This window comes from Neoarius graeffei, chromosome 6, assembly GCF_027579695.1.
Source record: "Neoarius graeffei isolate fNeoGra1 chromosome 6, fNeoGra1.pri, whole genome shotgun sequence".
Lineage (NCBI taxonomy): Eukaryota > Metazoa > Chordata > Actinopteri > Siluriformes > Ariidae > Neoarius > Neoarius graeffei.
Window position 1 is genome coordinate 89,250,035 of NC_083574.1, and position 144,179 is coordinate 89,394,213.

At 40.6% G+C, this 144,179-nt stretch overlaps 2 protein-coding genes across 3 annotated transcripts; both read left to right on the forward strand.

Moving 5' to 3' along the window:
* The first annotated feature begins 24,003 nt into the window (after positions 1-24,003).
* Positions 24,004-110,476, forward strand: LOC132887540 (neprilysin-like). Of its 2 annotated transcripts, XM_060923007.1 has the most exons (24): positions 24,004-24,069; positions 24,185-24,281; positions 40,217-40,390; positions 49,399-49,434; positions 50,402-50,563; positions 71,616-71,699; positions 72,497-72,592; positions 74,575-74,693; positions 75,136-75,201; positions 77,697-77,831; positions 81,667-81,768; positions 84,272-84,408; positions 87,440-87,533; positions 89,042-89,170; positions 95,962-96,060; positions 96,372-96,449; positions 100,459-100,562; positions 100,752-100,810; positions 100,897-101,016; positions 102,785-102,918; positions 103,555-103,620; positions 105,096-105,191; positions 110,029-110,105; positions 110,189-110,476. In XM_060923007.1, the coding sequence occupies exons 2-24, from the start codon at positions 24,221-24,223 to the stop codon at positions 110,286-110,288; spliced, it is 2,328 nt and encodes a 775-aa protein (XP_060778990.1). In that variant the 5' UTR covers positions 24,004-24,069; positions 24,185-24,220; the 3' UTR covers positions 110,289-110,476. The 2 variants fall into 2 exon arrangements, with proteins under 2 accessions (XP_060778990.1, XP_060778991.1); XM_060923008.1 differs by lacking the exon at positions 72,497-72,592.
* Positions 110,477-124,567: 14,091 nt separating this feature from the next.
* Positions 124,568-128,310, forward strand: LOC132887539 (extracellular calcium-sensing receptor-like). Its single transcript, XM_060923006.1, has 6 exons — positions 124,568-124,704; positions 124,798-125,089; positions 125,180-125,980; positions 126,105-126,335; positions 126,776-126,899; positions 127,412-128,310. Exons 1-6 carry the CDS (start codon positions 124,568-124,570, stop codon positions 128,308-128,310), a joined length of 2,484 nt encoding a protein of 827 aa, XP_060778989.1.
* Positions 128,311-144,179: the final 15,869 nt, after the last annotated feature.

Consider the following 144,179-nt stretch of genomic DNA (forward strand, 5'->3'; position numbering starts at 1 on the left):
GGTGAAGGTCCCTCCTCCCAGTTTTCCCACAGTACATCTAGGATGCTGCGCGGCTTACGCGCATATAATAATTCAAATGGGGAGAACCCCGTGGAGGCTTGTAGGACCTCTCACACTGCGAATAACAGGGGTTCGAGCCATTTATCCCAATTGTGTGCATCCTCGCTTATGAATTTTTTAATTATATTCTTGAGGGTGCGGTTGAACCGTTCGACTAAACCGTCCGTTTGTGGGTGATAAACGCTGGTGCGGATCGGCTTAATTCCCAGTGGCCCATACAGTTCACGCAGTGTGCGTGACATAAATGAAGTGCCTTGATCAGTCAGAATCTCTTTGGGGATTCTGACTCAGGAGATGACGTGGAAGAGCGCTTCCGCAATACTACGTGCTGAGATATTGCGAAGAGGCACTGCTTCTGGGTATCGCGTTGCATAGTCCACCAGAACTAAAATAAAGCGATATCCTTGTGTTGACCGATCTAATGGTCCAACGAGATCCATCCCAATTCTTTCAAACGGGGTCTCGATTAATAGAAGAGGGTGCAAAGGTGCTTTTGGAATGGCCGCTGGATTTACTAACTGGCATTCGCGGCACGCTGTACACCACCTATGGACATCGCGGCGAATCCCTGGCCAATAGAATCGGACCATTATTCGGGCTAGTGTCTTATCCTGCCCCAAGTGTCCAGCCATGGGATTAAAGTGAGTGGCTCTTTGGGATCAAATGCTGCATGATCGGCTCCTTAGTCTGAGTGTCCTGTGTCACTCGATATAACCTATCTTTTATCATGGAGAAATAGGGGAAGGACGGGGTGGCGTTTGGCTGGAGCATTTGACCATCGATTACTCTCACTTGGTCAAACGCATGCCGCAGAGTCTCGTCTTGCGACTGCTCTAACGGAAAATCCGCGAGGGATTCCCCGAGAGAGGGAGGAGGAGCTGGCGGCTCCGCACTCTGACGAGGAGATGACGTAGACGGCTCTGTGACAGCTGCTCCCACCAATGCCACACCGGGACCTCCCCCCGGTCTGATTGAGGTCTGATTACAGCCGGAGTCCACCAAAGCCTGATACGTATCCCCTTGGACACTCACCGGTATGCGATCCGCTCTGGCCCGATCGAGGGTGGTTCCTGGCGTGTCGGGGATCTGGACCACCGCACCCACCTCCATTGCCGAGCACTGATGCTGGAGGTGCCCCGGTTCCCCACAGCGCCAGCAAACCGGCCCGGGCTCTCTCTCTGCACCGGCGCTCTGGGGCTCACTCACCTGAGGGGGGAGAGACAGACACAGAAGTGGGAAACAGGAGGGCACCGCGGGTGCGGTGGGCCGGCTGGGGTGGAGCCGGCCCCTGCCTCCGCGGTGGGGGAACGGGGTGAAGACGAGACACAGGAGGGGGGTAGAGAGAGAGAGAGAAGGAGAGAAGAGGAGATCTGCGATCCTGCCATGGGAACAGCCGCCAAATGATCCTCCGCCAACTCGATGGCCTGATCTAGCGACGCCGGGCGATGGCACTGGACCCACTCGATGGTTCCGTCGGGCAGTCGTGTGATGAACTGTTCCAGTACCACCCGATCGACGATTCCCTCGGCATCGTGGTTGTCAGCCCTCAACCACTGCTGGCAGGCGTCCCGGAGTTGCTGGCCAAATGCGAAAGGCCGGCCGACCTCCTCTAGGCATAGAGCGTGGAAGCGCTAGCGTTGTTGTTCAGAGGTGCACCCCACACACTGGAGGACGGCCGGGCGCAGGTCTGCGTAGACCAGCCGGCTGTCAGTGGGGAGCTGTAGCGCGGCCAGCTGCGCCTCGCCCATTAGCAGGGGGAGGAGGCGCGCTGCGCGCTGTTCCACCGGTCAGCCCCAGGCCTCTGCTGCTTGTTTGAAGAGCACTAGGAAGGCCTTGGGGTCATTGTGCGGGCCCATCTTCGTTAGGGTGGGGGGGAGGGCCTGCAGTGGTGGAGGTGGTGGACCCCGCCGACGCGAGGAGGTGCTGGAACGCCTGATGATCTTCCTGTTGTGCCAGCACCAGGGCCTCGGACCGTTGTGCTTGCTCCTTTCAGAGGGCAACCAGTGCCTGGTGCTGGCTCTGTTGGGCCGTGGTGAGGGCGTGGATCAGGTCTGCAAAGGGGGAGGACTCCATGGGGTTATTCTCCTCTGTGCTCCAGTCCTGGGTTTCGGCACCACTGTAGTATGTTGAGCGGGTGGGTGGAGCACAGAAGTATGGCAGGTCAGAACTGAGTTTCACAAAACTCTTTATTTGCAGCTTTTCAGCTTTTTTAACAAACTCCCAGTCACACAGACATGCACACACACATCAGTCGTCTGGTTGGGGAGAGAGCCTCCTTCCTCTGCTCTCTCTCTCTCTCTCTCTCTCCTTATATAGGGCGCAGTCACTGGGGAAGACACACAAACAGATTAACCAACATCAGGTGCAGTGATTCTGCCACTTACCTTCCCTGACTCTGCCCTCCGGTCACAGACCGATGCTTGACTATGCCCCCGCTGCCACACACCCCCATCACAATGGGCTGCCCCACAAAGAACCTGGGAAACCCCTCTATTCCCCCCCCGTGGAACAGTCCATCTGTTTCCCCAAATGAGACCCGGAAGTACGTTTTGAATGCTTGGTGAGTGAATTGCTACCGGAGTTGTAATAAAAGTTTTAACCAATAAATGAAGTTGTTAACAGCCAGTGTGAATTATTTTACTTTTTGATACTAGACAAAGATTATACAGATGAAGAATGAAAATGACAATATGTTTTAAGCGAATATTTTGAATGAGTCAGATGCACAAACAACAGCCATCTAGAAGTGCCGGTAGGTCTTTTCCTGCACTCTAAAAACTAAGTTTGGCCCTGCGTAAAATTATTCTATGGCAAATGGTGATTAATGACAATATGAAAGAGATCTTAAACAGTACATACGGTGGTGGCAATGAGAATAGCGACAGGACAGGACAGCAGTGATTTAAAAATGCTGGCAAATGGCTGCCTGTGCGCTGCATGCTATGTCAACGTCACGGCTCAGCCCATGACACTACCGTTGTCTGAAATCAACAAACTCCAGCACGTGCAAAATTCTGCCACAAGAATGGTGGTTTGAGCTAAGAAGAATGATCACATTTCTCCCATCTTAAAACGTCTACACCGGTTACCTGTCAGAGCAAGAATTGATTTCAACATACAAATGTCTCAACGATCAAGCACCAGAATACATTAAGGAACTCTTGACAAGTTACAAGCCTCGATGTAACTTAAGATCATTGAACCAAAGTCTGCTCACAGTACCATCATCAAACTCAAATGGTTTATAGTCCTGGAAATGACTTTAAACTGCAACCAGTGGTGAGTCTGAGGTCTGGGAGAACTTGAATATTGGGGAAAGTGGAGTTACCCTTTAATCACCATTACTCCCAGGTCCACTCTGACCCAGAGTGGTAGCACCTACCTGGGTTCCAGCTATGGGTTAAACAGTATATCACCAATAAGGTGATAGCAGCAGGGTGCTTTTTGGTGCAATGTGGCAGATGAACCCAACAGGGTCAATGGCACACCATCAGATGGCATGTGGAAGGGCCACTCAAATGGCCAATGGATGGCATCACTCAGCAAGTCAGTTGTCACTGTGGGGCAACTTCCATACCCATCAGGTCTGTGGCACTTTTGTGTACCACTTGGCATCAGGTCTGGAGGCCCAGAGAGACAACATGATGCGGGCACGACATTACTTGTTTTACCTTACTGTGCAAGGTGCTCCATTAGGAGAGGAGATAGGCCATTCATGCCACCACTGCGGACGACTCTGTTGTTCTGGTGCAGGCCTTGTGGCCCATCTGTGTTTCTTCGCATCATAATGAAGCTAGCAATGGACAGCCAATGATAACAACAACGATCAAACTCAAAGAGCTACGGAGATAGACAATTTATGGTTTGTACTCCAAGACTTTGAAATTGAATTCAAATTAAAATCCACACTGTGGAGAGTTTAAACAACTTTAAATACCTGCTTAAAACATTTCTGTCTGTAAAATGCAGTTGATTTGAGTTTCTTTTATTTTCTAAGTTTGTAAGAGTGCTGAGAGTTAGCGTGGCACTCCTAAAGACATTTCATTATTATTATTATTATTATTATTATTATTATTATTATTAAATGCAGTTTGTGGTTTCTCTAGCCTCTGGTGTAATAAGTTCCTCATAGAAACCACAAACTGGAACAAGAATAACACTTGATCGTATCTATTCACATCTGTTTGTATTCAGTATGATTCCAGTGAAGTCCTGCTATATTACTCTGTGTTCAATTCAACCTGCTGATTACTTCCTGAGAAGATAACAAAAAAAAAGAAAATGGCATGACAATCATTAGCATGTCATAGCATGAAGATCATTAGTAAATGGGACTATCTGTGACAGTAAAACCTGTTTGACTTACACATACAGTGGTGCTTGAAAGTTTGTGAACCCTTTAGAATTTTCTATATTTCTGCATAAATATGACCTAAAACATCATCAGATTTTCACACAAGTCCTAAAAGTAGATAAAGAGAACCCAGTTAAACAAATGAGACAAAAATACTATACTTGGTCATTTATTTCTTACGGAAAATGATCCAATATTACATATCTATGAGTGGCAAAAGTATGTGAACCTCTAGGATTATCAGTTAATTTGAAGGTGAAATTAGAGTCAGGTGTTTTCAATCAATGGAATGACAATCAGGTGTGAGTGGGCACCCTGCTTTATTTAAAGAACAGGGATCTATTAAAGTCTGATCTTCACAACACATGTTTGTGGAAGTGTATCATGGCATGAACAAAGGAGATTTCTGAGGACCTCAGAAAAAGCGTTGTTGATGCTCATCAGGCTGGAAAAGGTTACAAAACCATCTCTAAAGAGTTTGGACTCCACCAATCCACAGTCAGACAGATTGTGTACAAATGGAAGAAATTCAAGACCATTGTTACCCTCCCCAGAAGTGGTCGACCAACAAAGATCACTCCAAGAGCAAGGCGTGTAATAGTTGGCGAGGTCACAAAGGACCCCAGGGTAACTTCTAAGCAACTGAAGGCCTCTCTCACATTGGTTAATGTTAATGTTCATGAGTACACCATCAGGAGAACACTAAACAACAATGGTGTGCATGGCAGGGTTGCAAGGAGAAAGCCACTGCTCTCCAAAAACAACATTGCTCATCTGCAGTTTGCTAAAGATCACATGGACAAGCCAGAAGGCTATTGGAAAAATGTTTTGTGGATGGATGAGACCAAAATAGAACTTTTTGGTTTAAATGAGAAGTGTTATGTTTGGAGAAAGGAAAACACTGCATTCCAGCATAAGAACCTTATCCCATCTGTGAAACATGGTAGTGGTAGTATCATGGTTTGGGCCTGTTTTGCTGCATCTGGGCCAGGACGGCTTGCCATCATTGATGGAACAATGAATTCTGAATTATACCAGCGAATTCTAAAGGAAAATGTCAGAACATCTGTCCATGAACTGAATCTCAAGAGAAGGTGGGTCATGCCGCAAGACAACGACCCTAAGCACACAAGTCGTTCTACCAAAGAATGGTTAAAGAAGAATAAAGTTAATGCTTTGGAATGGCCAAGTCAAAGTCCTGACCTTAATCCAATGGAAATGTTGTGGAAGGACCTGAAGCGAGCAGTTCATATGAGGAAACCCACCAACATCCCAGAGTTGAAGCTATTCTGTATGGAGGAATGGGCTAAAATTCCTCCAAGCCAGTGTGCAGGACTGATCAACAGTTACTGCAAACGTTTAGTTGCAGTTATTGCTGCACAAGGGAGTCACACCAGATACTGAAAGCAAAGGTTCACATACTTTTGCCACTCACAGATATGTAATATTGGATCATTTTCCTCAATAAATAAATGACCAAGTATAATATTTTTGTCTCATTTGTTTAACTGGGTTCTCTTTATCTACTGTTAGGACTTGTGTGAAAATCTGATGATGTTTTAAGTCATATTTATGCAGAAATATAGAAAATTCTAAAGGATTCACAAACTTTCAAGCACCACTGTATTAGAGCATTAATGAGAACACTGTCAATGTGTGTAATCAATCCTGTTGAAGTATGTGGCAGCAGGGGCATGGCCAAGCATCAGTTTCTGAATGGAGGGTGGGGTCGGGGAAGGTGAGTGGTCAAGTCGTTGCACCTGTTGCCAATTAATGTGTGTGTTTGTTGCAGTGATGGTGCAGCATAAAAAGAGTAGGAGAACAGAGAAGAGTGTCTGGGACCAGAACACAACTGTGTGTGTGTGTTTGTGTGTGTGTGTGTGTGTACACGTGCATGCACACGTGGGTGCATGCGTGCTCTAGAGTGAGCCAAGCAAAGCTGAAAAGCTGTCAATAAATTTGTATGTGAACATTATCTCCTGCCTGCCATACTTCTGTACTCCACCCACATCAGGGAAACTATTACAGTGGTGCCGAAACCCGGGATGTACCGAAAGAATCCAGCCCATGGAGTCCTTGCTGTTCAAGGACCTCATCCATGCCCTTGCTACCACTCAGCAGAACCAGCATCAAGCACTGACTGCCCTCCGGAAGGAGCAGGAACAATGCTTCGAAGCCTTGATGCTGGCCCAGCAGGAAGATCGCCAGGTGTTCTGGCACCTGCTCGCGTCAGCAGGGTCCTCGACTGCTACAGCAGCGGATTCTCCCCACCTCACCCTAATGAAGATTGGCCTGCATGACGATCCAGAAGCCTTCCTAGTGCTCTTTGAGCAAGCAGGCAAAGCATGGGGGTGGCTGGCTGAGCAATGTGCAGCACAGCTACTTCTGCTGTTGACTGGTGAGGCGCAGCTCGCTGTGCTGCAGCTCCCCGCCGACAGCTGGCTCATATACGCCGACTTGAAGTGAGCCATCCTACAGCGTGTCAGCCGCTCCCTGGAACAACAGCATCAGTGCTTCCAGACACTGAAGTTGGAGGAGATCGGCTAGCCATTCACATTTGGCCAACAGCTCCAGGATGCCTGCCGGCAGTGGTTGAGGGCAGATGACCACAATGCTGAGAAAATCATTGACCTGGTGACACTGGAGCAGTTAATCGTCCGACTTCCGGGAGGAACAGCAGAGTGGGTCCAGTGTCATCGCCCGGTGTCACTGAAACAAGCCATCGAACTGGCGGAGGACCACCTGATGGCGGTTCCGATGGCAGGAGGACATGTCTCTTCTTCTCCTTTTTTCTCTCCTTCCCCCTCCCTCTCTTTTTCCCTTCCCCGCCCTGTTCCCCAAACACAGAGGCATGGGCCGGCTCCCCCCCAGCCGGCCTGATGCACCCGTGGTGTCCTTCCATTTTCCCCTTCCATGTCTGTATCATCTCCCCCTCAGGTGAGTGACGCCCATAACACCGCTGCAGAGGGAAAGACTAGGCTGGTGTGCTGGTGCTGTGGGGAGCTGGGACATCTTCAGAGTCAGTGCTCCATGATGGAGGTGGGAGCGGTGGTCCAGATCCCTGATGCACCAGAGACCACCCTTGATCGGGCCAGAACGTATCGTATACTGGTAAGTGTACAAGGGGATATGTATCACGCATTGGTGGATTCTGGCTGTAACCAGACCTCAATCCACCAAAGCCTGGTGCAAGGTGAGGCACTGGGGAGAGCACAAGTGGTGAAGGTGCTGTGTGTGCACAGGGATTTTCACACCTACCCATTAGTGTCCATTCACATTCTATTTTGGGGAGAAAAGCATAGAATAAAAGCAGTGGTTAATCCTCGTCTCACCCACTCGCTGATTTTGGGGACTGATTGGCTAGGGTTTAAAGAACTGATGAAACACATAATAAGAAGTGGGTCCTGCATTAGTACATCATGGGGAGATTCTGGGGTGGCATTGACTGAGAAAGCTGGCACAGAGCCGTCTACATCAGCACCGTGTCAGGGCGATATGAGGAGTGAGGAGCAGCTCACCCCGCCTCCCTTTCTTAGGGATTCCCTTGAGGATTTCCTGTTAAAGCAGTCATGAGATGAGACTCTGCATCATGCATTTGAGCAAGTGAGAGTAATCGATGGTCAAACTCTCCAGCCAAGCGCAACACCGGCCTTCCCATATTTTGCTATTATTAAGGACAAGTTGTACTGAGTGATGCAGGACACTCAAACCGGTGAACAAATAACCCATTTTAATCCCAAAGAGCCGTAGGGAACTCATATTCCATGCGGCTCACTTTAATCCCATGGCCAGACACTTAGGACAGGATAAAACACTAGCCCGAATAATGGCCCAGTTCTATTGGCCAGAGTTTCACGGGGATGTCTGTTGGTGGTGTGTGGCATGCCGCAAATGCCAATTAGTAAATCCCGTGGCCAGTCCAAAAGCGCCTTTGTGCCCTCTCCCTCAAATAAAGAACCCTTTTGAGAGAATTGGTATGGATCTCATTGGGCCATTAGATCAGTCAGCACAGGGATATCACTTTATTTTAGTTCTGGTGGATTATGCAATGCAATATCCGGAAGCAGTGCCTCTCTGCAATATCTCAGCATGCAGTATTGCAGAAGCGCTCTTCCGTATTATCTCCTGGGTCAGTATTCTGAAAGAAATCCTGACAGACCAAGGCAGTACATTTATGTCACGCACACTGCACGAACTGTATGGGTTACTGGGGATTAAATCCATCCGTGCCAGTGTCTATCACCCACAAACGGATGGCTTTGTGGGACAGTTTAATCAAACACTCAAAAACTTAATCCAGAAATCTGTAAGTGAAGATGCACGTAATTGGGATAAATGGCTCAAGCCCCTGTTATTTGCAGTATGAAAGGTCCCGCAAGCCTCCACAGGTTTTTCATCATTTGAGTTATTATATGGGCATAAGCCACGTGGAATTTTGGATGTACTATGAGAAAATTGGGAGGAGGGACCTTTGCCTAGCAAGAACGAAATTCAATACACTCTTGATCTGCATGCAAAACTCCACACCCTCACTCATTTAACCCAGGAAAATGTATGGCAGGCACAAGAATGTCAAGCCCGGCTGTACGACAGGGGCATGCATGCGCCTTAGAGAGTTCACACCAGGAGTCAAAGTGCTTGTATTATTGCCTACATCGTGCTCCAAATTAATCGCCAAGTGGCAAGGGCCCTTCGAGGTCACATGACGAGTCGGGGATGTCAACTATGAGGTGAGGCGAACAGATAGGGGTGGGGCATTGCAAATATACCACCTCAACCTGTTAAAATGTTGGAATGAGGGGCTCCCCATGGCGTTGGTGTTGGTAGTCCCAGAGAAGGCGGAGCTGGGGCCTTAGGTAAAAAAAAGCAAACAAAAAACCCATCTCAAGCCACTTCCGTCCCTTGTGGAGACCACCTCTCACCGGCCCAACTCACGGAGGTGGCCAAGTTGCAGAAGGAATTTTCTGATGCTTTGTCACCCCTGCCCAGCCGCACCCACCTCATAGATCACCACATTGAGATGCCCCCAGGGGTGGTAGTGCATAGCCGCCCTTACTGCTTGCCCAAACACAAAAAAAGGTGGTTGGGGTGAACTCAAGGCCATGCTTGAAATGGGCATATTCGAGGAGTCCCAGTGACTGAAGCAGCTTGGTGGTCCTGGTTCCCAAGACCAACGGGCCAGTCCGGTTCTTTGTGGACTATAGAAAGGTCAACACAATGTCTAAATTTGACACATACTCAATCCCTCGCATTGATGAGTTGCTTGATGGGTTTGGTGCTGCTTACTTTTATTTGACACTGGATCTAATGAAGGGATATTGGCAGATCCCCTTGACTCCTCTATCCTGAGAGAAAATGGCCTTTTCCACACTGTTTGGGTTACACCAATTTGTCATGCTTCCATTCGGGTTATTTGGGGCTCCTGCTATGTTCCAGCAGCTCATAGACAAGATCCTCCACCCTCACGCCACCTATGCGGCAGTGTACCGCAACAATATCATTATTTATAGCAATGATTGGCCGCGGCACCTGGAGCACCTTAGGGCCATCCTGAAGTCACTGAAGCATGCAGGTCTCACAGCTAACCCAAAAAAAGTGTGCAATTGGGTGGGTGGAAGTATGGTATCTGGGTTTCCACTTGGGTCATGGGCAGGTGCATCCCCAAATTAACAATACAGCAGCGATTGCGGCCTGCCTGAGGCCCAAGACCAAAAAAGGGGTGAGACAGTTCCTGGGGCTGGCTGGCTACTATCATAGGTTCATACCTAATTATTCGGATGCCACCAGCTCACTAACTGATCTCACTAAAAAGGGATCACCAGATCTGGTCCAGTGGACAGAGCAGTGCCAACAGGCTTTCACTAAGGTAAAAACTGCACTCTGTGGGGGGCCACTTTTACACTCCCCTGACATCTCTCTCCCCTTTGGGCGGCACGGTGGTGTAGTGGTTTGCATGGTCGCCTCACAGCAAGAAGGTTCTGGGTTCGAACCCAGTGGCCGGCAAGGGCCTTTCTGTGTGGAGTTGGCATGTTCTCCCCGTGTCTGCGTGGGTTTCCTCCGGGTGCTCCGGTTTCCCCCACAATCCAAAGACATGCGAGTTAGGTTAATATGGGATGGCCTTGGGCTGAGGTGCCCTTGAACAAGGCACCTAACTCCCAACTGCTCCCCGGGCACTGTTAGCATGGCTGCCCACTGCTCTGGGTGTGTGTGCACTCATTGCTCATGTGTGTTTTCACTGCTTCAGATGGGTTAAATGAAAAGAGGAAATTTCACAAGTGTGTGATGAATAAAGTTGTGCTTTCTTTCTTTATTTTACAGATGGATGCATTGGACAGGGGGCTGGGGGCCATTCTGTCCCAGAAGGTGGAAGACGAGGAACGTCCCATGCTGTACATCAGTTGCAAGCTCTCAATGCGTGAAAGCAAGTACAGCACTATTGAAAAGGAGTGTCTGGCCATCAAGTGGGCAGTCCTTGCCCTCTGATACTACCTGCTGGGATGCCCTTTCACCCTCTGTTTGAACCACGCACCCCTCCAGGGGCTCCACCACATGAAGGATGCCAACGTGTGGATCACCCATTGGTATCTCGCCCTCCAGCTGTTTAAATTTGAGGTGGTCCACAGGCCGGGGACTCAAATGGTGGTGGTGGACTTCCTGTCCCATCAGGGCAGGGGGAGTCCGCTGCAGGCCGGACGGCACCCTGGCCTGAGTCAGGTGGTGGGGGTATGTGGCAGTGGGGGCGTGGCCAAGCATCAGTTTGTGAATGGAGGGTGAGGTCAGGGAAGGTGAGTGGCCAAGTCGTTACACCTGTTGTCAATTAATGTGCATGTGTGTTTGCTGCAGTGATGGTGGAGCATAAAAGGAGTAGGAGAGCAGAGGAGAGTGCCTGGGACCAGAACACGACTGTGTGTGTGTGTGTGTGTGTACATGCGTGTCCTAGATTGAGCCAAGCAAAGCTGAAAAGCCGTCAATAAACATGTGTGTGAACATTATCTCCTGCCTGCTGTACTTCTGTACTCTACCCACATCAGGGAAACTATTACAAAGTAATACAAAAACAAACCGATTAAAGGGGGTTGATTAATTTTCTATAAGAGCAGCTCTGACAGTACTGCAGCTGCAAATCACAGGTTTATATTAATGTGTTATATTTTTAATACAGTATATTGTCTTTGTAATCTGCTATTGTTACTATAGTTACAACCTACACAGGGACTTGTATGTCAGGAAATCCACATGATCTAAACCTAATAAATAAATAGATATTAAAATGAATTTATTAAACAAAGAGGAGCATAATATAATCATGATATGGTGAAGTTTTCTGGAAGGGGATGTTGATTTAACATTTACGGAAGGAGTCTCCAGTGTCACGCTTTAGAATAGAAGACCTTGTGATTTCTTTTTCTTTTTTTAAAAAAAATCTTACTAACTTCAAGAGAGATAAAGTAGTATGTTAATAAATTCAAAAATTGTAATAAATTGGAAATCAATCAGAAAACACTTTGGGATGTGATTTTTAGAAATAAAGAATCAACACTATGTTTAAAACTTGTGGTATGGTCATGCAGTGGTTAGCACTAGTGTTTTAGTACTTGAGACAGGATTCAAGACCATTTTTGAAGGTCTCGGTTTCATCTTGGAATCAACTGCATTTTTACTTGGTCTTGTCTCAGTCTCAGATATAGAGGACTCTGGATCTTATTTCAAGACCAGTCAAGACCACAACTGTGGGAATTTCACTAATTTTCTGATGCACTGTCTGATTTATTTGTTAACATCGTTACTGTGATTGGATGCAAAACTTCCTGCTTCAAATGCAACCAGTAATATGACTCATTGAATGCTCCTTCCCAAGTGCAGGACTAATATGGAATCAATTTTGTGCCAAAATGTTCATACAATACTTTTGAAATATCAAACAAAAACAACAAATCAAAATACAAAAAAACAAAAAAAAGTCAATTTTTTTAGACTGGCAAACAAATTATTCGTGTAATCATGCAAAATATCAGTCTATTACTCTTCAGAAACCTTTTATTTTTGTTCCGTGTCTTTCTCAGTTTTGTTTGGCGTAATTTATTTTGGTTGCGATTCCAGCTTTCTCGTTTGCGCTCCCGGACTTTTTGCTTGCAGTTTTGGCACAAACTTCACGTGTGGGTGGGCTGTCCAGAAATGCATTCCCATTGGCTAACTTGTGTTTGACTGACAGCTACGCTCAGCCATTCCCTACTCGGATTCTGGCGGACTGTTTGACGAGTGACCGATCCATTGATGGTAAACAAGGATCGAGTGGACTTCAGTGGCGACTATGATACTGAATTAATTCAACAAAGTGTAAATTCAATATCATAGTCACCACTGAAGTCCACTCGATCCTTGTTTACCGTCAATGGATCGGTCACTCGTCAAGCAGTCCGCCAGAATCGGAGTAGGAAATGGCCGCAACAGCCTCCGGGGGAAATCGCTGAGCGTAGCTGTCAGTCAAACACAAGTTAGCCAATGGGAATGCATTCCTGGACAGCCCACCCACATGTGAAGTTTGTGCCAAAACTGCAAGCAAAAAGTCAGGGAGCGCAAACGAGAAAACTGGAATCACAACCAAAATAAATTACGCCAAACAAAACTGAGAAAGATGCGGAACAAAAATAAAAGGTTTCTGAAGAGTAATAGACTGATATTTTGCACGATTACATGAATAATTTGTTTGCCAGTCTAAAAAAAATGACTTTTTTTTGTTTTTTTGTATTTTGATTTGTCGTTTTTGTTTGATATTTCAAAAGTATTGTATGAACATTTTGGCACAAAATTGATTCCATAGACTAACAGACTCAAAAACTCATTTGTCCCTCATGCCATCAGACTGTACAACTCCTCTCTGGGGGGAAGAGGAGTAACAGGAGGACAGAGGACGGGAAGGAGCAGTAGCCTAGCCTAACAATAAGCAATACTGGACAATGTGCAGTATAAAGTGCAATATCTCTCCTGCCACACCCCCCTTCTCCCCACCTTTTTACCCTCCCCCTCCCCCTTCCTCTCTTCCCCATATCTTATTCTTTTTATATTTGTATATGTAAATACTTAATTTATTTTAATTTATCTAGAAGTTTTCTCTATTTCTTTTCTGTGTTTATCTGTAATGATGCTGCTAGAATCTTAATTTCCCTGAGGGAACCCTCCCAAAGGGATCAATAAAGTTTTATCTAATCTAATCTAATCTAATCTAATCTAATCTAATCTAATCTAATCTAATCATTGCGAATTTGAAATTTTTCTTCCTGATAACGGCTGTCACCCCTCCCCCACCCCTTCACACCCACTGGTCTGGTCCTGGTCTTGACTGGGTCTCACTCTGCCTTGGTCTTGGTCTTAACTTGATCTCAACCCCTCAATATCTTGGTCTTGTCTTGGTCTTGATACACTTTGGCCTTGGTCATGACTTGGTCTTGGTTTAGGTGGTCTTGACTATAACACTAGTTAGCACTGTCATCTGACAGAAAGAACGTTCTGGGTTTGAACCTCATGATTGACTGGAGCCTTTCTCTGTAGAGTTTTTGAAGCATTTTTTCTCCGTGCCTGCATGGGTTTCATTCATGTGCACTGGTTTCCTCCAACAGTCCAAAGACATGTGGATTAGGCCAGCTGGCTCCTCTAAATTGCTCATGTGTGAAGGTCAGTCGAGCACTGTGATAGACTTGCAACCTGTCCAGGGTGTACCCTGCCTCTTGCTGAATGTCAGCTGGGATTGGTTCCAGTTTCTGCCATGACCATGATGGATAAGCAGTATAGATAATAAATGGATGGATGGATGGATGGATGGATGGATGGATGTATAAAACCTTGGAATACTAATATATTGCTACTACTATTACCACTGCCACCGCCACTACTACTACTACTACTACTACTACTGCCAATAGTAAGTATAATAATACATGGTCATGTCTACCCTAAAGTCCACAAGCGGAGGCCATCTGATCTGCTTTAATATCAACAGATCTTCATTTAAGGTACGTGAATCTTTTCATCATGGCACACCTTCAGCCTGTTCAGTGTGCTGAGTGCAGGATGTTTAGTCATTCTTCCTCCGTCACTAGCGATAGCTCTATTAGCTTTACTTGTGATAAGTGCAGATTAGTTAGCTCTCTGACGGAGAAGATTACAGTGCTAGAAGCGCGTGTCCAGGCTTTAGAGCAGGTTAGTGAGCATGAGAACAGTGTAGTTTCTGTTAGGGAAAGTCTGGACGCCCTAGGTGGAGTTAGCAATCCCCCAACTCCGGCATTAGAGCCCTTACAGCAGGGCGAATGGGTGACGGCTCGGCGGCATAAGCGTAGAGCCAAAGCTACCGCTGAGGCTTGCCCACGGGAGCACCACTCCTCTCCGTGTCACGTGTCGAACAGGTTTGCTCTCCTTAGTGATGCACCCACTGAGAAACCTGAAAGAGCTCTGGTTATAGGGGACTCTATCATACGGCATGTGAAATTAGCTCAGCCTTTAGGGGCACCAGCAGCTTTAGTCAGGTGTATACCGGGAGCCAGGGCGCCGGACATAGCAGGTAATCTTAGGGTCCTAGGCAAGCACAGGTTCTCAAAGATAGTTATCCATGCAGGAGCTAATGATATACGCCTTCGTCAGTCTGAGGTTACTAAGAGTAACTTTGTAGAGGTGTTTAAATTAGCGAAGGCGATGTCCGATGCTGTAGTATGCTCTGGCCCCATCCCAATGCGGCGTGGCGATGTAGCTTACAGCAGGTTATGGTCGCTGAACTGCTGGCTGTCCAGGTGGTGCTCTGAAAACAGTGTGGGCTTTATAGATAATTGGGCTAATTTTGAGGGCACTGCTGGCCTGTTAGGGCGGGACGGTATCCATCCCACTCGGGAAGGTGCTGCTCTCATTTCCTGCAGCATAGGTCATAGTGTCAGAACAGGCCTAGTTAATTTCTGACAATCCAGAGCCAAGGCCAGGGAGCAGACGAACAGGCTAAACCAACTGTCTGCTAGCTGCACAGAGTCGTCACTCAGGGCCCACTACATCGAGACTGTGTCTGTTCCCCGAGCTCAACAAAAAGGTAGAAATTTTCAGAGAGTTTGTTCCAGTAACCTAATCAATATAAAATTAGATCAGACTGACTGTACAGCTGCTGCCAGCACCTTTGATCTAAAGGTGGGGCTATTAAATATTAGATCTCTTACATCTAAAGCGCTAATGGTTAATGAACTCATTACTGATCAGGAGTTTAATGTACTGTGTTTAACAGAAACATGGATTAAGCCAAATGAATATATAGCATTAAATGAAGCGAGTCCTCCTGGATACAGTTATATACACCAGCCTCGTCTAACTGGCAGAGGAGGAGGCGTCGCGGTTATTTATAACGATTATCTAGGTGTAACACACAAACCTGGTTATAAATTTAATACATTTGAAGTTCTTCATACTCATATAATGTATGTAGCCTCGAAAAATAAGTCTACCCAGTTAATTCCATTGCTTATTATTTACAGGCCCCCGGGGCCATATTCTGAGTTTCTTTCTGAATTTGCAGATTTTATCTCAGATTTGGTTATTTCCTTAGACAAAGCTTTAGTTGTCGGAGATTTTAATATTCACTTCGATAACCCAGAAGACCCTTTAAAAACAGCGTTTGCGTCCATCTTAGATTCAGTCGGGATTAAGCAGAATGTCATAGGACCGACCCATAATGGTGGTCACACCCTTGATCTAATACTAACATTCAGATTAAACGTAGACAATATAGTCATACTTCCACAGTCTGAAGTTATCTCAGATCATTGTCTCATCTCATTCAAAATATGTCTGAGTAATAATATATGCACCTCACCACGCTACTGTATTAAACGTACTTTCATGTCAACTACTGCACAGAGCTTTATAAATGATCTCCCAGAGCTGTCAACTTTGATTGGGTCACTGTCAGCCCCTGCAGAACTTGATCAGGCAACTGAATGCTTAGAGTCAACATTCCGCCATACTTTAGATAATGTAGCTCCTCTAAAAAGGAAAATGGTCAGAGACAAAAAATTAGCACCCTGGTATAATGATGACACTCGCACATTAAAACAGACCACTCGAAAATTGGAACGTAAATGGCGTCAAACAAAATTGGTAGTGTTCAAATTAGCTTGGAAGGAGAGCTTCCTGAAGTATAGAAAAGCTCTTAGTGCTGCGAGATCAACATATTTCTCCTCCCTAATAGAAGATAACAAAAATAATCCTAGATTCCTATTTAATACTGTAGCAAAATTAACCAGGATTAAGTCCACTATCAACACATGCACACCTGCAGTATGTAGTAGCAACGACTTCATGAATTTTTTTAATGACAAAATTGAGAATATCCGACAAAAAATTCAAACTACTGATTTAAGGTTAGACAATGAAAGTGACCTTGTAGTTAACAATATAACTGTATCAGATCATCAGTTAGAATGTTTTACTCCCCTAAAAGAAACTGAATTACTTTCATTAATCTCTACATCAAAAGCCTCAACTTGCGTACTAGATCCCTTACCGACACATCTATTCAAACAGATAATGCCTGGAGTAATTGAACCGCTTCTAAAAATAATAAATTCTTCTCTTATGATTGGCTATGTACCCAAATCCTTTAAACGAGCAGTTATCAAACCCCTGATTAAAAAACCTGACCTTGATCCCTGTCAGCTGTCCAATTATCGGCCAATATCAAACCTCCCCTTTATCTCCAAGATCCTTGAAAAAGCTGTGGCACAGCAGTTATGCTCATATTTACATAGGAATAACATCCATGAAATGTATCAGTCAGGATTTAGACCTCATCATAGCACAGAGACAGCACTGGTTAAAGTAGTAAACGACCTACTGTTGGCGTCTGATCAGGGCTGTGTCTCGCTACTTGTGTTGCTTGACCTTAGTGCAGCATTTGATACCATTGATCATTCCATTCTTCTGGATAGACTAGAAAATGTTGTGGGAGTTAAGGGAATGGCCCTCTCCTGGCTCAGGTCTTATCTAACTGATCGTTATCAGTATGTTGATATAAATGGTGATATTTCTAGACATACCGAGGTAAAGTTTGGTGTTCCACAAGGTTCTGTCTTGGGTCCACTGCTTTTTTCTCTATATATGTTACCTCTGGGCGATATTATTCATAAACATTGTATTAGTTTCCACTGTTATGCTGATGACACACAGTTGTATGTCTCTGCAAAACCTGATGAGAGACACCAGCTTAATAAAATTGAGGAATGTGTTAAGGACATTAGGCACTGGATGCTTATAAATTTCCTTCTGCTTAACTCTGACAAGACTGAAGTACTTGTGCTAGGACCACATACAGCTAGAAGTAAGTTTTCTGATTACACAGTAACTCTGGATGGCCTTTCTGTTTCTTCACGTGCAGCAGTAAAAGACCTCGGAGTGATTATTGACCCCAGTCTTTCATTCGAAACTCACATTGATAACATCACCCGGATAGCTTTCTTTCATCTCAGAAATATTGCAAAGATAAGAAATTTAATGTCATTGCATGATGCAGAAAAACTAGTCCATGCTTTCGTTACCTCCAGGTTGGATTATTGTAATGCCTTACTGTCTGGATGTTCCAATAAGTGCATAAACAAGCTCCAGTTAGTTCAAAATGCCGCAGCAAGAGTCCTTACTAGAACTAGAAAATATGACCACATCACGCCTGTCTTATCCACACTGCATTGGCTCCCAATCAAATTTCGTATTGATTATAAAATACTACTATTGACCTTTAAAGCACTAAATGGTCTCGCACCACAGTACCTGAGTGAACTTCTGCTCCTCTATGACCCGCCACGCCTACTTAGATCAAAAGGTGCAGGCTATCTGCTGGTACCTCGTATAGTGAAGGCTACATCAGGGGGCAGAGCCTTTTCTTACAAAGCCCCACTGTTATGGAACAGCCTTCCAAGTAATGTTCGGGAATCAGACACAGTCTCAGCATTTAAGTCTAGGTTGAAAACATATCTGTTTAGTCAAGCCTTTTGTTAATGGTGTTTATGAGGTAAAGGAGTAGATCTGGAGGGTCCTCAGACATAGAGTGTTTTGGTAAACTGGGATGTATGGATGCTGTCAGTCCCCACTCGCTTGCTCACTCGAGTTTGTTGACGGTGTAGTGGCTGGCTGCTTTATGTCCCGGGGCTCCCTCATGCCTGTGTTACCTTCTGGCTCTCTCCTTTTAGTTATGCTGTCATAGTTAGTTGCCGGAGTCCCTGCTTGTACTCGGTGCAATATGTATACTGTTCCTACTTATTCAGGTGACATTGGGCATACCTAACCACTTGTGTTTTCTTTCTCTCCCCCCCACCCCAAATCTGTCCCTCTGAGTTACATGGAGTCAACAGGAAATCTTTTGGTGGAGACGGTGGGGACCTCGACTGGCTATCGTAGCCTGCAGGGAATCGGCCGTCAGACATTCTGTCGCATGTCCCAGACCCGGTGAAACGTAACTGAATTGTCTTGGCCAGGCCTAAGGGTCCCATCTGCATCTCATCATTGCTGAGGAGTGTGCTCCCATCACCCAATCAAGCATCCAGCCAGAGCAGGTCATGATATATTTTTTACCATATTAACATGCCATTGTGTGTTATGCTTGATGTAAAGACTCTCGTCTCTGCGAGCCTACCACACAGATTTAATACTTGTCATTTTTAGGGCATACCTAACAACGTGTTTTCTTTCTCTCTTCCCCCCCCCCCCCCCCCATCTGTCCCTCTGAGTTACATGTTGATCCTGGGATTGAGATGCTGGCCTCTTCTGCCCCTCGGACCTGCTTGATCCATCCTGGTGCCCTGTGTCTGGTCGGAGTTTTATCGCCCCACTCCTGTGAAGGACGGCCCCATGAGGACAGTTGAGGGTTATACCTGTTAAAACTGTTAATAGTATAGTCAGGCTGTCTGTTGTTGCCCAAATGAGGATGGGTTCCCTTTTGAGTCTGGTTCCTCTCGAGGTTTCTTCCTCATGTCGTCTGAGGGAGTTTTTCCTTGCCACCGTCGCCACAGGCTTGCTCATTGGGGATAGATTAGGGATAAAATTAGCTCATGTTTTAAGTCGTTCAAATTCTGTAAAGCTGCTTTGCGACAATGTTTATTGTTAAAAGCGCTGTACAAATAAACTTGATTTGATTTGATACCCTGAATAACTAATTTATATCTCAGCATTAGCACAGCAAGGTAGAGAGTATGGTGAAATATTTGGTAGTGAACAAAAAGTCATCTTTCATTATTTCAGCTTATTATCTTATGACTCAAACTTAAGGACTCATTATTTCAATATATTGTGCTATGATTATAACTTAATATGTTACTTTAAAATGATGACATACTCATAATAACACTCTCTTGAGATACCATGTTACGAAGAAAACAAAATATAATTACTTAACAATTACCATATTAAATGAGAAGAACACCATACTCTTTTGACATGATGAGATGTTCATCTCATCTCATTATCTCTAGCCGCTTTATCCTGTTCTACAGGGTCGCAGGCAAGCTGGAGCCTATCCCAGCTGACTACGGGCGAAAGGCGGGGTACACCCTGGACAAGTCGCCAGGTCATCACAGGGCTGACACATAGACACAGACAACCATTCACACTCACATTCACACCTACGGTCAATTTAGAGTCACCAGTTAACCTAACCTGCATGTCTTTGGACTGTGGGGGAAACCGGAGCACCCGGAGGAAACCCACGCGGACACGGGGAGAACATGCAAACTCCACACAGAAAGGCCCTCGCCGGCCACGGGGCTCGAACCTGGACCTTCTTGCTGTGAGGCGACAGCGCTAACCACTACACCACCGTGCTGCCTGATGAGATGTTAATATTCGTTAATATTAAACAACATCAATATCTTTCAATAAGGAGTTATGGAGTCAAAAATAATGAGATGTTAACTTGGAATAATGACAACATTTCTGGAAATAATGAGTTGTAAGTTGGAATATAAACATAATATGTTCTATCCACATTCACTGGATATGAGCAATTGTGCGCTCTGATTGGCTAATCTACTACTAGGATATCAGCTCATATACCGTGAGTAGAGAAAAACAAAATGGCAGAGCATGTTGCTGAACCAACCTAGGATGAAATAAAAACTCTACTCGAAAACAAAACATCAAAAAAAAGAAAAAAGCAACAAAATATGGAATGAAAGTATTTGATGGTAAGAACGTATCTTTTTTATTTTTCAAGAATTATTATTATCACATTTTTCACAAATTGCTTCTGTCATTTCGCCGGTTGGTTTTTATTAAGCGGAAATTATTTTGTCGGATGTTTCGTCTAAAGTTTTTATTTATCAAATTTGCAAAAATAAAAATAAAATTTCTCTGTTCCCCAAAATCCAGTCAATGTGGGTAGAATAAAAAAAATTTCAGATTTACCAATAAAAAACAATTTTACAAAGCTGAGTTTCAGTTACAACAGTCATTATTGGTTAATTAATCAACCGGAAGACCCCCCTGGAATTTTTTGAGCACGATCAGCAATTTAATGAAAACCCGGACGTTATCATCGCAGGTAAGCGTGGTGGAAAGATCATGGACATGTTTTTACTGATCAAATTCACCGATATTTCATTATCTCCTTGTCGAAATGTACTTTATTTCTTACTCTTTCAATTGACAGCCGCCATTTTGTATCGAAACGCATATTTGAGAAGTCACGTGAGGTGGCGATAATAGTGATCACTTTCACCGGTGTCCACCATTATTGACACCCTGTGGAATTAAATGACATTTACAACTGTTATGGATCGATCTTTGTGTAACATTGTTGAAGTAGATGAAGTACTTAAAAAAAGGGCTGTGATTTATAATATATATTTTTTCTGATTCATAACAGAATTAAATGTTTTTGGATTATTTGGAATCCTACTGTAATAAATAGAATTAGACCAGAATTAAATTCCTAGAACATTAAAAAAAAAAAAAACTTACATGCTTGAAATATTCAGATTTTTCTATTCCATTCAGAAAATATATTTTTGCAGTTTGTTGTAAATATCTACCACATATTACAATATCAGTAGACATTTTATATTTTGGTTTGAGGAATGACCTGCGACCTTTGACCTGGATTTTCATGTGGTTACAATGTCAAAAAATTGCCTGTTGGTAAATTTATTGGTAAACTACAAAACTAGAAATTAATACAAACAACAATGAATGATTAACAAAATGTGCTCTAGAAAGCAGTTAGAAAGTGGAACAAAAATATTTTCTGACGCAGGTTAAACATTATCAGTTCATTTGTTTACAAACATTAGAATCACTTCCTCATTTACATAAACACCGACATTGATATATTTATTTCTAAGATAGTTTGGACGAAATATAAGTCTATGTAAAACAAATTTTAAATAAAAACTATGTTTTGATAATACCACATACCGAATATTTTGTTGAATAAATAATCATCTGGATGTCGATAATTGTGTCGATAACTGTGGACAAAAGTGTCAATAATTGTAGTGCGGTGTCACATGATCTGATACGCTACATAATCTGGAATCAACTCATTTTTTTCCATTGGAAGTTTGAGTAATTATTCTTGCACACTTTACATACTGAAAGTCTTTTCTACTTTTGCAATGCCAAAAGATAGTTAAGGTGCCCATAATTATAGCCGCCTCTCTCTCTCTCTCTCTCTCTCTCTCTATCTATCTATCTATCTATCTATCTATCTATCTATCTATCTATCTATCTATCTATGTCACTCTTGTCAAGTAAAAGAGTAAGAAATAAAGTACATTTCCACAAGGAGATCATGAAACAGTGAATTTGATCAGTAAAAACATGTCCATGATCTTTCCAAGGTTTCCATCCATCCATCCATCCATCCATCCAGAGAGTGTTATTATGAGTATGTTATCTGTGTGTGTGTGTGTGTGTGTGTGTGCGGGTGCACATAATGCCCAGCTCTATCTCAGCTTATATACAGTGGTGCTTGAAAGTGTGTAAACCCTTTAGAATTTTCTATATTTCTGCAGAAATATGACCTAAAACATCATCAGATTTTCATACAAGTTCTAAAAGTAGATAAAGAGAACCCAGTTAAACAAATGAGACAAATATATTATACTTGGTCATTTATTTATTGAGGAAAATGATCCAATATTACATATCTGTGAGTGGCACAAGTATGTGAACCTCTTGGATTAGCAATTAATTTGAAGGTGAAATTAGAGTCAGGTGTTTTCAATCAATGAGATGACAATTAGGTGTGAGTGGGCACCCTGTTTTATTTAAAGAACAGGGATCTATCAAAGTCCGATCTTCACAGCACATGTTTGTGGAAGTGTATCATGGCTTGTTGTCTTGCTACATGACCCACCTTCTCTTGAGATTCAGTTCATGGACAGATATCCTGACATTTTCCTTTAGAATTCGCTGGTATAATTCAGAATTCATTGTTCCATCAATGATGGCAAGCCGTCCTGGCCCAGATGCAGCAAAACAGGCCCAAACCATGATACTACCACCATCATGTTTCACAGATGGGATAAGGTTCTTATGCTGGAATGCAGTGTTTTCCTTTCTCCAGACATAACGCTTCTCATTTAAACCAAAAAGTTCTATTTTGGTCTCATCCGTCCACAAAACATTTTTCCAATAGCCTTCTGGCTTGTCCACATGATCTTTAGCAAACTGCAGACGAGCAGCAATGTTCTTTTTGGAGAGCAGTGGCTTTCTCCTTGCAACCCTGCCATGTGCACCATTGTTGTTCAGTGTTCTCCTGATGGTGGACTCATGAACATTAACATTAGCCAATGTGAGAGAGGCCTTCAGTTGCTTAGAAGTTACCCTGAGGTCCTTTGTGACCTCGCCGACTATTACACGCCTTGCTCTTGGAGTGATCTTTGTTGGTCGACCACTCCTGGGGAGGGTAACAATGGTCTTGAATTTCCTCCATTTGTACACAATCTGTCTGACTGTGGATTGGTGGAGTCCAAACTCTTTAGAGATGGTTTTGTAACCTTTTCCAGCCTGATGAGCACCAACAACGCTTTTTCTGAGGTCCTCAGAAATCTCCTTTGTTCGTGCCATAATACACTTCCACAAACATGTGTTGTGAAGATCAGACTTTGATAGATCCCTGTTCTTTAAATAAAACAGGGTGCCCACTCACACCTGATTGTCATCCCATTGATTGAAAACACCTGACTCTAATTTCACCTTCAAATGAACTGCTAACCCAAGAGGTTTGCATACTTTTGCTACTCACAGATATGTAATATTGGATGATTTTCCTCAATAAATAAATGACCAAGTATAATACATTTGTCTCATTTGTTTAACTGGGTTCTCTTTACCTACTTTTAGGACTTGTGTGAAAATCTGATGATGTTTTAGGTCATATTTATGCAGAAATATAGAAAATTCTAAAGGGTTCACAAACTTTCAAGCACCACTGTATATATGCTGAGATAGAGCTGGGCATTATGCGCACCCATGCATGCACACACACAGGGAGAGAGAGAGAGAGAGAGAGAGAGAAGTGTGTACTCCACCTCACAGCTCATTGCGCTTTCTCAGAGCAGTGGTTTTTGCTCCTGATCACAGATAGCGGCTTGCAGGAGGAGGCAGTGTGATGCACAGCACTGCAAGTTGAGCACTGGGTATGTGTTTTGGGAGATGCGAGTGTAACAGGACACGGTGTGATCGAGCAGGAGAAACCCTGACTCTCTCTCTCTCTCTTTCTCTCTCTATCTCTCTGTGCATCTCCGGGCTCAGCTCCTCTCCGTCTGGCTTTCTCGCGGATTTTGATGGATGCATGATCAGGAGGTGATGCCCATTTATGTCATCGATCGCAAATTTCCAGACACACCTGGTAAGACCCACTGCATGCACGAGTTGTTGTTGTTGTATTCTGAAACACTTGCCTCTTTAGGGGACTTTTCACGTGTCCTGCAAGTGCTGTTTTATTTTGATCTGATCCCCAAATTGATTTGATTTGATTGCTTTTCCACATGGTTTTCAGATCTGTTTTCTCACATCACTCTTTTTTTCATGTATCCTTATGATGGTGAAATGATCACTCACATCCTTTAGTAACATCAAATAAGACAAACCTTTAGTCATCCTTCATGGGGAAACTAAAGTGTTCCAGAGGCATGATGATAAGAGGAATAAAGAAGAAAAAAAATTGACAATGATTTTGATATTTTCATGTGATAAGTTGAAATGTCGCAGCTTGGTATGTAGGTAAGAGCAGGGAGACTTGGGACGAGTTTCAGCTTTTGTAGATCATGTGAAATTCTTTGCAGGTCATGTCACATTCATCTTGCATTAGAGAGTATTTACTATACCCTCTTACAATGATATTAGATTCTCAGTTTGTCATATATACTGACCTTCAAACTTCACTTTTTCTGTTATTATTTTTGAGACATTGAGTGGAGACATGGAACATTATGTTGGGAGAAAAATAAAATCCCTAGCTTAATCCTATATGTTTCGTTTTTTATTTATTATCAAAACTTGTCCCATATGAACTGTATGAACACAATGCTGGTACAGCGAGAGAGAGAAAGGTCTGTTTACCCAAAACTTGGCTCGACAAAACAGTTCCATTCTCAAGAAGGAATGAAATAAAGTTTAATCCTCATGCAGGGACATGGCCACATTTTTAACAAACATTTTTAAACAATTTTATATTTGTAAATCACACACACACAAAAAACCCCAACAACAACTGTAACCTGATGAACTGTCCCAACTCTCCCCATCTGGCCATTTTGAAAAAAAAAATCCTTCAATGTTTTGCCCAGAATTTAAGTTTTATAAATAATACTGTGTCTGGTCACTCTAAACGACATACTTTAATTCTTAACGAATCCCCAATTCTCCAGCGTACATTACACCACAGAAGGGAGGTGGAGGCAAAGTAGAAAATACTTTTAAGTTTTAATTGATAAAATATTTACCTGCACAAACCTTACTGCAGTGTCCAGGTTCGTGGCTCCAAAGGAAGTCAGTTACTCTCAGGAGCAACATCTAACTTCTGACGTCATCTCAAACCTCATCTCATCTCATTATCTCTAGCCGCTTTATCCTGTTCTACAGGGTCGCAGGCAAGCTGGAGCCTATCCCAGCTGACTACGGGCGAAAGGCGGGGTACACCCTGGGCAAGTCGCCAGGTCATCACAGGGCTGACACATAGACACAGACAACCATTCACACTCACATTCACACCTACGCTCAATTTAGAGTCACCAGTTAACCTAACCTGCATGTCTTTGGACTGTGGGGGAAACCGGAGCACCCGGAGGAAACCCACGCGGACACAGGGAGAACATGCAAACTCCGCACAGAAAGGCCCTTGCCAGCCACGGGGCTCGAACCTGGACCTTCTTGCTGTGAGGTGACAGCGCTAACCACTACACCACCGTGCCGCCCCATCTCAAACCTGACTGGTTGAAATTAATTTATGGGAATACAAACTGTCCCACGTCTCACCGCTCTCCCCTACATACACTAGCAATATGATGAACAATAGGAGTGTGATCAGAGTATGTGCAAAAAATAAAAAACAAACAAACAAACAAACAAACAAACCCCAGAAGTCCATATCATCACAGATGAAATGTATGTGATTTTACCATAATACTGATCTAAAGACTTGATGTTCAAATCCTCAAGTAAATGCTTGTTCTTCCTGCTCTCTGATGATTTGATTGGAATAAAGGAATACACACACACACACACACACACAGAGAGGGAGTTTTAACGATGCCTAAAGTGTGTGACACATGTATGACTTCACACCTCACTGCATGCATGTGGGTGAGTGTGTAAGTTCATTATGAGCTTGATGTGCTTATGGGATCAACAGAGATGTGAAACATTTGTGTGTGTGTGTGTGTGTGTGTGTGTGAGACTGAGTGAGAGTGTGTGTTTATATACTACTGAGGACCAAATGGCTCCACAAGGATATTAAAATCTGACAGCTTCGACCTTGTGGGGATATTTGAATGGTCCCCACAAGGAAATTGTTGTTGCTATTGTTTCTCATCAATCAATCAATCAATCAATCAATCAATCAATCAATCAATCAATCAAAGAGCCAAAAAGCTTCCTTTTCATTACAGAGGTTAAGGTTAGTGTTAGGTTTAGGTGCAATAGAGCATTAATTAACAGCATTAATAATTATGTCAATGGAAGGTCCTCACAAAGATAGTGAGATGAACGTGTGTGTGTGTGTGTGTGTGTGTGTGTGTGTGTGTTTATATACTACCGAGGACCAAATGTCCCCACAAGTATATTAAAATCGGACACTAAATGTCCCCACAAGGATATTAAAATAAATATGGCCGTGTGGGGATATTTGAATGGTCCCCACAAGGAAATTGTTGTGGTTGTTTGAGAAAAATAAATAAATAAATAAATATATAAATAAAAGCACCGAAAAGCTTCCTTTTCATTCCCGAGGTTAAGCTTAGTGTTAGGTTTAGGTGCAGCACAGCATTAATAGTTATCTCAATGGAAGGTCCTCACAAGGACAGTGAGATGAGCGTGTGTGTGTGTGTGGTGTACAAGTGGCCCTTACAATGTTTACAACACAGAGGAGAGAAGAGGAGAGGAAGGCTTCTGAGGAACAGTTTTTACACATTATTAATTATGTTCACAAATTATTTTTATGCTCATGTGATTTTTACACAACTGATTTGTTTTCACACACAAATTTTAACCCATGGTCCTTTTTGTTCACATGATTTTATTTTTTATTACACAAGATTAATTTATGTTCACATGTCTGTTTTTCACAGGTAGTGCATGTGGTTTTACTTTTCCATGTGATTGTCATACATGGAAAAAACATAAGTGACATAAAAATCTATCTTTATAAGATAATAATTAATTCCAAACTTTTATGTCTGTATGACATTTTTGTTTGCCGGGTTGGTACTTGTTGAAACTCTCCCCCTCTCTTGCCTCTTCATAAGGCAGGCCAGTGCTTGCATACTTCAGGTGATATCTTATCCAGGACGATCAGTGTGTGTCAGAATGGTGACTTGGCACACGGTGACACACCTACCCGATACACCCACCACCAAATCAGATTAAATAACACAGAGCTTCCCTCCTTACAGCGCTCAGACTCGGGTCAGAACGTCACCTTACTCGAGTGCTCAGATAAAGTCAAACTCTTAGATAAGGACTACTAATGCTAATACGTTCTCCTGGCTTTGGAAGAGTTTAAAAAGCAATTTAAATATTCTTTCTTTCCTATTATATGAAAAATATACCAACACACTACCAGTCAAAAGAAAAGGTAGACAAGGTAGATACAAATAAAATACACAAACACACTATGGATATTTAAAAAATTTTAAAGACAGACATTTTGATAAAGATCTATGGTTGAATGCTTATGTACAGTATCCACTCACTGGCCACTTTAAGAGGAACTTGTTCTTGATTCTAAGATCCCTGTTCTTGGCTGCAGGAGTGGAACCCAGTGTGTTCTTCTGTTTTCTGTTGCATGCTGAGATGCTTTTCCACTCACCACGGTTGTAAAGAGTTGCTATGAGTTACTATATCTTTCCTTCCTTCCTGGCAAAAAAGATCAAACCAATCTGTCCATTTTCCTCTGACCTCTCTTATCAACAAGGCGTTTGCTTCCACCCACAGAACTGTCACTCACTCAATTGATGTTTTTTGTTTTTCACACCATTCTCTGTAAACTCTAGAGACTGTTGTTTGTGTGTGAAAACCCCAGGAGATCAGCAGTTTCTGAAATACTCAAACCAATCCATCTGGCTCAAACCAACACCCATGCCTCAGTGAAAGAAAGTCACACTTTGAGATCACAATTTTCCCCTTTCTGATGTTTGAAGTGAACATTAACTCAAGCTCTTGATTTGTATCTGCACGATTTGATGCATTGTGCTACTGTCGAGGGATCGGCTGATTAGATAACTGCATCAAATGGCAGGTGGATGTATATAATAATAATAATAATAATAATAATAATAATAATAATAATAAATGTTTGACATAGAGTGCATTTTGTGTCATATTTGATCAAATGCACTTAAAATATCATACATAATTAAAATAAAAGAATACAAATATAAATGAAATGATATCCTAAAGATAATATAAAAAAATCACAAAATATTGCTGAGCTGTAAAATATATATATCATACATATAAAATTCTGAAAAATATTAATTATTAAAAGCTAAGTTAACGTAATGTCTTTTAAGTAAAGATTTAAAACAAGAGACATAATAAAGTGCCCGGTGATTGTACATTTATTTATGAATGTATTTTAACTTTCAAAATGAACCAGTTTTTGTTCAGAAGTCAGAGGGTTAATGACTTTTGCTAAAGCTATACTGCCTTTCAGATTTTACAAGTGTAGGTCATAAAAAATTTTCCCCGACACCCAATTATTTTTGTTCAGTGGACTGAAAGCCACTGAATCTGAATCACAGACTTCCAATTTTATTTGTTTTGTTTAAAAAAAAAAGAACAATTAATAAATTTAAGGCCACATGGCTCTAAATTCTCCACTATTTTTTCCTGCTTCACCATGACCCAATACAAGATACTACGTCATGCATTATGTGGTGGGTTTCCCCGTTTGCACAAGGCATTGTGGGATACAAATTTGAAATAGGAGAGAAACATGGAGTACGTGAGTGTGCAAATGAAACGTGAAAGACCGACTACAGTAACGGAAAGTGAGAAGAAAAGATGTTATGTTATATATGAAGGAAAGGAAACGCAGGACGAAACTAATAAATATCGGCGCTCAGCGAGCACCTTGGTGTGATCAGCTGTTCGTTTAGCGACAGAATGATGGAACTGTCAGTGCACAGTCAAGGTAAACCTGCGCGTGCGCACACGGACTTCCTCTGTCTGCTTGACTGCACGAAGTGAGTGATTGTGCTGCTGTCAGGCACATTATTAGCTTGGGAATCCCTTCAAATTAAATAACATCCCAGCCACAGAATGGCCTAATATTTTGTGAGATATTACAGAAATAAACATATCACAATAACCACATTTCAGAAATTGAAAGGCCATCTCACCTTCATAATAATAAAGTCTAAATAGCAAGATAATTTCATTGAATAGGAAATAAAAAAAAACAACAAAAACCCCCACACATGCTCTGAAGTCGTATCCTGAAATAACGAGTTAAGATAAAATAACAATGTACTATCATGAATTAATGATATCTGAAATTGAAGTAATGACTTACCATGACAGTATTTTGTAAACATTATTATAGGTGAGGTTTTTCCAATCTTCACTCATTTCAGTTTGGCTGAGCCTGCACTTCAGGAATTATTATAGATGTAGTTGAGAAAATAAGAATGAAAGCTGAAGCACGTTACCCTGTGGTATCTGTTAGGAAAGGAATTTAGTTATCAAACTGAGGAATGGAAGCCTGGAAGCCTGGACCCAATAACAGCTCCTGGGAATTTAAGGGCCTAATCAGTGCACCCTTACAACCCATCTATCATTACCTGTGCAGCTGCTGACTGAGTCTGAAGATATAGTAGGATTCTTCTATCGTTCTGTTCTTCTATATAACTACTGTAAATAACTAAAGCAAGGGACAAACATCTGATTTGATAATTAAATAATTAAAAACCCATTGATGCTTTGTCTGCATTTTATTGCTTGATTAATGCAGTACACAGCTATGATTTGGAAGCTTGGAATGAATTAAAGTCATCTTTAATTAGATAGTACAATGACAGAAAATAAACGATTAAATCTTGAAAGCAATAAAAAGCAGTGAAAAACAAAACTTACTTGCTACATATTGAGGACCAGAATACATTTTTCCAACAGAGTGAGGACATTTTGGGGAAGTGAGGACATTCTGGCTGGTCCTCACTTCTTCAAAGGGCTGTTTGAGGGTTAAGACTTAGTTTTAGGGTGCAGGTTAGAAGTAGGTTTAGGTTAGGGTAAGGGGTGGGGTTTGGGTAAGGGGTGGGGTTAGGCATTCAGTTGTGATCGTTAAGGTTAGGGTAAGGAGCTGGAGAATGCATTATGTCAATTAGAGTCCCCACAATGACAGAAGTACAAGAATGTGTGTGTGTGTGTGTGTGTGTGTGTGTTTGTATACTACTGAGGACCAAATGTCCCCACATGAATAATAAAATCTGACAATTTTGACAACAATTTCCTTGTGGGGACAATCCAAATGTCCCTATAAGTAAACTGTTGTTGTTGTTGTTGTTTTTAAGTAAGTAAATCAATGCGAGACAAAAGGTTTACTTTCTGTTTGAAATTCATTTTGAAATTCCTCCTCACCTGCATGTTTCACAGGTGATCATATATGTACTCCTCACATCCCATCATCACGTGAAATGTGTGTGATTTTTCCATAAGCCGAAGATGATGATGGAAAGCAAAAGTCCTTGGTGGCTTTTTATTCAATTCAGATGCCCCAGATCAGTTTATTTACACATACTGTGCTTTTTCAAAGCTTTCTTTCTTTTTCCCCCAGCCATGAAAATGAGTCCAGACACTAAATTTACACAAATTGTCTCATCTCATCTCATTATCTCTAGCCGCTTTATCCTGTTCTACAGGGTCGCAGGCAAGCTGGAGCCTATCCCAGCTGACTACGGGCGAAAGGCAGGGTACACCCTGGACAAGTCGCCAGGTCATCACAGGGCTGACACATAGACACAGACAACCATTCACACTCACACCTACGGTCAATTTAGAGTCACCAGTTAACCTAACCTGCATGTCTTTGGACTGTGGGGGAAACCGGAGCACCCGGAGGAAACCCACGCGGACACGGGGAGAACATGCAAACTCCACACAGAAAGGCCCTCTCCGGCCACGGGGCTTGAACCCGGACCTTCTTGCTGTGAGGCGACAGCGCTAACCACTACACCACCGTGCCGCCCTACACAAATTGTTTTGGATGAAACTCTCTGGTTGGGATTTACCGTGAGGAACATCTGCTTACTTTAATGCTATGTTAGTGAGTGTAGAACGGGAAAAGAAAATGAAAATGAAAAGAAAGAACGCGCTGCTTTTTACTCTGGCAGGTGAAAGTGAATGCTGCTTGGTTTCTTGAAAGCGTGTTTTCTTTATGGTGGGTGAGATGTTCCTGTGTACAGTGGGCTGGTCCGAGGCTCAGGGGTCAGTTCTCTCCACACATTTTAATGACCACTTACAGCAACAGCATGGACATGTTCGAACAAAAAACAAAGTATGTAGAAATAAAAGTAATTCCATCCATCCGCCATCTGTAACTGCTTATCCTGTACAGGGTCGCAGGCAAGCTGGAGCCTATCCCAGCAGGCAAGCTGGAGCCTATAGGCAAGAGGCAGGGTACACCCTGGACAGGTTGCTAGATCATTGCAAGGCTGACACATAGAGACAAACAACCATTCACATTCACACCTACAGTCAATTTAGAGCCACCAATTAGCCTAACCTGCATGTCTTTGGACTGTGGGGGAAACCGGAGCACCCAGAGAAAATGCACACAGACACAGGGAGAACATGCAAACTCCACACAGAAAGGCCTCTGTTGGCCACTGGGCTTGAACCTAGAACCTTCTTGCTGTGAAGCAACAGTACTAACCACTACACCACCATGCCGCCGAAATAAAGGTAATTGTTTTATGAAAATTAAAATATAGGTTTCAGTTAAACCTGGAGAATTCCAGTAAAATGGCATTGACTGAAATACAGTGGTGCTTGAAAGTTTGTGAACCCTTTAGAATTGTCTATATTTCTACAGAAATATGACCTAAAACATCATCAGATTTTCACGCAAGTCCTCATCTAATCTCATCTCATTATCTCTAGCCGCTTTATCCTTCTACAGGGTCGCAGGCAAGCTGGAGCCTATCCCAGCTAACTACGGGCGAAAGGCGGGGTACACCCTGGACAAGTCGCCAGGTCATCACAGGTCTGACACAGACACAGACAACCATTCACACTCGCATTCACACCTACGGTCAATTTAGAGTCACCAGTTAACCTAACCTGCATGTCTTTGGACTGTGGGGGAAACCGGAGCACCCGGAGGAAACCCACGCGGACACGGGGAGAACATGCAAACTCCACACAGAAAGGCCCTCGCCGGCCCCAGGGCTCGAACCCGGACCTTCTTGCTGTGAGGCGACAGCGCTAACCACTACACCACCGTGCCGCCCCCACGCAAGTCCTAAAAGCAGATAAAGAGAACCCAGTTAAACAAATGAGACAAAAATATTATACTTGGTCATTTATTTATTGAGGAAAATGATCCAATATTACACATCTGTGAGTGGCAAAAGTATGTGAAACTCTAGGATTAGCAGTGAATTTGAAGGTGAAATTAGAGTCAGGTGTTTTCAATCAATGGGATGACAATCAGGTGTGAGTGGGCACCCTGTTTTATTTAAAGAACAGGGATCTATCAAAGTCTGATCTTCACAACACATGTTTGTGGAAGTGTATCATGGCATGAACAAAGGAGATTTCTGAGGACCTCAGAAAAAGCGTTGTTGATGCTCATCAGGCTGGAAAAGGTTACAAAACCATCTCTAAAGAGTTTGGACTCCACCAATCCACAGTCAGACAGATTGTGTACAAATGGAGGAAATTCAAGACCATTGTTACCCTCCCCAGAAGTGGTCGACCAACAAAGATCACTCCAAGAGCAAGGCGTGTAATAGTCGGCAAGGTCACAAAGGACCCCAGGGTAACTTCTAAGCAACCAAAGGCTTCTCTTACATTGGCTAATGTTCATGAGTCCACCATGAGGAGTACACTGAACAAGAATGGTGTGCTTGGCAGGGTTGCAAGGAGAAAGCCACTGCTCTCCGAAAAGAACATTGCTGCTCATCTGCAGTTTGCTAAAGACCACATGGACAAGCCAGAAGGCTATTGGAAAAATGTTTTGTGGACAGATGAGACCAAAATAGAACTTTTTGGTTTAAATGAGAAGCGTTATGTTTGGAGAAAGGAAAACACTGCATTCCAGCATAAGAACCTTATCCCATCTGTGAAACATGGTGGTGGTAGTATCATGGTTTGGGCCTGTTTTGCTGCATCTGGGCCAGGACGGCTTGCCATCATTGATGGAACAATAAATTCTGAATTATACCAGTGAATTCTAAAGGAAAATATCAGGAGATCTGTCCATGAACTGACTCTCAAGAAAAGGTGGATCATGCAGCAAGACAAAGTCCCTAAGCACAAGTCGTTCTACCAAAGAATGGTTAAAGAAGAATAAAGTTAATGTTTTGGAATGTCCAAGTCAAAGTCCTGACCTTAATCCAATCAAAATGTTGTGAAAGGACCTGAAGTGAGCAGTTCATGTGAGGAAACCCACCAATATCCCAGAGTTGAAGCTGTTCTGTACGGAGGAATGGGCTAAAATTCCTCCAAGCCGGTGTGCAGGACTGATCAACAGTTACCGGAAATGTTTAGTTGCAGTTATTGCTGCACAAGGGGGTCACACCAGATACCGAAAGCAAAGGTTCACATACTTTTGCCACTCACAGATATGTAATATTGGATGATTTTCCTCAATAAATAAATGACCAAGTATAATATTTTTGTCTCATTTGTTTAACTGGGTTCTCTTTATCTACTTTTAGGACTTGTGTGAAAATCTGATGATGTTTTAGGTCATATTTATGCAGAAATATAGAAAATTCTAAAGGGTTCACAAACTTTCAAGCACCACTGTACCTTGGAGGAATCTATGCTGACTCCTTCTGCACTGATGATGTAGCCCAAAAAGGAGATTCGATTCTGATGAAATTCACACTTCTCTGCTTTCACATAGAGGTGATTGACTAGTAGATGCTGGAGGACGGCTCTGACATGTTCCAGATGACATTTTCATTGGGAGAGTAAATCAGGATATTGTCGATGCGATCACAAACTTGCCTAGCATGTCCTGTAACATGTTGTTAATCAAGTACTGGAACATGCTTGGCACTGAAGAAAGGCCATAGGGCATTACCCTGTACTCAAAATGGCCGGCGGTCATGCTGAAGGCAGTCTTCCATTCATCACCCTTCTTGATTCTGATCAGGTTGTAGGCACTGTGTAGGTCAAGCTTGGAAAAGATCTTAGTGGATTGAAGTTGTTCTAGGGCAGAAGAAACAAGAGGAAGAGGATAGGGATATTTGACAGAGACTTGGTTAAGTCCTCTATAGTCTATGCAGGGTTGGAGGCCACCACCTCATTTCTCCACAAAGAAGAAACCTGCTGATGCTGGTGACTTAGATGGACATATGTAACCCTGTTTGAGGGCTTCTTGGATGTACTCCTCCATGGCAGAGTGTTCCTTTTGAGAAATGGGATAGATGTGACCAAGTGGAGGTGATGTACCTGGTAGAAGATCAATGGCACAATCATAAGGCTGATGCAGTGGTAGCCCACAGGCTTTCCCTTTGCTAAATACCTCTCTCAGGTCCAGGTAACACTCGGGAACATTCTCCATGGAATCAGGTTGTGGACTTTCAACTGAGGTGGAGGAGAGACTGAGTTGAGGATGTGAGAGACAGTTCTGAAAACAGGTGGGTGACCACTGGAGAATTTCCTTGTTCTGCCATGAGATTAATGAGTCGTGAAGCTGTAACCAGGGGTAACCAAGAATGCTGTCATGATTGACAGTGGTGGTCATGTAGAGCGAAACGAGTTCAGAGTGGAATGCTCCCACCTGAATGTGAATGGGAGCGGTTTGAGTGGTGACTAGACCATCACCTATTGGTCCTCCATCGATGGTCCTGACACTGAGTGGACTCTGCAGAGAGGTTGTGGGCAGGTTGAACTTCTGGATGATCATGCTGTTGATGAAATTCTCCTCTGCTCCTGAGTCAACAAAAGCAGACAGAACGTGTGTGGAGGATACCAATTTTAACACCACAGGTACTTTAAATGACTGTGCATTAAATCTTCTCACCAGACTCACCGTGTGAACTGGGCTTTCAACTGGGCTGGTGCAAGATGGACTGATGGAATACTGGTTGATATGATGCTCTGAACTCCCACAGCAGAAGTAGAGACCCTCCTCTTTCTTTCATGTTCAGAACGTTTCCGATGGGTGTGAGAAACCTCCATAGGTGTGGCATCCTCAGAGGGCTGGACTGGTTTGGAGTTCTCCTTGAGAGAGGGCTGGTTGGTCAGTAAATGATCCAACCATATTGCTAGGTCAATGAGGGAGTCCAACGTTAGTTGTTCATCTACATGCCAGTTCACTGAGAATTTTCAGATGAAGACCTTGGCAAAACACTACTTTTAGAGCCGGGTCATTCCATCCGCTGGCTGCTGCTAGAGTTCTGAAGTCTAGGGCATATTCAACGACTCCTCTTGAACCCTGTGAAATGGTGAGGAGACTCTCGCCAACTTCAATTCCCTCAGGTTCATGATCAAACGCTCTTTTAAACAACTTGAGAAAATGTTCATATGAAGTTGTGTGCTCACCTCCATTCTTCCATATGGCGCTCACCTACTGTAGTGCTTTGCCAGTGAGAAATGAAAGAAATTTAGCAATCTTGTGTTCATCAGAGATGTTAGGCATGGTAGAGAAGTACATGGAGCACTGAAGTAAGAATACCTTACAAGTGAGAACATTCCCAGCATATTTCTCTGGAATGGGGAGCTGTAGTGCGGGACTAGGAGAAGCCTCAGGATGCATTAGGAGGGCCTGTGACATCACATCTGCAAGCTGTGCTATCCAGGTGTTGAGGTCTGCAAGCATCTGTTGATATTCTCCTAAAAGACATCCCTGAGTATTCAATGCAGTTTGCTTCGCTTCCTCTGCTGCATCCATGGTAGGCTAAGTATCTTATCAGAGTGCAGGCACTTACAGATGTATGGGGAGAGTGGGGAGCAAACTTGAAACAAAGCCAAATCGCAAAACAAGAAGCATGGTCAAAAGACAGGCAATGGTCGGTTGATTGGTAAACAGGGCAATACAGAAGAGACTAGTAACATAAATGGAGAGAGATAGTGAGGGTCAGAAATACTAGAGTCAGGCAGAGATAGAAAGGCTTGGTATGGACTGGAATGCACAGAACGGTACTTCACACTGAAAGTGTGTGAGGGAGAGGCTTAAGTAGTGTGGCTGATGAGTTGTGAATGAACGACAGCTGATTTCAATAAGTCGATGACAGAGGGCATTGTAGTTCTGAGTGGCCATGTTTGTAGTTTGACTAGCGCTGTTGTTCTCAATGCCTTTCCTGACAATATACAACGAAAAAAGCCAGCCAATATTATTATACAGTGCCTTGAAAAAGTATTCATACCCCTTGCACTTTTTCACATTTTCCCACCTTACAACCACAAACTTAAAAGTTTTTTATTGAGATTTTATGTGATAGACCAACACAGAGTAGCACATAATTGTGAAGTGAAACGAAAATGATAAATGGTCTTCAAAATTTTAAACAAATAAAAATCTGAAAAATGTGGTGTGCATTAGTATTCAGCCCCCTGTACTCTGATACCTCTGAATACAATCCAGTACAATCAATTGCCTTCAGAAGTCATCTAATTAGTTAATAGGGTCCTACTGTGTGTAATTTACTCTCAGCATAAATACACTTGATCTGTGAAGGCCTCAGTGGTTTGTTAGAGAACACTGAAGAACAAACAGCATCATGAAGACCAAAGAACTCACCAGACAGGTCAGGGATAAAGTTCTGGAGAAGTTTAAAGCAGGGTTAGGTTATAAAAAAAATCCCAAGCTCTGAACATCTCAAGAAGCACTGTTCAATCCATCATTCAAAAATGGAAAAAGTATGGCACAACTGCAAACCTACCAAGACATGGCCGTCCACCTAAACTGACAGAGCGAGCAAAGAGAGCACTGGACAGAGAAGCAGCCAAGAGGCCCATGATCACTCTGGAGGAGCTGCAGAAATCCACAACTCAGGTGGGAGAACCTGTGCACAGGAGAACTATAAGTTGTACACTCCACAAATCTGGCCTTTTTGGAAGAGTGGCAAGAAGAAAGCCATTGTTGAAAGACAGGCATAGAAGTCCTGTTTGCAGTTTGCCAGAAGCCATGTAAGGGACACAGCAAACATGTGGAAGAAGGTGCTTTGGTCAGATGAGACCAAAGTTGAACTTTTTGGCCTAAATCCAAAGTGCTATGTGTGGCGGAAAACTAACACTGCTCATCACCCTGCACACACCATCCCCACTGTGAAACATGGTGGTGGCAGCATCATGCTATGGGGATGCTTTTCTTCAGCAGGGACAGGGAAGCTGGTCAGAGTTGATGGGAAGATGGATGGAGCTAAATACGGGGCAATCCTGGAAGAAAACCTGTTGGAGGCTGCAAAAGACTTGAGACTGGGAAGGAGATTCACCTTCCAGCAAGACAATGACCCTAAACATACAGCCAGAGCTACAATGGAATGATTTAGATCAAAGTATATTCATGTGTTAGAATGTCCCAGTCAAAGTCCAGACCTAAATCCCATTGAGCATCTGTGGCAAGGCTTGAAAATTGTTGTTCACAGATGCTCTCCATCCAATCTGGCTGAGCTTGAGCTATTTTGCAAAGAAAAATGGGGAAAAAACTTCAGTGTCTAGATGTGCAAAGCTGGTAGAGACATACCACAAAAGACTTGCAGCTGTAATTGGAGCAAAAGGTGGCTCTACAAAGTATTGACACAGGGGGGCTGAATACTAATGCACATCACATTTTTCAGATTTTTATTTGTTTAAAATTTTGAAGACCATTAATCATTTTCATTTCACTTCACAATTGTGTGCTACTCTGTGTCGGCCTATCACATAAAATCTCCATAAAAAACTTTTAAGTTCGTGGTTGTAAGGTGGAAAAATATGAAAAAGTTCAAGGGGTATGAATACTTTTTCAAGGCACTGTACATTCACACTTGTTGGAACAATGATAGATTTTACAAAACGTTAAGAACAGGGTGGAGGGGGGATCTTATCAGTATTGAATGCTGATTCTGATCGAATGTAATTCAATGTTCTGTCAATCCAGTGTACATGCACAAAGTTCTAAAATAAAAATGGTGCAAGTCCAAAAAGCCTGAACAACAACCCAACTTATATACAAGCTATATCCAGGTTGACAGTTCAAGTTCAAAGTTACTTTTGGTAGGAGTTAATTATTATACTGCAGTTGTTCAAAACAAAAGGGCTTTGCTGAGTGAAGTCCATGAGTGACGTCCTCTTGTAAAAGTCTCCATCACTCTTCCTCACCTCCAAGTAGAACTTTGACAATATTTCCGCTATTGCTCTCTTTTCCAGTTTTTTGATGTCCGTTGGTCTGTTTTTCTCTTGTAAATATGCGTGAAGAATATCCAGTGAAGTTTTGGTAGCCTTTCGGTGTTCAGAGTATCTTTCCCTTTAAATCTTCGTCTTTTAATGAAGCATACCTGGTGGCCATGTTTGTGTACAAACTGTCACAGTCACTCGGTAGCGTGGAAGTTTTACATCTCCGACGTGTCTCTTTTCCAGTTTTTTGATGTCCATTGGTCTGCTTTTCTCTTGAAATATGCGTGAAGAATATCTAATGAAGTTTTGGTAGCCTTTTGGGTGTTCAGCGTGTCTTTAGCTTCAGTCTTCAGTTTATTTATTTAGTGCTTAAACCAAGCACTGAATTAACCCCATCTTCTCTCTTTCCCAGCCGACAAAGAAATGATTGTGTGCATGCACAGCAGAAAAGTTTTGTCATTGGATATTTGCCTGAGCTCCGACGTGTGACGTGTTGTCTTGACAATGTGCAAAATTATAACAATATTGCACGCTCATTCTCCATTGGGGAGAGTGGCATAATACATGCAGGATAAGGGATATGATAACAATATTGCATAGCATCAATAAACCTGGTAGAAGGGAATAGAATACATTTTTGTTCCATGGAAAAAGTGGCTCGTATGTATAATAAGAAATATCAGATAAATTAATCCATATTAAAGATATTTTTTCTGAACAAGTTATCATTTTTTTCAGTGCAACAGTCTCACACACACACACACACACACACACACACACACACACACACACACACACACAGTGTAGGCAGTTGTGGATTGTTTACTTCAGGCTATGCTTTGAAGGGGATTAAGAGTGAAGGATTATGGTCTTTCCATATCTTAAGCATTCACAGGAAATGATAGGTCTTCACAAGAGACTATCCAGAGAATCATCTCCATGAGTCTTGATGGACCTCCCTCCCTCCATCCACCACACACACACACACACGCACAAGCTCTGTGTCATTCACTTTTCTGTGTGCTTTGTTTTACTTTTGGTATATATATGAATATGAAGAGATGTGTGTGTTTGTGTGTGTGAATGGGGGGGATACTCCAAGGAGCCTCTTTCACTTCTCTTTAAAAAGAAAGGAAGACTTTAGAGACTTTGTTCCCAAGCTGAAGACGTCTCATGTCATATCTCACACAGCAGGACCGTCCCATTTGCAAAGTCAGGCCACTGCTGGAGCTTGTAACGGTGTGTGTGTGTGTGTGTGTGAATGTGAGTGTGCATGCGTGCACGTACCTGTCAGAGGGATCAAGGATTAATTGCCTGTTGAGATAAACTTAACAACTTGAAGCAAGAATTTCTCACTCATCCGAAGACTGAAAAGAAAACCAGTTGAGTGAAGCAACAAGATTTCTTTCATTTTTTTTTTCCAGAGGTGTGATCTTTAAAACTCAACCAAATCTACTCAAATGTTGGCTTTTATTTATTTATTTATTTATTTATTTATTTATTTGTCTGTTTGTTTGTTTATTTATTTACCCACCCATGCTGTCTATCTTTCTTCCTGTCTGCCTGTCTCAGGTGAATTGCCCCAGGCTGCTCCAGAAGGACAGCACACTATGGCTGAAAACAACACGCAAAAGAAGAAATCTCGGTGGTCATCGCTGGAGATAGGCCTCCTGACCATCGTATTGCTGCTTTTTGTCATCGTCCTAGCCCTCATCATTCTCTTCCTTTCACACAACAGCAGAAGTGGTGAGTATGAGTCCAGATGCTGACTTATTTACTTCAGAAGAAGCTTCATGGTGTTCCCCAGTGCCTTAATCATTGGGATGTATTTCTGAGGAGATTTACATGTTTAGGGGTCAATGACTTTCACACAACAAACCAAATTCTCTTCAGTAGTGGGAATTTGCTGTTCATTGTGATTTCTGTGCTTGTCTGTTGCATTTTTTTCTTGCATGCATACATGGAGAAAGTCTGATGATAATGTTTATAGGAGATGTAAAAACAAAGGAGCAGTCTGAGTCTTGTTGCCAGTATGGACCCTTTTCACGTGACGTCACGACAAACGCGGCCGCCATTTTGGACATGTACTACCAGTAGTTTACCACAGCCAGCATTGAGGAACGGCAGCAAAGAAAGTGTTTATTTTCAGCAAGACTTCCATCATGCCACTATGTTGTTGTGCACCTGGATGTAGTAACCATCAACAAACAAGGCAAGGGTTATCATTTTATCGGATCCCGGTAGATGCTGACCGACGGAGAAGATGGATAGCGGCATACCAACGCTTGTGTAGTGACCACTTTGTTGGAGGTAAGACGAATAAAATTAGCCAGAAAAGGCATTACATTGCTGTTAACATTCCATTCTAGTTTACTGTAATTATGATCTGGCAGCTATTTACACCGGATCCAGTGTAAATAGCCGCCGGAGCCAATGTCCGAGGTTCCTGAGCGCGCTCGCTCGCTCGCGGCCCGGCCGGAGCCGGCGGCCGCGGAGCCGGCGCGCGCTCGCTCGCGGCCCGGCCGGACGTTGGCTCCGGCAGCTATTTACACTGGATCCGGTGTAAATAGCTGCCAGATCATAATTAGAGTAAACTAGTAAATACAGTTTTCTGCATCTCGCTCCTTTTTCTTTTATGTTTGTCGCCTTCCTCGCATTCACACCGATTTGAGCCGAAGTCCACTACATGTCCAAAATGGCGGTCGCGTTTACGAAGGTCACGTGACTGAAAAGGGTCCATAGCTTAATTGTATGAACTCACACTCAGGGACGTAAAGGATCAAAATTTTAGTGAGGTCCATAACTGAAGTTATGCTATCTGCTTAATTACACTGAGTGAAATATTTTGATTTACAAGACAGCCGAAATGACCTGTTGACTTCAGCCTCGTGAAATGGGAAAATTCACAGTATCATCGAGCTTTGTCTGAAGTTTGCGTTCATATTTATTAAAAATGGCTGAAAAGAAGCACATACTGTAGTACAAGAAGTCCTTTCCAAGAATTGCCCATTTATTTTGTCTGCTTCTCAGAACATAGCTGTTTATCAGTCTCAAAATTAAAGACACTATCACTTACAAACATTTTTCTTGCACATCACATGAAAGAAAAATAGAGATCCATTAATGAATTGTCCATTTATTTATTTTAAACTGGAAGATTCAGTGGTTCATGATTTAGTATATTACGTATGTTTACAGAAAAATGGACAAATGTGTGCACAAATAGCAATAGCTACAGGAATGAATAAGAAAGTGTGCATGGACATTTTTCCAAGTGTCAACATTTTAACTTAAATATACAAGTGGCAGCATTTTTCTTAAACATCTGGTCGACTAAAAACAAGGAAATTATAGACATCTGGATCTCAGTGTCCTGATTGTTAGTTATGGCCTTGTTCACATACCAAAAAAAAAAAAGACATCTTAGCAAGTAAAAATATCTTGAATTTAAATTAAAATGCTCTGTTTTAAAACAAATACACTATTATTATGTCTTAAAAATATATAACAATTATTCCACAAAATCGAGTCGTACATGAGCTGATAGCCGATGAGGCGCGTAGCACCGAGTTGTCTATAAGCCATGCATGATGAGATTGAATGGAATAACTTTTATTCTGTCCACTTTCACTGGATTTTGAGAACCAAAGCATTTTTATTTTTTTGCAAATTTAATAAATAAAAACTTAATACAAAACATCCGACAAAATAATTTCCGCTTAGAACGTAAACAAACTGGCGAAATGACAGTAGCGATTTGTGAAAAATGTGATAATAATAATGCTTGAAAACTAAAAAAAGATATGTTCTTACCATTAAATACTTTTATTCCATATTTTGTTGCATTTTTGTATTGTTGGGGTTTTGTTTTCGAGTAGAGTTTTTAGTTTGTCCTCAGTTGTTTCAGCAACATGCTCTGACATTTTGTTTTTCTCTCCTCACGGTATATGAGCTGATATCCAAGTAGTAGAGTAGCCAATCAGAGTGTGCGATTACTCTTATCCAGTGAATGTGGATAGAACAAATAGAAAGTCTTATATATATATTTGCATTGCAGTGTCTAACACAGAGCAACCAGATCTCCACAGATGAGAATCTGGTCCTGATATTTATCATATGTTATTTATGAAAAAACCTTCAGGAGGTAGCTTTATCAAGTAGCCAGTAAAACTTGAATGTACATCACCTACCAAGGTAACAAACTTACTCTGAGGTTTTTGGTGGGGTTTACATTAGACCGTATCAGCGGATCATCAGATTAACGTTTTTAAAATGATTAGCGTGCACACAGCAATGCCAATACACGATTCGTGTGCACACAGCAACGCCAATACACGGATATGCTCGGCTCCGCAGGCATCCTGCGCTCCAAATAACTCCGCCCTGAACAGCGAGTGCCCTCTGGAGGGTGCGCACTCCGGCCCTGCGCAGCTCACAGAGCGCGCGAGTGGAGCGCACGAGCAGTGATTTGGGACTGAGCCGCTGTGTGTGTGATCTCAGTGCATGTCGGGCATGCGCGTCACTTACCACTTGCAAGTGGAAGGATGGCAAGCCTAAAGACAATCATAACTACACAATGGACAGTATTTGCATCAGTATTTGCAGTATTTTCATACTTTTATACTCTTTAATGAAAGGTGATACAAGGCGGAAGTCCGCGCCATTTTTCAGCAGTCGCGTCACATGACCAACGCCAGCGAATCAGGAAGGTGGATGTCACAGTGACGTTGTCCAATGACGACGCCAGCGAGAGCTCAGCACAGCGTATCCGTGTATTCTCAATGTTTACACAGCACCGGACCAGACACGATCTGGATTGAATACGTGGACCCTGGCGGATTCCCGTTTCCCGGCGTTTTAATGTAAACGGACAGTGCATCCGCAAAGAAAACGAGACAGATACGGTCTAATGTAAACTTGGCCTTAGTCAGGAAGAATTCTGTCCTAGATTAATGGGGATGAAATGACTTGGTGAATGGGAATGTTATTATAAGGAAAGGTGCCCCTGTGTGTCAGTAATGATAGGTATGGCTGGATGGTTGGGTAAGTAAATCTCAAAAAGCCTTGAGGGGACACTCAAGAGTGGAAGGATGGGGCAGTTTACAGTCTGTTAATGGTGATGTGTGGAGGAGGGTTACTTTTTGGCTTTAAAGAAGTTTGAATAGCCAATCAGGGTCACCAGGAAGGTGAATAAAAGTTAATAATTAGCAATAAGGTCTACTGCGAGTGCCTATAATCTGTCCTGTTTCACTAACATCATTGGTTAAAAATTCATCTATAGACTCTGAATACGTTGAGGCAAACTAAATTAGGACTGAACTTCTAAACTTTATGAACTAAATTGAGGTCAAAAACCTTTTAAAATTCAATTAAGTTTTTCAAAATCAATTAAATTTTTTTTCTTGGCAATGTCAATATGTCTGCACATAATTTAACTAAATCTTTCATCTTCATGCATTTTAATATTTTACTATTTTACATGGGGAGCCAAAAATTCATTAATATGAATTAGTTCAGGGCGGCACAGTGGTGTAGTGGTTAGCACTGTCGTTTCACAGCAAGAAGGTCCGGGTTCGAGCCCCGTGGCCGGCGAGGGCCTTTCTGTGTGGAGTTTGCATGTTCTCCCCGTGTCCATGTGGGTTTCCTCTGGGTGCTCCGGTTTTTCGCCACAGTCCAAAGACATGCAGGTTAGGTTAACTGGTGACTCTAAATTGACCGTAGGTGTGAATGTGAGTGTGAATGGTTGTCTGTGTCTATGTGTCAGCCCTGTGATGATCTGGCGACTTGTCCAGGGTGTACCCCGCCTTTCGCCCATAGTCAGCTGGGATAGGCTCCAACTTGCCTGTGACCCTGTAGAATAGGCTAAAGTGGCTAGAGATAATGAGATGAATTAATTCATATTATTAATTTAGCACCAGCATATATGATTATATTAATGTGTGACTTCTCATATGTTATCCTTTATATAGTAACAGCTCATTCACTGAAACTTGTATAGCGGAAGCTTCATATAAATTGATGTTAAAAAAGTGAAGGTGAAGGTGAAGTTTTCTGGAAAGAGTATCTGGTATCAGGGCTTTGTAAATTGCTGTAGTAAAAGAGGAATAAAATATTTCAGGACACTTTGAGTCGAGACTCCTGACAGAACACTATTGTTGATTAGTCTCCTCTAACAACGTGCCCTGTCATGTTTTATTCCTGACATAGCCTGAGGGGGATATATAAAAGGCACTCAGGAGGTTAAAAGTAGGGCTGTAGGGGTAAGAAAGTTAGAGGTACAGCTAAGGTCTCACATAGCCGGAATCACGTCATGGTAGATGTTGGTAGATGATTTTGAGCCTCCTGGGGGTCAACTGGCACACATTCCTGGCCCTTCCGTCAGAATACGTGAGAGCCGGGAAGCTACCTTGACAACCAGGGATGTGGCTTCCATGCCCGGGAAGTTTGGTCATATTGAAAACTGTCGTGGGTTAAGCACTGGGTGAATTCATCCATCACAACCATGAAGGCATCCATAAGCATCCTTTAGGCATACGTGAGGCTCACATGGGCTACCAGGGGTTACCATAGGATTCCATCACAACCATCAAGTTCAAAATTTTCACGGAACAGCATTCTGCAGAAAGTGAAAAGTTTGCCAAGGAAGCGTGGTTTATTTTGTCTTGTCATGGCTATGCTGTATTGTATTCATGGAAACCTTACACACTGCCATCATTGCTGTCAGGCCGTACGTTGCTATACGTCGCTGGTTTTACCGGCATCATCCATCGTTACCGTCACGGCTACCACGGCTTCATTTGCATATTTACTCCACCTAAATTTATGTGATCGATCACCTCTAAAATCTGCTGGAATGACCACAGTAAGCCCCAGTCACAGTTCTCATGGATTAACCAGCGACAGTGGTGCTTGAAAGTTTGTGAACCCTTTAGAATTTTCTATATTTCTGCATAAATATGACCTAAAACATCATCAGATTTTCACACAAGTCCTAAAAGTAGATAAAGAGAACCCAGTTAAACAAATGAGACAAAAATATTATACTTGGTCATTTATTTATTGAGGAAAATGATCCAATATTACATATCTGTGAGTGGCAAAAGTATGTGAACCTCTAGCATTAGCAGTTAATTTGAAGGTGAAATTAGAGTCAGGTGTTTTCAATCAATGGGATGACAATCAGGTGTTTGTGGGCACCCTGTTTTATTTAAAGAACAGGGATCTATCAAAGTCTGATCTTCACAACACATGTTTGTGGAAGTATATCATGGCATGAACAAAGGAGATTTCTGAGGACCTCAGAAAAAGCGTTGTTGATGCTCATCAGGCTGGAAAAAGTTACAAAACCATCTCTAAAGAGTTTGGACTCCACCAATCCACAGTCAGACAGATTGTGTACAAATGGAGGAAATTCAAGACCATTGTTACCCTCCCCAGGAGTGGTCAACCAACAAAGATCACTCCAAGAGTAAGGCATCTAATAGTTGGTGAGGTTACAAAGGACCCCAGGGTAACTTCTAAGCAACTGAAGGCCTCTCTCACATTGGCTAATGTTAATGTTCATGAGTCCACCATCAGGAGAACACTGAACAACAATGGTGTGCATAGCAGGGTTGCAAGGAGAAAGCCACTGCTCTCCAAAAAGAACATTGCTGCTCATCCGCAGTTTGCTAACGATCATGTGGACAAGCCAGAAGGCTATTGGAAAAATGTTTTGTGGACGGATGAGACAAAAATAGAACTTTTTGGTTTAAATGAGAAGTGTTATGTTTGGAGAAAGGAAAACAGTGCATTCCAGCATAAGAACCTTATCCCATCTGTGAAACATGGTGATGGTAGTATCACGGTTTGGACTTGTTTTGCTGCATCTGGGCCAGAACGGCTTGCCATCATTGATGGAACAATGAATTCTGAATTATACCAGCGAATCCTAAAGGAAAATGTCAGGACATCTGTCCATGAACTGAATCTCAAGAGAAGGTGGGTCATGCAGCAAGACAACGACCCTAAGCACACAAGTCGTTTTACCAAAGAATGGTTAAAGAAGAATAAAGTTAATGTTTTGGAATGTCCAAGTCCAAGTCCTGACCTTAATCCATTCGAAATGTTGTGGAAGGACCTGAAGCGAGCAGTTTATGTGAGGAAACCCACCAACATCCCAGAGCTGAAGCTGTTCTATACGGAAGAATGGGCTAAAATTGCTCCAAGCTGGTGTGCAGGACTGATCAACAGTTACCGGAAATGTTTAGTTGCAGTTATTGCTACATGAGGGGGTCACACCAAATACTGAAAGCAAAGGTTCACATACTTTTGCCACTCACAGATATGTAATATTGGATCATTTTTCTCAATAAATAAATGACCAAGTATAATATTTTTGTCTCATTTATTTAACTGGGTTCTCTTTATCTACTTTTAGGACTTGTGTGAAAATCTGATGATGTTTTAGGTCATATTTATGCAGAAATATAGAAAATTCTAAAGGGTTCACAAACTTTCAAGCACCACTGTATGTGTAACCTTAGCATAACAGTCAGTATATACTATGGGACTGGGAATAGAAGAGTAGGAATGGGGATGAGGATTGTAGGGTAATAGTGGGGGTATGGAGGATAGGACATCAATTTGGTAGAGTCAAACTGGAGTCACCTGCTGATTGGAGTTGGACAGAAATATTGATATAGAAACCAATATGTTTGATTTATTGCTACATGCTTTCAATTCGATTTTCAATCCTGGGAATCTGCCTTCTAATGTATTCCAAATGGCATGGAGACATTACTACATACAGTGGTATGCAAAAGTTTGGGCACCCTTGGTCAAAATTGCTGTTACTGTGAACGGTTAAGCAAGTTGAAGATGAAATGATCTCCAAAAGGCATAAAGTTAAAGATGACTCATTCCCTTTATATTTTAAGCAAAAACAATTTTTTTTATTTTCATCTTTTACATTTTCATAATGACAAAATAGGAAAAGGGCCTGAAGCAAATGTTTGGGCACCCTGCATGGTTAGTACCTAGTAACACCCCCTTTGGCAAGTATCACAGCTTGTAAACACTTTTTGTAGCCAGCTAATAATCTTTCAGTTCTTACCTGGGGGATTTTCACACATTCATCCTTGCAAAAGGCTTCTAGTTTGACAAGTTTCTTGGGCTGTCTTGCATGCACTGCTCTTTTGAGATCTATCCAGAAATTTTCAATGATGTTTAGGTCAGGGGACTGTGAGGGTCATGGCAAAACCTTCAGCTTGTGCCTCTTGAGGTATTCCATTGTAGATTTTGAGGTGTGTTTTGGATCATCGTCTTATTGTAGGACCCATCCTCTTTTTAACTTCAACTTTTTTACAGATGGTGTGATGTTTCCTTCCAGGATTTGCTGGTATTTATTCGAATCCATGCTTCCCTCAACCAATGAAATGTGCCCTGTGCCACTGGCTGCAACACAACCTCAAAGCATGATCGATCCACACCCATGCTTCAGAGTTGGAGAGGTGTTCTTTTCCTGGAATTTGGCACCCTTTTTTCTCCAAACATACCTCTGCACATTGTGGCCCAAAAGTTCTATTTTGATTTCATCAGTCCACAGGACTGTCAGCCCTGTGATGACCTGGCGACTTGTCCAGGGTGTACCCCGCCTTTCGCCCATAGTCAGCTGGGATAGGCTCCAGCTTGCCTGTGACCCTGTAGAACAGGATAAAGCGGCTAGAGATAATGAGATGAGATGAGATGAGATGAGTCCACAGGACTTGTTTCCAAAATGCATCAGGCTTATTTAGATGTTCATTTGCAAACTTCAGATGCTGAATTTTGTGGCTAGGACACAGGAACGGGTTTCTTCTGATGACTCTTCCATGAAGGTCATATTTGTTCAGGTGTCACTGTAGAGTAGAACAGTGCACCACCACTACAGGGTCTGCTAAATCTTTCTAAAGGTCTTTTGCAGTCAAACAGGGTTTTTTATTTGCCTTTCTAGCAATCCAACGAGCAGTTCTTTCAGAAAGTTTTCTTCATCTTCCAGACCTCACCTTGATCTCCACTGTTTCTGTTAACTGCCATTTCTTAATAACATTACAGTCTGAGGAAACAGCTACCTGAGAACACTTTGCTATGTTCTTGTAGCCTTCTCCTGCTTTGTGAGCATCAATTATTTTATTATTCAGAATGCAAGGGAGTTGCTTAGAGGAGCCCATGGCTGTTGATTTTAGGGACAAGTCTGAGGAGTCAGAGAATTTATACAGCTTTGAAATCTGCATCATCTGACCTTTCCTAATGAAGAATTTGAACAAGCCACAGCTCAATAAGATAATTAAGGTCTGGAACCTTGGTAAAAGTTACCTGAGAACTCAAATGTATTGGGGTGCCCAAACTTTCGCATGGTGTTTCTTTTCTTTTTTCACTCTCCAATTGTACAAAACAAAAATAATACACAAATCTTGCAGAAAATGCTGAAAAGAAATGTGTCATCTCTACCTTTATGCCTCTTGGTGATCAGTTCATCTTCTGCTCACTTAACTATTCATAGTAACAGACATTTTCAGTAAGGGTGCCCAAACCTTTGCATGCCACTGTAGATATTTACTGGTGTTTCACTGAAGAGTCCACTTTAGCTTATTCATCATAATCAATCATACACCAGTGTTAGCATTTACACTAAATTATTAATCGTGTTTTGTGAACATTACTTCCTCTGCATTATATATTAACCCATTTGCTCTCTGGAACCATGCTTTCTTGTGTGTCTTGGTCTCTTATAGATGGAGTTTGCACTACAGCTGACTGCACACGGTCAGGTAAGCATATTTTACAAACCATCACAAGATGTATGGGATTGACATTAGATGCAGTTTGGGATAAAAGGCAAGGGTTTGCTGCCACCACTTCACAATCTTTCTTACTTCTAGACTTGTATGGGGAGTGTTTTGGATTAGATGTTGTTTTCCTAGTTTTGACACAAACTACAACTCAAGATAGACTTGAATTATTTTAATGAGCTAAAAAATATTAAGCATCGGTGAGAACAATGAATTAGAAAGAACAATTCAGAACTAGATAGATACTGTGACTAAAGTCACAGGTATTTGTGCTAGCTGTTACAAACTGGGATGTCTGGTCACCATGCCCTATAGATTCAGAATGGTAAGAGATAGAGAATGATGCTTAGTGAGGAAAAAAGCCCGTTTCTCATGGATCATTCTGGTTTGGTGATCCAGATCAGCACCAAAAGTCATAGCAACTTAAATCAGCCCAGAGTTATTCTTCAGCTGAAATTTATTGATGATTGGTTGAAAATGGAGGGAGAAATAAGTGATTGAAACAAAGCCTGTTTTTCATGGATCATTCCGGTTCGGTGATCCAGATCAGCACCAAAAGTCATAGCGATGTAATTCAACCTAGACGTATTCTTCATGTGAAATTTGGTGATGATTCATTGAAAACTGAGGGAGAAATGATGTCCTCAAAAACGTGAGGAGAATAATAATAATAATAATAATAATAATAATAATAATAATAATAATAAGAGGAAGAAAGTAGAAAGATCCTGAGTGAGAGTAACAATTTGTGTCAGAGCTGCTAGCACAAATTAATAAAAGTCAATATAGTCGTATCACAAGGCCTGTAAGTCAGATTTAGAACATTCTGTACAGTAGTTTGAGAGAATAACTTGTACATAGTAATGCTTATTTTTTAATGTTCATAGGCAAGGAATATATTTTGCACCTTCCAGATTAGCTTTTAAACTATTCCTTGGCATTTCAGCATCTCGCCTCATTGAGAACATGGACCCTACAGTAGACCCATGTCAAAACTTCTACCAGTATGCCTGTGGAGGCTGGCTAAAAAAGAACATCATCCCTGAAACCAGCTCACGCTACAGCACCTTCGACATCCTCCGGGATGAACTGGAGGTTGTGCTTAAAGGTACATGTATACTGTTTCCAGGAATACCTCAACTCCTCCGCCAAAAAAAGTTGCTAATATTAATGGTGTTAATGGTGAATGAACTCCAGTGATGAGTAATTTAAACAGATGTAAATCTGTACAGTGGGTTGAGAACATTTGGCTTATGAATTCTAGCTTTGCTCATTTATTAATAGTACAGAGAACTACGGCCTTCTGCTGTGTGGGTTATGGGACTGACAGTTTTTGCTTTCTTGTTTCCCTTTCTTTAATTTCATTATTCCTTCTGCAAATTATACTTGAGCTCACTATGAATTAGACATGTAAATAAATACAAATTGATTATTTGGAATAATTAACAGTTATTCCACAAAATCAAGTCGTACATGAGCTGATAGCCAACTTGGATAAGACATGTACAACAAGATTGAGTGATTGAAGTGATTGAAAAAAAGCCTGTTTTTCATGAATCATTCTGGTTCAGTGATCCAGATCAGCACCAAAAGTCATAGCGATGTAATTCAACCCAGAGGTATTCTTCATATGAAATTCGGTGATGACTGGTTGAAAACTGAGGGAGAAATGATGTCCTGGAAAATGTGAGGATAATAATAATAATAATAATAATCTCATCTCATTATCTCTAGCGGCTTTATCCTGTTCTACAGGGTCGCAGGCAAGCTGGAGCCTATCCCAGCTGACTACGGGCGAAAGGCGGGGTACACCCTGGACAAGTCGCCAGGTCATCACAGGGCTGACACATAGACACAGACAACCATTCACACTCACATTCACACCTACGGTCAATTTAGAGTCACCAGTTAACCTAACCTGCATGTCTTTGGACTGTGGGGGAAACCGGAGCACCCGGAGGAAACCCACATGGACACGGGGAGAACATGCAAACTCCGCACAGAAAGGCCCTCGCCGGCCACGGGGCTCAAACCCGGACCTTCTTGCTGCGAGGCAACAGCGCTAACCACTACACCACTGTGTCGCCCAATAATAATAATAATAATAATAATAATAATACGTAATAAAACTTCTTCTTGTGGAATGGAGTGGAATAACTCTTTCATTCAATCCACATTCACTGAATTTTGATATTTTGTTTTTTTTTCTTCTTCTTTAGGGTTTTTTTGCAGTTGGCAAACCAACTTAAAGGCACATTACTGCCCCCAACTGGGCTGCAGTGTGGAACAGGAGATACTGGGGGGGAAAAACAACTATATTCTTTTAGCTATTTCTGTTTCTTTTAAATACTTGATAATTTTGGGGGTTTTGTTTTTGAGTATAGTTTTCATTTCATCCTTGGTCGGTTCAGCAACATGGTCTGTCATTTTGTTTTTCTCTACTCATGGTATATGAGCTGATATCCTAGTAGTAGAGTAGTCAATCAGAGTGCATGGTTGCTCATATCCAGTGAATGTGGACAGAATAAACAGATAATATGCTCTAAACAAATGCAAATACAGATATGAAAAAGGCGTATAATTCTTCTTTCTTGGAAGCTTGCCAGAAAGGTTCAAAGGCAGATATGAAGCATTTGGGATCAAGAAAGAATAATACATTTATAGAAAAGATTTACATTGGGGGCGGCACGGTGGTGTAGTGGTTAGTGCTGTCGCCTCACAGCAAGAAGGTCCGGGTTCGAGCCCCGTGGCCGGCGAGGGCCTTTCTGTGCGGAGTTTGCATGTTCTCCCTGTGTCCGCGTGGGTTTCCTCCGGGTGCTCCGGTTTCCCCCACAGTCCAAAGACATGCAGGTTAGGTTAACTGGTGACTCTAAATTGACCGTAGGTGTGAATGTGAGTGTGAATGGTTGTCTGTGTCTATGTGTCAGCCCTGTGATGACCTGGCGACTTGTCCAGGGTATACCCCGCCTTTCGCCCGTAGTCAGCTGGGATAGGCTCCAGCTTGCCTGCGACCCTGTAGAACAGGATAAAGCGGCTAGAGATAACGAGATGAGATGAGATTTACATTGGTCATTCATTCATTCATGATTAGTAGCCGCCTGGTTCAGGTTATAGTGGTTTACATTTAGGCATATATTTTTGCAAATATTTGTTCGTGTCCCAGGCAGGTACAAACAGAATACAGTGGTGCTTGAAAGTTTGTGAACCCTTTGGAATTTTCTATATTTCTGCATAAATATGAACTAAAACATCATCAGATTTTCACACAAGTCCTAAAAGTAGATTAAGAGAACCCAGTTCAACAAATGAGACAAAAATATTATACTTGGTCATTTATTTATTGAGGAAATTGATCCAATATTACATATCTGTGAGTGGCAAAAGTATGTGAACCTTTGCTTTCAGTATCTGGTGTGACCCCCTTGTGCAGCAATAACTGCAACTAAACGTTTCCGGTAACTGTTGATCAGTCCTGCACACCGGCTTGGAGGACTTTTATCCCATTCCTCCATACAGAACAGCTTCAACTCTGGGATGTTGGTGGGTTTCCTCACATGAACTGCTCGCTTCAGGTCCTTCCACAATATTTTGATTGGATTAAGGTCAGGACTTTGACTTGGCCATTCCAAAACATTAACTATATTCTTCTTTAACCATTATTTGGTAGAACGACTTGTGTGCTTAGGGTCTTTGTCTTTCTGCATGACCCACGTTCTCTTGAGATTCAGTTCATGGACAGATGTCCTGACATTTTCCTTTAGAATTCGCTGGTATAATTCAGAATTCATTGTTCCATCAATGATGGCAAGCCGTCCTGGCCCAGATGCAGCAAAACAGGCCCAAACCATGATACTACCACCACCATGTTTCACAGATGGGATAAATAATAATAATAATAATAATAATAATAATAATAATACACTTCCACAAACATGTGTTGTGAAGATCAGACTTTGATAGATCCCTGTTCTTTAAATAAAACAGGGTGTCCACTCACACCTGATTGTCATCCCATTGATTAAAAACACCTGACTCTAATTTCACCTTCAAATTAACTGCTAATCCTAGAGGTTCACATACTTTTGCCACTCACAGATATGCAATATTGGATCATTCTCCTCAATAAATAAATGACCAAGTATAATATTTTTTTGTCTCATTTGTTTAACTGGGTTCTCTTTATCTACTTGTAGGACTTGTGTGAAAATCTGATGATGTTTTAGGTCATATTTATGCAGAAATATAGAAAATTCTAAAGGGTTCACAAACTTTCAAGCACCAGTGTAAGAACTTCATGAGTACATGTCAATGAGAGTCACATATAAATATTTGCAGCACTAAACAGATACAGATACACATTTAGAACATAATGTGGGTAGTTTAGTGGCATTTAGAATATGATGTGGGTAGTTGGAACATTTCACTTCTTCTCTGAAATATAGATGACATACTACACACACATCCAAGATAATCAGATCTGCAAAATAATTGTAGGCGTCATCATTTCCAGTTACAGAGGCCCACACGGTTTGGCGAAGTTTCTAAATAAAGACCTGATTGAACAGCTTGGTGTTTGATTGTTCGTCAGGGTAATTGAGCATGTAGAGATACAGGAACAGATATCGGCTGATAAGCTGACCTTTGGGATGGTGCTTGTGTTGCTGTTGCTAATGTGTGCTAGGTGCTGGTGGTGAGCAGAGAGGACTTGTATAAAGATTCTAGCTGGGGTGGAGCTCCCCCATCTTTCAAAGATAAACAGACATAAATACAGTACAAAATTTCATTTTTTTTAGTGTCCACATCAAATTATTTGCAGAAATTTTAAGGTGGATACTTTCTGACTTTTGTAGAACCAAGCACATCAGCACCGTCAATTATTACCACCAATTATTAATTTGACCATAAGGCTATGGCATGGTGTCCGTCGTCCACAATTCAGTTAAATCGTATCTCCTCCATCAGTTCTCCACAGATTTCCATTCTGATTTTATTTGAAAGAACTCATCACTCTGCACAAAACCTGGTCATTGTTTTGTTAAATTTCTTGTTAACGAGTTAGTAATTAGGCCAAATTAACAAATTTTTCCAGGCCTCTCACTAAAATTGTATGGGTAATATCTCACTGGGCTGCGACAGTCCTTGACTAGTTGGAGACACAATTGCGGTAAAATATGCGAATTAGCGACAGTTTTCATTTGGAATCACACTGAATTGATATTGCAGGCTGTCGCAGCCCGGCTTTCCCTTGGCAGGTAGGGAAGTAGAGGAAGCCTCACAGAAACTGACTTGAGAAGGGTTCGGGATGGCGTTGCAACGCCAGCGACGCATTTTTGGCTATTTTGAGAGAAATTTTGTCGCACGAATTTTTTGAACATGTTCAAAATTTCAGCAACGAAGGAGTGACACTTTGCAACTCATGTGAGGAAATTGAGAAGCCCCACGAATGTTTCAAGACACTTTTGAAACTCTCTCGCAAATGACGTTCGCAATTTGTCGCAAGCTGTCGCAGCCCAGTGAGATACTGGCTTAACTCCTTTCTCATCCGATTCCAGTTCTGACTGATGTTTTGGGTAGATCTTCCCTTGTGGAACAAAACTTGGTCATTTGTTTCTTGATTTTTCTGTTGTAAACAATTTGTTTACAACATTGTTTATTTTCAGTTAAATCGTGTCTCCTCCCTCAGTTCTCAATGGATTTCGGTTCTAATTGTTTTGTTTGAAATAACTAGTCCTTTTGCACAAAACTTGGTCATTGTATTGTCAAACATTTGCTAACAAATTGCTAATTAGGTCACCTTAACGAGTTTTCAGACTTTTCACTAGAATTGTATCTCCTTCTCACCCTATTTCAGTTCTGATCGATGTTTTGGGTCGATCTTCTTATGAGGAACAAAACTTGTTTGTTTGTTGATTTTCTGTTTACAACTTTTTTTATTTTCAGTTAAATTGTGTCTCCTTCCTCAGTTCTCAATGGATTTCAGTTCTGATTGTTTTATTTGAAAGACCTAGACTTTCTGCACAACACTTGCTCATTGTACTGTCAATTTTTTCTAAGAAATTTGGAATTCAGTCAACTTAATGCATTTTCTTCTGACTAGAATTGTATCTCCTCTGTCATTTATCATGCAAATTCAGTTCTGATTGATGTTTTGGGTCAATCTTCCCTCTGGGAACAAAATTTAGTCCTTTGTTGATTTTTTTTAAATTGTTGTAAACAATTTGTCGTGGAGGTTGGTCCTCTCTCACATTGTCACATTTCAGTTTTGTTTGATGTTTTGGTTGTCATGGTTGTTTTGATGGCAGGCCAGATGAGCTCCTACGTCCTCGATGTCCTAGTCATACGATACATGGCCTGAAGAATTGACGCTGGGGCTGATTACTTTCTAGACCAAACTGTAGATTCAAAGCTATACACAGCACAAGCTGTGAAGTTGGGTTTTCAGGATAGGGCAGTAACAGAATTATGGTTGTGAAATGTTAAATTAAGGTTTTAGTGAATCAGTAGTGAATCATACTTGTCCTGTTTCAGATATTTGCCAAACTTCCATAGGGTCAGACTTTTCCATTAATGATGATGAGAAAGCTTACATTTCCCCCAACCTATATGAACAATAATCATTTAATACACACAGTTCTTCTCCCTGTCACATGCTCTTAATTTGCTTAATGAGCCTGTAATATTCATGCTTGATTAAAGCTAGATGGTTCTTTGATTTCATAAAATCGGTGAAATTTAGTTACCTCTGAAATTTGGTCATTGTGATATATATATATTTCTGTAATATCTCAAAAAAAAATTAAGCCATTATGTGACTGGCAAGTTATTTAATTTGAGGGGATTCCCAAGCAAATAATGTACATGAAATCTCTCTCTTCATGCAGTCAAGCAGACAGAGGAAGTCCGTGTGCGCATGCGCAGGTTTACCTTTGACTGTGCACTGATAGTTACATCATTCTGTGACTAAACGAACAGCTGATCACACCGAGGTGCTTGCTGAGCGCCAATATTTATTAGTTTGGTCCTGCGTTTCCTTTCCTTCGCAACATAACGTCTTTTCTTCTCACTTTCCATTACTGTAGTCGGTCTTTCATGTTTCATTCGCACACTCACGTCCTCCATTTTTCTCTCCTGTTTCAAATTTGTATCCCACAATGCCTTGCATGAATGGAGAAAGCCCACCACGTGATGCATGACGTAGTATCTTGAATTGGTCATGGTGAAGCAGGAAAAAAATAGTGGAGAATTTAGGGCCATGTGGCTCTAAATTCATTAACTGTTCTATAAAAAAAAAACTAATAAAATTGGAAGTCTGTGATTCGAATTCAGTAGCTTTCGCTCCACTGAACAAAAATAATTGGGTGTCTGGGGAAAATTATTTTTATGACCTGCACTTGAAAAATCTGAAAGACAGTCTACCTTTAAAACAACAGTGCACATTCAAAGCTCTGAAGTTATACTGAAATAAATGATAAGTTTGGAAACTTGCCTTATCTTAATTTAATTTATGAGCAGTGCTCATCTGTTCCTGCTAATCATTAATGTCTTTGTGGAATACATACTCACATTGAGTGTGCATGACAAACAGTGTGAAATGAAAGTAATTACTTGGGGCTGGGACTTAACCAAAGGGGTCATAACTTCCCCAGTGAAACAAGTTCTGCAGCCAAATCCCCTCATTAGCGCTTCTAGTGAATTGGTCTTTTGAGGAATTAAATAGAAACTTAATGTGAAAATAAGGCATATTTACAGGCTCTATTAGTGGTCTGCATGTAATTAGCACTTGTGTCTTGGCTGCCTTGGCCGCCCTTCATACATTGATCAGCATGTGTTTGTAATTACTATAACCATACAGAGGCATCACGACAGCTTCGGGTTGCATATGGCTTGACATGATTTATGACCTTACATGCAATAAATGAGGATGAAAAAATTCATGTGAAAATGCAGGAGGAATTTTTTTTTGCTTTTGTTGTAATCAGCATATAGACATGGATCACTGACAGAATTCATCCATCCATCCATTATCTCTAGCCGCTTTATCCTGTTCTACAGGGTCGCAGGCAAGCTGGAGCCTATCCCATCTGACTATGGGTGAAAGGCGGGGTACACCCTGGACAAGTCGCCAGGTCATCGCAGGGCTGACACATAGACACAGACAACCATTCACACTCACATTCACACCTACGGTCAATTTAGAGTCACCAGTTAACCTAACCTGCATGTCTTTGGACTGTGGGGGAAACCGGAGCACCCGGAGGAAACCCATGCGGACACGGGGAGAACATGCAAACTCCACACAGAAAGGCCCTCATCGGCAGCTGGACTCGAACCCAGGACCTTCTTGCTGTGAGGCGACAGTGCTAACCACTACACCACCGTGCCACCCACTGACAGAATTATGAATGGGATATATTAAAATGCATGTTGGACTCTGTGATCTGTTGACTCATAACCAATCACCTGAACTGCGAAGGACTTGATAAGAGAGACTGAGAGATATTGTATCAGTAGTACAATCAGTGATAATGAGATATGACTCCTGGTATGACGAATGCAAGTAACATTGCTCAAGCCCATGAATGCATCTAATCTCCCCAAGTCTATCAAAGATTTATTTATTGTGCAGCACTACGATAACTAGCAGGCATGCTGATTTAAAAAAAAAAAAGTATATATTGCCATGTTCATCTAGAGCAAGGATTCTCTCTCTCTCTCTCTCTCTCTCTCTCTCTCTCTCTTCTTTTTCTTTTTTTTTTGCTCTACTCACATGTTAGGCTCATTACTTAATATTCACCATAATATTTTGGCTACGTATTAGAGCCACAAAGCTTTTTATTCCAGAGCTTTTCCAATGGCAGAACACATTAGGTCCAAGTTGACATTATTTTTTAGCCTAATTGTTTTCAAGTTCTGATGGTTTGGATTAAAGCCATGCGATTCAAGTGCGCAGTTAAACAGGATTAAAATAAAAGAAAGAAACTAAAAGCCCGGTCCCACAATACCAATAACTATAACTCTGACCATAACTATAAAGAATTGGTCCCCTGCAGTTTATGTGGTTGGTGGTTACACCAGACCGACAATGATACCTATAGTCCAGGCCTGGGTTTATCCATTTCGGTGAGATTGCTTCTGGAGGCATTTTTCCAGGCCTGAACCTGATCCGATAAAACATCTGACTAATCGGGTAATTGTTTACATGTGACATTGTCTGAGCACATTTTTTTTCCCTGGGCATCTTTGTAAATCCTTGTTGCATCATGAAGTCACTGAATACAGATTCACAGAAAATAAAAAAATATAATACAAAGCCCAGATCTTTTATTCACAGATATGTGATTTTCTATAAAATATCAATAGTAAATTAATAAAGTAAACATATAAATGCAGGTAAGATATTTTAATTATGAACTTCGGAAGTCCAAACATTTAATTGTTTTAGACTTCTTAATTTTTTTTTATCCGTGATGCATCATCTGTATGCAATCGATAAGCAATCCATGACCAATCCGTAAATTATTAGCATCTGTGATGCATCCATATTAAAATCCGTAACCGCTCTGCATTTTGTATCCTTTTTTATTATATTTCTGTAATCTGTGACCTATCTGTATTTAATCAACCACCGGAGTATGTGTATGGGTTGTTTTGAAGTCCAAGCTGTACAGTATGACCCGGAATAATGTGCTACTACTTGAAAAAAACTTCAAGTCAAGTGTATTTTTATAGCGCTTTTAACAAAAGACATTGCTGCAAAGCAGCTTTACAGAAATTTAATGACTTTAAACATGAGCTAATTTTATCCCTAATCTATCCCCAATGAGTAAAGCTGTGGCAACAGTGGCAAGGAAAAACTCCCTCAGATGATATGAGGAAGAAACCTCGAGAGGAACCAGACTCAAAAGGGAACCCATCCTCATATGGGTGATAACAGATAGCGTGATTATAACATTTTTTAACAGTTTTAACATGAAGTCTGTTTTGTTGATGTTATAACTCTTCGTTGATGGAAACTTGAGTGCAAAACTGTTCATGACAACTGCAGTCCTAAAGTTAGCAAGTCAACTGTAGTCCTCAGCCATAAAAGCATTACTGTAAGTGTCCAGAGCGTCTTCCAAGTGTGACTTTCAACTGTCCATATGGGGCCATCCTCCACAGGAGCTATGTGATAAGACTCCTCCAACTAGATATAGGGCATCAGGATGGATCAGGCAGGTCTGAGGAGCAGAAGAGGTCAGCATCTCTATCTCAGGATTGACATGTAACTCAGAGGGACAGACGGGAGGGACAGGTTGTTAGGTATGCCCAAGGTCACCTGATGAGTAGGAACAGGATACATTTTGTGTTGAGTGCAAGCAGGGACTCCAGCAAAACTAACTATGACAGCATCACTAAAAGGGGAGAGCCAGAAGGTAACACAGGCATGAGGGCACCCTGGGACATAAAGCAGCAGCCACTACACCATCAACAAACTCGAGTGAGCAAGTGAGTGGGGGACTGACAACATCCATACATCCCAGTTTACCAAAACACTCTATGTCTAAGGACCCTCCAGATCTACTCCTTTCCCTCATAAACACTATTAACACAAGGCTTGACTAAACAGATATGTTTTCAGCCAAGACTGAAACATTGAGATTGTGTCCAATTCCCGAACACTACTTAGAAGGCTGTTCCATAACTGTGGGGCTTTGTAAGAAAAGGCTCTGCCTCCTGTTGTAGCCTTCACTATACGAGGTACCAGCAGATAGCCTGCACCTTTTGATCTACGTAGGCATGGTGGGTCATAAAGGACCAGAAGTTCACTCAGGTACTATGGTGTGAGACCATTTAGTGCTTTAAAGGTCAATAGTAGTATTTTATAATCAATACGAAATTTGATGGGGAGCCAATGCAGTGTGGATAAGACAGGGGTGATGTGGTCATATTTTCTAGTTCTAGTAAGGACTCTTGCTGCTGCATTTTGAACTAACTGGAACTTGTTTATGCACTTATAGGAACATCCACACAGTAAGGCATTACAATAATCCAACCTGGAGGTAACAAAAGCATGAATTAGTTTTTCTGCATCATGTAGTGACATTAAATGTCTTATCTTAGCAATATTTCTGAGATGAAAGAAAGCTATCCAGGTAATGTTATTGATATGAGCTTCAAATGAAAGACTGGGGTCAATAATCACTTCAAGGTCTTTTACTGCAGCACGTGAAGAAACAGAAAGGCCATCCAGAGTTACAGTGTAATCAGAAAACCTACTTCTAGCTGCATGTGGTCCTAGTACAAGTACTTCTGTCTTGTCAGAGTTAAGCAGAAGGAAGTTAATAAGCATCCAGTGTCTAATGTTCTTTACACATTCCTCAATTCTATTAAGCTGGTGTCTCTCATCTGGTTTTGCAGAAACATGCAACTGTGTGTCATCAGCATAACAGTGAAAACTAATACCATGCTTATGAAAAATATCACCCAGAGGTAACATATATAAATAGAAAAGCAGTGGGCCTAAGACAGAACCTTGTGGAACACCAAACTTTACCTCAGTATGTCTAGAAAAATCACCATTTATATCAACATACTGATAGCAATCAGTTACTGTAAATAAGACCTGAGCCAGGAGAGGGCCATTTCCTTAACTCCCACAACATTTTCTAGTCTATCCAGAAGAATGGAATGATCAATGGGATCAAATGCTGCATTAAGGTCAAGCAACACAAGCAGCGAGACACAGCCCTGATCAGATGCCAACAGTAGGTCATTTACTACTTTAACCAGTGCTGTCTCTGTGCTATGATGAGGTCTAAATCCTGACTGATACATTTCATGGATGCTATTCCTATGTAAACATGAGCATAACTGCTGTGCCGCAGCTTTTTCTAGGATCTTGGAGATAAATGGGAGGTTTGATATTGGCTGATAATTGGACAGCTGACAGGGATCAAGGTCAGGGGTTTTTTTAATCAGGGGTTTGATAACTGCAAGTTTAAAGGATTTCGGTACATAGCCAAACCTAAGAGAAAAATGTATTATTTTTAGAAGCGGTTCAATTACTTCAGGTATTATCTGTTCGCATAGACATGCCAATAAGGGATCTAGTACACATGTTGAGGATTTTGATGCGGAGATTAATGAAAGTAGTTCGATTTCTCTAAGGGGAGTAAAACATTCTAATTGCTGATCTGATACAGTTATATTGTTAACTACAGGGTTACTTAAATTGTCACTTAAGTTGTCTGACCTTAAATTAGTAGTTTGAATGTTTTGTCGGATATTTTCAATTTTGTCATTGAAAAAATTCATGAAGTCGTTGCTACTACATACTGCAGGTCTGCATGTGTCTACAGTGGTCTTATTCCTGGTTAATTTTGCTCCAGTATTAAATAGGAATCTAGGATTATTTTTGTTATCTTCTATTCGGGAGGAGAGATATGTTGATCTAGCAGCACTAAGAGCTTTTCTATACTTCAGGAAGCTCTCTTTCCAAGCTAATTTGAATGCTACCAATTTTGTGTGACACCATTTACCGTACATTCCAATTTTCGAGTGGTCTGTTTTAAAGTGTGAGTGTCATCGTTATACCAGGGTGCTAATTTTTTTTTTCTCTCTGATCATTTTCCTTTTAAGAGGAGCTACATTATCTAAAGTATAGCAGAACACTAGTCTAAGCATTCAGTTGCCTGATCAAGTTCTGCAGGGGCTGACAGTGACCCAATCAAAGTTGATAACTCTGGGAGATCATTTATAAAACTCTGTGCACTAGTTGACATGAATCTACATTTAATACAGTAGCATGGTGAGGTGCATATATTATTACTCAGACATATTTTGAATGAGATGAGATAATAATCTGAGATAACTTCAGACTGTGAAAGTGTGACTATTTTGTATGTTTAACCCGAATGTTAGTATTAGCTCGAGAGTGTGACCACCATTATGGGTCGGTCCTATGACATTCTGATTAACCCCTACTGAATCTAAAATGGACACGAATGCTGTTTTCAAAGGGTCTTCTGGGTTATCGAAGTGAATATTAAAATCTCCAACAACTAAAGCTTTGTCTAAGGAAATAACCGGGTCTGAGATAAAATCTGCAAAGTCAGAAAGAAACTCAGAATACAGCCCCGGGGGCCTGTAAATAATAAGTAACGGAATTAACTGGGTAGACTTATTTTTCGAGGCTACATACATTATATTAGTATGAAGAATTTCAAATGTATTAAATTTATAACCAGGTTTTTGTGTTACACCTAGATAATCATTATAAATAACCACGACGCCTCCTCCTCTACCAGTTAGATGAGGTTGGTGTATATAATTGTATCTAGGAGGACTAGCTTCATTTAATGCAATATATTCATTTAGCTTAATCCATGTTTCTGGTAAACATAGTATATTAAACTCCTGATCAGTAATAAGTTCATTAACAATTAGTGCTTTGGATGTAAGAGACCTAATATTTAATTGCCCCACCTTTAGATCAAAGGTGCTGGCAGCAGCTGTAGAGTCAGTATGATCTAATTTTATATTGATTAGGTTACTGGAACAAACTCTCTGAGTATTTCTACTTTTTTGTTTAGCTCGGGGAACAGACACAGTCTCGACGTGGTGGACCCTGAGTGACGACTCTGTGCAGCCAGCAGACAGTTGGTTTAGCTTGTTCGTCTGCTCCATGGCCTTAGCTCTGGATTGTCACAAGTTAACTAGGCCTGTTCTGAGACTATCAGCTATGCTGCAAAACAAGGAGCAGCTGCACATGCCACAGACTGTTCTATAGTAATAATAAAAATAATAATAAAAAAACAGTCAGTCAAAGGGTTTAAGGGGAAAAGAGACAGTTGGATAGTACAGGAGAGTGAGTGAGGAATAAAAATGAAGATGTATGTAAATAAGTGTACTATCAAGTGTCCTTAGCCTCAGAGGCAGAGAGAAGCATTAAGAATTGCTGTTCCGTCTCAGATATACTTTATATTCGGTATGCCGTGTCATGTCCTTTCAGATATGTCCTTTCAGAGCCATACTATTAACTCTGCAAACTCTGACAGGCTGCCAGTGAAGGGGATAAACTTTTGCGTGCCATTATAATCCTCAAGCTGCCTCGAGGAAATTACCGCATTTGGAGACACAGGAATCAAACAGGGATCAATGCCGATCCTACTCAGAAGATTGAAAATCCTGACCAATAGCCGTGATTCACATGAGGTGACACTGTCATGACTGACAGGGTTTATTACTGTAGCTTTAGTACAGGGCCAAGCAGTCAGCATGAGCACAGAGAGGTGTCTTTGATGGAGTATCAGCAATAGAACTCATGTATATACATGGTGGAGGTGCTGCAGGGAGGAACTGCTTCCTGTCTGGGACATAGAGGGCTTTGTGAAAATATGTGGGCCAGAAAAGGCTTTATATTTCACAGTGACAATAGAATACAAAGTCAAGATAGAACATTTGAGATAAAAACATTCAGAATCATTTCACTGTCTGTCCCAAAACAAAGGATGTAAATTTCAGTCTCAATGTCATTTTTTCCCTGTCATACAAACTTAGTAGTCTGCATAAGAAAACTTTACAATTGAAAAATATGTTGGAGAGTTGTCTCTGTGAACTTGAATAACTGCACAGAGGTGACAAACCTTTAAAAGAAAAAGATGCCTGTGACAGGGTAAAGGACACTTTGCCATCCAGTTGATGTCAGGGGTGGGAATTTATTGGTTTGAATATATGTGAAAACTGCTGGCATAATGATTGGTTAGTCAGAGCCACCTTTTCTGAAGTGGAGGATTCTGAGCAATATGCCATACTGCTGCTACAACAACACCAACTACTACTACTACTACTACTACTACTACTACGACTGCCACTACCACCACTACTACAACTGCCACTACTACTACTGCCACTACTACTATGACTGCCACTACTATTACTACTATGACTGCCAGTACAATTACTACTACGACTGCCACTACTACTGCCACTACGACTGCCACTACTACTACTGCCACTACTACTACTACTACAACTGCCACTACTACTACTGTCACTACTACTACTGTCACTACTACTACTACGACTCCCACTACTATTACTGCCACTACTACTGCCTCTACTACTACTACTGCCACGACTACTACTACTATGACTGCCACTACTACTACTACTACTACTATGACTGCCACTACTACTACTACGACTCCCACTACTATTACTGCCACTACTACTGCCTCTACTACTACTACTACTGCCACTACTACTACTACTACTTTGACTGCCACTACTACTACTACGACTGACACTACTACTGCCACTACTACTACTACTACTGCCACTACTACTGCCACTACTACTACTACTACGACTGCCACTACTACTACTGCCACTACTACTACGACTGCCACTACTACTACTGCCACTACTACTACTGCCACTACTACTACTACGACTGCCACTACTACTGCCACTACTACTACTACTGCCACCACCACTACTACTACTACTACTACTACTACACAGCAAATTCCTCAGTGTTGAATTAACACTTTCAGAGTTAATTTGGGTCCAATTGGACCTATATAAATGCTCTGGGTGTTAATTCAACACTGGGGATTTTGCTGTGTACTGCCACTACTACTACTACGACTCCCACTACTATTACTGCCACTACTACTGCCTCTACTACTACTACTACTACTACTACGACTGCCACTATACTACTGCCACTACTACTACTACTACTACTGCCACTAATACTACTACTACTACTGCCACTACTACTACTACTACGACTCCCACTACTATTACTGCCACTACTATTGCCTCTACTACTACTACTGCCACTGCTACTACTACTACTACTACGACTGCCACTACTACTACTGCCACTACTATTACTACTGCCACTACTACTACTACGACTGCCACTACTACTACTACTACTACTGCCACTACTACTACTATGACTGCCATTACTACTGCCACTACTACTACTACGACTGCCACTACTACTACTATGACTGCCACTACTACTACTGCCACCAACACTACTACTACTACTACTACTGCCACTAACACTACTACTACCACTAACACTACTATTGCCACTACTACTACTTGCCAATAGACCAAGGAGCTGGTCATTGACTTTGGGAGGTCCAGACCAAGGTCACGACCAGTTCTGATCGAGGGAGTCGAGGTGGAGGCTGTGGATTCCTACAAGTACCTCGGGCTGTGGCTGGACAACAAGCTGGACTGGACTTGCAACACCAATCACTTATACAGGAAGGGACAGAGCAGACTATACTTCCTTAGGAGGCTGCGGTCCTTTAACATCTGCAGGAAACTCCTGTGGATGTTCTATCAGTCTGTGGTCGCCAGTGTCCTGTTTTACACCGTGGTGTTCTGGATCCAAGAAGGACACATCCAGGCTGGACAAAATGATCAGGCGGGCAGGCTCTGTGGTCGGCATGAAGCTGGACTCTCTGGTGACGGTGGCAGAGAAGAGGACTATGGACAAACTATTGAACATCATGGACGATGCCAGTCACCCTCTGCACACCATCATCAACAACCAGAGGAGCCTGTTCAGTGACAGAATGCTCCTTCCCAAGTGCAGGATGAACAGACTCAAAAACTCCTTTGTCCCTCACGCCATCAGACTGTACAACTCCTCTCTGGAGGGGAGGAGGGGTAACAGGAGGACAGAGGACAGGAGCAGTAGCCTAGCCTAACAATAAGCAATACCGGACAATGTGCAATATAATATGCAATATAAAGTGCAATATCTCTCCTGCTGCCCCCCATTCCCCCCTCCCCCCTTTCTTCCCCTTCCTCTCTTCCCCGCATCTTATTCTTTTTATATTGTAGATGTAAATACTTAATTTAATTTAATTTATCTAGAAGTTTTTTCTTTATTTTCTGTTCTCTGTTTATCCTGTAATGATGCTGCTGGAATCTTAATTTCCCTGAGGGAACCCTCCTGAAGGGATCAATTAGATTAGATCTAATCTAATCTAATCTAATCTAATCTAATCTAATCTAATCTAATCTAATCTAATCTAATCTAATCTAATACTACTACTGCCAGTACTACTAATACTGCCACTACTACTACTACTACTACTAATAATAATGCTACTACTACTACTACTACTACTACTGCCACTACCACTCCTATTGCCACTACTACTACTGCCACTACTACTACTACCACTACTACTACTGCCACTACTACTACTACTACTACTAATAATAATAATATTGCCACTACTACTACTACTATTACTACTACTACTGCCACTACTACTGCTAATAATAATAATACTGCCACGACTACTACAAATACTGCCACTACTACTACTGCTAATAATAATAATACTGCCACTACTACTAATGCTAATAATAATAATAATAATAATAATAATAATAATACTGCCACTACTACTACTACTACTACTACTACTACTACTGCCACCACTACTACTACTACTACTACAAATACTGCCACTACTACTACTACTGCTAATAATAATAATAATAATAATAATAATAATAATACCACTACTACTACTACTACTACTGCCTCTACTACTACTACTACTACTAATAATAATAATACTGCCACTACTACTACTACTACTATTGCTGCCACTTCTACTACTACCACTACTACTACTACTAATAATAATAATAATAATACAATTGAGATGACAGTGCTGTTGAGTTCTTGAATCTTAGTCAGAAAGTGTTGCTTGAGTGTCATATCATCAGCACTGACGGTAGTTCTGCCTTCAAGGCAAATCACAGGTTTATATTATAGCACTCATTCTCACAAGTTATTATTTGTAATTATTATTATTTCTGCACTGAGAGCTCATTCACAGGGACTTGTTTAGCAGATGCTCCAGACATTTCATTAGCATTTGTCAGCACTTTGTAACAGTGACTACGTTTACATGCACATCCAAATCGAGCTGCTGTTGGTAATTGAGCTGAAGGTCCCAGCAGGGTGCCAGAGAAATCCAATCCTACATGCACACAATGAAATCGGGCTATTGTGTGAGGTGCATTGTGCACCCGAGCCACAGGTGGCGCAACACGCCCCATCGTGTTGGTACACTTCCGGTTGTCGTCATGAAGAAGAGCTATTCAAGAGTGTTCTTCATTGCGCGTTTTTCTCCCGTCCATGAATTTTAATATATTCAACTCCTTAAGCTGAATGAGCATGAACTCTGTCTCCTCATTGCTCCAGAAGTGCACGTTTCTGCTCGCCTGTGGCAGTGGGGGCGTGGTCAAGCGCCGGTCTGTGACAGGAGGGCGGAGCCAGGGAAGGTGAATGGCAGAATCACTTCACCTGACAGTAATTAACCTGTGTTTGTGTGTCTTCCCAGTAACCGCGCCCTATTTAAGGAGGCAGAGGGAGAGCAGAGGGGAGAGCTCATCCCAGGACTAGAACACAGCGCGCGCATATGTGTGTGTGTTTTTCTCTCAAGAATAAAAGTAGGCTGTTAAACTGAAAAGTCTGACAATAAAAAGCCTATTAGTACCAGAAGCTTTGTCCTGCCGTCCTCTGTGCTCCACCCACACTTCAGAGAGCTCTACATCGCCATTTTCTCTTCTTCGTTTGTTCCTCCTGACCTCTTCTGCTGCTCGCTACTACTGTTGTCATGCCGACCGAGGCTGTTGTGTTTCCCACTTGTGGTCTCGTCACTCGTTACTTCCGGAAGTAGCTCGACAACTAGCTCGATAGGGTATACATGCACAAAGTAGCTCGGCAGAAATCGCATAATCTAGGTCGTGTAGCTCGATTCCGAGAAATCAAATTCGGTTCAATTTCAGCCGAATTAAGGTGTATACATGGCATTTTGAACTTCGATTTCAGTCGAGCAACGGCAGAAATTCGATTCTCTCTATGTGCATGTAAACATAGTGACTGAGAGGTAAAGCTGTAACTGTAAGTTCTCAGACAAGACAGGAACATCTTCAGGACAGGTGGATTTGTGGTTTCTGCAAGAGAATGTGTGGGAAGAACTGTTTATAGGAAGCATTAACAGGGACTAACTTGTTTAACAAATGTGTCACAACATTAAAACGTACAATTTCTTGTGCTTAAATAAATAAATAAATAAATAAGTGAATAAGTAAGTACATAAGTAAATAAGTAAATAAATAAGTAAGCAAGTCAGTGAGTAAGTACATAAATAAGTAAATAAATAAGCAATTAAATGAGTAAATAAGTAAGTGAATAAATAAGCAAGTAAATAAATAAGTAAATAAATAATAAATGAGTAAATAAGTGAATAAGTAAGTAAACAAGTATGTAAGTAAATAAATGAGTAAATAAATAAGCATTTAAATAAATAAGTAAGTAAATAAATGTCAATAAGTAAATAATAAATGTTGTTGGAAAACTGCTGTGGTGTAAGAGGAATAAAGCATTTAGATACCGTACATGTGCTGTTCTTACAAAACACTCAACTTTGGGATGCTAACAGAAACTGCACTTCATCACACCACCGTGTTGTTGATCATTTTCCCGTAACAACATAACAAAGTGTTTTTTAGTGTCTTCCATAACAAACTAGACTTAATCAAATGTCCTCATCTGATTGTAAAATCAAGATTGCAAATCATACATCTTTGTTTTTGAATTTCCTTTCTATAAGCAGTTATAAGCATATTATGAGTTTTACAAATCAGATATGAAAAAGACATAAGGTTGAGAGCATGACTGGGAGAGAGGGACAGTTTTGAAGCTGTAGGGGACCCAGCCACACACACACCGGGTGGCCTCTAATCCGATCACACACACATGATCTTTGCCCTTTCTTCAGGAAGCGTTCAAACCCAAGCCCAATTAAAAGCAGTGCAGGTCTTCAACATTGCAAACGGTGCAGAATGAATACACAATTGGCGAAAAGGAAAAGTATTTTGATGAGGATATCTGTTTTTGTAAGTCATTACATAAATAGTGATTCTTGGCATTGCTGGGGTAATTGTAAAAAAAATTCATTTTCATTAAGGCTTTCAGCAGTTTCATGGTTGGATGATCATTTGGCAACCACATTTTTAATATAATGAACAACTTTGTAGTAACTCGGTGCTGGAAATAGAGTCATGGAGCAAGCAGGAAATGGGGCTAGGAAGTCATGGTGTGTGTGTGTGTGTGTGTGTGTGTGTGCATGAGGATGCAGCATACAGGCTTCAATTCATTTAGGACTTTATTCATTTTAAGCATATTTCCTTTCTGAAGAATTTCCAGTTTTGCTCCAATGGTCTTTGCGTGACTGTTCTGCAACACTTCTATTAAATAAACACTGATGATTTTTATCAGATGATGACTTAGAGACAATTACTTTAGTTTAAAAAAAAAGATATTTAGTGGAGAATCAAAACCAACAGTGTAATTTATTATGATGAGACTTAATATGAAATTAGTAAAGGTCCATTTTTATAAAATGTCTAACTTATAATGTTCTGGAGAAGCAACTCATATGAATGAACACTGACAACAGTTACCTTTCAGTGCTTAAAGCGAGACGGGCTTTTGATTTCATAAAATCGGTGAAATTTAGTTCCCTCTAAAATTTGGTCATTGTGATACATGTTTATTTCTGTAATATCTCAAAAAAATATCAGGGCATTCTGTGGCTGGGAAGTTATTTAATTTGAGGGGATTCCCGAGCAAATAATGTGCATGAAATCGCTCGCTTTGCACAGTCAAGCAGACAGAGGAAGTCCTTGTGTGCATGCGCAGGTTTATCTTTGACTGTGCACTGACAGTTACATCATTCTGTCGCTAAACGAACAGCTGATCACACCGAGGTGCTCATTGAGCACCGATATTTATTAGTTTGGTCCTATGTTTCCTTTCCTTCGCAATGTAACATCTTTTCTTCTCATTTTCCGTTACTGTAGTCGGTCTTTCACGTTTCATTCGCACACTCACATCCTCCATTTTTCTCTCCTGTTTCAAATTTGTATCCCACAATGCTTTTCTCTCCTGTTTCAAATTTGTATCCCACAATGCCTTGCATGAACGGGGAAAGCCCACCATGTATTGCATGACGTAGTATCTTGAATTGGGTCATGGTGAAGCAGGAAAAAATAGCGGAGAATTTTGGGCCACATAGCCCTAAATTCATTAATTGTTCTATTTAAAAAAAAAACAACATAAAATTGGAAGTCTGTGATTCTAATTCAGTAGCTTTCGCTCCACTAAACAAAAATAATTGGGTGTCAGGAAAATTATTTTTATGACCTACACTCGAAAAATCTGAAAGGCAGTATAGCTTTAATCATTAACGATTAACTCATGGTTTATTCAACTTGACATGATTATGTCTTATTTTACCTGGGAGCTTCACATTGCCACTTTTGACTAGTGGCATAGAGTTTGAATAGATGAGATACATTTGCTGTAAATTTGAACCAGGAAAAATAAATGGACTTTTTTTTTATCCAGTCATCTTTAAATATTCTGTTTTTTTTTCTTTCTTTCTTTGACTTTTCTTTCTTTGGAAAGCCATATCTTCACTTCACTTGTCAGACCAGAGATGGTAATTGGAAATATGAATATCTGTGGAAAATCTCTCGCTTAGTAATCTCTGGTTTGATCTTTTGGCATCACATGTATAATTTATATCAATGCTATGATCGGCTGTGCTGGTTCATGTTTGCAAAAACAAACTATGGCTATTATCTTCCCCAAACAGTGAAATGTACAATTTTTTTTTTGTGATCAAAGTTTTTTATTGATTTGTGTGTGGGGGGGGCCTTACAGACATATCCAAAGTCGTTACAAGCAAAAAGTCAGACAGCAAACACAAACAACTCTTTGAAAGAAAGGAAAGAAAAAAAAGGAATAATACTATTGCAGTACAGATAAATTGGCAGGTGTACAGTACAGTAGTTAGTTACAGTCTCATCCAAAAATTATATTACATGAAAAGTTTTTTCCAGGCTTCTACAGTTGCTGGTCGAGCTTTATTTAGTCGTGCAGTAATGAAATGTACAACATTTTTCAATTCAGTCTGCTAAAATAACTTCCTGGCCCCAGATCTAACGTCGATGGACCTTTGATCTACAGAAATATTGCAAAAAAATTGGAAATTAATTTATTCTTTTTTTTTTTGGATTTGGTATATAAACCTCTCTTTTTTTTGTCTCTGCAGGAGTACTGGAGAGAGAAGATAGCACCAGTGGTAGCAGCTCTTTAACCAAAGCCAAAACCCTCTATAGGTCCTGCATCAATGAAAGTAAGTCCAAGTCCAGGATCACTGAAAACTAATCCCTTTTTCAATTATACACACTCACCAGCCACTTGAATAGGAACTTGTTCTTGATTCCTGTTCTTGGCTGCTGAAGTGGAACCCAATGTGGTCTCCTGCTGTTGCATGCTGAGATGCTTTTCTGCTCACCACGGTTGTAAAGAGTTGCTATGAGTTACTATATCCTTCCTTCCTGGCAAAAAAGATCAAACCAATCTGGCCATTTTCCTCTGACCTCTCTTATCAACAAGGCATTTGTTTCCACATACAGAACTGTTACTCACTCAATGTTTTTTGTTTTTCACACCATTCTATCTGTGTAAACTCTAGAGACTGTTGTTTGTGTGTGAAAACCCCAGGAGATCAACCGTTTCTGAAATACTCAAACCAGTCCATCTGGCTCAAACCAACACCCATGGCACAGTGAATGTCACACTTTGAGATCACAATTTTTCGCATTCTGATGTTTGAAGTGAACATTAATGAAGTGAAGCTCTTGATTTGTATCTGCATGATTTGATGCACTGTGCTGCTGTCAAGGGATCGGCTGATTTGAGAACTGCAGGTGTATGGGTGTTCCTAATAAAGTGGCCAGCGAATGTAGTTTTCCAACTATTTTCAACTATGTAGCAGCAAAAAGCTGAGTTTCAAAGCTCAGTTTATCGAATTTCTGAAAACGAAATCCTTAGTCAAATTGTCAGGTTTATAAACTATAATCCAGGGCTTGTTGATATGAATGTTGAATGTTGTAATATTGTATGCTTTATGATGTGTTTTTATGACAGGTCTCATTGAACAGAGAGGTGGAACGCCTCTGATCTCAATGCTGCCAGATGTCTTTGAGTGGCCCATTACAATGGATGATTGGGACGTCAAATTTGGTAGACAATTATGTTCCTATATCATGTACTTACCATTAGTGAATCGTTACTATTAGAGATGGGCTCAGCCAAAACTTAGCCAGACACCAAAAAAACAACAGGGCAAAAGATTTTGTAAGGGATTAGCAGCAGACTGCCAGGTCGCTCCGTTGTGTGTAGTTGTCGATGTTGATTTTAAAAGTAACTCAGTAAATTACACAGGGAAATGAATCCTTAAGTCTGAGTGTAAAATACTGTAGCGAGCGTGCAGCATGGAAGAAGAGTCTGGAGACAGAAATCTTAGTTTCTCGGTCATTAGCCTGTGCTACTTGCTTTCGATAGCACTGGCTTGACTGCTTTATTAGCGTTCGCTAACACTACTGATGAATGCTACTCTGACTGGAAGGTGACTTCACTGCTGCGCTGACTCGTGGTTAAGCTCGCGTTGGCCTTTGAGAAGGCCAAGGGCAATACATTTTTGGTCCCTCTCACTATAAATCAAAATCTGATTGGTTAATTCATCTGTCACTTCCTACAGAAACATACACTGCCATGGCCTTCCGTCCCGGCAATTAAGTCCTAACCAGTGAGTGAGCAGCTCTAAACTCTTCTCAGCCTAGAGATCACAAACAAAACAATCTCCTTGGATAACTTGATTTTAATGTTTTCAGGACAGTAACCCTTTCATTTCTGAAGCAAATTTGATAGAAAATGAGGCCGAATTAGAATAGAATAATTATCATCCATAACTGCTTATCCTGTGCAGGTCATGGGCAAGCTGGAGCCTATCCCAGCTGACTATGGGCAAGAGGTGGGGTACACCCTGGACAAGTTGCCAGATCATCTCAGGGCTGACACATATGGCCCTTTTCCACTACCCTTTTTCAGCTCACTTCAGCTCACTTCAGCTCACTTCAGCCCGACACGGCTCGCGTTTCGACTATCTAAGAACAGCACGACTCAGCTCGCTTCAGCCCTGCTCAGCCCCCAAAACTCGCACGGTTTTGGAGTGAGGCTGAAGCGAGCCAAACCGAGCTGAGTGAGGCTAGGGGCGTGAGCAGACACTCCCCTGTGCACTGATTGGTGAGGAGAAGTGTCCTCACATGCCCACACATGCCCCGCGAGCACGCTGGGATCTGTAAACACCGTAAACCCGGAAGAAGAAGAATTACGAATTACGAGAATTTCTGAAGCCTTATGCGCCTCGCCTCATCTATATGCTCTTGCCAGTATCTGTTGGCGTTGTCGGTGACAACAAGCCACAGCACCAAGACCAGCAACACTAACGACTCCATGTTTATTGTTTACTATCCGGGTCGTGAGACTACCGCTTAAAAGATCAATGATGTCACTGTTTGCGCCGCCTAACGACATCACGTGATGTCCACCCACTTTCGCTAACTCCACCCAATGTGTCCACCCACTTCCAGCCAGCATGGTTCAGCGCGGTTGTAGTCGAAATGCAACTCCAACAGCCCCACTCAGCTCGACTCAGCCCAACTCAGCACGGCACGGCTCAGCCGCGTTGGTAGTGGAAAAGCGGCAATAGAGACAAACAACCATTCACACTCACATTCACACCTATGGTCAATTTAGAGTCACCAGTTAACCTAACCTGCATGTCTTTGGACTGTGGGGGAAACTGGAGCACCCGGAGGAAACCCACGCAGACACGGGGAGAACATGCAAACTCCACACAGAAAGGCTCCCGTCGGCCACTGGGCTCAAACCCAGAACCTTCTTGCTGTGAGGCGACAGTGCTAACCACTACACCACCATGCTGCCCGAATAATTATCATGAAATTATGAAAGAATGAAAGCAATTAAAGAATGCAAGAAATTAAACGTAACATTTGAAATGCTAATATGTTTGGGCCTTCTCTGAATGCCTAGAAGGCCCTGACAGTTCCTCTCTCATACTTATACATTTTATTTGAACCAACATCACAGAATAAAGTTGAATATGTTTTTTTTTAAATATGTCTGTCAAATCCTTTCTTTAGGAGACAAATGGAAGGCAGAAGATGCCATAGCCAAACTGAATGAGAAATATGGGAGGCAGGTACTAATTAGCTTTTTTATCGGCACAGACGACCGAGACTCCAATTCCCATATCATTCATGTAAGTGAGCACTTACAGGCACTCTTTGTTTTTCTTTTCTTTTTAAAATCACTATTAAAAAATATCTCTTTACCCTTTTCTCTTTGTTTTTTTTAATGAAGGTTTTATTTTTTCCTCTTTTTCTCTTTTATCTGAACATTTCAGTCTTTATTTTTGGTTTTCTGTTCTATTCTACTTTGGCAGCTCTCACTTTCAGCAAAACACTGTTTGTTTAAACAACGAGAACCATTTTACTCATATGGACATGAGCCAAAGACTCACAATCGCAAAATCTCCATGAACAAATAGTCCCTCTGTTTTTGGAACTTGGAAGAGTTTCATGTTAGTGTTTTTTTATTTTAATCAGCGTAACTGATACTTTTTTACTGGTGCTGTCAGTGCATTGAATTTCCTGTTTAGAATGAATGGTATGATTGTGTGTTCATCTACTTCTCTGTAACAGTTTGACCAGCCAAGCCTTGGCCTGCCCTCCAGAGACTACTATGTCTGCACGGGGCCCTATGAAGAGGTAAGGCTTGTCTATTACACCACAACTGCCATTTTGTGTCTCTGTTTCTTTCTCTCTTTCTAGTGTCGATAGATACTGCAGATAAATTCACTCACAACTTTGACTTGTCCTGGATTGGTGTTGGAACTCTGTCACAAATTCTATCCACTTCGAACACAGTAATAACGAAACAGAAAATTAAAAACGAAGCATGAAATGCTACTAAGCATATCTTAGATATAGGTGCAAAACTTTGTTACAAATTAGCACTTACAAATCAGTAATGCCCTCCAATGGAGGAGGGAGAATATCACTGTGTTGATATTCTGGTTTCTGACTCTGTTTTGTATTTTGTAGTTTGTGTTTGTGCCTCGCTTGACCATTGCTTGTTTCTCGACTCTGATTTTTGATCACTGATTTGGATCTGTTTGTCAGTGTGTTTAAAATAAAACTTTTCCAGTGATTACATCTGTCTATTGCCTGCATTTTCTGACAGATGGAGAGTATCTTACATTTATAAGTAGCCATGACAACAATGCATATGGAGTAAAGACTCGAGTAAAACTGCTTTTAGCTCATAAAATAAAGTCCTTTAAAGGGATCTTTTGAAATCAGTGATCACCGTTCTTGATAATTGTTAATGATTGACACTTAAGCAAGGCTAGCTAAGCCTTTGTTTTATGGCATTAACTTGTATTGTTGACTTGACTGAGGACCTGATTACTTATTGCTTATCTCAGGTGGGAAGAGGAGCGAATGGCTCAAATATGTTTTTTTTTTAAGATACTGACTCATTGTCATTAACGTTGGGGGACAGGAACTTAATTAGTTATACGCAAAACTTAATAGAAAAAGAGCTTGTTATCGCGGGGTTGCAGTGTATAACATTCCACAACATTCATTCAATCCTGTTACCTGAACACATTCAGCCTTATGAATTATTAGCTGATCCGACCAATGGGCGATGAGCTTATTCCATTATGTGTTGTCCATCGTCTGTGCATCGTCGTCCACATTTCATGAAAATTGCTTCTTCTCTCTCAATTCTCCACTGATTTTTATTCTTTTTGGCAGGAAGGTCGGTCTGCCTGGGGTGCATATAGCTTCTACCCAAACTTGCATCATTGCAATTAATAATGAAGATATGGAGTAATTAAGCCCTAATGAGCAGTTTCCACACAAATCACTTCTTCTCTCTCAATTCTTCACCAATTTTGATTCTTTCTGGCATGAAGGTAGGGGTACCTAGGGTGCATATAACTTCTACCCAGATTTACTTAATTACAATTATTAATGAAGTTATGGACTAATTAAGCCTTAATGAGCAGTTCAACAAAAATCGCTTGATGGTCTCGTTTGGAATATTCCACAAGTTACATGTTCAACAAGACATTGCAGTGTTTGCATTTCTTGAAGATCATAGGAAGAAGAAAATTAAATTTAATATGAGGTTGTAATATTGACTTTGAAAAGTTACAAAGATCACAGATTGAAGTTAAACTATTAATTTAAACTTACATTTTAAGTAAACCTTTAGTAAGTCCCTAATGTCCTGATGCCATTAGCATGGATGCTAGGTAACCGTTTTGTGTATTTGTTAATTCTTTGCTTAAAATAATAAACTTTACGAAGAAACCTTATAAAAATGGAGTTCTTTTCAGAGATAAGTTAATACACTTTATAAAAGGATATGTGTGTGTTTTGTAGATTCCATGATGAAAAGTTATCAGAAAAAAAAGTTGCCACCTCAATCAGAATCAGCTATATACTGTACCTAAGTAGCTTCTTTTTCAGATACAGATTAGACTTGTAGTTCAGACTGTTTGTGGAGAATCACAAATGACATTGACAGCTAATTTAATCCTTTGTCTTGCTCTGTCTCTGTCCAATCAGTCCTCTGAGTCCCAAATGTAATTACAATAACAAAGTTATCTTGTACATTTCTATCATCTTGTACATTTTCTCCATCCATCATCAATCACTTTAAGATTCCTGCATATCTGGACCCTACACACAGACATCATCAGGCACCATCTGATTAGTATTCAAATTAGGCCATCCACCCTCTCTGTGTCTCTAATATGTTCCAGATCCAGCAGGTAATTCATGCTAACATGACTGGAAATGAGACGCACAACATAGCTCCATCCCACAGGACACAGCGTAGCAGATGAAAGAACTTGGAGTAGACTTCCTGTCCTGTGCTTCATCCAGTCAGGAAGCATGAATATTCATAGAGAGTGTGAAGTGTCCCAATGGGAAGAGCAAAGACAGAAAAGTCAGGGATGATAGACAGATGGAGGAAGGGGGAAAAAAAAGATGAACCCAGTTAACTAGTATAATGTCTCATGGGAGATCTAGAACACTTCCTAAATAATCACGAAGCTAAACATCAGGAGGCATATACGATCTAGTTCATAATTTAAAAGCATGTCCACCCCTGCTAACATTCTCACACACATTTGCTCAATAGTTTGTTTCAGGAGTGTCACATGAGTGTTGGTGTTTGTTCACAGGCTTGTGTCACATATGAGAACTTCATGGTTGATCTCGCTGTCCTGGTCCGGAAAGACAAAGGTTTGGGTGTGAATGAGACAGAAATCAGACAGCAGGTGGCCCGGGTCATACAGATGGAGAAGGAGATCTCAGATGTAAGCATATGTTTATGTTTTATGCTTGTATTTTTTGTATATTTGGTGTAACACCATTACTACATAATGGTCTGTGCACAACAATGGTTTCTAGTGATTAAAAAAATCCAATTAAATGTGAAGAGGTTGACAAGTTAAATTGTTCAGATGTAATAGAATCCATTTTTAAAATTAATGAAAACTTGTAATAATTACAAAGGCATGTGGTAGAGTTCATGCCTCTGCCAAGCCACATATTAGGATTTGCATCAAATCTAATCAATTGTTCCTTTTCTCCCAATTTTCATCAAAATCCATTCACAACTTTTTGAGTTATGTTGGGAACAAACAAACAAGCAAACAAACAAACTAGAAGGGCAGTTGGTAGAGTGCATACCTCCACCAAGCCACATATTAGCAACATCAAAATCAAATCACTTGAACCTAGGATAATATTAAAGCTGTACACCAAATTTCATCATAATCCGTTCACTACGTTTTGAGTTACATTGGGAACAGACAAAAAAAATCCTGGATCCACATACTGTACATATTTGGATTTGCATCAAATCTAATCAATTGTTCCTTGGCCCATGGCCCACCTTTTTTCCAAATTTCATCAAAATCTGTTCACAAATTTTTTAGTTAAGTTGGGAACAAACAAACAAACAAACAAACTAGCAGGGCACCCGGTAGAGTGCATATCTCCACCAAGCCACAGATTATCAACATCAAAATCAAATCACTTGAAACTAGGATAATACTAAAGCTGTTCACCAAATTTCATCCAAGTTTGTTCACTATGTTTTGAGTTACATTGGGAAAAAACAAAAACTTCCTGGATCCATATACATATTTGAATCCTGGATCCACATATATATACATATTTGCATCAAAATCTAATCAATTGTTCCTTGGCCCATGGCTCACCTTTCCACCAAATTTCATCAAAATCTGTTTACTACTTTTTGAGTTATGTTGGGAACAGTCTAAAAAATCCTGGATCCACATACATATTTGGATTTGCAACAAAATCCAAATGGGACAATTGTTCCTTGGCCCATGGCCCACCTTTTCTCCACATTTCATCAAAATCTGTTCACTACTTTTTGAGTTATGTTGAGAAAAAACAAACAATCTAACGGAAGCGAAAGCATAACCTCCTCCAACAAAGTTGGCGGCGGTAAAAAGGATCCACTAGAACCTTTGTGGCTCCATGCAAAACTCTACAGCTGAGAGTTTCTCATTCACATAGAGTTCCTTTTTATATTTTATGTTATTGTGATTCGTTTTATTCCTCTTGACTGAAACATGTGCCAACAGCTATTTAAAAAACCAGCATGTGGTACTACTCCTGTATTTTTACACATGTGGACTCAAGGCCTCGTAAAAATCTTTCATGTTTCTTTTGAAAATGGTGTCAGAGCAAAAGTGCTGCCCACCACAGCTCTCACATTTGTCAGCTGTTTCTCTATCTCTGCTCTCTGAGCTCATTTCATGCCTCATAGTCTTTTAAATGCATTACAAGACTGAAACAGAAACCTGGAAGAATTATAACAAGCTTTAATATGGCATTTATATGGAAATGGAAAGTATTCTTTGGGAATAAAGCATAAAGGGGTTTATAACACAACACTGTTGAATTCTCAGTTCTGATTGGTCAGACGTTTGTGATTCATTTTTTTTTTTACAAGATCATAAAGAGCAGAAGAAACAGACCGAAAAACAGCTTCTTTCCATGGGCTGTCAGGACACTTAATACACACATGGGTCGCTAAAATGCTGTTTTGCTTGCTTTTATGAAGTGCAATAACTTTTAACTACCTCGATTTTATTTATTTATTTATTTATTTATTTATTCTATGACCAAAAATTATTGTTTTTATATATGTTCTTGTTCTTATGTGTTTTTAATACACCTTCAGTTGTGGCATGTCAGTTTCATTGTATGGGTGACTGTGCAATGACAATAAAGGCTATCTTATCTTATCTTATCTTATCTTATCTTATCTTATCTTATCTTATCTCTTGTCTTTTTTTTTTAAAAAAAGCAGCTCTGATGGTAGTGCAGCTGCGAATCACAGGTTCATATGAATGCTCTTGTTTAAATACATGATTTCTATAATTACAACTTACACAGGGACTTGTATGGAGGACACGGCCCATCAACAGATTTCATTTTTGACATGGAGATGTTTATTTAACATTTATGGAATTATAGCGTCCACATTTTATAAAGAGTTTAGACTTTGCAGTTGATCAGTAAGCTGCTTTTTTTAATTAGCTTATCCGGCCGACAGGCGATGAGCTTATGCCATCATATGTTGTTCATTGTTCGTCTGTTGTCCGTCTGTCGTCATCCACATTTCACGAAAATTGCTTCTTCTCTCTCAATTCTTCACCAATTTTTTTTTTTTTGGCAGGAAGGTAGGTCTGCCTGGGGTGCATATAGCTTCTACCCAAACTTGCATAATTACAATTAATAATGAAGATATGGATTAATTAAGCCCTAATGAGCAGTTTCCACACAAATCACTTCTTCTCCCTCAATTCTTCACTGATTTTGATTCTTTCTGGCATGAAGGTAGGGTGCATATACCATAGCTTCTACCCAGGTTTGCTTCATTACAATTATTAATGAAGTTATAGACTAATTAAGCCTTAATGGGCAGTTCAACAAAAATCGCTTCTTATCGGTCAATTCCTCGCCATTTTGGATTCTTTCTGGCAAATAGGTTGGTATTCCTAGGGTGGATATAGCTTCTACTGTATATATAGCTTGTATATAGTGTATGTAGCTTGCAACATTTATTGTGCAAGGCAGCCCACTTTAGGTCATTCCTTCTGGACTAGACGGGGCTGGAGTGAGCTACGCCATCACTGATGGTCTCATTTTATTACCTTCAAGAGAGACAAAAAAGAGAGGCTGATGAGGAATGACTGTCTACAGATATGTTCATCGCAGAGATAACAGGAACTAACTTGTTGCATGGATTTTTCACAATAATACATAAGCTATAAACAGAACAAAAAGAGTTCTGTAATAAATAAATAAATAAATTAATTAATTAATTAGGGGCGGCACGGTGGTGTAGTGGTTAGCGCTGTCGCCTCACAGCAAGAAGGTCCTGGGTTCGAGCCCCGGGGCCGGCGAGGGCCTTTCTGTGTGGAGTTTGCATGTTCTCCCCGTGTCCGCGTGGGTTTCCTCCGGGTGCTCCGGTTTCCCCCACAGTCCAAAGACATGCAGGTTAGGTTAACTGGTGACTCTAAATTGACCGTAGGTGTGAATGTGAGTGTGAATGGTTGTCTGTGTCTATGTGTCAGCCCTGTGATGACCTGGCGACTTGTCCAGGGTGTACCCCGCCTTTCGCCCGTAGTCAGCTGGGATAGGCTCCAGCTTGCCTGCAACCCTGTAGAAGGATAAAGCGGCTAGAGATAATGAGATGAGATGAGATAAATTAATTAATAAACAAATCCATCATGTAACCATGAGCAAATTGCTGTGATGTAAGATGAACAAAACACTTGTGGATATAATATGATTGTAAAAATAATCACTTTTAGCATGATAACAGCAGCTCTGCTTCATATTGCACTGCATCACACCTCCCTGTCACTGATTCTTTTCCTTCTGTAGCTCACAGTGCAATCTAAATCATAGAAGGTTAAATTCTAGACAATGTTCACAAATTAGAAATGACAACTTCAAATATAACATTTCAAAGGCAGGATTGTTTCATTAACTGGACAGAAAGGTGAAAATGAAAAGATATGGATTTCCACAAACTCTTATCCTCTGCTGTTCTTTATCCTCATTTAAAAATGTTCTTCCTGCTGTTTGTTCTTGTTCCCACAGGCTACAGACACACCTGAAGACAGAAACAATCCCGTTCTCCTCTATAACAAGATGCCCCTGGAGACACTCAACACTAACTTCACACTTCAGTTCGAGTCTGCTGTAGGAAACACATACTTTTTTTTAAAACATTTTTTTCATTGATTTTTTTTGAGCACTGGATATTATCGCAAGAGGAGGAAATTTTAGATGACTGATTCCTGCTATATACATAATCAGACAATAATTCTATGATATTTAATGAGAAATATAAATACATACGTGTATACTGTATAATTGGTCTGATTTACAGCAGACTTGTTTGTTGAGATGGAATTTCATTCCATACACACACACACACACACACACACACACACACACTGGCCACAATAGGAACTTGTTCTTGATTTTGAGTTCCCTGTTCTTGGCTACAGGAGTGAAACCCAATGTGGTCTTCTGCTGTTGCATGCTGAGATACTTTTCTGCTTACCATGGTTCTAAAGAGTTGCTATAAGTTGTGAAATCCTTCCTGGCACAAAAGCTAGAACCAATCTTTTTTTTTTTTGTAAACAAAATTCTGTGTAAACTCTAGAGACTGTTGTTTGTGTGTGAAAACCCCAGGAGGTCAGCAGTTTCTGAAATACTCAAACCAGTCCATCTGGCTCAAACCAACACCCATACCACATTGAAAGAAAGTCACACTTTGAAATCACAATTTTTCCCATTCTGATGTTTGAAGTGAACATTAACTGAAGCTTAATTTTGAACACACTGGCATTACATTGGCATTACTCAGTTACATTAATTATTATGCCTAAATAACTGCACAGTGGTGCTTGAAAGTTTGTGAACCCTTTAGAATATTGTATATTTCTGCATAAATATGATTTAAAACATCATCAGATTTTCACACAAGTCCTAAAAATAGATAAAGAGAACCCAGTTAAACAAATGAGACAAAAATATTATACTTGGTCATTTATTTATTGAGGAAAATGATCCAATATTACATATCTGAGAGTGGCAAAAGCATGGGAACCTCTTGGATTAGCAGTTAATTTGAAGGTGAAATTAGAGTCAGGTTTTTCAATCAATGGGATGACAATCAGGTGTGAGTGGGCACCCTGTTTTATTTAAAGAACAGGGATCTATCAAAGTCTGATCTTCACAACACATGTTTGTGGAAGTGCATCATGGCATGAACAAAGGAGATTTCTGAGGACCTCAGAAAAAGCGTTGTTGATGCTCATCAGGCTGGAAAAGGTTACAAAACCATCTCTAAAGAATTTGGACTCCACCAATCCACAGTCAGACAGATTGTGTACAAATGGAGGAAATTCAAGACCATTGCTACCCTCCCCAGGAGTGGTCGATCAACAAATATCACTCCAAGAGCAAGGCATGTGATAGTCGGCGAGGTCACAAAGGACCCCAGGGTAACTTCTAAGCAACTGAAGGCCTCTCTCAGATTGGTTAATGTTAATGTTCATGAGTCCACCATCAGGAGAACACTGAACAACAATGGTGTGCATGGCAAGGTTGCAAGGAGAAAGCCACTGCTCTCCAAAAAGAACATTGCTGCTCGTCTGCAGTTTGCTAAAGATCATGTGGACAAGCCAGAAGGCTATTGGAAAATGTATTGTGGACAGATAAGACCAAAATAGAACTTTTTGTTTTAAATGAGAAGCATTATGTTTGGAGAAAGGAAAACACTGCATTCCAGCATAAGAACCTTATCCCATCTGTGAAACATGCTGGTGGTAGTATCATGGTTTGGGCCTGTTTTGCTGCATCTGGGCCAGGACGGCTTGCCATCATTGATGGAACAATGAATTCTGAATTATACCAACAAATTCTAAAGGAAAATGTCAGGACATCTGTCCATGAACTGAATCTCAAGAGAAGGTGGGTCATGCAGCAAGACAACGACCCTAAGCACACAAGTCGTTCTACCAAAGAATGGTTAAAGAAGAATAAAGTTAATGTTTTGGAATGGCCAAGTCAAAGTCCTGATCTTAATCCAATCGAAATGTTGTAGAAGGACCTGAAGCGAACAGTTCATGTGAGGAAACCCACCAGCATCCCAGAGTTGAAGCTGTTCTGTACGGAGGAACGGGCTAAAATTCCTCCAAGTCGGTGCGCAGGACTGATCAACAGTTACCGGAAATATATAGTTGCAGTTATTGCTGCACAAGGGGGTCACATAAGATACTGAAAGCAAAGGTTCACATACTTTTGCCACTCACAGATATGTAATATTGGATCATTTTCCTCAATAAATAAATGACCAAGTATAATATTTTTGTCTCATTTGTTTAACTGGGTTCTCTTTATCTATTTTTAGGACTTGTGTGAAAATCTGATGATGTATTAAATCATATTTATGCAGAAATATACAATATTCTAAACAGTTCACAAACTTTCAAGCACCACTATACAAATCTGTGCTCAGTATTTTAAAAAGGAAAAACAGTTTTAAAAAAAAGTATGGGTATAATTTATATAGCAAGGCCAACTGATTCACATAGCAAGGCCTTTAACTTATTTATCATTGCTTTTTTGTGGATAATAATTGTGAAGTGTTAATACAAAACTGTACATCCTCATTTTGTCTATTCCTTTCCAGATTTTTAACTGGACTCACTTTACTAATAAGATTATGGATACAGTCAACCTTCACATTGAGGATAATGAGCAAGTGGTCCTTTATGCCCCCAACTACTTGAGGAGGCTCAACCCTGTCCTGGCTAAGTACTCAAAGAGGTGGGTTACTCAAACACTGCCTTCAAAAAAAAAAAAAGTCCTGAACAGGGGTAAGCCGCCTTGTACCTGGAGAACTTAGTGGGTTTAAGTATTTAAATCAAGTCCTATTCTAATCAAAGTTCAGACACTACTACTTGGATACAACTATTAGATTAGGATTAAGGCTTTTTATCTCATGCTCATGACAGATGGCAAAAAGACACATTTTGCGACCTGCGATCGGTCAGGTGGCGACCGATCGCAGGTGGACGCAGGCGTTTTGCGTCAAATCCTTTGCTGTGGTCAGATGTATTGCAAGACACAGAGTTTTTTAGCTGTTACGACAGGACACAACCAGTCGGAAGCAGACACAGCTAGATGCAGGTTGACACAGCGCACAGAAAACCTTTAAAAAATATCAGGCCTTAAGACTGCTCGCAGGTTGTTGTAAACTATTTGCAGGTGCAGTCTGTGTCTACCTGCGATGCATTGCAGTCATCTCTAAAGACTTATCTTCCCCTGCATTAGCCTGTGTCTAGCTGCCACTACCTGCTTCAACCTGCAATTGGTCGCTCAAGCATTGCACGACTGCCTGCCTCTACATGTGTCAACCTGCTATTTGCACCGATTGGAAGCAAATCGCAGTTGAAATTCAAACAGATCATTATCCACTTGCATCAGCCTGCCTCTCCTAAAGACCCTCTGCAACACTGCCATTATCTGCATCACAAGACCAGTCTTGTGTCTACCTGCGATTTTGTTATCACAGGTAGATGCAAGTAGTTGAAAACTAGTTGCAGCCTGCTGTCTGACCTGGGCATAATGCATATCAGGGTATCATCTGAAAACACAGAGTGTTTTACATTTTAATTGTTAAATTGATCATTTTGGGGGCGGCACGGTGGTGTAGTGGTTAGCACTGTTGCCTCACAGCAAGAAAGTCTGGGTTCTAGCCCTGTGGCCGGCGAGGGCCTTTCTGTGCAGAGTTTGCATGTTCTCCCCGTGTCCGCGTGGGTTTCCTCCGGGTGCTCCGGTTTGCCCCCACAGTCCAAAGACATGCAGGTTAGGTTAACTGGTGACTCTAAATTGACCGTAGGTGTGAATGTGAGTGTGAATGGCTGTCTGCGTCTTTGTGTCAGCCCTGTGATGACCTGGCGACTTGTCCAGGGTGTACCCCGCCTTTCACCCGTAGTCAGCTGGGATAGGCTCCAGCTTGCCTGCGACCCTGTAGAACAGGATAAAGCGGCTAGAGATAATGAGATGAGATGAGATGATCATTTTGGATATTGGGTTGCTACATTTCAGAAGGCAGCACTTGCAAAGGCTGGTTTCACACATGATTCTGACAGAGAAGGGTTTTAAATCACACACTCAATCTTTCAAGCCCAGTATTTCCCTTTCTTTAGGGCTAGAAGGTCTGTTTAAATCCTTTTTCACTCTTGCATTAACTATGTAACACATGGATACTTAACAATGCAGAGTAACTTCACTGTGAATTGTGTGACAGCAGCTAAACCTTCAAAAGGTGTCACATCTGTCTTTACATTAATAAATATTCATGAACTACAGTGGTGCTTGAAAGTTTGTGAACCATTTAGAATTTTCTATATTTCTGCATAAATATGACCTAAAACATCATCGGATTTTCACACAAGTCCTAAAAGTAGATAAAGAGAACCCAGTTAAACAAATGAGACAAATATATTATACTTGGTCATTTATTTATTGAGGAAAATGATCCAATATTACATATCTATGAGTGGCAAAAGTATGTGAACCTCTAGGATTAGCAGTTAATTTGAAGATGAAATTAGAGTCAGGTTTTTCAATCAATGGGATGACAATCAGGTGTGAGTGGGCACCCTGTTTTATTTAAAGAACAGGGATCTATCAAAGCCTGATCTTCACAACACATGTTTGTGGAAGTGTATCATGGCACAAACAAAGGAGATTTCTGAGGACCTCAGAAAAAGTGTTATTGATGCTCATCAGGCTGGAAAAGGTTACAAAACCATCTCTAAAGAATTTGGACTCCACCAATCCACAGTCAGACAGATTGTGTACAAATGGAGGAAATTCAAGACCATTGTTACCCTCCCCAGGAATGGTCGACCAACAAAGATCACTCCAAGAGCAAGGCGTGTAATAGTCGGCAAGGTCACAAAGGACCCCAGGGTAACTTCTAAGCAACTGAAGGCCTCTCTCACATTGGCTAATGTTAATATTCATGAGTCCACCATCAGGAGAACACTGAACAAGAATGGTGTGCATGGCAGGTTTGCAAGGAGAAAGCCACTGCACTCCAAAAAGAACATTGCTGCTCGTCTGCAGTTTGCTAAAGATCATGTGGGCAAGCCAGAAGGCTATTGGAAAAATGTTTTGTGGACAGATGAGACCAAATTAGACCTTTTTGGTTTAAATGAGAAACATTATGTTTGGAGAAAGGAAAACCCTGCATTCCAGCATAAGAACCTTATCCCATCTGTGAAACATGGTGGTGGTAGTATCATGGTTTGGGCCTGTTTTGCTGCATCTGGGCCAGGATGGCTTGCCATCATTGATGGAACCATGAATTCTGAATTATACCAGCGAATTCTAAAGGAAATGTCAGGACATCTGTCCATGAACTGAATCTCAAGAGAAGGTGGGTCATGCAGCAAGACGACGACCCTAATCACACCAGTCATTCTACCAAAGAATGGTTAAAGAAGAAGTCCTGCCATTGTGCAGGACTGATCAACAGTTAGCAGAAACGTTTAGTTGCAGTTATTGCTGCACAAGGGGGTCACACCAGATACTGACAGCAAAGGTTCATATACTTTTGACACTCACAGATATGTAATATTGGATCATTTTCCTCAATAAATAAATAACCAAGCATAATATTTTTGTCTAATTTGTTTAACTGGGTTCTCTTTATCTACTTTTAGGACTTGTGTGAAAATCTGATGATGTTTAAGGTCATATTCATACAGAAATATAGAAAATTCTAAAGGGTTCACAAACTTTCAAGCACCACTGTATTTGTAACTGTCTGTGGTCATTTTTGCAGAGACATCCAGAACTACATTGTGTGGCGTTTTGCCATGAACATGGTAGTTGGCTTGAGCAGAGCATACAAAGAGACAAGGAAAGCTTTTAAAAAAGTATGTATCATTTCCTGTTCTCTGTTATCATTTCTTGTTTTCTAGCTGCACATTCTTTTATATCTGAATATAGTGCCAGGAACGTTTTTCAAAAAAGTTGGGAGAGGGGCACAAAAGACTGGAAAAGTTGTGTAATGTTAAACAACAACAACAACAACAACAAACTAAGTTAATTATCAACAAGTCAGTAAGATGATTGGGCATAAAAAGAGCATCCCAGAGAGGCGGAGTCTTTCAGAAGTAAAGATGCGAAGCAGTTCACTGCTCTGTGAAAGACTGCACGTGCAAACAGTGCAACAATGTAAGAATAACATTCCTCAAAGTTAAAATTACCAAGTATTTGGGGATCACATCAACTGTGGTACATAATATCATTAAAAGATTCAGAGAATCTGGAGAAATCTCTGTCTGCAAGAGACAAGGCTGAAAACTGACATCGAATGCCCTGTGATCTTCAGGCCCTCAAACAACACTGCATTAAAAACAGACATGTGCCTGTAGTGGAAATCACTGTGTGGACTCAGGAACACTTCAGAAAACCATTGTCTGTGAAAACAGTTAATTACTGCATCCACAAATGCAAGTTAAAAGCAGATATAAACAATATCCAGAAACACTGCCACCTTCTCTGGGCCTGAGCTCTTTTACGATGGACTAAGGTGGAGTGGAAAACTGTCCCGAGGTCTAATGAGTCAAAGTAGAAATTCTTTTTAGAAATCATGGACACAACGTCCTCCAGGCTAAAGAGGAGAGGGACCATCCGGCTTGTTATCAGTGCACAGTTCAAAAGCCAGCATCTATGATGGTATGAGGGTGCATTAGTGCACATAACATGAGTAGCTTGTACATCTGGGAAGGCATCATTAATGCTGAATGATATCTACGGTACACGCTTCAGAGCCATATGCTGCCATCCAGACAAAATCTTTTTCAGGGAAGGCCTTCTTTCTTTCAGCAAGACAATGCCAAACTGCTTTCTGCACATGTTAAAGCTGCATGGCTCCGTCGTAAAAGAGTCAGGGTGCTAAACTGGCCTGCCTGCAGTCCAGACCTGTCTCCCATTTAAAATATTTGGTGCATTTTGAAGTGCAAAATACCACAAAGAAGACCCTGAACTGTTGAGCAACTGAAATTGTACAACGTATATCAGTGATGTGATTGTATGAGGGTGCATTAGTGCACATGGCATGGGTAGCTTGCACGTGTGGAAAGGCTGAATGATATGTACAAGTTTTTGGAACAATGTGCTGCCATCCAGATGACATCTTTTTCAGGGAGGGTCTTGCTTATTTCAGGAAGACGATGCCAAACCGCATTCTGCACATATTACAGCTGCATGGCTCTGTAGTAAAAGAGTCTAGGTCCCTGTCCTCATTCCTAGTCCATAATTTTTTTCTCTGTTAATCTTTTCCCATTCTTTTTTTTCTTTTTGTTTTCTATTTCCTTTCCAATTTCTTGCTTCTGCATTATTCTCTCCTCTCCCTTCATCATGTCTTTTCCTCTGTCAGGCCATCTCTGGTACCAGTTCAGAGGCAGCAATATGGAGGCAGTGTGCAGTCTACGTCAACAACAACATGGAGAATGCTGTTGGCAGACTGTACATAGAAGAAGCTTTTGCTGGAGACAGCAAGGACATGGTGAGTTGAGGGCAATTGCTGTATTTGTGTGTGTCCATGTCTGTATAACTTTTCTGCTCACATTTAACTGGGTGTAATTTGCACTGTTCGCTAGTGCCTGAGAGTGTTTTATTGCTCTTGGAAAATGTTTGTGCAGCACACACAGCTATGTGTAGGCTGACACTTGCTGCTTTCGTTTCCTCATTTTCTTGTAAGAGGAGCTCGGCACCACCTGTCATAAAGCATAGCCCTTAACACACTATTAATCACTGCTTAATTCGAGGCCCATGACTAGCGTGTGCTCACTTTTCTTCAGCACAGAGGTACACTTCTGATTTGTGGCTATGTTCGTATGTTCTTGCAGATAAAAATTAATTGGAAATTTGAGAAGGTGTCATGGTCATGCATATATGAAAACTTCTATTTTTTGCTGCAGCATTTTGCTTAATCATTGATAATCGATTGACATAATTGTGAGACTTGGATTACTGCTGTTAATTTTTTGCTCTGATGAGAGAGGTCAAAAGTCATAATGTGCATCCCACTGTGAAACCAAACAAAACTTCCCATTATCTGATTCATAGCCATGACTAATAACTCATGGTTTAGCATTGAAAATGTCACTGTTGTTTCAATCATGCTTGTGGTCAATCTGTGTCTTTATGCATTTTATGTAACTGGACCTTAACAAATTTCAGTTGAGTAACTACTCTTTGGGGGTGTATTTTGTAAATACATTTTGAAGAAGAAGCCTTTTTCTCACAGGTACACTGAAATTCGTCCTCTACATTTAACCCATCTGAAGCAGTGGACACACACACACTCACATAAGTGAGCAATGAGCGCACACACACATACCCAGAGCAGTGGACAGTTGGGGGTTAGGTGCCTTGCTCAAACGCACTTCAGTCATGATACAGAGGGAGGGGACAGCGCTGTTCATTCACTCAATTCCCCTCACATTTTTCCTGCTAGTCCTGGGAATGGAACCGGCAACCCTTTGGGCCCAAGGCTGCTTCTCTAACCGTCAGACCATGGTCGGTGTCTGTCTCTCTCTCGCTTTACTCTTCACTTTACTACTAGGCTATCAGCTCATACACTGTGAGTAGAGACAAACAAAATGGTGGCATGCATCGAGTCAGATATATCTCATCTCATTATCTCAAGCCGCTTTATCCTTCTACAGGGTCGCAGGCAAGCTGGAGCCTATCCCAGCTGACTACGGGCGAAAGGCGGGGTACACCCTGGACAAGTCGCCAGGTCATCACAGGGCTGACACATAGACACAGACAACCATTCACACTCACATTCACACCTACGGTCAATTTAGAGTCACCAGTTAACCTAACCTGCATGTCTTTGGACTGTGGGGGAAACCAGAGCACCCGGAGGAAACCCACGCGGACACGGGGAGAACATGCAAACTCCACACAGAAAGGCCCTCGCCGGCCCCGGGGCTCGAACCCAGGACCTTCTTGCTGTGAGGCGACAGCGCTAACCACTACACCACCGTGCCGCCCGAGTCAGATATATCACTTTATCAAATATTCAAAAGAAACAGAAATAGCTAAAAGAATATAGTCCCCCCCCAATATCTTCTGTTCCACACTCCAGCCCAGTCAGTGGTGGTAACACACCTTTAAGTTGGCTTGCCAATAGCCAAAAAACCCTAAAGAAGAAGAAAAACAAAATGGTGGAGCGTGTTGCTGAACCAACTGAGGATGAAATAAAAACTCTATTTGAAAACTAAACCCCAAAAAATGCAAAAAAAAAGCAACAAAATATGGAATGAAAGTATTTGACGGTAAGAATGTATTTTTTAATTTTTCAAGAATTATTATTATCGCATTTTTCACAAATTGCTACTGTCATTTCACTGTTTTTTTTACATTCTATGAGGAAATGATTTTGTTGGATGTTTTGTACAAAGTTTTTATTTATCGAATTTGCAAAAAATAAAAATAGAAATGCTCCATTTCTCAAAATCCAGTGAATATGGATAGAATAAAACAGTTATTCCACTCAATCTTGTCGTACATGACTTATAGCCAATTCGGTGCTACGTGCCTCATCAGCTATCAGCTCATGCACGACTTTATATATATATATATATATATATATATATATATATATATATTACACACACACACACACACACACACACACACATTACATACTTGCACAGGTCACTGTTAAAGGTGAAGTACTGTATGTCTGTATGTGAAAGTTGAACCGTTACCTCTGGTTTAACAGATTAGGAATCAAAACATTGCAAAGTCCAAGAAAAACATAATACAAAGTAATACAGCATTCTCAACAATACAGAAAAACAAAGTTTCATTGTCCAAACTTAGTGCAAGCATGGGAAACAATTTAGAATGGAAACCAATAAAGAACACAATGCACTGAACTCCATGTTGATGTAATTACTGTATCTCCGCCAACTTTATTGGAGGCGGATGTGTTTTCACTGCTGTTTGTTTGTTTGTTTATCTTTTCCCAGTGTAACTCAAAAGGTTGTGAATGGATTTTGATGAAATTTTGAGGAAAGGTGAGCCATGGGCCATGGAACAGTTGATTAGATTTTGATGGAAATCTGAATATGTGGCTTGGCAGAGCCCTTCTAGTTCATAATATATTTATCTCTTTATTTTAACAACTAGTTAGCTCATCCTAGTTCTCATTTACATTCTTATTTATATGAGCACATGAGTCAGATCAAATACATTACTGTACCTAATGAACTGGCAGCTCAGTGTATGAAAAATTTAAGCATGAAGCCAATGATGTAAACTCTAGCCTATGTCAATATTGATACAAGAATTGAGTTCGTGTACAATTTTACTCATGTGAGCCGACAGTGCACAATTTCCTCTTTATCCCCCCCTTTGTCCTCATCTCTCCTGTTTCACAAACATCACGTCCAATGGAAATATCATGACATGCTGAAACATGGGCCCTTTTTATCACATACATTCATGAGCCTTGTTTTTGTTCGGAGCCTATATCACTGACTGTTATACAGTAAGCCCAACTGTCAGCTGCTATTGAACTTATTTGTACTGCACAGTTTACTGAAATAACCTCATGCATGTTTTTACATGTTGAGTTTGAATGGTTATTCTAAGATTTTCCTGTAAAACTGCTATTGTAAAATACTTTACTGTTGGCATGAATCAGTGTGAAGACATTATTGTTGATGTCTCAATAGCCTTCAGTCATTTTGGCTGCTGCTTGTTTTGAACAAAAAACCTGCTGCCACACTGGGCCTTTACTAATAAAATTGGACACCCCGGTGTATAGAAATGAGTCTAAAGAAACTGCACTGACTAGCTTGACCATGCTCTTTGTGTGCACTTCTTTATCCCATGTTCCAAATTCTGTTTCAGTACAGCACCTTACATTCAGGGCGGCACAGTGGTGTAGTGGTTAGCGCTGTCGCCTCACAGCAAGAAGGTCCGGGTTCGAGCCCTGTGGCCGGCGAGGGCCTTTCTGTGTGGAGTTTGCATGTTCTCCCCGTGTCCGCGTGGGTTTCCTCCGGGTGCTCCAGTTTCCCCCACAGTCCAAAGACATGCAGGTTAGGTTAACTGGTGACTCTAAATTGACCGTAGGTGTGAATGTGAGTGTGAATGGTTGTCTGTGTCTATGTGTCAGCCCTGTGATGACCTGGCGACTTGTCCAGGCTGTACCCCGCCTTTTGCCCGTAGTCAGCTGGGATAGGCTCCAGGTTGCCTGCGACCCTGTAGAACAGGATAAAGCGGCTAGAGATAATGAGATGAGATGAGACCTTACATTCACCCTTCTTTAATAAGTCTTCTGGGATATCTCTCTATCAGATTTCACCTTTGCATATGTAAATCCTAATATTTTTGCCAATTATTCTTGGCAACATTTCTAGTGAACAGTCTTGTTACAGATTCAGATTGAGGCCTGGGTTTTGACTGGGCAATTTTGAAACACTCAGGTCCTTGATTTCAAACTACTCCAGTGCAGCTTAGGGTTATTAGCTCATCCGGCCAATAGGCGATGAGCTTATGCCTTCATGTGTTGTCCGGCGTCCGTCCGGCGTCATCCACGTTTGACGAAAATCACTTCTTCTTCTCTCTCAATTCTTCACCAATTTTTATTCTCTTTGGCAGGAAGGTAGGTCTGCCAGGGGTGCATTTAGCTTCTACCCAAATTTGCACAATTGTAATTAATAATGAAGATATGGAGAAATTAATCAATTCCTAACAAGCAGTTTCCACACAAATCACTTCTTCTTCAATTCTTCACCGATTTTGATTCTTTCTGGCATGAAGGTAGGGGTACCTAGGGTGCATATAACTTCTACCCAGATTTGCTTAATTACAGTTATTAATGAAGTTATGGACTAATTAAGCCTTAATGAGCAGTTCAACAAAAATCGCTTCTTCTTGGTCAATTCCTTGCCGTTTTGGATTCTTTCTGGCAAATAGGTCAGTATTCCTAGGGTGGATATAGCTTCTCTATATAGCTAGTATATAGGGTATAAAGCTTGCAACATTTATTGCACAAGGTGGCCCACTTTAGATCATTCCTTCGGACTAGATGGGGCTGGAGTAAGCTACGTCATCATTGATGGTTTCATTGTCCTGTTGGATGGTGAACCTCTGTCCCAGTCTCTTGTAGACTCAAACTTGTTTACTTCTTAGGATTGCCCTGTATTTGGCTCCATCCATCTTGCCCAGTTTGCCAGTCTCTGCTGATAACCAAGCGTCCCCACACCATGATGCTACCATCACCGTGCTTTACTGTCATGATGAGGATGGGGAGTGTTGGGCTTCCATCAAATAAAATGATTTGTGTCAAGGCTAAAACACACAATTTTGGTCATATCAGACCAGAGAACCTTTATAAACATGTTTTTGTCTCCAACATGCTTTTTGCCAAACTATAAACTGGATTTCATATGATGTAATACACTTCTCTGCAGGCTATGGTTATTTTGTGAACAACATCTACTGTCTGAACTGTGGATCTCTGCAAATCCCTGAGTTACCCATGGCCTCTTGGTTGTTTCCCCTGACTAATGCCATTCTTACCTGATCTTGAATTTATTGGTGATCTATGGGACATTCACAGTTGGAGTCAGGGCCGTAACTACCATTGAGGACACCGAGGTCATGTCCTCGGCATTTTTTTTCCCACGGTATTTTTTTTCCACTCAGAAATGTGAAATTAATATATGATGAAAATCGTTCTGACTTTGATCGGTGGAAATTCTAAATTCAGCTTGCATCCCCCTGTTCTCATTTGTTTGTCTAAAAATAAAGTCCACATAATCATTTTTAAACGAAGCTGAAATATCCGACATTGGAAACATTTCATATTAGGCAGCCTCGCGATAGTCAGCTAAGCACCGCGGGATATACAAGAGCTGAGAAGTGTTCTCATCAAGGTCCGACTCCGCAGCCAGGCAGTTTGTCAATTAGTCGTGGAATCTGAAAATTGACATAAGATGAAGAAGTCTACTACACTAAAACAAACCAAACTCAGCTCTGGAAAGTCAGCAAGTGAGAGAAAAAGAAAGAGGGAAGAAGGTGAGTTAATTTTGCCACTCTTATGTGCCGGAATGCTTATGAGCATTAACAGTGCAATTTTAATTAGCATTTCAAGCAACAACAGTCGAAGCCACTTAGCTAGATAGGATTTTCGTTTTCCAGGCGGCACAAACTCTTTTATTCTCTCTCTCTATTTGATTTGGTGCGTTTCAGATCAGAAAAGGCTGGACAGTCATGACCTGCTGTTTATGAAGTTATTGGGTCCTGACGAGACTTGAGCTATTTTGCTAACTTACCAGACTATAGGCTAACGTGAACACAAGACACTATTGTTTTGATCATTGGTTGTATTTTTGAACGGAAATGAAAACGGGTAGCAAACTTATTATGTTCACATTTTATTTACAACATGATGTACCACCTCTGACTGCTTTCTGTCAATCATGAGCAGCCCAGCTGCGTTCACAGCTCCTCCTCCAATCACCAGCTGGAGATGAGCCTCCTCTCGGGAAGTCTTGTCCCGCCCCTCTTATTGACTCCCATCTCCAGTGAGGCTCAGTCTCCGAATGTGGCGTTTTAGTCGGTTTTGTCCAATAACCGTCTAGTATTTTGCTATTGAAAAGGGCATATATTTTTTTAAAAAGCAATTGAAGTCCATTCAGGCTCGGCTAGATTGCGTTGTCACTCTCTCTCTCTCTCTCTCTCTCTCTCTCTCTCACTCACTCACTCCATCACTCACTCAAACTCTCACACACTCACTCACTCACACACACACACACACACAAAATACTTTTGTGATCGTGCAGTTTTGAAATTGTTAAAATAAACATGTTCACCTACATGTTCATCTTGTTGGGCTTGTGATTTTGACTCGTTTCCAAAATGTATGAAAAGTCACCATATTAGGACATATTTTTTGGCAAATAAGATGTATCGCAATGTTTGACCTCGGTATTTGAAAAATCCTGGTTACGGCCCTGGTTGGAGTATTTTTCATAACCAAATCCTGATTGATATTTTTCCAGAACTTTGTCCTTTGTTAGTTCCTTCATTTTCAGGGACAGGCATGTTTATATTGAGATCACGTAACATCTTAATTTCACACAGGCCAACTCCATTCAACTAATTATGTCACTTCCCAATGGCAACTAATTTTGAGGTTTCCCAGTTAAGTCCATTTCAGTTACAGAGTGTAACACTACAAAATATGGAAAAGTTCAAGTGGGGTGAATGCTTTTCCAAGGCATCATAACTAACATATTGTTCCCTGCTGTCCTCTCATTGTATCAGATGGATGAGATGATTGGTGGCATCAGAGAGGTGTTTGTTAGTAACCTACAAGACCTCACCTGGATGGATGATGAAACCAGGAAAGCTGCGGAGGAGAAGGTGAGTTTCATTCAGATTGTTGGCACAGTTACTGCAAGCAAAATAATTTGTTTCAAACAGTCATTTCATTTTGTTAAACCTGATTTATGTGTCTGGTTAAACACACGTCCTCTGTCACTCTTAGTCACGTCTTCTCAAACAAAAGATTCCTGTGTAAATATTGATTTTTTAATTTGATAGTCATCTGCAGACTTCAGTTTGAAGAATCAGTCAATGACTCAAAAGTATTAAATTGTGTCAACATTCAGAGTGCCTTTAATATTCTATGAACAATTAAATTTAATTACTTTTTACTGTTTTATTTCTTGCAGGCACTAACTATTCGAGAGAGAATTGGGTTCTCGGAAAACATCATGAACAATACTTATTTGGACGAGGAATACAAAGAAGTGAGCAGTGATTTTTTACCTTGAGGCTGGAACAGATAATAAAGGGTTCATTAAAACAAACAAACAAGCAAAACAATTCACAGCTTGTCAAAGGTTTTTGAACACATCGAGGTTTTTTTTAAAGCTAGACGGCCTTTCGATTTCATAAAATCGGTGAAATTTAGTTCCCTTTGAAATTTGATCATTGTGATATATGTTTATTTCTGTAACATCTCAAAAAATATCAGGGCATTCTGTGGCTGGGAAGTTATTTCATTTGAGGGGATTAAAGCAAATAATGTGCATGAAATTCCTCACTTCGCGCAGTTAAGCAGACAGAGGAAGTCAGTGTGCGCATGCGCAGGTTTACCTTTGACCATGCACTGACAGTTACATCATTCTGTCACTAAACAGACAGCTGATCACACCGAGATGCTTGCTGACCGCCGATATTTATTAATTTGGCCCTGTGTTTCCTTTCCTTTGCAATTTTCTTCTCGCTTTCTGTTACTGTAGTTGGTCTTTCACCTTTCATTCACACACTCACGTCCTCCATTTTTCTCTCCTGTTTCAAATTTGTATCCCACGATGCCTTGCACGAATGGAGAAAGGCCACCACATGATGCATGATGTAGTATCTTGAATTGGGTCATGGTGAAGCAGGAAAAAATAGCAGAGAATTTAGGGCCATGTGGCCTTAAATTAATTAATTGTTCGATTAAAAAAAACAAAAACAAATAAAATTGGAAGTCTGTGATTTGAATTCAGTAGCTTTCGGTCCACTAAACAAAAATAAGTGGGTGTCAGGGAAAATTCTTTTGATGACCTACACTTGAAAAATCTGAAAGTTAGTCAACCTTTGAGGACTTCTTCATTATCCATTCTAAGATTGTAATGAAATTCTGAATGAGTGCTTTATTTAAATAATATTGGCTGGTGTTGAGTGGTATATCAGATATATTCCGTTCAGCTAGCATGATATTGAACGAGTCGAAGACGAGTAGCTGAATGGAACGTATCTCATAGACCACGAAAAAAAGCCAGCCAATATTATTATTATACTACATACACATTCCTTTTGGGTGTTCAACTTGTCCTTCTCTTTCAAAACTCTCTCAAAATCTTCTGTATTTAACAGTTCAGTTCAGTATATTTCCTCTTGAGAGACGGAGTCCCCCTTCGAATTGAGTTGGGCAACCAGCTCAGTGAAGTCGCTCCTCTCCTGCGTCGCTCGTTTTGCCTGCTCCACTGTAACCTGGAGGAGGCTAGCGATTTTTAGCCACGGGTCTCTATAATATTGCCAGATGGGAGTGGCGAATAACATTCGCTTGGTTGTTGCAGTGTTTGACGATCGACAGATATGGGCGATATATTTAAGGTATTGTTTGTTTATGAAGTGGGTTATTGAGGTAGTCTGTAAAATTCTTTGCACCTCTGCATTCGAGTGCACAAATGCGTACTCTTCAGGGCCGCCAGCACTGTTTTTCCTCGACCACCCACCCTTAATCATTGTTCTAAGTAACTCATTCCAACAGGCCTCAAGGCGTCTCATTTGGACTGCGTTAGGGTACCAGGCCTGTGTGCCATAAGTCAGCCTTGATCTTACACACGCTTCTAGGATCTTTCGGCGCTTTTTTGTGTGCACTTTTCGCTCACTACTGTCTTTAACTTTGCAAACTTAGCCCATGCACTTGCAATGCAATGGTTGACAAATGGCCCCTTTTCCTTTGAAGAAATTACTTGTCCGAGGTACACAAATGTCCTTACGTTCTCAATAGAAACTGCATTTATACTAAACAGGGTAGTTTGGTGAACGAAGCAAACCTGGTGGCCATGTTTGTTTACAAATTGTCACAGTAGCTCGCTAGCATGGAAGTTTTACGTCTCTGATGTGTGACGTCATGTTGTCTCAACAGCCATGCAATATCGTAAACCATATTCAATGCTCATTCTCCATTGGGTAGAGTGATGTAATACACGTAGGATAAATGATATGCTAACAATATTACATGCTATCAAACCAAAGGAATGAAATCTGCTAGAAGCGAATAGAATACATGTTTTTATTCCATTGAAAAAGTGTCCTGCATGTATAATAATAATGGACAGTGCACTTGTGAACCAGTTCCTGCAAGACCATAAGTTACTATTAGCTGAGATTTATTTTACAGTTGATATTTGAACTTTGGTTCTCAAAATTTGGTCTGATATATATTAGGGTAGAATATATTAGAGTGGTGGGACCCACCACTGCCAAACAAGTTATTTTTGCGTTCGTATAGTTATTGGCCTGTTTAACCGCTCTCTGGAATGAAATGAGTTTAACCCAAACCTTAATACGTCATATTTCTGTTCTTTTTATATTCCATTTGTAGAAGGTTCTGGAATAAAACATCTATAGGTCCAAAAATCTCATCTCATTATCTCTAGCCGCTTTATCCTGTTCTACAGGGTCGCAGGCAAGCTGGAGCCTATCCCAGCTGACTACGGGCGAAAGGCGGGGTACACCTTGGACAAGTCGCCAGGTCAACACAGGGCTGACACATAGACAGAGACAACCATTCACACCTACGGTCAATTTAGAGTCACCAGTTAACCTAACCTGCATGTCTTTGGACTGTGGGGGAAACCGGAGCACCCGGAGGAAACCCACGCGGACACGGGGAGAACATGCAAACTCCACACAGAAATGCCCTTGCTGGCCACGGGGCTCGAACCTGGACCTTCTTGCTGTGAGGCAACAGCGCTAACCACTACAACACTGTGCCGCCAGGTCCAAAAATATCCAAAATATTATTGCACACATTTGAATAATTAGCCTATTTGAATATTTAAAAAAATCTGCACTGATGGAGTCAGTGAGTTTTATTTCTACAGCTAAAGGGTCCTTGGCAGCAAAAAGTTTGAGAATCCCTGTATTAGAGAGTATCAATAATTAACAGTTATTCCACAAAATTGAGTCATACATGAGCTGACAGCTGACAAGGAGCGTAGCACTGAGTTGGCTATAAGCCATGTACGACGAGATTGAGTAGAATAACTGTTTTATTATATCCACATTCACTGGATTCTGAGAAACAGGACATTTTTTTTTTTCAAATTCAATAAATAAAAACTACACAAAACGTCCGACAAAATAATTTCCGCTTAGAATCTCAATAAACTGGCAAAATGACAGAAGCAATTTGTGAAAAATGCTATAATAATAATAATAATAATAATAAGCTTGAAAAATAAAAAAAGATATATTCTTACCATCAAATACTTTCATTCCATATTTTGTTGCTTTTTTGTATTTTTGGTGTTTTGTTTTTGAGTAGAGTTTTTATTTCATCCTCGGTTGTTTCAGCAACATGTTCCGCCATTTTGTTTTTTTTCTACTCATGGTATATGAGCTGATATCCTAGTAGTAGAGTAGCCAATCAGAGCACACGATTGCTCATATCCAGTGAATGTGGATTGAATAATAACACGTGTGTATACAGTGTTTCTTAGTTCTGTATTCTTTTTTCAGTGAAACAAAGTTTACATGTACCTATTTCTTGTTCAAATAATCTCATTCTATAGTATATAACATGAGCACTTCTTGAAGTTTAACAAAAAAATCTTAAAACATAATGTTGAAAATAATTTATCCTGCAGTGTACTGATGATATTTGAAAATAAAATATAATCCGAATATGCATTCACAAGGAAAACACATCTGTCTAACACTCTAAATGGCTCTTCTGTCCTTCAGGGGGCCATGTAAAGGTTCTATATAGAACACTGCAATAAATGGGATCCCTTCTTGCTTCAACTTAACCATCCAAAAAACTTTAAGGAATCCCTTTTTCCTAACTGTAAATGCCAATTGTTTAAGTCTATATGAAAAATAAATAAATAAACATACAATGGTTTTGCAGAACGGGTCTATATTGCATATTTTATACATATAGTAAGGTTTTATTTGTATAAATACAACCTATTAGTTATGTTTATATATTACTATACTGTTCTTGGGCAAAAACATTTTCTTTCAATATTTTAGCTCAGCTACAGTTCAGAGGAATACTTCGAGAACATCCTGAAAAACCTGGAGTTCAGTCAGAAGAAACGACTGAAGAGGTTGAGGTTGAAAGTAAACAAGGAAGAGTAAGAGGCCCTTTCAGCTTTTAATTTGAAAAATTTTGTCTCTGTCAAAAAATACTTGCTACTTTCAAAAAATAGCCAGGTATTCTCCAAGTTTAGCACCTGCTATAAAAATCCCTATTAATAAAACAAGAGTGATAAAATATTAACATGTGGGCTCTAAGTTTAAACATGTCATGGTTTAAACCCAAGGTGGATCTCGGGAGCAGCGGTGGTCAACGCGTTCTATTCATCCAGCAGGAACCAAATAGGTACTAAAAGATGTGTTAGTAATTGGTCATTTGTTTTTATAGTTTCATTGACAACAATAACTGCTTTTTCATTTCTTTTCACTCAGTATTTCCTGCTGGTATCCTTCAACCGCCTTTCTTTGGTAAAGGACAGCCCCAGTCTCTCAACTATGGTGGCATTGGCATGGTGATTGGCCATGAAATTACTCATGGCTTTGATGATAATGGTAAAGAATATGATCTCATATATACCTGATAGATGTCTACTTTTAATTGTAAAACATTTCAGCAAAAATGACAAGAAATTACTGGAAAAGTTAGGACAGTAACACCAAAACGCCCAGTAACACCACTAGCAGGGTGCTAAGAGATAAAATTAACAAAGGTATATAACCAAGGTCCTGTTTATTTATGGGGAGTCTGCTCATGGGGAACAGGTGATATTGTGATTAGAAGCCTGGGGAAGGTAGAAGATCATATGACGGGCCATATGACTGAGTTTCTAGTTTGTTGTTCAGGTGAGGATTCTGGGAAATGAGGTTTGTTGGTGTATATAGGGCAGACATGACTGTGAATACAATAACCTGGCACTGAATTAGTTTTATTCTGTAAACACAGAACTTTTCTTCTTTTTTTCTTCTTCTTCTTCTAATCTGAATAATAAAAAAAAAAATCTGCATCTAATGGAGTCAGTGGGTTTTATTTTTACAGCTAAAGGGTCCTTGGCAGCAAAAGATTTGAGAATCCCTCTATTAGACAGTATCAACAGTAACACGTAGTGATAGCAGTAGTAGTGTTTTTGATATAGCTCTACAATAACAGTATATCCTGGATTTCCTGACATCAGTGTTTCAGATCAGTGACTTGTTCTTGAACAGGCTGTAACTTTGATAAAGATGGATAATCCATCCATCCATCATCTGTAGCCGCTTAGCCTGTACAGGGTCGCAGGCAAGCTGGAGCCTAAAGATGGATAATGGTATTATGATCTCATATATACCTGACAGCTATCTACTATTAATTCTAAAACATTTTGATAAAAACTACAAGAAATTACTGGAAAAGTTAGGACAGTAACACCAAAAGGCCCAGTAACACCACTAGCAGGGTGCTATGAGATAAACTTAATTATTCTATCCACATTCCCTGGATATGAGCAATTGTACACTCTGATTGCCTACTCTGCTACTAGGACATCAGCTCATATCCTGTGAGTAGAGAAAAACAAAATGGCGGAGCATGTTGCTGAACAAACCAAGGACAAAATATAAACCCTACTTGAAAAAAAAGCAACAAAATATGGAATAAAAGTATTTGATGGTAAGAACATATCTTTTTTCATTTTTCAATAATTATTATTATTGCCTTTTTCACAGACTGCTACTTTCATTTTGCCAGTTTGTTTACATTCTAAGCGGAAATGATTTTGTTGCATGTTTTGTATAAAGTTTTTATTTATCGAATTTTTGCAAAAAATCAAAATGCTCTGTTTCTCAAAGTCCAGTGAATGTGGATAGAATAAAACAGTTATTCCACTCAATCTCATCGTACATGGCTTATAGTCAACTCGGTGCAACGTGCCTCATCAGCTATCAGCTCATGTACGACTCGATTTCGTGGAATAACTGTTAAAGATATAATCAAGGTCCTGTTTATTTATGGGGAGTCTGCTCATTGGGAACAGGTGATATTGTGATTAGAAGCCTGGGGAAGGTAGAAGATCATATGATGGGTCATATGACTGAGTTTGTAGTTTGTTGTTCAAATGAGGATTCTGGGAAATGGGGTTGGTTGGTATATAGAGTAGACATGACTGTGAATACAGTAACCTGGCACTGAATTAGTTTTATTCTATAAACACAGAACTATTATTATTATTATTATTATTATTAGTAGTAGTAGTAGTAGTAGCATTTTTCATATACTTCTACAATAACAGTATACCCTGGATTTCCTGACATCGATGTCTCAGATCAGTGACTTGTTCTCGAACAGGCCGTAACTTTGATAAAGATGGAGACCTGAAGGACTGGTGGACTCCGTCTTCAACACAGAAGTTCCAGGAGCTCTCGAAATGTATTGTAGACCAGTACAGCGGCTTCTCCTGGGACCTGGCTAATGGACAAAATGTATGCTCTTATCATGGAACGCACTGATCTGACCACTGAGTACTTGACCTTATGTAATATTTTATTCATTTGTTGAAGTGCTTTTGAATTTAGCTGATTGAAAAAAATGTAATCCATTGTATCATTTGTTGTTTTTGTTACAATAGAATGATAAATAACACCCTTTTTTCCACGTTTGCCATTTTTGCACAGTAAGGGTGTTGCTCCTGGGTTGGAAACAATGCACAACAAACAAACAGACATAATTGGTGTGTACAGAAGCCCTTGATCAATTGCGAACAGCATGAAATGAAAACAATGAACAGACATGCATGAAAAATGTTTTATAAAACACTGGGTAGGATTTATTGGTTTAGGGTTTGTGTAGCTATTTAACTGACAACCCTGTGTATGTATTCGATTGTGCTACAGTCCTTTATCATCCTGTCAGGGCGAAACAAGTCACAGAAGATTCTCTTGTATGCGTCATTGCATCGCCATTGCCTTCTGTTGCCTTCAGCCTTCTGTGTTGTTTGTGTTATTCTCAAATTGTTTACTGAGAAATCGATTGAGCTGGGATTTTTCAGAAAATGTAGAAAGAGCTACAAATTGCTGTCATTTTCTGTCTTTTTTATCCTTTTCTTTTCCCATTTTCAGCTTAATGGGAATAACACCCTCGGGGAGAATATTGCAGACAATGGGGGCATTCGCCAGTCTTATCAAGTAAGTGTAGTCCATTGTGGCCTTTGTGATTTTGCTGCCTAATTATCCTGCTGATGGTGCCTGGAAACAAACAAACAAACAAACAAACAAACAAACAAACAAACAAACAAACAAAAAACCTGTTGTGCAAATGTTACATAAGAAATAGAACACTTTATTCTATCCACATTCACTGGATATGAGCAATCGTGCGCTCTGATTGGCTACTCTACTACTAGGTTATCAGCTCATATACCATGAGTAGAGAAAAACAAAATAGTGGAGCGTGTTGCTGAACCAACCAACCAAGGATGAAATAAAAACTCTATTTGAAAACAACCCCCCCCCAAAAAAATAATTATCAAGTATTTAAAAGAAACAGAAATAACTAAAAGAACATAGTTACCCCCCCCCCCCCCCATCTCCTGTTCCACACTCCAGCCCAGTTCGTGGTGGGAATGCACCTTTAAGTTGGTTTGCCAACCACCAAAAACTAAAAACTAAAAACCCTCAAGAAGAAGAAGAAAACTCCCAAAATGAAAAAAAGTATTTGATGGTAAGAACTTATCTTTTTTTATTTTTTCAATAATTATTATTATCATCACATTTTTCAAAAATTGTTACTGTCATACCACCAGTTTGTTTACATTCTAAGCGGAAATTATTTTGTCGGACATTTTGTATGAAGTTTTTATTTGTCGAATTTGCAAAAAATAAAAATAAAAATGCTCTGTTTCTCAAAATCCAGTGAATGTGGATAGAATATATCAGTTATTCCACTCAATCTCATCATACATGGCTTATAGCCAACTTGGTGCTACACACCTCGTCAGCTATCAGCTCACGTACGACTCAATTTTGTGGGATAACTGTTAATTAGCTTTGTTACGATGTGCTGATACTAGAGACTCCTTCAAAAAATGATATGCATTAGCACATTAATATAAACTCATAACTTGAATTGAATCTGGCACTAATATCAGAGCTGTTCTTAAAAATCATCAATCCCTTATGGCTGTTTAGAACTGAGAACTTAACAGCCCTGTGGTATAAAGAGGGCTTTAATGTAGCTTGCTTATACAGTATCAGGGCTGCATTAGGATTTATAGCTCACAACTTTAAATGCATTCAGTATTGAGATCTGCAGTAATAGCTGATATCCTGCAGTTCCAGCTGAGCTTGCTTATTAGCCCAGTCTATGATCAGTTGACGGAGACTACTTTTGGCACGATGGGACATGAAAAAATTTCAGAACACACCATGAACTAGTTTATACTGCTCTTGTTTTGGATGTTTTCCCACATCCAGGTTATACTGAAGGAACTTTAACTATAGCCTGAAGCTAGAACATAACTGGAGAGCACATAATGTATGTGCCAACATATTGCACACCAGATGGGCAGATCTACAGAAAACTGAAATAAACCAAACTAAAGAAACATGCAGGGTTATGGTACTCTTAATCAGACCTCCATCTGCATTAAATTGTTTTTCAGGCATACCAGAACTATATCAAGAAGCATGGAAAGGAGGCTCCATTGCCTGGACTTGAACTAAACCATGAACAACTCTTCTTTCTGAACTTTGCTCAGGTGAGAATTATGTGTTTTAGCCAACAAAGATACCACAACCATAGACACACACTATGGGTGTTTTCACACATGTGGTGTTTAGTCTGTTCTGTTGGTGTCATTCATAACAGACCAAAAGAATTGGTCTGAGACCATCTTTGATGATGGACAATGTTTTTCTGGAGATGTGAGCTGTTGAACTGAGTTGTGAGGCTCAAACTGAGCACAAAGACAAACCCAAGTGATGTAGAAAGCTGGAGATTTGTAAAATAACTGGTGGATGCAATACACATGTTTTATACTAATTATTCCCATAATTATTTAGTATTATTATATCCACATTCACTGGATATGAGCAATCGTGCACTCTGATTAGCTACTCTACTACTAGGCTGTCGGCTCATATACCATGAGTAGAAAAAAACAAAACGGCGGAGCGTTTTGCTAAACCAACCAAGGACGAAATAAAAACTCTACTTGAAACATTTGAAGCTTAATTTTTTCGATAAAATGTGTTTTCATTGATTGACTATTGATGTAAATCTTGTCAAATTTGAATATTTTACTATGCATGTATGCAATTTGTGACATGTCCGCTAAGTGGAAATTATTTTGTCAGACATTTTGTATAAAGTTTTTATTTATTGAATTTGCAAAAAATAAAAATGCTCCATTTCTCAAAATCCAGTGAATGTGAATAGAATAAAACAGTTATTCCATTCAAATCTCGTCGTACATGGCTTATAGCCAACTCAGTGCTACGTGCCTCGTCGGCTATCAGCTCACAATTTCGTGGAATAATTGTTAAATATTTTGGGTGTGACTCCATGCTCTCTGTGCTTAACACATACATATTTAGCCCTCTCCACCCCTCACTCCTTTTTTATTGATTTTTTTTTAAATTGGTTTTGAAACACAAAATGAATGAGAGACTCCGCCAAGCCTGCAGCAGTGGGTTGACGTGTCCACAACCTACCCCCTGAATGGTTGAATGCTTTCCTTTTGTGGACACAATAATAGAACAATCAAACATGCTGAAAAAAAATAAATGTCACTTTTTTTTTTTTTGCACGTGAACATTCGCCTTTGATGTGAAAGTGTTCATTTACAGGATAGTCATTTGATAGTCATATTTTCAGAGGAAAACAGTGTAACCACAAATCATGCTATATGTGTAAAGACCTTAACTCATCACTAATTAATAAGATTAGAAGCCAAGGTTCTCATTAATGTGTTCTTATATGTAAATTCACACAAACTTAAGGATATAAATTTTCCCAAATGCACTGGAAAAAATGGAAAACTGAATTTGAGGAGAAAATTACTTAATACTAGTGAAATTATCTTTCTGTATGGACAGATATTTTTACTTGGTAAGACATCTTGGAATAAATTGGTTGCAATCTAGAACTAGGTTTAATAATCTCAGATTATGGTGTCTTGTATTCTTCTAATAGGACATGCTAGATCATTTCAACTATATTCAAGATAGTTTCACTTGCTAAGATATCATTTTTTGCAGTTCGGATTTTCATGAATACCAATGAGAATACCATTCTTGCGTAGTTTGTACATTACAGGCATTTAGCAGACGGTCTTATCCTGGTTGATTTACAACACACCGAGAGCAGCCTGGGGTTAGGTGCCTTGCTTAAGGGCACTTAAGCCATCCCTGCTGGTCCAGGGAATCAAACCAGTAACCTTGTGGTCTCAAAGCCACTTCTCTAACCATTAGGCCATGGCTTCCTACCAGTAATATACAACCCCGATTCCAAAAAAACTGGGACAAAGTACAAATTGGAAATACAATCGGAATGCAATAATTTACAAATCTCAAAAACTGATATTGTATTCACAGTAGAACACAGACAACATATCAACTGTTGAAAGTGAGACATTTTGAAATTTCATGCCAAATATTGGCTCATTTGAAATTTCGCCCATGTTTACATTAGACTGTATCAGCGGATCATCAGATTAACATTTTTAAAACGATTAGTGTGCACACAGCAACACCAATACACGATTTGCGTGCACACAACAATACCAATACACGGATACGCTCGGCTCCGCAGGCATCCTGCGCTCCAAATCACTCCGCCCTGAACAGCGAGTGCCCTCTGGAGGGTGCGCACTCCGGCCCTGCGCAGCTCACAGAGCGCGCGAGTGAAGCACACTAGCAGTGTTTTCGGGACTGAGCCACTGTGTGTGTGATCTCAGTGCATATCACTTACCACTTGCAAGTGGAAGGATGGCAAGCCTAAAGACAATCATAACTACACAATGGGCAGTATTTGCATCAGTATTTGCAGTATTTTCATACTTTTATACTCTTTAATGAAAGGTGATACAAGGCGGAAGTCCGCGCCGTTTTTCAGCAGTCGCGTCACATGACCAACGCCAGCGAATCAGGAAGGTGGATGTCACAGTGACGTTGTCCAATGAGACGCCAGCTAGAGCTCAGCACAGCGTATCCGCGTATTCTGAATGTTTACACAGCACCGGAGCTGACACGATCTGGATTGAATACGTGGACGCTGCCGGATTCCCGTTTCCCGGCGTTTCCAGGCGGTTTAATGTAAACGGACAGTGCATCCGCGAAGAAAACGAGACAGATATGGTCTAATGTAAATGGAGTCTAAGAGGCTGGAAAAGTTAAAGGTACAAAAAAGGAACAGCTGGAGGACCAAATTGCAACTCATTAGGTCAATTGGCAATAGGTCATTAACATGACTGGGTATAAAAAGAGCATCTTGGAGTGGCAGCGGCTCTCAGAAGTAAAGATGGGAAGAGGATCACCAATCCCCCTAATTCTGCACCGACAAATAGTGGAGCAATATCAGAAAGGAGTTCGACAGTGTAAAATTGCAAAGAGTTTGAACATATCATCTACAGTGCATAATATCATCAAAAGATTCAGAGAATCTGGAAGAATCTCTGTGCGTAAGGGTCAAGGCCGGAAAACCATACTGGGTGCCCGTGATCTTCGGGCCCTTAGATGGCACTGCATCACATACAGGCACGCTTCTGTATTGGAAATCACAAAATGGGCTCAGGAATATTTCCAGAGAACATTATCTGTGAGTACAATTCACCGTGCCATCCGCCGTTGCCAGCTAAAACGCTATAGTTCAAAGAAGAAGCCGTATCTAAACATGATCCAGAAGCGCAGACGTCTTCTCTGGGCCAAGGCTCATTTAAAATGGACTGTGGCAAAGTGGAAAACTGTTCTGTGGTCAGACGAATCAAAATTTGAAGTTCTTTATGGAAATCAGGGACGCCATGTCATTTGGACTAAAGAGGAGAAGGACGACCCAAGTTGTTATCAGCGCTCAGTTCAGAAGCCTGCATCTCTGATGGTATGGGGTTGCATTAATACGTGTGGCATGGGCAGCTTACACATCTGGAAAGACACCATCAATGCTGAAAGGTATATCCAGGTTCTAGAGCAACATATGCTCCCATCCAGACGACGTCTCTTTCAGGGAAGACCTTGCATTTTCCAACATGACAATGCCAAACCACATACTGCATCAATTACAGCATCGTGGCTGCGTAGAAGAAGGGTCCGGGTACTGAACTGGCCAGCCTGCAGTCCAGATCTTTCACCCATAGAAAACATTTGGCACATCATAAAATGGAAGATACAACAAAAAAGACCTAAGACAGTTGAGCAACTAGAATCCTACATTAGACAAGAATGGGTTAACATTCCTATCCCTAAACTTGAGCAATGTGTCTCCTCAGTCCCCAGACATTTACAGACTGTTGTAAAGAGAAAAGGGGATGTCTCACAGTGGTAAACATGGCCTTGTCCCAACTTTGAGATGTGTTGTTGTCATGAAATTTAAAATCACCTAATTTTCTCTTTAAATGATACATTTTCTCAGATTAAACATTTGATATGTCATCTATGTTCTATTCTGAATAAAATATGGAATTTTGAAACTTCCACATCATTGCATTCCGTTTTTATTTATAATTTGTACTTTGTCCCAACTTTTTTGGAATCGGGGTTGTATGAATAAATTCATTTGTATGCAGTATGATAATGTACACTCACTGGCCACTTTAATAGGAACTTGTTCTTGATTCTAAGATCCCTGTTCTTGGCTGCAGGAGTGGAATCCAATGTGGTCTTCTGCTGTTGCATGCTGAGATGCTTTTCTGCTCACCATGGTTGTAAAGAGTTGCTATATCCTTCTTGGCAAAAAAGATTGACCCAATCTGGCCATTTTCCTCTGACCCTCTCTTATCAACAAGGTGTTTGTTTCCACCCACAGAACTATTGCTCACTCACTCGATGTTTTTTGCACCATTCTGTATAAACTTTAGAGACTGTTGTTTGTGTGTGAAAACCCCAGCAGATTAGCAGTTTCTGAAATACTCAAACCAGTTCATCTGGCTCAAACCAACACCCATGCCACAGTGAATGAAAGTCACACTTTGAGATCACAATTTTTCCCCTTCTGATTTTGAACACCGTGAGTTGGCAAAGCACGTTGCAATACAGATGTGAGTGGGGAGTCAAACTCTCGTGGTTACCAGAGGACTAGCCCCCCACTGTAACCCTAGCTACGTACTAGGTGAGAGGCCGAGGGCTACGGAAACGGAGATCGGCGCTGCCCTATGCGCCACATGGTGTGAGAAGGGACTTTGATGTTTGAACACTGTAAACATTAACTGAAGCTCTTGATTTGTATCTGCATGATTTGATATATTGTGCTGCTGTCAAGGGATTGACCCAGCAGGGATTGGCTGATTAAAAAACTGCAAAAAACAGCAGGTGGATGGATGGGTGTTCCTAATAAAGTCGCTAGTGAGTGTATGTAGCTATTAAACTGTTTTGATTCTCCAGGTCTGGTGTGGAACATATAGACCTGAACATGCTGTCAACTCCATTAAAACTGATGTCCATAGTCCAGGGAACTTTAGGTAAGTTTGTCATTTCAGAAATTGATTTTCCCCAGTTGTTTAAGCTAACAGCTGAATAATGTCTGGTTTGTTTCCTTCTGCAGGGTTCTTGGATCATTGCAGAATTTCCCAGAGTTTGCCAAAGCTTTCCAGTGCCAGAAAAATGACTACATGGTGCCTGAAAAGATATGCCAAGTGTGGTGACATGCCACATACAGGGACTTAAGGGCATTTCACAAGCCCTCACTTCTATCTTCTTGACTGTATGACCACTGCAGTCCCAGACTGGGAATGTCTGATGTTCTTCACAGGGTAGATCATACCTGGCTCCACCAATGCATTTCAATCATGTACAGACATGGAGTGCTCTCTTAGTCCACTCCTACATGTAACAATCAGTAAATTTTAGTCAGAATAGATCATCATGTGATCTGTGGTGATCTTCAGTTATTGTTTATAACAAGATGAAATGTACAAGTATTGTCATATACTGTATTTAAAACTTTTTATGTTAATATCAAATCAAACTGTGAATCGGGGAGATCAGTAGCATTTTTTTATGTTAAAAATGTATCATTATACATTTCAAACATGGCAACTTTGATTAGGTGATGGTTATTTGTAATATTTTATAAAATTTCCCATACAGGCCAAGAAAGGTAAAAAAGAAAAAGATGAAAAAATACGTTAAATATAGACACAGGAGTATGCTGTCTGGAGAGTAATATTACAGGTTTTATAATATAATATTAGAAATCACAAATTCTTAAATGTTATATCAATATGGCTTGTATTGCAGTGAATGTTATATTGATAACAGTGCAGGCAAATTTTATATAGACAAAAAAAAGAAGAAATTATTTGTTGAAAAGCTACAGGTTTAGAACCATAGTCACTGATTTGTTACTTTTGATGATAAACTGGATAAAAATGTGCTTGGTTTATTATGGTACAAGCGCTTGGCAGAGTAAATGATATTTTAGAACTGATATGATGATATGAAACGATGTCTAATATGCCAAGGTATTTTTTTTTTTTGTGTGTGTGTGTGTTAGAGTGTGACAAATCATTCTACATATTGACCATCAATGAGAGACTGCCTTAAGATAATCCAGTGCTTTCTTTATGAGAGTCTGTTGCAAAAGTACAAACATTGGTATCCAACACCTGATACTTATGCCAAAGAACCGAAGAAATATATGCTCACCCTGTGACCTTGTAGAATCTCCAAGTATCTTTAAATCATTCTGAACAAAATGTTGACATTTGTAGGACTCTTTGTTATCAGGTATAGTGCACTTTGTTAGTGGCTTGTTTTTGAGTTGTACAAAATGTACAGCACTGTGGAGAAGTCTTAGGCACCCAACGTTTTTTTTAGATAAATTTTGCTTTAAAATTTTTGTCTTCTGCAATATCTACTGTGTCAATAGAAGCAATTTTTACATTTCAAAAACATACATTTTCAAACGAAACTATTTAACAGTTATTCCATGAAATCGAGTCGTACATGAGCTATAACTGTTTTATTCTATCCACATTCACTGGACTTTGAGAAACAGAGGGTTTTTTTTTTTTCCAAATTCAATAAATAGAAACTTTATACAAAACATCCAACAAGATAATTTCTGCTTAGAATGTAAAGAAACCAGTGAAATTACAGGAGCAATTTGTGAAAAATGCGATAATAATAATTCTTGAAAAATAAAAACAGATACGTTCTTTCCATCAAATAATTTTATTCTATATTTTGTTGCCAGTTTTGTATTTTTGGGGGTTTTGTTTTCGAGTAGAGTTTTTATTTCGTCCTCGGTTGGTTCAGCAACACACTCTGCCATTTTGTTTTTCCCTACTCGCTGTATATGAGCTGATAGCCTAGTAGTAGAGTAGCCAATCAGAGTGCGTGATTGCTCATATCTAGTGAATGTGGATAGAATAATTAACAATTATCCCATAAAATCAAGTCGTATATGAGCTGATAGCTGATGAGGCACATAGTGCCAAGTTAGCTATAAACTGTGTACAATGAGATTAAGTGGAATAACTGTTTTATTCTATTCACATTCACTGGATTTTGAGAAGCAAAGCATTTTTCTTTTTATTTTTTGCAAATTCGATAAATAAAAACTTTATACAAAACATCCGACAAAATCATTTCCACTTAGGTGGACTTCTTAAAAACCTATCAACGGCTGCACAAATTGACTTTAGTGTTGTTGTTTTGTAGAAAGTGCCGTCTTGCTATTGTGCCAAGGTATAGCTTTAGACATTTATTTAATTGTTCCTTGGACATTTCAGTTTTGCAATTTTCAAACTTCTTTGAGCTTTTGAACCAGTCTAAAAAAAATTCGACAGATTTTAATGCTTAAAGATGAAGAATGTAAACAAACTGACGAAATGACAGGAGCAATTTGTGAAAAATGTGATAATAATAATTCTTGAAAAATAAAAAAACTTATGTTCTTACCATCAAATTTTTATTCCATATTTTGTTGCATTTTTTTTTTTGAGTAGAGTTTTTATTTCGTCCTCGGTGGGTTCAGCAACACACTCTGCCATTTTGTTTTTCTTTACTCTCGGTATATGAGCTGATATCCTAGTAGTAGAGTAGCCAATCAGAGCACGTGATTGCTCATATCCAGTGAACGTATGCCATGTAAAACATGGTAGTTTTAAACAGCAGCTACAAATCACAGGTTTATATTTATATCATACATGTTCCACACAATAACAGACTAAAAACATGTATATAACTGTGTATAATTATTTATCTGAAATCTTCTCTAAAGACACATTTATGAAATGAGTCTCCAGTCTCAGCATTTGTACCATCCTTTATGGGAAAGTTCACTCAGACATACTGCATTTTTTTAAAATTAATTTATTTTTTAAATATTTATAGCTGCTATACCAGCTGGGATACTAGAACTAACTCGTCATTCTTTAACAATTAAGAAATGTTAGCATTCACATGATTAAATTTCTGTAGTATAAAAGGAATAAAACACTTTAGGACCTGCTATTATTAGAGCCTTTGCAGTGGTAACAGTAACTCTGCTTCGCACTGGGCCACTTTACACCACCCCGGCATTAAAAATAAAAATTTTTTAGATTTAAATAAAAAACATAACAGTGGGTGTCTGTTTTACTTTCAGAAACAGAAGTAAGTGTGACAAAGACCTGTTGCAGATTCATCAAAAAACTTCCCAGTTGATTTCCATACCCAAGAGAACTGAACTGGCTTGAGTTTCCCAAAAGCATCGTAGCATAAAGATCATCATTAAATGGTAGAGTGAGCAGCACAATGAATGCTCTCTCTCCTAGTTAAGATGCTCTTAGCCTGAAGAGGCTTTTGCGAAACCCATCCCTTTTCTCTTAAAGAATCTGAAACTTTTGGAACTGCAATTTTAAAATCAAAGGTTGATCATGCTAAATATGGATTTGGTTTAGTTGAATACTGTTTAGTTCACATTATAGCCATTTTTATATATTCAGATCCATTTCATTCCATTACTTTTGAAAACCTCTTTGCCTTTTTTAAAGAATATTTTTACACGTGCCTAAGACATTTGTGCAGTGCTATATTACTCCCCCCCCCCATCTGCAGGTATTGTGCTCCTGTTAATGGCCAAGTATGAATAATTAACCACTGGATTTCTGACTCAAAGCTTTGTTTGCTATGAATTAACAAAACTACAACTGTGGGTTAAAACCCAGCAACAAACTGAACCTTGAAATTGATTTTTTTTTTCTCTGTTATTTGAGAGCCTTTGTGTTCCTCCATTTAGTTTTGCTTCAATGCTTTTCATTCTTTTAAACAGTTGAGCATTACTCAGAAGAAATCCATCTCAACTTGTACCCACCAGACGGATATACCTCAGATGCCTGTATTTAGATACTTTGTAATATTATAAGAACATATTCAAGAACAGAAATTGTTTGATTAATAAATTGGCAATGTAAAAAAAAAAGCCTGTCTTATCCTTCCTTCATGAACTGCATCTCTCATCATCATCATCATCATCATCTCTCTCTCTCTCTCTCTCTCTCTCTCTCTCATTCTTTCCTGCTGAAAAGGATTAAATATAAACGGGGAAAAACAGGCCTCATAAATACACTACAGCTTTGGCTTTTTTTTTTTATCAGTAGCTCTGGTGTTTATCACATGGAGATATTTTGCTTGATATCATTGCCAAAATTAAGCTCTGAGGGATGAAATTAAGCTCTGTGAATGAATGGCATCAAGAAAAAGAAGCCTTTATTTATCACACGTACACTCAAGCACAGACTTAAGCACAATGAAATGTTTTCTCTGCATTTAACCCATCTGAAGCAGTGAACACATGCGCACACACACACATACATACATACATAGAGCAGTGGGCAGCTATGGTACAGCACTCAGGGATGAGTTGGGAGTTAGGTGCCTTGCTCAAGGGCACTTCAGACACAGCGAGAACATGCATACTCCACATGGAAAGGCCCCCATCGGTCACTGGGCTCAAACCCAGAACCTTCTTGCTGTGAGGCAACAGTGCTAACCACTACACCACCATGCCACCCCATCCTGGCCAGTGTGAATTGTAATGCTTGACTTGCACAACAATTAACATTTACAGCAGTTTCTTAATTTTTGGTTGATATTTGTTTGACAGTAAATGTGTGTGAAGGAGTGTACTCAACACAGAAGTAGTATCCTGGTTCTTTGTGCTACAGTATGTTGAGGCAAACAAATCTATGAAAGCAAAGCAAGAAATCATATCCACATGTGGATCCGCTTTGCAAAAGGTTATGTATTAAAACAAATAAATCAGTTATCTTTATAGTTTTTCACTTCTGCAGTAGAAATGGAATTTAAAAACCCTCACTACTCTGGTATCTTATTTACAGTCTCCCAATAAACCTCCCACCACTACATGACCTCTAAAACTATCCAGTAACAAGGCCTGGTTTTCATTCATTTCTTAATATCCCAGTAGATGACGATGTTTGTGTCAGATGAGTTTTGACAACTCCCTGGATGAAGTGATATCCAGGTCCTCGACTCACATCTAAGTCCAATCCATACTTTCTTTTAATTTTTTATTTTTTTGTAAAATACACAACTACTGGGTTTCGTTTAAAGTCAGACATGATCAAAATAAGAGATAATACAGTATAAGATCATGTGTTTTTATTACATTTTTATTTTGCTGGAGTTGTTTTTTAACAGATTTATGCATTTATTTTATTTTATTTTTTTATTTATTTACCTACCTATCCAGTGCTGTACTTGCTCCAGGCTTTATTGGCTCTCTTGAGGGGTATTAAATATACTCCATGCTACACACACCTGATTAGAAGCACATCTGCAAGCATGTTGATGGCAGGTCAGAGAGAGGGCTGAAATTTGACCTGCAGGCAATGGATATCATCATAAGCACTTCATCAAGCCACCAGCACAGCATGACATGCAGTATACAGTCCCATGTAGTTTCTACTACTTCTTTCTCATAGTCCACCCTCTGATAACCCCCAGCCATCCCTAAACAAATCCCCGATGACTGAAGGGGTTAACATGACCAGAGTCTGTAAAATGTACAAATGACTAGCTGATGATGAACTATTTATTTTATAAGTAATGAACTGTTACACAAGAATGCAAAGTACAAAGATTGTGGGCTTTGGATTCAGGAGAGTGAAGAAAATTGAGCCGGGTCAGGGTGCCCTTTAGCAGAACTTTCTCTCTTTCATATAAAGTTACTCATCCTTGAAATATTGCTGTTTTTCTGCAGGATTGCTTTCCACCATGATAGAATAATTACACAAGAATTTATGTACAATTTATGTGATACACCTGACTCAGCTCAGCAGGTTAATCTGAATCTTTGGTGAGGTTTTTTTTTTTTCTTTTCCATGAAGATTTAGAAAAAAGACAATATACAGTAAAGGGCAGGGTGTCTCCAACACAGTTATTGGCTGATTCTATGACCTGCCCCTCCAAGTGGAGTCTCGTAAGCTAGCACCTCGGTTCGTCGGACCATTCCCTGTCCAGAGGATAATCAGCCAGTCTGCTGTCCGGCTCCGACTGCCCAAGTCCATGAGAGTGCACCCCACCTTCCATGTCTCTAAGATCGAGCCAGTACACGAGAGCCCGCTGGTCCCAGCTGCACCTCCTCCTCCTCCTCCTCGTCTCATCGACGGTGGCCCGGTCTACTCCGTCCGGCGACTGCTGAAGTCACGACGCAGGGGCAGGGGCCTCCAATACCTGGTGGATTGGGAGGGCTATGGTCCTGAGGAGAGGATGTGGGTTCCTGCTGGAAGGATTCTGGATCTGGCCCTCATCGCCGACTTCCATCGGCTACACTCCGACCAGCCCTCCATCTGACGGGGCCGACATAGGGGTTTTCACCGTGTGGATCCACTCCCGGACCCTGCCCCTGCTCCAGCGCCTGAGCCTGACACTGAACCGAATCCTGGGTGGGGGTCCTGGGATGACGATTCTTCTGACGGTGAAGAGGATGCGGAGGCTATGGACACTGACCGGTCTGAGGAGTTCTAACCCTCCACCGGTATTCCCCCTCCTCCCGCCCGTCTTTGGTGATCTGTGGCTAGGGACTTCTGGGGTCGTCCCTTGAGGGGGGGTTCTGTCATGGTCCTACCTGTGGGCTTCTCTCTTCAGGTAACATCTCCACTCAGCATTACCGGCCACACCCACACTCACTTCCTCTTATTAACTCCCAGTGGCTGTCATTGGCTGTTACCGATCACCTGTTTCCCCCCGTGTGTATTTAAGCTGCAGTCCTCCCAAGCTTCTGTGTCAGATCGTCTGCAACTCTCAGCCTGATAACCTGCTCTGTGTTCCAACTACTCTGACTCCTGAAATTATCCTGTTCCGTCTGACTCTGTCTGCTCTCCACCCCAGTAACCTGATCTGCCTTCCGTTCTGTTGACTCTGCCTCTTGCCTGCCTCTCCTGTACCTTCGCCTGATCTCCAGCTCACTTAGCCCTGCTGCTCGCCTGCCTCTCCATCTGCCTGGTCCTGATCTCCAACTCCGGCCTGCTGTGGTACTGCTTGCTGGGAGACTGCCTGAAACCCAAGTACTGTCAGCCTACAGCCTCACCTCTCTGACTACACCTGATCCTGTCAGATCTCAGAAGTTAAGCAGGGTTGAGTCTGGTCAGTACTTGGATGGGAGACCTCAGATGTCACCACCAGCCATCCCTGCCTCTCAGTTCTCCTGCCACTGGACTTCACACATTCTCCCAACTCCCTTTTCCCCTGTTATTAATAAACTGTGGCTTGAGTGCATTTGATCTCCTCTCCTGTCTGTTCCGTGACAACAGGATCATGTCGATTAATGACATGTAGCAGTTTTCTTTAATCGCAGGTCTGTCGTGAGAAGATCTTCATTGTATAATCTGACATGGAAAACACACATTATTACATTAGTCTGTTATAGAATTCATCCAACATTTTATCGGGATTATCTCAGACAGTGTCACTAATAATCTTAAAAGATTGAAATCCATCCATTATCTGTTGTCGCTTATCCTGTCCTACAGGGTTGCAGGCAAGCTGGAGCCTATCCCAGCTGACTATGGGCGAGAGGCGGGGTACACCCTGGACAAGTCACCAGATCGTCGCAGGACTGACACATAGAGACAAACAACCATTCACACTCACATTCACACCTATGGTCAATTTAGAGCCACCGATTAGCCTAACCTGCATGTCTTTGGACTGTGGGGGAAACCAGAGCACCCAGAGGAAACCCACGCAGACATGGGGAGAACATGCAAACTCCACACAGAAAGACCACCATCAGCTGCTAGGCTTGAACCCAGGACCTTCTTGCTGTGAGGCATCTGTGCTAACCACTACACCACCATGCCACTCCAGCCTAAAGATACACTTAGAAAATGGCTTTGGACAATTAATACAAATAGTTTTGCCATGATGACTTAGGATTACAACTGTCTTGATAGTTTTAGGGCTGCAGCTGCCATGAGCAGTTTTGTTTGCACTCGTCTCCATCAGTGAATAGTTGATAACTTGAACAAAACAGACTTCATGTCAAAATTATAATGAATTTCCTGGTTGCACAATTGCACATTTTGACCATATATGACAGTTATAGAAGCAAATTATTTATAATCACGCTATCTATTGTCACCCAACTGAGGATGGGTTTTCTTTCGAATCTGCTTCTTCTCAAAGTTTCTTCCTCATGTCATCTCACGGAGTTGTTCCTTACTACTGTCACCTCAGGGTTGCTCATTAAGGATACACTTATAAATATATATGTTTAAAATTTATATCCAGAATTTACATATTTCTGCAAAGCCACTTTGTGACAATGTCCATTGTTAAAATCGCTATACAAATAAAATTTATTTGAATTGAATTTATGCTGGGTGGCATGGTGGTGTAGTGGTTAGCGCTGTCACCTCACAGCAAGAAGGTCCGGGTTCGAGCCCCGCGGCCGGCAAGGGCCTTTCTGTGCGGAGTTTGCATGTTCTCCCTGTGTCCGCGTGGGTTTCCTCCGGGTGCTCCGGTTTCCCCCACAGTCCAAAGACATGCAGGTTAGGTTAACTGGTGACTCTAAATTGACCGTAGGTGTGAATGTGAGTGTGAATGGTTGTCTGTGTCTATGTGTCAGCCCTGTGATGACCTGGCAATATTGTGGAATATTTGCATAAAAGTGGATAAAGAGAGAAGGAATGACTTCAGACAGTTCCCTAAGACTTTTTGCCTGACTTCTCTGTCTGACTTCACTAATGCTCTTGTGGCTGAATAGGCAAATCCCCACAGATGTGCTCCAAAATCTAGTGGAAAGCCATCTCAGAAAAGTGGAGGTTATTATAACAGCAAAGGGAGAATAAAACTGGAATGGGATGGTTAACAACCACATACCGTATGGATATGATTTCCAGGTGTCTGCAAACTTCTGGACTTATAGTCTATGTAATATACAAGGTATAGAAGCATAATGACTAGATGACTAATATAGAACTAACAGCAACATTATATTTAATTGAATTTAACTGAAAGCACTCAAATAATGATTTAAAAATTCAGGCACTCGTGAGACCTGGAAAATCACTGGCATTTGATATCTCTTGTTCGAACGCACTGCACTTTGCGAACATCCCACATACAGTGCTAAGTGGCACCATATATGTAGTCAAACACTCACTCAGAAGCCAAGTTTCAAAAGCCTATTTGCCTTCACCTTGCTGGAGACCTAAATACACCCACACCGCCCCAAAACAAGCCAAGCTCATCTTACAAAACCGCTAATGGCCAAAAGAGCCCAGTGGTTCCTCTGTTACCATAGCAACATCATCCTTCCTAACACTCAATGTTTTGGAAGTGTCTGGCTCTCCACAACCCTTTACTTCTTTACTCTCAAAAACACTCACAACAGTGAACAGCTACCACTTCACATCAACTACAACATTGAATACGACAGAGAAAGCATGTGAGGCAGGGAGACTAGGATAGATCTGATCTGTGTGTCTGCATTGTTATCAACCGAGCATTTTGATTTAAATTTGCTTTGGTGTTACAGTGACTGAATAAAACTTGAAACAGAGCTCGCATGAGAAGTAAAATGAAACCTGAAGCATAAAGCTAATTCTCTAGTCTGTAATCAATAGGTTGCTCATTAGGGTCCCTGCATGTGCTAACTTGTGAGTAGCAGCTTGCCAATTAGGCCAAGGCAGTTAATAGCATCAATGCAAGAAGCACCAGGTGCCTCCCTTTAGTAAATTCTGAAAGCAGGTAACCTTCATTGTAGTGATGATGATGAGTTTCATCATCTCATCTTCATTGAGATGATGTAAATGGGTGGGCACATATGGTGTTTACTAATATAAAAAGCATTTGATTATTAGGTCACAATATTTTGGAGGCAGTGTGGCCCTGGGCTGTGTGCATGCAGAGCAGAGCTGCCTTATTTCATCAAAACTTGTTCTTCCTACCTGTGGTCAAAGGGAGAAATTCATATAATCCCAATCTTAATCTCAATATTTTTAGGTTATCTTCTAGCATGTTTACATTGAGCCCTGTGATGACCTGGCGACTTGTCCAGGGTGTACCCCGCCTTTCGCCCATAGTCAGCTGGGATAGGCTCCAGCTTGCCTGCGACCCTGTAGAACAGGATAAAGCGGCTAGAGATGATGAATGTTTACATTGAACAGGCCTGAAGGACTTACAGGTTTATGTATGAAATCTTTATACCTTATTATTGTATGTTTCGCTTATCCTACATGTACTACGTCACTCTACCCAATAGAGAATGAGCGTTGAATGTGGTTTATGATATTGCATGGCTGTCAAGACAACATGACATCACATGTCGGAGAAATAAAACTTCCGTGCTAGTGAGCGACTGTGACAATTTGCAAACAAACATGGCCGCCAGGTTTGCTTCGTTAAATATGGAAGATTTTGAGAGAATTTTGAAAGAGAAAGATACGTTGAAATCATGAAAGGAATGTGTATGTATAATAATGATAATAATAATATTGGCTGGCTTTTTTTTTCATGGTACAGGTATATATTCCATTCAGCTCGCGTCTTTGACTCGTTCAATATCATACTAGCTGAATGGAATATCTGATATACCACTCAATGCCAGCTAATATTATTTAAATATTTAGGCAACCTACACAGTGATCATTAAAATCTAAGCTAATCAGAACCAATAAAGACAAATAATTGTCTCTGTCTGAAAATAAAACTCTGTTACATAACTCTATTACAAAAGGAATGGACAACTATCTGATTTAAAATTGTGTTTTGTAAAACTCAGGTGCCTGTTGTAGTTTTGTACATAGGTTGTAGTTTGTATGTTACTTACAGCTCCCCAAATACGATCATATGTTGCCTGAGATTGATTAATTGATCGATTGATTGATTTATGTATTTGAAATTGACTATAAGAAGATTTCACAGCAGAATCACTTACTCACTTTCAGTAACTGCTTTATTCTGGTCAGGGATGTAGTGGATCCAGACCCTATCCTGGGAACACTGTACATGGGGTAGGAATGCAAACCAGTGCATCGCATGGCACCATGCACACACACATTCACACACACATTTCAGGCAATTTATCTCATGGTATCTTTTCGGGTGTTGGAGGAAACCTGAGTACATGGAAAACCTACACAGATAGGGAGAGAATATGTGAACCTCCACATAGACAGTAACCTGACACCAGGACTGAAGCAGGGACATTGAGGGGTAATTTTTTTCAGAAGCCACTTATCCAGAGGATTATGATTTTTTTTCCTCCCAAGCAACACTTACAGAATTAATACATAACAAAACCAAATAAAAGCAGTTGCAACTGCACCACTGAGCATAATCTAAAAATAATTTTTAAAGGATTGACCTCATGTTTAAACATCCGAGGCAAATGTCTTCATAAAACACAAGCTCAGAATATGAGTGGGTGCTGTTAGAGTGGGATGCAAATTTCCATCTGATTTACATTTGCACTTTTGTTTTTTCTTTTTTTCTTTTTCGAGAAGAATACTCTGTTGTTCTCTCTTAGTATGCGTGACCAGTGTAATTGAGAGTAAACAAACTTCCAAAAGATGTACAGCAAAACTAACTTTTCCCAACACACACACTCACACACACCACTTTCAATTGTATTGCAATAAAATATTTATGGAGCACAATGATTTGACCATTAAGATTGACAAACCCAATTTCCAAAAAAGTTGCAATATTTTCCAGAATGCATTAAAAACAAAAAATCTGATTTGTTAATTAATGTGAACTGACAAAAGTACAAAGAAAATATTTTCTATAGTTTTACTGACCAACTTAATTGTATTTTTTTAAAGATCAATAAAGTTCGAATTTGATGCCTGCAACACACTCAAAAAAGTTGGGAAAGAAGCAAAATAAGACTGAAAATTTTATAGGATATTCAAGTAACACCATTTTGGAAGATTCCATAATAAGCAGGTTAATTGGTAACATGACAGGGTACAAAAGAAACATGCACCAAAGGCTCAGTCTTTGCAAGCAAGGATGGGTCATGGCTTACTCCTTTGTGCCAAATTTTGTGAGAGAACTGTTAATCAATTAAAAACAAACATGTGTCAATGCAATATTTTAGCTCTTTCAAAATCTACAGTATGTAATATTGTGAAAAGGTAAAAAGATTCAGGGAATTTACAGATATCTCATTGCATAAAGGGCAAGGACAGAAACCACTGTTGAATGTGTGTGACCCTCGAGCCCGCAGGCGGCACTGCCTGAGAAACCGTCATGCTAATGTGACAAATATAGCCACATGGGCTTGGGAGTACTTCGAAAAACCATTGCCACTTAACACAGTCCACCGCATCCAGAAATGCAACCTGAAACTGTATTACGCAAGGAAGAAGCCATTCATCAATTCTATGCAGAAATGCTGCCAATTTCTCTGGGCCTGAACTCATCTCAGATGGACCTAAAGACAGTGGAAACATGTACTGTGGTCAGATGAGTCCACATTTCAGCTTGTTTTCATGGAAAACTGGACATTGAGTTCTTCATGCCAAAGCTGAACATAACCATCCAGTTTGTTATCAGAGAAAGGTGCAAAAGACAGCATCTGTGATGCTGTGGGGGGCATCAGTGCCCACGACATGGGTGAGTTGCATGTGTGTGAAGGTACCATTGATGCAGAGGTGTATAATGGGATTTTAGAGAGATATATGTTACCATGGGGCAACACAGTGGTGTAGTGGTTAGCGCTGTCGCCTCACAGCAAGAAGGTCTGGGTTCGAGCCCCATGGCTGGCGAGGGCCTTTATGTGTGGAGTTTGCATGTTCTCCCCGTGTCCACGTGGGTTTCCTTTGGGTGCTCTGGTTTCCACCACAGTCCAAAGACATGCAGGTTAGGTTAACTGGTGACTCTAAATTGACCGTAGGTGTGAATGTGAGTGTGAATGTTTGTCTGTGTCTATGTGTCAGCCCTGTGATGACCTGGCGACTTGTCCAGGGTGTACCCCGCCTCTTGCCTGTAGTCAGCTGCGATAGGCTCCAGCTTGCCTGCGACCCTGTAGAACAGGATAAAGCGGCTAGAGATAATGCGATGAGATATGTTATCATCAAGGTGACATCTCTTCCAGGGAAGTCCATGCTTATTTGAGCAGGACAGTGTCAGGCCTCTATCTGCATGGGCTACAACAGTGTAGCTTTGACACAGAGTGCATGTGCTTGACTGGCCTGCTGCCAATCCAGATCTGTCTCCTACTCAGAATGTATGGTGCATCATGAAGAGGAGAATCAGACAACAGCGACCACGGACTGTTGAGCAGCCGAAGTCTTGTATCAAGCAAAAATGGACAAAAATTCCAATTGCAAAACTGCAACAATTAGTATTATCAGATCCTATATGGTTAAAAAGTGTTATTGAAAGGAAAGTGATGTTAACACAATGGTAATAATGCCTCTGTCCCAATTTTTTTGAGTGTGGTACAGGCATTAAATTCTAACAATTTATTTTTACAAAATACAATTAAGTTGGTAAGTGAAACTATTAAAAATATTTTCTTTGTTCCTTTGGTAGTTAAATAAAAGGTTCATGTGAATTAACAAATCACAGATTTTAGTTTTCACTGCATTTTGGATATCCACATTTTTCTGAAAATAGGGTTAGTGCATTTTAACCAATTGATTGGTGCTTTCCCATAATTTTTAATACTTTTGCACTTTCAAAAATATTCATGGAGTGGCATGGTGGTGTAGTGGTTAGCATGGCTGCCTCACAGAAGGTTGTGGGTTTGAGCCCAGTGGCTGACAGGGGGCCTTTCTGTGTGGAGTTTGCATGTTCTCCCCATGTCTGCATGGGTTTGCTCTGGTTCCCCCACAGCTTAAAGACATGTGGTTAGGTTAACAGGCTACTCTAAATTGTCCATAGACAACTGAGAATGTGAGTGGAGTGGAGAAAACCTCCATAATAATCCGGTAGAAGGCAACAGGAAACCACTACTGTAATTCTTCCCAAGAAAACTTTGGTGGCTGAAGCTATCAGAGTGGACCTGCCATCAGGCAGAACACTAAAGAAGGAGATATATATCACCTGTCTGATACAGATTACAAAGCAGATTCATACTGTGAAAACAAATTGTAACTTGTATCTGAATTCAATATATAGGAGCATTCATTTGTGACACTGTAAACAATACACTTTATTCTGGTGTTTTGTCAGGACTGGAAAATTACTCTTGCTCCACCTGGACTTTCTGCAATTATCCTAAATGTTTTTTTGCTCTGGGCAAATTTACCTCTATTAAATGGGAAACACACATCTCTCTCTCTCTCTTTCTCTCTCTGAAGGGGATGTAAGACCCTGCAGTTCTCTTCCTTTCACTCAGTCTGTCTCTGCACATACCGGTATCACTGGTCAGGTAATGGCTGTGGATACTTGGCTGTGGGCACTAGGGTTCATGACTTGGCCAGTCTGGGTGCACTCTGTGAGACTCTTATGTACTATGCAAACCAGGCCCATCTCTGGCAGCCTCTATAGGGAAGGTGATGTAATTATTGGGGGTCTCTTTCCTGTTCATTTTAGTGCCCCTGAACCTGACCAGATGTTCACACAAAGAGTGCAGGGAGCACGTTGTCGGGGGTGAGTATAGAGTCTGATGCAACTCTCTTTCTATAAATATAAGCTTTGCTATCTTTGTTATAATTGTAATGTTTATATATCTCTCTGACTCAGGGCCGACTTGAGATCATATGGTTGGCTCCAAACCATGATCTTCACGGTGGAGGAAGTTAACCGGAACTCATCTCTGTTGCCCAACTTCACGCTGGGCTACCTGGCTGCAGATACATGCTTGGCTGAGAGCAGTACACTGAGTGCTGCGCTGGCAATGGTGACTGGGCAGGTGGAGATGGTGTCTGGAGAACAATGCACCATGGCTCCCAATGTGCCCATCATTATTGGAGATGCACGCTCTTCTGCCTCCATTGTGGTGGCTGATACCTTGGGTGTTTTTGACATTCCTATGGTAAATGGCAAATTGGCAAAGTGTGCACCATTTTCCTCTAAAGCAGATGATGTTTTGTTTCCAATTTATTTCTCTGTTTCATTTCTCCAGGTTAGCTATTTTGCTTCTTGTGCATGTCTCAGTGATCGCACCAAGTACCCCACCTTTTTCCGTACTGTTCCCAGTGATGCCTTTCAGGCTAAAGCCATGGCCCGTCTGTTGCACCTGATGGGCTGGACCTGGGTGGGTGTCATATCTGGAGATGATGCATATGGAAAAAGTGGTGTGCAGTTGCTGCTACAGGAACTGCAAGGTTTTGGCATATGCATTGACTACTTGGAGATCATTCCCAAGTCCTTTGCACCAAACAGGATAAGAAGAATTGTGGAGAGAATCCAGGGCTCTAATGCTTGGGTAGTGGTGACCTTTGCTATCAGCCCTGATATGGAGGTCCTGCTGAAGGAAGTGGTGAGACAGAATGTGTCCGATAGACAGTGGATTGCCACTGAAGCCTGGAGTACTTCCAGCCAGCATGCTGCTTTGAGTCCTGCCTCCTTGGCTGGGACTCTTGGTTTTGCTCTGAGGCAGGTTGATATCCCGGGTTTGGGCTCTTATTTGACCCAGCTGAACCTAGAGGAGTATCCAAAGGAGCAACTGGTACAAAGTGTTTGGGAGGAGTTGTTTGGATGCAAATTTGGGAAGCAAACCCAAACAGGACTTTCAAAACCCCAATGCACAAACTTAAATAAAATTAAAGAACAAGTTGAAGCCTACTTTGATATAAATTATAATGTGTACAAGGCTGTGTATGCTATTGCAAATGCTATTCAGGACATGCTTGAATGTCAGCCTGGCAAAGGACCTTTTGGGAATGGAGAATGTCCTGATACTAAGTCAATAAGACCCAAACAGGTAAAGCTACTTAATGTTAGGATATACAAAAATGTCTATACAGCAAAATGCAACCAGATTTCTGTGGGTTTAACTATTTATACTTTGTATAAAGAAGATAATTATCATGAATGTTTGTTGACAGCTTTTACACTATCTAAAGGCTGTACAGTTCACAACCCCAGTGGGTGAACAGGTCCATTTTGATGAAAATGGGGATCCAGCTGCCTCATACGACATAATTAACTGGCACGTAGGGGCTGAAGGAAAGGTAGATTTCAAGCAAGTGGGCCGTTTTGATGCAGTGAATGGACCTGAGCAGGACTTTCAACTGGATCTCGGGAAAGTGTTCTGGGGAGGTGGCTGGGGTGACATGGTAAAAATGTGGTGGTTATTTCTCTGTAATAAATGTTCATATAAAATTTAGTTTAAAAATATGAAGTTAATTTGTCACCCAGTTATTGCAGAGAATTATTTAATATTTGTACAGAGCTATTAATGTGGTTTCAGCAGGCAGAGGAACAAAATAATGAATTGTACTGAATAGCCTAGAACCAGCATATGAGATAGCTGAAGAACCTGAAGAAACAGATCACTATCAAATGATGAATATGATGCATAAATGCTGTAGTTACCTTGTCAGTGGATGCATACTTTATCTTTCACTTGAAAATGAATGACAAGGCATATAATGATATGGTGTTAAAGAAAGCAGCTCTGTCAGTTTCTCCTTTTCTGTGATGACTGTACATGCTGATATGTAACATTTGGAACATTTCCTAAAACATAATAGAGATTTCTCTGTCTGATGTTCAGGTCCCAGTGTCTGTGTGCAGTCTGAGCTGTCCTCCTGGCACCAGGAAAGCTGTGCAGAAAGGAAGGCCTGTCTGCTGCTATGACTGTGTACCATGCACATCAGGGGAAATCAGCAACACAACTGGTAATGTACAAATGACATTGAATACAGGAAATGTTTATAATCTGGTGCTAAAATGTGGATAATACTCCCTTTCTCGATATAGTAAAATTAAAAGAAGAATAACCCATAGATCGGGTTCTAAAATATGATTTTCAAACCATTATATATTTTGTATTAATTTAAAACTGTTGTACTCAATCCATTGCTCTTTCCCGAAAACACCCAAATATTTGTCCATTATGTTGCTTAGCAACCAAAGCTTACTGTTAACAGACTACATTGCATGGTGGAAGAATTGTTTATAGAAAATATTAATTCAAATAATACAAAAAAATCATTATAACATGCATCCTTTCATAGGTTATTGTTTTATTTGACCCCAGCTTAATTGCCAACTTTCAGAGTTCCAAATTGCTGACATGACATCAAGCCACAGCTATCAAAAATTAAGATAAATTAAATTAATGAATTAAAATGTTACCCATGCTAATAATGTTAGTTGATAAATTTAATGCGTGCATGTTTTTTTCTAGATGCTACAGAGTGCACCAAGTGTCCTGAGAGGTTCTGGTCCAACACTGACCGAACTGAGTGCATCCCAATGATAGTGGAGTTCCTGTCCTTTCAAGATAAAATGGGTATCATCCTATCGGTGCTTTCAGCTGCTGGAGCAGCTCTTACCATTACTGTCCTGGTTGCCTTTTTCCATCATCGAGACACACCTCTGGTCCGTGCCAACAACTCCGAACTGAGCTTCCTGCTGTTGTTATCGCTCTCTCTTTGTTTCCTGTGCGCACTGTCATTTATTGGCCGGCCAGCACCTTGGTCCTGCATGCTACGCCATACACTGTTTGGGATCAGTTTTGTGGTGTGTCTGGCGTGTGTGCTCAGTAAGACAGTGGTGGTGCTGGTAGCCTTCAGAGCAACTCTTCCGGGCTCAAATGTGATGCGGTACTTTGGTCCTGTTCAGCAAAGGGCAGGTATTTTCCTCTGTACACTGATACAGGTGGCGATCTGTGTGTTGTGGCTGGTTCTGGCACCTCCTCTGCCCACAGAAAGTGCAGGAGGTGAGCTTGGAGCACGGGTGGTACTGTTATGTGCGGTAGGCTCAGTGGCAGGTTTCTCCCTGGTTCTGGGATACATCGGACTACTGGCTGCTGTCTGCTTCCTGCTGGCCTTCTTTGCCCGGAAGCTTCCGGACAATTTCAACGAAGCCAAATTTATCACTTTTAGCATGTTGATCTTCTGTGCTGTGTGGATCGCATTTGTTCCAGCATACATCAGCTCTCCTGGAAAGTACACAGTAGCTGTGGAGGTCTTTGCCATCCTGGCCTCAAGTTATGGCCTTCTGGTGTGTATCTTTGCCCCAAAGTGTTACATCATCTTACTCAGACCAGATAAAAACACGAAAAAGAACATGATGTCCAAATAGGAACAAAAAAATGACAGATTTTCTTGCAGAATTTTGCAGGAATCATGAATTTTATTCAGATTTATAGATTATGCTACTCTGAGTTATCACATTGTTAAATGTGTCTCGAAAACTTGTGCTGAATTTATGCATTGTAATTAATGTGAATAAATAAACATGTCACACATAAGTCTGTCATTCATATATCTTCAGAGTTCTGTAGGTTACGAGGATCATTTCAGTGCTGGGTGCCTCACAGTCATTCCTGACCCAGTAGGACTAAACAATGAACCCTGTAAAGTCACCCTGAATGGTCTCATTGTTGCTCCTGGTTAGAATATCCGTGGTGGGAGATGGTGACAGAGAAGGAGTCCTACATCTCCAACTCCAGTGCACTACAGTATAAAATGAGAGAAATGCAGGATTACACATGCATGAAAATTTTACTACATCCCATTTGCACCCAATTTACACTTTATTCAGATGGTAACCCTATATCACTCTTCCATTATTTCTTCTGCTGTTTCAAATCAAGTTTACGAAGAGTGATAACATGTTTATTACTCTCATGTTCTAGAAATGTATCCATGACATATGCAGTTATATATATATTAGTGCTGTCAAATGCGATAATAACGCGTTAACGCGATCTCAATTTATCGCGATTAAAAAAAATAGTGCCGTTAACACAAATTCTAATTTGGCCCTGCGTGTCACCCGTAGTTCCTGTTGAGGCTTGTCGTGTGCTGCTTCAATAAGAGTAAGTGTGAGTGATGGAGAAAGGCATAGACATATAAACATGGACGCCGCCTTCTGCGTAGACTCATACGTCATCCTCACCGCCATATTGGATGAGGCAAAGTGGAGATTCTTCACCCGTCTCTGGTATAGTGTCTAGACAGTAGCCAAGAATAAAGATGCCTCATTCATGTGCTGCATTTAACTGTACCAACAGGTTTACCGTCCAAACGAGATCACATGGGATTACCTTTCACAGGTGAGACTGGAAAAATACTTTTCAATACTGTTCCTTCAGTCTTCAGTTTCCTAGCTCATCTCCACCGGGTAGGTGTAGAGTTATAAGCAGTGAGAATTAGATAATACAGTGCCACACTATGATGAACGTTTTTGAACGTATGATGAATGTTTTTATTTTTGTTATCTGTTTTTTTCTTCTTTTATGGCAAATACTTCTCTTCAAAATAAACTAATGAAGAGTAAAATAAAACATTTTTTATTTTCACAGTGATATGCACTTTATTTTTCATCCTTTGGTTTTCTCATCTAATATGGAAGTTATGGATGTCAGTGGCTATGACAAGACGTGTTATGCTCTGCAATTAAAAAAAAAAAAACATTGGTACAAAGCAAGCCCATTCACTTTTTTATGCTGATAAGAGAATTACAATGTTTTTTCATGTGACAAAAATGTGTGATTAAATTGTGATTAATCGCGAGTTAACTATGACAGTCGCGACATTAATGACGATTAAATATTTTAATCGCTTTACAGCACTAATATATATATATATATATATATATATATATATATATATATATATATATATATATATATAACACAGTATATATGTGTGTGTATATAAAAATTAAACTACATTATATAGTAATGTAATGTATAGTAATTTATATATATATATAAAACAGTTATTCCTTCAAATTGAGTCGTACATGAGCTGATATTCGACATGGCGTGTAGCACCAAGTTGTCTATAAGCCATGTGCGATGAGATTGAGTGGAATAACTGTTTTATTCTGTCCACATTCACTGGATTTTGAGAAACAGAGCATTTTTATTTTTATTTTTTGTAAATTCGATAAATAAAAACTTGATAGAAAACGTCTGATAAAATCATTTCTGATTAGAATGTAAACAAACCAGTGAAATGACAGGAGCAATTTGTGAAAAATGCTATAATAATAATTCTTGAAAAATAAAAAAAGATACCATACATTCTTACCAGAAAATACTTTAATTCCATCTTTTGTTGCTTTTTTGTATTTTTCAGGGTTTTCTTCTCTTCTTTAGGCTTTTTTGCTGGTTGGCAAATCAACTTAAAGGTGCATTACTGCCACCGACTGAGCTGGAGTGTGGATCAGGAGATATTGGGAAAACAAATAAACAAAAAACCAAAATGTGTATATATATATATATATCATCCATATACCAACTTTCAAGACCATACCACTCATAGTTTTCAAGTTCTTCTCCGGTAAAAAAAAAAACCCTACCCCTAAGACTAACCTGAGAGACTAAGTCTGAAATTGTTTCCATGTAAACATGAAAAATTTAAATTTCACAAAATTCTTAGTATGAAAAGGCACATCTACATCACCTTGTTAACATGTATACCAAGTTTCAAATCCGTATCATCAATAGTTTTGGATATATGCTCCGGAAATGAACATTGCTCTTCGAAACTAAGTCAAAATCTATTTTTATGTAAAATTTGAAAAATACTTTTTTTTTCAAAAATCCAAAACAGCAAAAGGCACCAGTTCACGTGTTGCTTGATATGTATACAAAGTTTCACGAAGATATCTTCAGTAGTTTTAAAGATATGGCTCGAAAATTAAAATGTGACTGGACAGACGGACAGACGGATCCCGTTTCTATTTCTAAAAATCTATGATCTTGTAGTCTTCTAGTATATGATTGAGTAATTAAAAACATGATTTTATGTACCACTCCTCCATCTGATGATTATGTAAGGTCAGTGTTTCCACCCTGAAGTTGATTGTTTCTCATTTATTTATGACAAACACATCATACATTTTATTCATTATATGATTACTGTTTTTCTGAATTGCTAAAACACTAAAACCATTGTCTGAACCAAGTTTTCAGTGAATCACTCACTCTTTTGACAACACCTTAAACAACCTTCACCTAGTGAAACAAAATTTGCAGAGCTCACTGACCCTTTTTGCAAAACTCAAAACACATTCTCATGCAATAAAACACATTTTGCACTGCGATGCACTTGTGATGCATAATGATAACCACAAGTGGAAAAACGCAAACACAAATAAAGCCACAGATGTCATAAATTAAACATGACGACTAAAAACCGATCAAATGATGTGACACAAGCAATATAAGCCAGTTCAGAGTGCACACAGGTTGTTGCAGGTTGCAGCAGGTTCATATCAACAATGGATAGAAACTATCGGAGAGGCAGAGGATGAGTGCCTGTAAGAGGTGGTATATGAGGAGGAAGAGACGAGGGCCAAGGAGGAGGAACAGTGGGCCGAGGAAGAGCAAGACAAAGAATAGTAATTTCTGATGAAGTTTGAGCTATTGCCATAGACCATGTTCTTGTGTGTGGAATGAAAATGAGGAAAGCAGGACAAAAAAGCATGGGTTTCCTCCAGGTGCTCTGGTTTCCCCCATGGTTCAAAGACATTCAGATTAGATAAAACACCCTGCCACTGGGTTTGTGCAAGACAGTGCATACTTAGTGCCGGTCCCAAGCCCAGAGAGATTAGAAGGCCCAGTGTAAGATTAGCATGAGCTAAACTGGTTATTACAGTTTTTTCTGAATGCTTAAACTCTAACGGTGATTCTTGTAGCACACTAGTAATATCTATCGCAAAACCACTCACTGAGTTCACAAAACTAAAAGCACAAATACTGCTTTGCACTGAGTTTGTAATTTTGTAATGCACACTTTGCAAAAGTGTAAGTACAATCCACTGCACAGCACACCTTTTGCAGAACTGTAAACACAACTCACTGCTTTACACTCAATTTCCAAATTTCCAACACACTCCTAGCAAAACTATACACATTTATAGCTATTATTTGCACTATTTGGCCAACTGTCTGGCCACACTGTCACATGTGAAAACAGTTTTAGATAATTAGTTCACTTTGCAATCAGCCTGAGCACTATAAATAAGCCACAGGTAAGCTATCGGTGTGGAGTATAATGAAAGGAGCAGGAAGAGTGAGAATTAGAGGAGGTCGAGGAAGAGGACGTGGAGGTGAAGGAGGAAGGAGAGTAAGAAATAGAATTACTGATGACATCAGAGCTACAATAGTGGACCATGTTATCAACCATGGAATGACCTTGAAGGAAGCTGGCCAACGGGTTCAGCCTAACTTGAGCCACTACACTGTAGCAAGCATCATAAGGGCATTTCAAAATGAGAATCGGTTAGTACAATCACTTTACACTAAGTTTTGTAGCACTGCCATACTCTAATGAGAAACACAACAAGACCATGCATGTAAAAATACTGAAATTGTTACTTTACAGAATTGCTAGACAACCAGCAGCTGGGGGCAGAGGAAGAATGTTCACTGCAGAACAGGAAACTCATATAGTCAATATGGTCATTGCAAATAATTCCATAAGACTACGAGAAATACAGCAGCGCATAATAGAGGATGACACCACCTTTCAAGACATGAACAGTGTGAGCGTTTCTGTATTGTCTCGTGTACTTGCCCACAACAAAATCAGAATGAAACAAATCTACAGAGTCCCTTTTGAAAGAAACAGTGAACATGTAAAACAACTGCGATATGTGCAGGTAAGCTATAGTATCATTGGTGCTGGATCTGGAAGTACATTCTGTAGTGCTGTGCTTGGGCCTGCTGTGCTGAATTTGTTTTGTCTTTTACAGAGAGTGATGGAGCTAGCTGCAGATGCCATGGGTCATGAGCTGATTTTTGTAGATGAGGCAGGTTTCAACCTTACTAAAATGAGGAGACGTGGCAGGAACATTATTGAACACCGTGCCATAGTCAATGTCCCAGGACAATGCGGTGGCAACATAACTCTGTGTGCAGCTATAAGTCAAAATGGTGTTGTTCACCATCATGCAACCCTGGGCCCATATAACACTGCACACATTATTACATTCCTGGACACCTTACATCACATGTTCACTAATGTTCAGAGACCAGAGCACACCAGGTATGTCATCATATTGGACAATGTTCGTTTCCATAGGGCTGCTTTGGTCTGCGAATGGTTTACAGATCACCCACGCTTCGCTCTACTCTACATCAGTGGCGACTGGTAGTCTTTCAAACAGGGGAGGCTGGTCGGTTACGATATTTCCAGATGATTTTAAAAGAAAAAACACATCAATTTTGCCCATACTCTTGCCTCTGATCTGGCTGATTGTTGGCAGAGTCACAAACTGTGAAATAACAGGTTCTTTTGGCCCATTAGCCTACTGTCCAATATACATGATGGTGGTGTGTGGAGGGGTATATTTTAACATTTTATATTTTAAAATTGTGGCATGTTGTTTAAAAATTGACCTCAGCTGTGTTTTTGTTTAAAAATGTTTTCCAAATTGTAGCTGTGTTTAATTCATATCCAGAGAAATATATATTCCAATATAATATACTCAGCATCTCATCTCATCATCTCTAGCCGCTTTATCCTTCTACAGGGTCGCAGGCAAGCTGGAGCCTATCCCAGCTGACTATGGGCGAAAGGCAGGGTACACCCTGGACAAGTCGCCAGGTCATCACAGGGCTGACACATAGACACAGACAACCATTCACACTCACATTCACACCTACGGTCAATTTAGAGTCACCAGTTAACCTAACCTGCATGTCTTTGGACTGTGGGGGAAACCGGAGCACCCGGAGGAAACCCACGGGGAGAACATGCAAACTCCACACAGAAAGGCCCTCGCCGGCCCCGGGGCTCGAACCCAGGACCTTCTTGCTGTGAGGCGACGGCGCTAACCACTACACCACCGTGCCGCCCCTATACTCAGCATAAACATTTTAAATAGATTCTATATTTTTGGTCCATCCATGACATATTACTAAAGTAGCCTATTTACTGTTGTTGATGTGGGTCACTTGCTGTTAGCCAATTCACTTTCTCGTACCAGGAGAGCTGAAAGGAACGAGTATTATTCCCTACCTTTTTCACCAAGTCAATTTGAGGCGTTGGTCTACCCTGCTCTTTAATTTTAATTTTTTCCTCGAAAGGAAGACTGGCAAATGGCTTCGCCAAAATTAAATCAGCAATGCTTGGCATCCGTGCGCAGCTTTCTTGCTAGCTGACTAGCCCCCTCAAGTTCAAGTTCAGTCACTCAAATAAACGAAATTTCTGGAACTAAGATAGCAAACTTGACAACACTATATTTACAATGAAAATATATACAAATTAAAAAAGCTGGTAGAAACCGTATGTAATGAATGAAATTGAAATGTAAGCTGATCTCTTACAATACACCACAGCACTTGCGAATCCGCATGGGACTGAACTGATGTTGCCAGATACTGCTGACGTTATCCAGCCCAAAATATGTTCAAAACCCGCCAAAATGCACTTAAAACTGCCCAATTGGGCGGGAAACCCCCCAATCTGGCAACACTGTACCACTGCCTGTCTATAGTTGAAACGAGCTGTCAATCAAAGAAAATATCCGGCCGCTTTCACCAATCACCAGTCTCCTCGCGGAAACTGCCATGTCCCTCCCATGTGAGGCTCGGAGTCCGTGGGCGGGCATTTTTGCAGTACTTGTCCAATAACTGTCTTGCATTTTGAGATTGAAAAGCGCAGAGCTCCCAAATGCCGTTGAAGTCCATTGAGGTTGGGAGTCCGTGAGACTCCGTGGGCGGGCATTTTCGCAGTATTTGTCCAATAATCGTCTTGCATTTTGAGATTGACAAGCACATAGCTCCCAATCCACTGAGGCTGGGCTGCATCGCGCTGTCACGAGGGGGAAAAACTCACGCACACATTAGGCGAACTGGGGAAAGTTATAACGGAATGATTTCGCACTGTAGTTGGGTTGAGCACATATATTTCTATGATTCTGGATCTGAAATAGCAATGTTATAAGGTCGGCTATAACATAAGCCTAGCGCAATTCATCCTACACGATGTTCGTCATTTTTAGAGGAGGCTGAGCCTCCCTCGTTGTCTTAGAGCAATTGCCTGTGCTCTACATCCCCCCATACTCTCCCTTCTTGAACCCTATCGAAGAGTTCTTCTCTGCCTGGCGCTGGAAGGTCTATGACCATCATCCCCATCAACGTATAGCCCTTTTACAGGCAATGGAGGAGGCATGTGGGGATATTGACCAGGCGTCATGTCAGGCCTGGATACGACACTCCAGGAGGTATGTTCCTTGGTGCTTTGGACTTGAAGACATTGCATGTGATGTTGACGAAATCTTGTGGCCGGACCCAGAGAGACGACACGACTGAGGTTTTTTTTTTTTCCTCTCTGTGAAATAACTGTACGTAAAAACACTTATCACTTATGTTTGTTTTGATGTGTTTACAGCAAATACAGTAAACACCTTGAATAAAAATACTTGAAAATACTTGAAATTTGGATCCCTGTGTGTTTACAGAACTATGACAAAAAGTATGACCTCAAACTGACAGACTACCTTGTGCACAAAGAAAGCAAAAGCCAGATGTGTTTTCCATTCTTACTGTCAGTGTTCAGTTGTTGCTTCGTGTGCTTATTAATGTTATGCGTTGTGTGTACTGTTATGTACAAAAAATACCATTTTGAAAAGAGTGTTAACAGTTTAGCAAAAAGTGTTTGCTTTTGCAAGTAATCTATGATGTTTTGCGAAATGGATGTAAGGTTTTGCGATTTGTGTGAAGAGTTTAGCAAAAATAGCCAAAGGTTTCAAAAATTGTGCCTAATCAATCAGAAAAAACTGTAACCTTCTGGAAATAAAGTCATATTATTTAAAATGATCTGAAGACATTGTTTGGTTTTGAGCACAGATAAAACTGTTTTGAGGCAATTGTTTGATTTTGCAAGAGATATCAGAGGTTTTGTGAATGTAGTTTGAGAATGGGGTTTTGTGTTTACAGTTCTGAGAAAAGCATGGAAGGTTTCAAATAAGCTGTTTTAGCAATTGTGAAAAACTAATGTGGCATGGCCCTGAAACAAGTTCCTGTTATCACTTACAGTATGGCCCACAGCAGCATTGATGGACACAGCAGCTATAAACAATCACTTCCCCACTAACCTCATTTTTTTTCTTTTTAAGTTAATAAGACAAAAAAAAAATGGAGGCACCTTTTGCAAAATGCTAAATAAATGTCTCCAGAGTGAAAGCTTTACCATGTCAAAGGTTACCCATATGGAAAAGAAAAGGAAGAAACTCATAAAAAAAATATAACTTTCCATCACCTTCAGTTTATGTTTCATGTATTGTGCATCATATAAGGAATATGATTTACTCCTGAAAGTGGCCACTTTTGCATTACTGTCATATATTGTTCTGATAAATACGCAAATCATACAAGTTTAATTTTGTTCAAATTTACTAAGGATCTTATATCTGGTTTCACTGTTGTATGCTTTACATACAAGTTTCAGACAAAGGACATACAAATTTTATAAGATTTATCTACATCTTTTCCATATGGGTAGACACTTTTTTCTTTGTTAATTAACCACATATTTTACAATCTGGCGGCACGGTGGTGTAGTGGTTAGCGCTGTCGCCTCACAGCAAGAAGGTCCTGGGTTCGAGCCCTGGGGCCGGCGAGGGCCTTTCTGTGTGGAGTTTGCATGTTCTCCCCGTGTCCGCGTGGGTTTCCTCTGGGTGCTCCGGTTTCCCCCACAGTCCAAAGACATGCAGGTTAGGTTAACTGGTGACTCTAAATTGACCGTAGGTGTGAATGTGAGTGTGAATGGTTGTCTGTGTCTATGTGTCAGCCCTGTGATGACCTGGCGACTTGTCCAGGGTGTACCCCGCCTTTCGCCCGTAGTCAGCTGGGATAGGCTCCAGCTTGCCTGCGACCCTGTAGAAGGATAAAGCAGCTAGAGATAATGAGATGAGATGAGATTTTACAATCTGTTTATTATTAAGTATAGATTTTGTGGCACATGCACCACACAGTATCTGGTTATTTAGCACAAAAGTCTTTTAACACAAATCCAAAGTCTTTTAGCACAAGTTCTAAAGTCTCTTTGCACAACTTTTTGTTCTTTAGCACAACACTGGATTATAAATCACAATAATCGACAAAAATACTCATCTTGATATAGGAAGGGGTTTATGATTGCTGTCTTCCAACTTCTTAAATCATGTGCATTTTTAGTGGTACCTGCAGTTTAATTGATAATTAAGTTGTTTTTTTTTTGTTTCAAGTTTAATTATTTCACTTTCTTGCATTTAGAAGTGACTGCAATTACCTAAAATGTAAATAGCTTCATAAAATAATTGAAATAGCTGTACATAATTTTCCTTTTTTTCGACCTTTTTTCTTTTATAAAAAATTTAAATAAAGAACAAACAAAAAGCTTTCTTTAAACTTTTATCAGCTTGTAAATTTCACTTGACTTTACATTCTTTACCAAATTAGTAAATTGTAAATAATAAATATGATATAATTTAAGCTTAGCACTTTAATAAAGATGAAACAAACCTGGAAGTTGGCTGTAGCGGTGTACTGTGTCAGGGCATGTGCTGTGTTAAATAATTTGTGGGGAGGATTGGTGACTAACATATGGGCTACAACAAACAGGGCAGTTTCAAAATGGTGGAGTGAGGAAATACAATTGCTCATTTTTGATCAGAATATTGGCAATTTTCATAAAAAGAATACATCAAACATCTTTAAACATGAGTAAATATTCATAATAAAGATCTTGTGCTAAAGAACTTAGAACTTGTGCTAAGAGACTTTGGATTTGTGCTAAAAGACTTTTGTGCTAAATAACCATAAACCCACCACACAAGTCCCTTGAATTAGCCATTGCTATTATGTACAGTGGTGCTTGAAAGTTTGTGATCCCTTTAGAATTTTATATATTTCTGCATAAATATGACCTAAAACATTATCAGATTTTCACGAGTCCTAAAAGTAGATAAAGAGAACCCAGTTAAACAAATGAGACAAAAATATGATACTTGGTCATTTATTTATTGAGGAAAATGATCCAATATTACATATTTGTGCAGCAATGACTGCAACTAAATGTTTCTGGTAACTGTTGATCAGTCCTGCACACCGGCTTGGAGAAATTTTAGCCCATTCCTCCGTACAGAACAGCTTTAACTCTGGGATGTTGGTGGGTTTCCTCACATGAACTGCTCACTTCAGGTCCTTCCACAACATTTCGATTGGATTAAGGTCAGGACTTTGACTTGGCCATTCCAAAACATTAACTTTATTCTTCTTTAACCATTCTTTGGTAGAACGACTTGTGTGCTTAGGGTCATTGTCTTGCTGCATGACCCACCTTCTCTTGAGATTCAGTTCATGGACAGATGTCCTGACATTTTCCTTTAGAATTTGCTGGTATAATTCAGAATTCATTGTTCCATCAATGATGGCAAGCCATCCTGGCCCAGATGCAGCAAAACAGGACCAAACCATGATACTACCACCACCATGTTTCACAGATGGGATAAGGTTCTTATGCTGGAATGCAGTGTTTTCCTTTCTCCAAACATAACACTTCTCATTTAAACCAAAAAGTTCTATTTTGGTCTCATCTGTCCACAAAACATTTTTCCAATTGCCTTCTGGCTTGTCCACATGATCTTTAGCAAACTGCAGACAAGCAGCAATGTTCTTTTTGGAGAGCAGTGGCTTTCTCCTTGCAACCTTGCCATGCACACCATTGTTGTTCAGTGTTCTCCTGATGGTGGACTCATGAACATTAACATTAACCAATGTGAGAGAGGCCTTCAGTTGCTTAGAAGTTACCCTGGGGTCCTTTGTGACCTCGCCGACTATCACATGCCTTGCTCTTGGAGTGATATTTGTTGGTCAACCACTCCTGGGGAGGGTAACAATGGTCTTGAATTTCCTCCATTTGTACACAATCTGTCTGACTGTGGATTGGTGGAGTCCAAACTCTTTAGAGATGGTTTTGTGACCTTTTCTTGCCTGATGAGCATCAACAACGCTTTTTCTGAGGTCCTCAGAAATCTCCTTTGTTCGTGCCATGATAAACTTCCACAAACATGTGTTGTGAAGATCAGACTTTGATAGAGCCCTGTTCTTTAAATAAAACAGGGTGCACACTCACACCTGATTGTCATCCCATTGATTGAAAACACCTGACTCTAATTTCACCTTCAAATTAACTGCTAATCCTAGAGGTTCACATACTTTTGCCACTCACAGATATGTAATATTGGATCATTTTCCTCAATAAATAAATGACCAAGTATAATATTTTTGTCTCATTTGTTTAACTGGGTTCTCTTTATCTACTTTTAGGACTTGTGTGAAAATCTAATGATGTTTTAGGTCATATTTATGCAGAAATATAGAAAATTCTAAAGGGTTCACAAACTTTCAAGCATCACTGTATGATTACCTACTGTATAAGATTGAATGCACTAAAATTAACCTGCAGCAAGAACTAATTTCAGACTTGCTGTTATATAAAATTAATCTACACCCTTTGATCAATAAGATTTGAAAATCCACTAATGCTGTGGTGTTTAGTCACTGAGAGTGATTGGGTGATGTAAAAGAATGGAAAGGCCCATTGGCTTTGCTGATAGCTATGCAGACATAAACATACTTCAGCTTCATACATACATTTATCACATAAGTTTATTTTACAAGCAAAGCCTCATGTCTGAGTTTTAATAGCAAACTGCATTTTGGGTTTGCTGAAATTCAGAATCATGATCCTAATTAAGCTCACATCTGGTTGGCACACACAGCCTAGTTATGGCTAGAATAAAGAAAGTAAAATCTGTCCCTGGATAGTACTTGTATCTGGACAGTTCAAAGAAGTAACAGCTGGAGAGGCAGTCAAATTCCTACAAAATATGCAACTATGATCATTTTCTTCCCCTAAAGCACAAAAACATAGGTGTTATAAATAATATCTAATGTTCAGGAAGAGAGTGAGATGCTGCTCAGCAGGGAAAGGAGCTAAAAAGTCTCTGACTGTGTCCAGCCTTGCCTTTTTTTTTTTACATATCTCCATTTTTTTTATCTGTCTCTAATTGAGTAATCTAAAAATTTTGTATATCTGTATTTTTTGAACAATTATGTTAAAAAACCAAGTGATCTATGCTGAAGTAAACACCACCTTCATTATCAAGATAATGTTAGTTAATCAGGTGACTTCGTCAAATGCTGTTGGGGTTTCACGAGCTTGCTATGTTTGTTAGCAAGCTGGTTAAACCCCAACAGTATTTGACAAAGTTACCTGGCTTGCTAGCTTTCTGTATGTTTGTTAGCAGACTCAGACTACTGGCCATCCATTGCATCCTGTGTTATCTCCAGTTGTCTTAACCATGTCTTGCCACTGGACTCAGATGATTCAGGATGAGAAAGTGAGGTTGATGTTTGTGCAACTCTCCCTCACCTCCCTAACTTTAATCTAATTCATGCGCAAGTCACAACACCGTCCCCCTCCCCACAAGTCCTGTGGCGATGGGCGAATGTTGAAGCAGCAGGTGAGGATACACTGGAAGCTGTAGATGCAGACCTACACACAGGCGGCTCAGGATATTTGTTAGCAAGCTAGCTCATGTCAATTTATATATGTGTCTAACTATGTAAGTAGCTATCTAGCAAAAATGCTCCTTAAACATTATTCTGAACATTATCTTCTAGGTTGAAGCAGCACTTTAGATCTACACTGCCTGGTCAAAAAAAAAAAACACACTAACATTTTGCCTTTAGCTTTAGTTACACAGTAAAAAATGGAGTGTCAATATTGCAGTGTAAACCTATTTTCCTCTGGATAGAGTAGTTATAACACTATGCAGAGTAAAATCGTCTAAATGGTAGTGTCAAAAGTGAGAGTTAATTCCCACTTGCACACAACGACAAAATCTACTCTGCAGGGTGATGATCATTGTTAATTTTGACACAAAATAGAGTAAAATTAACTCTAAAAATCTTACACTGGCTATAGACCCTTTTCAGTCACGTGACCTTCGTAAACGTGACCGCCATTTTGGACATGTAGTGGACTTCGGCTCGAATCAGTTTGAATGCGAGGAAGGCGACAAACGAAAAACATAAAAGAAAAAGGAGCGAGATGCAGAAAACACCTTCACTATCCAGCGACGTAGGGCATTTACAGGGCGAGCAGAGGGAGAGATATTTGCAAAAATTGAGGTTAGCAGGCTTAGAGAACGACGTTTACCTGCTTCCACCAGGATTGTTCACTGACATACGGAAGTACACGAAGCCCTCGTCTTTACCTGACTTCGGCCCACATGATCTGTATACCTATGTCGTTAAAAACCCATCGCCATACACATACACGCCAACGTCCGAGGTTCCGGAGCGCGCTCCGGCTTGCTCCAGAAGTGCTCCGGCCGAGGTTCCGGAGCGCGCTCCAGCTTGCTCCAGGAGTGCTCCGGCCGAGGTTACGGAGCGCGCTCCGGCTTGCTCCGGAGCAAGCTGGAGCACACTGCTTAATTTGAGGGCAACCTCGGCCGGAGTGTGCTCCGGAACCTCGGCCGGAGCACTCCGGGAGCAAGCCGGCGCACGCTGCTTAATTTGAGGGCAACCTCGGCCGGAGTGTGCTCCGGAACCTCGGCCGGAGCACTCCGGGAGCAAGCCGGCGCGCGCTGCTTAATTTGAGGGGAACCTCGGCCGGAGCACTCCGGGAGCAAGCCGGCGCGCGCTGCTTAATTTGAGGGAGAGCAAGCTGGAGCGCGCTCCGGAACCTCGGACGTTGGCTCCGGCAGCTATTTATACTGGATCCGGTGTAAATAGCTGCCGGATCATAATTACAGTAAACTAGTAAATACAGTAAAGGAAAAACTTGAGACTGAAAGGTTTTAACAGTCATCCAAATGACTGAACGTAAACATTGCTACAGTAACATACCAGCTACTTGTTGACATTAGCTAGTCAACAATAGCTACTACAGAAGAACAAAGAGGTTGCAATGGGTTATTTTAGCCTATTTGGTTACACACTCACCGCCACAGAATGTTAACAGCAATGTAATGCCTTTTCTGGCTAATTTTATTCGTCTTACCTCCAACAAAGTGGTCACTACACAAGCGTTGGTATGCTGAGGGCTGCCAATCTGTTAATGGCCGCTATCCATCTTCTCCGTCGGGAACCGATAAAATGATAACCCTTGCCTTGTTTGTTGATGGTTACTACATCCAGGTGCACAACAATATAGTGGCATGATGGAAGTCTTGCTGAAAGTAAAAACTTTCTTTGCTGCCGTTCCTCAATGTTGGCTGTGGTAAACTACTGGTAGTACACGTCCAAAATGGCGGCCGCGTTTGTCGTGACGTCACGTGAAAAGGGTCCATAGAGTAAATTTTACACTGATTTTGAGTGGGACCAAATGTTATCTGACAGAGAGTTAAATTCAACTCTTAAAGAGTAAAATTGACACTATGATTTTTACTGTGTACAGTGTGCATTCACAGTGCCATTATTTCAACAGCCTTATCCAATGTCACAACATTTATTTCTGTCCACATTTGCATTAATTTTTGATGCAAATCAACTGGAGTGGCCCATTCATGAATGAAAACAATTCATCATGTTCCCTGAACCACTCTTTCACAATTTGAGCCCAATGAATCCTGTCACTGTCATCCTGGAATATGCCTGTGCCATCAAGAAAGAAAAAAAAATCCATTGATGGGATGGCCTGGTCATTCTTCACATTCAAGTAGTCAGCTGACTTCATCTTACTGCCACATAACATTCCTGAGTTTATACCTGAACAATTGAAGCTGGATCATAGCACTGCCCCAGATTCTTGGACAGTGGCCACTATGTATGATTGGTTCATCACTTCATAAGCTTTCCTTCTTACCCTGATGCACCCATTGCTCATGTATAGGGTAAATCTGCACTCATCAGACAACATGACCTTTTTCCATTGCTCCAGAGTCCACTAACAAGTGGTTTTCTTATGGCCACACAACTGTTTAGTTCCAATCCTGTGAGTTCTCATTGCATTCTGCATTGGGCAATTATGTTCACTATTAAATAACTGAGAGGGTGACACGGTGGTGCTGGTGATTAGCACTGTCACATCCCAGCAAGAAGGTTCTGAGTTTGAACCTCATGGCTGACTGGGACTTTTCTGTGCAGAGTTTGCATGTTCTCCTTGTGCCTGCATGGGTTTCCTCCCACAATCCAAAGACATGTGGATTAGGTCAACTAGCTACTCTAAATTGCCCACAGGTATGAGTGTGAATGGTTACTTGTCTCAGTGTTAGCCCTGCAATTGATTGGTGACCTGCCTATAGTATACACTGCATCTTGCCCAAAGTCAGCTGGGATTGGCTCCAGCTTCCTCATGACCCCAATGGATAACTGGTATAGATACTGGATGGATGGAGAGCCATGAGTTCTACTGTCTACTTTTTTTTTCCTGATTCGACTTCACCAAATGTTGAAGTGATCTCTGATCACAGTCATCATCATAATCACCATCATGAGATCTTGTCACCCATAATAGGGCATGAGGCCTCCACCAAAGCCCTCCAATGTGCTGGATCTGAAGTCCATCTTTCTAGGTGACCCCCGGCCTATCATTTCTCCCTCATTTCCTTTTCAACTGTCCTCCTCCAAGTTTCCTTGGGCCTCCAGTCAGTCAAGATTTTTTCTGATAACTTTTCTTCCCTGAAGTTGACAGTTCACCACTATCCTTCCAGATTTTATTTATTTTTTATTTATTTATTTTTAATATTGTGTTGGACAGTTCTTAACCCAATTCCAGTAATTCCAGCAATCTCCTCAGTTATGCTCTTTGCTGGCCAATAAGTTGACCCTTCTGAAACAAAGTAACATTTTCCATGACCATGGGCTACACCTTATGACATGGCTATTTAAGAAATGAGAAGCTACTAGCTACATTGGTTAAGATTAAAATAATTGTTGCCTGCTGAAACATTAAATCACCACAGTAATTTTGAAATCAAAAACTCTGAAGTATTTG

Bases quoted from the DNA above. Each gene is read 5' to 3' on its own strand.
- LOC132887540 (XM_060923007.1), top strand. From the start codon at position 24,221: ATGCATGATCAGGAGGTGATGCCCATTTATGTCATCGATCGCAAATTT. The intron at 40,391-49,398 runs GTGAGTATGAGT...GGTCTCTTATAG, and splicing joins TTCACACAACAGCAGAAGTG to ATGGAGTTTGCACTACAGCT. The intron at 101,017-102,784 runs GTAAAGAATATG...GTTCTCGAACAG, and splicing joins TCATGGCTTTGATGATAATG to GCCGTAACTTTGATAAAGAT.
- LOC132887539 (XM_060923006.1), top strand. From the start codon at position 124,568: ATGCAAACCAGGCCCATCTCTGGCAGCCTCTATAGGGAAGGTGATGTA. The intron at 124,705-124,797 runs GTGAGTATAGAG...TCTCTGACTCAG, and splicing joins CAGGGAGCACGTTGTCGGGG to GGCCGACTTGAGATCATATG. The intron at 126,336-126,775 runs GTAAAAATGTGG...TCTGATGTTCAG, and splicing joins GAGGTGGCTGGGGTGACATG to GTCCCAGTGTCTGTGTGCAG.